General features: G+C 39.4%; 3 protein-coding genes and 1 long non-coding RNA gene across 8 annotated transcripts; 3 read left to right on the top strand and 1 right to left on the bottom strand.

The window, feature by feature from the left end:
• Positions 1–39,006: 39,006 nt before the first annotated feature.
• LOC140871185 (uncharacterized) lies at positions 39,007–41,161 on the top strand. Its single transcript, XM_073273615.1, has 4 exons — positions 39,007–40,111; positions 40,347–40,543; positions 40,650–40,922; positions 41,036–41,161. Exons 1-4 carry the CDS (start codon positions 39,007–39,009, stop codon positions 41,159–41,161), a joined length of 1,701 nt encoding a protein of 566 aa, XP_073129716.1.
• Positions 41,162–81,073: 39,912 nt separating this feature from the next.
• LOC140871158 (DNA-directed RNA polymerase I subunit 2) lies at positions 81,074–111,444 on the bottom strand. Of its 2 annotated transcripts, none has more exons than XM_073273593.1 (27): positions 111,101–111,444; positions 110,224–110,306; positions 110,013–110,132; positions 104,020–104,099; positions 103,851–103,914; positions 103,624–103,694; positions 102,812–102,889; positions 102,695–102,740; positions 102,070–102,250; positions 101,940–101,992; positions 101,629–101,702; positions 101,366–101,483; positions 99,750–99,837; positions 98,916–99,031; positions 92,520–92,647; positions 92,308–92,387; positions 91,270–91,511; positions 91,035–91,199; positions 90,734–90,898; positions 90,537–90,611; positions 85,896–85,999; positions 85,744–85,819; positions 84,843–84,971; positions 84,582–84,758; positions 83,926–84,138; positions 82,610–82,864; positions 81,074–81,738 (listed from the first exon to the last, which is right to left on the bottom strand). In XM_073273593.1, the coding sequence occupies exons 1-27, from the start codon at positions 111,315–111,317 to the stop codon at positions 81,313–81,315; spliced, it is 3,624 nt and encodes a 1,207-aa protein (XP_073129694.1). In that variant the 5' UTR covers positions 111,318–111,444; the 3' UTR covers positions 81,074–81,312. The 2 variants fall into 2 exon arrangements, with proteins under 2 accessions (XP_073129694.1, XP_073129695.1); XM_073273594.1 differs by lacking the exon at positions 111,101–111,444 and adding an exon at positions 110,488–111,082 and having other exon boundaries at positions 110,224–110,344.
• A 651-nt stretch (positions 111,445–112,095) lies between these two features.
• LOC140871160 (uncharacterized) lies at positions 112,096–115,467 on the top strand. Of its 4 annotated transcripts, XR_012147629.1 has the most exons (7): positions 112,099–112,355; positions 113,382–113,446; positions 114,016–114,113; positions 114,204–114,245; positions 114,364–114,437; positions 115,099–115,198; positions 115,308–115,467. It is a non-coding gene; the product is annotated as an uncharacterized lncRNA (long non-coding RNA). The 4 variants fall into 4 exon arrangements; XR_012147628.1 differs by having other exon boundaries at positions 112,096–112,355; positions 114,364–115,198; XR_012147627.1 differs by lacking the exon at positions 114,204–114,245 and having other exon boundaries at positions 112,097–112,355; positions 114,836–115,198.
• Positions 115,468–116,413: 946 nt separating this feature from the next.
• On the top strand, positions 116,414–116,989 carry LOC140871184 (glutathione S-transferase T3-like). The gene has a single exon (XM_073273614.1). It carries the CDS (start codon positions 116,414–116,416, stop codon positions 116,987–116,989), a length of 576 nt encoding a protein of 191 aa, XP_073129715.1.
• The last annotated feature ends 16,673 nt before the right edge of the window (positions 116,990–133,662 follow it).

Raw genomic sequence — 133,662 nt, 5'->3', positions numbered from 1 at the left:
TATGATGCAATCCATTCCTGATATAAACCAAGAGAATGAAGCGATTTGTGTTGATCAATTTGCATGTGAATGTGATCCTGCAACCGTACTTGAGCCAGATGAAGAAATTTTATTTTAGGAATCTTCATATGAAGAGGAGCCATAAGTGATAGTGGAGGAGGAAGAAATATTCAAGGTGAAAGATTTGACCTCGCCAATGAACTTTACATGTACACTATGTTGGAGAACGGTGATCAGATCAATCAGGATTGATACCCGGTGCAGCGGAAGTTTAAAAATTTTATATGGAACGATTCCATAATGGGTATCCAAACTTTACGATTAAATTGTGCGTGTAAAAATTAAATAACAATTAAATTTTTACCTCCAATCTCGAATCGAGATTATGGACACCAACAGATTACTCTGCTCTTGTTGTATATCCCAGGAACTGATGGACGAACAATTCTTCAATCAGGTCCACGAACGGAAATTTAATCCCTCTGATAGATTGCACTAGAAAATCTATCAGAAGTTTCTACGAAGAGAATTAACGAATTTGATCCGTTAAACCAGACTGAAAATTCAAAATTCAGAGGCTGGAATTTTCAGAGCAGAGAGGGGAGAAAGGGGCGGCCACTTTTAATAAAAACAACTAGGGTTTTCGAAAATTGTGAGCCTCTGTTGTGTAATTTCTGTACTGCAATAACTTATTTATAAAGTGGGCTGCTAACAGCTTAGGGCCCATTAGTCATAAGTTCAAGCTTGACAAGCAAAGCCCGCATGTTCAGAAATTAATATAAAATTCATCGTGACTCAGATTGATAAACCAATTTCACCAATGTGCACAAAAACCATTTCTGCATCTTTTAGAGTCAAGATAAATTTTCTGAATCCGAATTCAGTGGTTTCCAAAAATGCCCATCCCTATGTCATTTTAGGAAATCTTACTCCTCTAATCTTAAATAAGAAGTCCCACTTCTTTGTTCATTAAATTTAACTCTTTAAATTCAACTATCTCAACGGGGATTAAAAAACCATTACTTGTGTGACCCTCAATGGTTCAGGGATACAGTTAGCCGTGGGCTCACAACTCCTTGTGACTCGGAACAACAATTTCCGACTTGCCCATCGAATCATGGTAAGAGCGCCTAGCAACATCGCCCCATGATTCCCTAGGTATCACTGATAGTGCCTGCAAGAACCAATAGATTTTGGTTAGCGTACAGTACGGTCCCTTCATCCATATATCCCGATCGAATCAACAACCATTGGTAAATCGAGAGTCGTTCGAGATTCGATAACTATGCAATGCATCTTGAAGATCAAATAGTGACATCGCATGTGCTACTAAGAAACCATTTCTTAAAACACATCATGTACTCTGGCCAGAGATTCGTCACACTAATATCTCCTCAGATTGCATAGGATATCCACACTAGCAAGTATGTGGCGAATCCTTGACAACAAAGCATCGACTCCTATATGTGTCGTAACTGTACCCAATCCCGACACCTGATGACCCCAATAGAGTCGGTAAACGAGTCAAAGTATAGTACTAGCATATAGAGTCTCAATGATGTTTCAAGTAGTAAGGACTAATGGTGTACAACCAAAACCGCGGACTTTATCCACTCGATAAGTGATAACCACTTGGAAAGTCCGGATAGGGTAGTTCAATCATTCATCGTATGAATATCCATTTGCATGCTTTGAACATCTATATGTTCCATACCAATGAAACGTGGTACTCGGCATCGCAAATTCTAGTCTCAATCTCGAGCGATCCTTATCCTTATTAACGGACGGCTCAATCGACTAGGAACTGTTTAGAATATACAGTGACTATAAGATGTGTTTCATGATATTCATCCCCATGTACTACCACATCTTACATACACTATAGTATATTCAAGGTCTTTATCAAAACAACAATAGTATATCACAATATAACAATATGAAGAAAGATAAAGTCATTGCCATTAATAAAAGTGTAAATTATATTAAACAAAAGATTGTTTATACAAAGAGTCATCAAAGCCCTTAGCCACAAGTTGGCTCACCGGGCACCCACTCTTTCAATCTCCCACTTGCCCTAAAGCCAAATAGTCATACTACGCAGACCCATTGCTTCGTGATGTTTGTAAAATAATGGTCCTGGAAAGGGCTTAGTAAGTGGATCAGCGATATTGTCTGCAGAGGCCACTCTCTCGACAGTGATGTCTCCTCTTTCCACGATCTCCCGGATGATGTGGTATTTCCTCAGTACGTGTTTGGATCTTTGATGAGACCTTGGTTCCTTTGCCTAAGCAACGGCACCCGTGTTGTCATAGTACACCGGGACTGGACCAACAACTTCAGGAATAATGCCCAACTCTTGGACGAAATTCCTCATCCAAACGGCCTCTTTAGCAGCAGCTGATGCCGCAATGTATTCTGCCTCAGTGGTGGAATCCGCTATGGTGTCCTGCTTGGAACTCTTCCAAGAGACAGCACCGCCATTGAGCATGAACACAAATCCAGAGGTTGACTTCGAGTCATCCACGTCACTTTGGAAGCTAGAGTCGGTATAGCCTTCCAATTTCAGTTCTCTTCCTCCATATACCATGAACATATTCTTAGTCCTTCGTAAGTACTTAAGAATGTCCTTCACGGCTTTCCAATGCATTTGACCGGGATTAGCTTGATATCTGCTCGTGACACTCAGAGCAAATGCTACATCCGGTCTGGTAGATATCATCCCATACATGATACTACCTATGGCTGACGCATATGGTACATGTGTCATTTTCTCTATCTCTTCATCAGTCTTGGGACACATAGACTTGGATAGAGAAACTCCATGACACATAGGTAGATGTCCTCTCTTGGACCCATCCATTGAAAACCGTTTCAATATGGTGTCGATGTAGGTTGATTGAGTGAGTCCTATCATTCTCTTAGATCTATCTCTATAGATCTGTATCCCTAGAATATAGGATGCCTCACCCAAATCCTTCATCGAGAATCTACCTGATAACCATATCTTTGTTGACTGCAACATCACTACATCATTCCCAATGAGTAGGATGTCATCAACATAAAGTATTAAGAATGTCACAGCATCCTTAACTACTTTCTTGTACACGCACGGTTCCTCCGGGTTCTTGATAAAACCAAAATCCTTTATTGTTTCATCAAATTTCTGGTTCCAACTTCTTGATGCTTGTTTGAGACCATAGATTGATCTCTGAAGCTTGCATACCTTATGCTCGCTTCCCATGGATGTGTATCCCTCAGGCTGCGTCATATAGATCTCTTCCTTAATGTTTCCATTAAGAAATGCAGTCTTCACATCTATTTTCCATATCTCATAGTCATACCAAGCAGCTATGGCAATAAGGATTCTTATGGACTTGAACATTGCAACTGGTGAAAAGGTTTCATTATAGTCAACTCCTTGTCTTTGAGTATAACCTTTCGCCATCAATCGTGCCTTGTAGGTCAATACCTTACCATCAGGCCCAAGCTTTCTCTTGTAGATCCATTTACACCCTATTGGAACAATTCCATCGGGAGGATCTACTAAAGACCAAACTTGGTTTGTATGCATCGAATCTATTTCCGACTGCATAGCTTCAAGCCATAAATTTGAATCCGCGTCAGAAATTGCTTCCTTGAAGTTTCTTGGATCACATCCAACGTCGGGTTCATCTTGATCCCCTTCAAGAAGAAGACCATATCGAATAGGAGGTCTAGAAGTCCTCCCGGATCTTCTAGGTATAGGAGTGTCTATCAATGGTTCCTGAGGTGTAGGATCATTATTTTGTATTTCAGGTTCTTCTCGAATTTCTTCGAGTCCATCATCTCGCCTTTCTTATCCAATAAGAACTCCTTCTCCAAGAAGGTGGCATTCCTTGAAACAATCACTTTTGTTTCAGTAGGATGATAGAAATAATATCCGATTGAATTCTTTGGATACCCTACAAAATAACATAAGGTGGATCGACTATCCAACTTATCTCCCACTGTCTGCTTCACGTAAGCAGGACATCCCCAAATCCTCAAGTACGAATACTTAGGAGCTTTGCCATTCCATAACTCGTATGGTGTTTTATCCACTGCTTTGGTGTGGACGTTGTTCAACAACAATACCGCCGTTTCAAGCGCATAGCCCCAAAACGAAGGTGGAAGCTCAGTGAAGCTCATCATGGATCGAACCATGTCCAACAAAGTTCGATTACGACGCTCCGATACACCATTCAGCTGAGGTGTCATAGGAGGAGTCCACTGAGAGAGAATCCCATTCTCTTTCAGATAGTCCAAAAACTCGGTACTTAAGTATTCTCCACCTCGATCCAATCGAAGTGCTTTAATACTTTTACCTAGCTTGTTTTCTACTTCAGCCTTGAATTCTTTGAACTTTTCAAATGCTTCAGACTTATATTTCATTAAATATAAATACCCATACCTAGAATAATCATCAGTAAAGGTAATGAAGTAGGTGTGGCCAAATTGAGTACCAATTCTAAATGGACCACAAACATCTGTATGGATCAAATCCAACAGATTTTGACTACGCTCAGGTTTCCCCTTAAAAGGAGATTTAGTCATTTTTCCTTTCAGGCAGGACTCACAAGTAGATAGAGAGTTAATATCAGACATATCAAACATGTCATCTCCCACTAGCTTGTTCATCCTCCTTGAGGAAATATAACCTAGCCTAGCATGCCAAAGGTTTGCCGGGTTTTGACTATCAATTTTCCTTTTGTTTGTTGTTACCGGTTTATCAACATAATTTATTGGAACATCTTTTAATTTTAAGTTATATAGATTGTTTTCAAGTTGTCCATTTCCAATCAAACATTCATTCTTGTAAATATTTCAAATCTCATTCACAAAATTGCAAGAAAAACCATCTCTATCAAGCATAGAAACAGAAATAATGTTTTTAATCAAATCTGAAACAAATAAAACATCTCTCAAAAGTAACTTAAAATCGTTCTGCAAAATTAAATAAACATCTCCCACAGCTTTAGCTTCAACTCTAGAACCATTTCCGAGCCTCAGCTGGGTCTCACCCATTCTAAGCTTGCGACTTCTTGTCATCACCTGCAAATCATTGCAAATGTGAGATCCACATCCGGTATCCAATACCCAAGAAGTAGTATTAAGTGAAACATTTATTTCAATATAGAACATACCCTTCGCAGTTCGCAACTGCTCTAGATATTCCTTGCAGTTACGTTTCCAATGACCGGGTTTCTTGCAGTAATGGCAAACATCCTTGGACTTTTCCATGTTTGAAGCCTTTGTCTTGTTCTTCTTCTCGAGTCCGGTTTTCTTGGGTGGGGCAGAACGTTTCTTACCCTTTTTACTTGGCCCCTTCTTAGCAGAGGAAGAGGAGCCCACCAAGAGAACCGGTTTATCCTTCTTTAAAGTGGCTTCATATGTTACAAGCATATTGACCATCTCTTCAAGGGAGGCCTCTATCTTGTTCATATTGAAATTCACCACAAATCCGTCAAACAAAGAAGGAAGAGAGAGAAGTAATAAGTCCACGTTGAGTTCATGCTCCAACACCAAATCAAGCGTTACCAACTTCTGTATGAGCCAAATCACTCGTACCCCATGATCACGGACCGAAGTCCCTTCACGCATGAAACACGTCATTAGCTCTTTTACAGTAGCGAACCTTTCAGCTCTCGATTGAACCCTAAAAAGTTCCTTGAGTTGTACGTGAATGTCAGCAACATTCACGGTGTCCTCAAATCGCCTCTGGAGTTCATCAGACATCGAGGCTTGCATATAGCATTTGGCCTTGATATCATGGTCCCACCATGTATCAAGTTTGGCCAACTCTTCCGGACTTATGTCAGCTGGTGCTTCCTTCGGAGGAGATTTTTCTAACACGTAGAACATCTTCTCCGAGGTTAAGACAATCTTCAACTTACGGAACCATTCCGTATAGTTTGCGCCAGTCAGTTTATTTTGTTCGAGAATAGAGAATAGTGGATTGCGCGAATTCATCTTTATGAAATACTGAAAAGAAACAGACAATTATCAATGATTGTTTAATTAATTTACTAAAATAGGCGAAATTTATTTTATGAATCTCACTTCCACTATTTTAACGATTTCACTACCCTCTAGTGAAAACGGGAAACTGTTTTCCTTAGTGGGAACATGGAGTCCAATTGACAAACTATGGTCCCGAATAATATCAGCCAACCATAATTTTCAAAAGGTAGAGCCCAATTGCTTCCAAAGCAACCTCCACGTTTTTACCTCATGTCCAATAAGGGCCCAATAATATGACGCCGTTTATTGTGACGTCAAGATGACTCATCAATATTAAGTTGTGATGGACGGTCGCCATGTGGATCCCCCAATAATATGAGCCGATCCCATGGGAGTTCCACCCAACTTACAACATTTGTCGATCCAATGTACAGCTTTCCGACGAACGGGCCCCCACAATAATATGAGCCGGACCGTATCCGCGGGTAGCATCTCATACATTGATCGTTGATGGAAGGTAGGAACATTTAAACAATATTTAAATTTCCTTTATTTATCTTGATATTAATTTTAAATCATATTTAAAATGAGGGATTTTAATTTTGAAAATTTGTCTCATCATTTTAAAATTTGTATGCTTGCGGGATTCATACAATTTAGTCTAAAACATGCATACAACGATAATATCATATATTATATAGGATGATCGATTCCATTTCTAATCGACCCGTGGTTGTCAATCACGAGTCTAAGTCCAATCCTAGGTAATATGCAGGTATGCAATGCAATCCTATTACATTGAGCTTCCAATTTACATTTCTTCAGTCTTTATTGTCTGCTGGGCCCACCTCCATCTTCAAATCTTCATCTCCCACTAAATCTAATGTATTTACAATAAATAACTATGACAAGTAGGGGATACATTTTAAGGGGTGGGAACGGGCCATAAACCAGGCCCACTTTTATTACATATGACAATTCATATTAGGCCATAAACCAGGCCCATTAATAAATCAAACAACAATAAAAACAAATGTAAATTCCTAACATACACCTACAAAATTGGTCATGGCAATCGATCATCCTTATCCAATAATATTTAATTCAAAATTAATTTATTGGATAACATGCAATGGCAATTTAAATTAAAAGGATAAAATCATATTCCATATATAAAATCTTATTTTACATACAAAATCATATTTTATCTTTTTATCAAATAAAATCATATTTTACATATAAAATCCAATTTTATACATAAAATCATATTTTACTCAATATTTCCATAAGATCATATCTTATCATCAATTGTACCAAAAATAATTAATTTCATAAAATCTGATTTAACGGATAAAATCTATAAATTTTCCAAAAATTCAAATTTATCCAAAAATCAATTTTAAAATTTTTGGACTCGAACAATTCGATCCGACGCCTCGTAGACCAATCAAAAATAATTTTCGATCGGACCAAAAATAGAATTTTAACATATTAAAATTTTAATTTAAAATAAAAAAAATTAATTATTCCCGGGCCGCCCGAGACGCTCTTGGGCTGCCCGCGCCCCAAAGGGGCTCGGGCCGGGCAGCCCGTCGCTGCCCTGGGCAGCAATCACGTCGCCGCCCATGGGCAACGACCCTCGCTGCCCCCCCCCCCCTGGGCAGCGATCCAATCGCTGCCCATGTTTTGCCCGAAAAAAAAAATTTATTTTGTTTCAAAAACCGAGGCTTAAAAAATTTTTGTACAATCGATTAATTTAATCGCTTTATCTGAGCAACCTGTCTCTGATACCACTGTTGGAGAACGGTGATCAGATCAATCAGGATTGATACCCGGTGCAGCGAAAGTTTAAAAATTTTATATGGAACGATTTCATAATGGGTATCAAAACTTTACGATTAAATTGTGCGTGTAAAAATTAAATAACAATTAAATTTTTACCTCCAATCTCGAATCGATATTATGGACACCAACAGATTACTCTGCTCTTGTTGTATATCCCAGGAACTAATGGACGAACAATTCTTCAATCAGGTCCACGAACGGAAATTTAATCCCTCTGATAGATTGCACTAAAAAATCTATCAGAAGTTTCTACGAAGAGAATTAACGAATTTGATCCGTTAAACCAGACTGCAAATTCAAAATTCACAGGCTGGAATTTTCAGAGCAGAGAGGGGAGAAAGGGGCGGCCACTTTTAATAAAAACAACTAGGGTTTTCGAAAATTGTGAGCCTCTGTTGTGTAATTTCTGTACTGCAATAACTTATTTATAATGTGGGCTGCTAACAGCTTAGGGCCCATTAGTCATAAGTTCAAGCTTGACAAGCAAAGCCCGCATGTTCAGAAATTAATATAAAATTCATCGTGACTCAGATTGATAAACCAATTTCACCAATGTGCATAGAAACCATTTCTGCATCTTTTAGAGTCAAGATAAATTTTCTGAATCCGAATTCAGTGGTTTCCAAAAATGCCCATCCCTATGTCATTTTAGGAAATCTTACTCCTCTACTCTTAAATAAGAAGTCCCACTTCTTTGTTCATTAAATTTAACTCTTTAAATTTAACTATCTCAACGGGGATTAAAAAACCATTACTTGTGTGACCCTCAATGGTTCAGGGATACAGCTAGCCGTGGGCTCACAACTCCTTGTGACTCGGAACAACAATTTCCCACTTGCCCATCGAATCATGGTAAGAGCGCCTAGCAACATCGCCCCATGATTCCCTAGGTATCACTGATAGTGCCTGCAAGAACCAATAGATTTTGGTTAGCGTACAGTACGGTCCCTTCATCCATATATCCCGATCGAATTAACAACCATTGGTAAATCGAGAGTCGTTCGAGATTCGATAACTATGCAATGCATCTTGAAGATCAAATAGTGACATCGCATGTGCTACTAAGAAACCATTTCTTAAAACACATCATGTACTCTAGCCAGAGATTCGTCACACTAATATCTCCTCAGATTGCATAGGATATCCACACTAGCAAGTATGTGGCGAATCCTTGACAACAAAGCATCGACTCCTATATGTTTCGTAACTGTACCCAATCCCGACACCTGATGACCCCAATAGAGTCGGTAAACGAGTCAAAGTACAGTACTAGCATATAGAGTCTCAATGATGTTTCAAATAGTAAGGACTAATGGTGTACAATTAAAACCGCGGACTTTATCCACTCGATAAGTGATAACCACTTGGAAAGTCCGGATAGGGTAGTTCGATCATTCATCGTATGAATATCCATTTGCATGCTTTGAACATCTCTATGTTCCATACCAATGAAACGTGGTACTCGGCATCGCAAATGCTAGTCTCAATCTCGAGCGATCCTTATCCTTATTAACGGACGGCTCAATCGACTAGGAACTATTTAGAATATACAGTGACTATAAGATGTGTTTCATGATAGTCATCCCCATGTACTACCACATCTTACATACACTATAGTATATTCAAGGTCTTTATCAAAACAACAATAGTATATCACAATATAACAATATGAAGAAAGATAAAGTCATTTCCATTAATAAAAGTGTAAATTATATTAAACAAAAGATTGTTTATACAAAGAGTCATCAAAGCCCTTAGCCACAAGTTGGCTCACCGGGCACCCACTCTTTCACACTACTTGAAGATCTTTTCTTGTCATTGACGCCAACTCCACAGTACTTCATCCTCTATGAGCTTCAGCCTAGATTCGGAGTCTCCTTTTATACTAATCAGTTCATGTCGAGTATTGCTGGACCGACAAGCTTACAATGCCAATATCACGCCAAGCTTGAGGGCATAGGAAATCAAAACCCATTTGTAGAGTCATATGATTCTTACAATGGGCGACAGCCGCGCTTTGATGGTGGCTTCTGCATAGTCGGGCTATAGACTATAATTTTAGCGCTGACTGGGAGGAAATCCAATGTTCTCTTTTCATTATTATTTTTATTGTTATTTTAATTTTTATTATATTTTTTAATACATTGCCTTACCCGTCACCTTTATATGTGCAATATGTTGCCCCATTAAGTGAAGTTGTTGTTGGAGTTCTACAGCCAAAGAAAGATGCAGAAGCATAAACCAGGGGAGTGTTATTTTTGTTTTCAATGTGTTTCATTTTGTCTTGCATGTGTTTGTTCTTTTTTTGCATTCTGTTTATTGTTCTTTTTTTGCATTCTGTTCATTTTGTCTAGTTTTTTATGTTTTATTTGTATTGTGTTTGTGTTGCATCTATCATGTTTTAGTTTTTTTTCATATAGTTTGTGTCAGTTTTGTTGTTGTTTGCATGTGTGTTAAGTAGGATGATTATTGGGAGCCAATGATGATATGAAGTTATGATTTTTGTGAAATTTTTTTTGTTTTTGCTCTTGACTTGACATGAGAAACCGTATATTGAATCGTGAATTTTTAAAGCACTCATGTTAAACTAATGAATTGTAGCGATAAAACTTATGAAGTTTGTGTCTGTTTGACCATTGCATGAAACTAGGTGTTTAATGATCTTAATTGTGTCCTTTGAATTCTATGATCGTTTAACAATTGCAGTTATGATCTTTGGCGCACCAAAATTTTTGAAAAAGTGACATAAATGTTTTTTTAAACACTCAACTCCATCCGAGTCATGAACAAGGAATTGAAATCCTAATTACCTTGTCTTTGGCTAAGTTTGCAGATTAAATGGGGTTGCTTTCTTAAAAAGAAATAATTTGGTTTTTGGAAATTAATAACAATTCCATCCGGGTTTCTGACAAGGGATTGAAATCTTATTCGCCTGGTTAGAAGCTAAGTTTGCGGGTTAAATGGGATTGACGCTCCATCCAAGCTATAGACAAGAGGATTGAAATTCTAATCTTATCAAAGTTATAGCTAATTTTGCGGATAATTATTGGGGCTTAAAAATGTCGGGTGCAAAATCCGACGGTGCATAAAAATAATCTCAAAGAAGGTGTGTTTGTTATAGGTAATTGGAAGGAATGGATGCATGCAAGTGACTCTTGCACTGAGGTGTTTTTAGCTCTCTAAGCAGTTTTTAAACGAATTCTTTCTAAGTTGATGTAGCTGGAATAACATTACACACACACACGTTCACGCAAAACCGAAGGTGTATTATGAACGGTTGAGAGCATTCATTTTTTTTTAGTTTACAAAGAACTTCTCGGAGGCTAATTCCCATTAATTTTTTCTACTTTTGTTTGTGTTTGTGTGTTTATTGTGTTGTTAGTCTTGCTCAAGGGCGAGCAAGATTTAAGTATGAGGGTGTTGATGAATGCATTTTGTATGCATTATTTCGTGATATTTTTATGTCTATTTTGTGCGCATTCATATTTTTTTATGTGTTTTATATGTTTTAGTGCATGTGTGTGTATTTCACTCTACGGGTTAATTTTGTAGGAAAATGTATTTTTGAAGAATGAATTACGGATCATCCTTGGTAGAGAAATCATATTTTATTTTAGAGAGATCCTAATCTAATCTCCACAGTTCAAAATCAATTTCAAGATGTTTTGAAGTTTCTGTCTAAATTTCGGCTCGATCCGATGGCTAGAACTCAATATATGATTTTTTCAAGAAAACTGCGCGTTGGAAAAGACACATGCACGGACCCAGGCACGGACCTGGCACGGGGTCCGTGCATGTCGCGAGAAAAAATAATTCAGGGCAGAAAGTTGCTCGCTCGAGCGCATGTTTAGGCGCTCGAGCGAGCCCGATGTACAAAAAAGGAAAAAAAATAGAATTTCGGAAATTATATCTCTTATTTTGCGGGCTTTATTTTATGGACTTTTCAACGCCATATATATAGAACATAAAAGAGCATATTTTAGAAGAGATTGATCGCACGCACAACGCAGAGTAGGAGGCGGCTAGGCTTGGAGATTGGAGATCTGCTCCATCGTCATCAGAGTTTTTCTTTTTATTTCTATTTTTGAATTATAATTTCAATTATTGAGTAGTTTGTTTTCAATCAAGACGGCGTGATTGGGCCTGACAAGTTCATGCAGAAAACTTGGATGTTTATTTGGGATTTTTCAGACTTGATTTTATTTTATTGATTGTTAGATTCATGTTTGTCTTGTGGATAGTCTGATCACTTTAATAATCAACACATGGTAAAACCTACTAGAAATATAATTCGGTTTCAGTGTGCGGTTTTAGGTGAAAATTAAATTTTCACAAATATTTAATGCATTCAAATTTGATTAGAATTACGAAAGATTAATCCGTCAATATTTGAGTAGGTTTGATTGTTCTAAAAATAGACCTTTGAACAAGTTACATGATTTGTTCGGTACCTGCGTGTGTCTTGGTTGTCTTAATTTAATAATATTTATCTTTTAGTTATTTTAATTCTTATTATTTTTAGTAATTAAATTTTTATTAATTTTTTGCATCCTTCTTTATTATTTTTGTCTAGATTAAGTAAAATAATTAATTCCTGAAAATTGACAGCAGTCCCTGTGGGATCGATACTTGGACTCTTTGTCCACTTTACTATTTCTTGACATAGTGCACTTGCTAGTAGACACCAAATTAAGCGGTCAATGATGCATGAAAATATTTTGACGATGTATATGAATTTTTGGTGACAATACGGGACTGGTACTCCGAGATGAGCTCCGGAGGAGCCTTTACAAACTATGTGCTCACGGGACGGAAATATGGGACTGGTAATCCGAGATGAGCTCCGGAGGAGCCTTTCCAAAAGATGTGATCAAAAGATGAAATGTTAGGACTGTTTCTCGAAGATGAGTTACAGAGAGGCCTTTTCAAATGATGTGCTCATAACGATGGTTGCCACAAATTCATGTATTTCATCACCTTAAATGTAAAATTTTACTATATTTCCATGTTATGCCATGATTTAAGTTTCAAGTTTATACATTATTTTTTATGCATTTTCTTGATGAGTGTTTACACTCACTATACTTGAATGGTGCCGATAATGATGGTATCGATGACTTTATTGATGAGTATGGAGTCGGGCTTGAAGAGGAGCAAATGGTCGAACCAGATGGAGATGCATGAGCGCTACGTTTATGAGTAGTTTTGTTGTTCACAGTTGGAGGAAAAAAAGTTTTACATTTTATGTCTTTTGAGAACATTTATGTTTTGAATCCTTTCATTAAGTTGTGGTGCACAATTACTATTTTAATTAAAGATTTTTATTTCGCAAAAATTTTCCCAAACTTTTAAGAATGAATGTTTAGTAGTGTTCCCGATATTATGGGACATTATATTATCCTACACTACCCCTTCTATATTCTTCAAAATTAACCTCCACTTTATCTATTTTTTTCTTTTTCAATGCCTTCTCGAGAACTATACTACAAGATTCTTGTATCCATGTTGTTTGTCTACCTCCTCCATCCCCTACTGATTCACCCTCGCCAATACTACTCGAAAAGAATAAATGGACAAGAACATACAGAAAAGAATAAACCAGCAGTTATATAAATAAATATGTTTCTTACTTCTTTCAAATTCATGTTTTTAGTTTCATTTTCAATACTATCATCCTCATCAATTTCAGCAGTACCATCTTTGTCTACATCATATTCTTATAATGTGTCATCCTCAAAATCTTCAACATCAAGAATAAAATCATTTATATTATGCAACAACTGATTGACATTCTTAACCTCAGTTGGTTCGATATCATCACGATGGAAGTTGTCATTCTCTAACTTGGGTACTTCTATCACCAATTGCAATGATTGTGAATTAGTTTCTTGTAATACACGAGGATTGATACTATTTTTGTCAACATCTTTTTCAACTTCAATATTTGGATAGTTTTCAGATTACGAGGGGCATAGTCTTGCACCAATTTCCATATCGGGTCATTCTCTATATCGTTCGAGTAATACACCGATTTTGCTTGAGATGCAAGTATAAATTGATCGTTCTTGTACCATTGTGCCCCTGCATGTGTAGATGCTTGTGAATATATTCTCCCATAAATCAATCTTTGAGATTGATAGGTAATACTTCTAAACACCCTATGGTTGTTTGATTTTGAATGCTATACAAGTGCTCGGATCTCTTTTGTTAAAAAATTAAAATTTCCGCTGCGTTTCCGGGCAAGAGTTAACCGATCTCCAACAGTGATATCAGAGCCTAGGTTACTCTTTTGTGTAGCATTTGTTGCATATTATATTTAGGTCAATTTCTAACCGCATGAGAAAATCAATATTTTAATTTTAGGGCTGTTTTTATAAAAATATTTTTTTTTGTTTTGGGCAGCCTAAGGGCTGCCCGAAGGGTATCTAGGGGCAGTCGTGGGCTGCCCCATAATTTTAAATAAAAGAAAAAAAAATTTGGCCGAAATCCGACGACGGAGTTTCGGTGACGACTATGACGACTTGAGTTTTTCCAAAAGATGTTTTGGAATATCATGTGTCATAGGCCCTAAATTGTTAAAAACATTATAGTTGATTTTTATGAAAAATAAAACTTTATAATATATGATTTTTCTCATAAAATAAATAGTTAAAGTGTGACTTTGATTATTTATAATAAATTGTGATTTACAAGAAATTCGGTTATAAATAAATTAATTTGAAAGTAAACAAAGGTGTTTTGTTTATTTTGTTAATTTAATTTATAATTGTGGTGGTTAATGATTGGACCAAGAAACATAATATTTAATCAATTAATTATTGTGATAATTAATTGATGGTGTATGATATGTGATATTATGCATGAAGGATGACAAGACCAATTTGTTAGGTGTATGCTAGGATATTTTGTGTTGAATGGTTGTAATAATTATCAAATTATAAAGTGGGCTTGGTTTATGGCCCGTTCCCACCCCATGAGATGTATCCCTATTTGCCATGAATATTTTAATGTAAAATATTTGATAGTGGAAGATCAAGATTGGAAGATGGTGGACCAAGATGAATTATGAAGATCCAAGACATGTAAATATTGGAAGCTTGTGTAATTGTTGCATTTGCATCCCATGCATTCCATAGGATTGGACCTAGGCCCGTGTTTGGCTCACACGGGCCAAATAGTATTGGGGCGATTGATCATCCTTGTTAATTTAATGCTTATAATATATGCATGATAATTATAAATAATAATTATGTATGTTATTATTTTATAATAACAATGTTGCATGAATCCGGCAAAAATACGAACAAACATGGCAAAACTTTTAAAATTAATGATGAGACCTTTTCAAAATTAAAAAATCTCATTTTGAATTAGATTCAAAATTTATATCATGCCCGAAAAGGGGAATTATAAATTTGTTTATAATTTTCATGTCTTCCATCGACAATGGGTGCATGATGAATTCTATCCGTATTCAATGCTCGGCTCATATTATTGGGGGGGCTTGGATGCCGGAAAGTTGTGACATCCATTGACATGGTGATGTGAACTACATTGAACTCCCATGACTTCAGCTCATATTATTGGGGGAACTCATGGAGACCGTCTATTAAGATTCGATATCGATGGGTAAGGCTTGACACGTAAAGATGAAAGACGTCATATTATTGGATCCTAATAAAGCTTGAGACAAAATTTTACGTAAGGGTTTCATGGAGATGCAATTGGAAACTACCTTTTAGGAATTGTGATTGGCTGATATTATTCGCGATCATGATTGGCTAATTGGACCTTATGTACCTATTGAGGAAAGGAGTTTCCCGTTTTCACTAGAGGGTAGTGAAAATGTCAAAAACAGTGAGAGTACAAATTTATAAATTTAAAGTCCATACTTTATATCTTATTAAAAATTTTAAAATAGTCATTGACATTTGTCTCTTATTATTTTTCAGTACAAAGTTTTTGACAATGTCATCAATTCAAAATCCGTTATCTTCAATACTCGACAAACATTTACTGACCGGTCCAAATTGCCTTGATTGGCTAAGAAATCTGAAAATCGTCTTGAACTCGGAGAGGATTGCATATACACTTGATGAGTCGCCCCCTGATAAGGCTCCGACTGATTGTAGCCCTGAGGAGCTACAAACTTACAAGGATTGGTGTGACCATGACTTGAAAACCAAGTGTTATATGCAGGCTTATATGAATGATGAGCTACAGCGGCATTTTGAGAGTGCAAAGCATGCTGCTAACATTCATTTGAATCTCAAAGAACTCTTTGGTGAAAAAACACGCCCACTTCGACATGCGATTGTCAAAGAGCTAATCACTTTGCGCATGCGAGATGGGGCTTCGGTCCATGGGCATGGCCTAAAGTTGATTGGGCTAGTGGAGAAACTCGTTAGCATGGATCTTGTGCTACCAGCTGAGTTGAGCACAGACGTGTTTCTCTTGTCACTGCCTAGCTCATTTGACCTTTTTGTGGTTAATTTCAACATGAACAAGTTAGATCCAACCCTTGAGGAGTTGATTAACATGCTTGTTATGTTTGAATCCACAATCAAGAAAGAGAAGCCGATTCTTTATGTGGGAACTTCATCTGGTGCAAAGAATAGGCCACGTGGGAAGGGAAAGAAGCGTTATTTCCATGCTCCCAAAAAGAATGTGCCCTTGAAGAGGCAAGCTCTGAGTCCCATTGTGGTAGCCACACCAGTTAAGGCTAACAAGACTAGTGACATCTGTCATCACTGCAAAAATCCTGGACATTGGAAGCGTAATTGCAAGGAATATATTGACAAGATTGGTTCTGGAAAAGGTATGTTTTGAAGTGAACATTTCACTTAACTCTTCTTCTTGGGTATTGGATACCGGTTGTGGCTCACATCTCTGTAATGATTTGCATGTGATGGAAAGAAGTAGGATACTCAGGGATGGTGAGACCTTCTTGAGGATGGGCAATGGGGCAAGAGTTGTTGCCAAAGCTATTGGAGATGTTTACTTATTGTTGGACAATGATTTTAAGTTAATTTTGAGAGATGTTTTGTTTGTACCAGATTTGGTGAAAAACATTGTTTCCATTTCTATGCTTGATAAAGATGGATATTCTTGTTTATTTGGCAAAGGTGTTTGCAATATTTACAAGAATGAATGTTTAATTGGTACAAGACAATTGGAAAAAGATCTCTATAATTTAAAATTGAAAGATATTCCTATGTATAAAGTCCAAGAGATATCAACAACATCCAAAAGAAAACAAGATACTCTAAATCCGGCACACTTATGGCATGCTCGATTAGGTCATATATCTTTAAGAAGGATGAACAAGCTAGTGGGAGAAGGAATGTTTGATATGTCTGATATTAATTCTCTTACTACTTGTGAACCCTGTCTAAAAGGAAAGATGACCAAAAATACCTTTAAGGGCCATGTGGAGCGGGCCATGGGACTGTTGGATTTGATCCATACAGATGTGTATGGTCCACTTAGCATCACCACTAAGCACGGACATTCCTAATTCATCACCTTTACCGATGACTTCTCTAGGTATGGATATGTGTATTTGATGAAATACAAATCAGAAGCTTTTGAAAAGTTCAAAGAATTCAAAAATGAAGTGGAGAAATAGTTGGGACGAAGCATCAAGGCACTTCGATCGGATCGATGTGGTGAGTACTTGAGGGCTGAATTCCAAGAGTATCTAAGGGAGAATGGGATTCTCTCGCATTGGACTCCTCCTGGTACACCTCAGTTGAATGGTGTTTCAGAATGTCGTAACCAAACATTGATGGACATGGTTCGGTCTATGATGGGTTCACGGAGTTGCCGCCATCCTTTTGGGGATATGCACTTGAAACAGCGGCACTGTTGTTTAACAATGTCCATTCAAAGGCAGTTGATAAAACACCATATGAGATATGGATGGGAAAACCACCAAAGTATTCTTATCTTAGAATATGGGGGTGCCCTGCTTATGTGAAGCAGATAGTGGGAGATAAATTGGATGCTCGATCCATTTTATGCTACTTCGTGGGATATCAAAGGAATTCGGTTGGATATTATTTCTATCATCCAAAAGAAACAAAGTTGTTTGTTTCTAGGAATGAAACCTTCTTGGAGAAGAAATTTCTATTGGATAGAAAATGGGAGATGATAGAACTAGAAGAAGTTTGAGAAACACCCACGGTTGTAGAACCCATACCCGAACAACCAAGAGAGGAGATACAAGCTCCTAGAAGATCCGAGAAGATCTCGAGACCACCTATGAGGTATGGTCTGCTTCTTGAAGAGGGCCAAGATGAGGCTAACCATGGATGTGATCCAAGGACCTTCAAGAAAGAGTTATCTGATGCCGATTCATCCAAGTGGCTTGAAGCTATGGAATCTGAGATGAATTCCATTTATTCAAACCAAGTGTGGAATCTTGTGGATCCACCTGAAGGAATTGTTCCTACAGGGTGTAAATGGATTTACAAGAGGAAACTTGGGATGGATGGGAAGGTGGTGACCTTCAAGGCACGATTTGTAGCAAAAGGTTATACTCAAAGGCAAAGAGTTTACTTTGAAGAAACTTTTTCTCCAGTCACAATGTTCAAGTCTATTAGGATAATGCTAGCTATTACTGCATGGTATGACTATGAAATATGGCAGATGGATGTGAAGACAGCTTTTTTTAATGGGGATATTAAGGAAGAAATTTACATATCTCAACCTGAAGGGTTCACATCTATCGGAAGTGAGCATAAAGTATGCAAACTTCAGAGATCTATTTATGGTCTCAAACAGGCATCTAGGAGCTGAAATCTCAGATTTGATGGTACAATCAAAGAGTGTGGGTTTACTAAGAATCCTGAGGAACCCTGTGTGTATAAGAAGGTCAGTGGCAGTGCTGTGAAATTCCTGATACTTTATGTTGATGACATTCTACTCATTGGGAATGATGTAGGAATGTTGCAATCAACTAAAGTATTGTTATCAAGTAAGTTCTCGATGAAGGACTTGGGTGAAGCATCTTTTGTATTGGGAATACAAATCTATCGGGATATATCAAAAAAATTGCTTGGTCTTACCCAGTCCACATACATTGATACCATCGAGAAGAGGTTCTCGATGGATGAGTCTAAGAGAGGACATCTACCAATGTGTCATGGCGTGTCTTTATCCAAGTCCATGTCTCCCAAGAATGATGCAGAGATAGAGGAAATGACACGCATTACATATGCATATGCAATTGGTAGTATCATGTATGCGATGATATCTACACGTCCTGACGTGACCTTTGCACTAAGTATTACAAGTAGATATCAATCAATCTCTAGTTTTCCACACTAGAAAGTTGTGAAAGACATTCTCAAGTATTTGAGAAGGATTAAGAATATGTTCTTGGTTTATGGGGGTGGAGAACTAAAATTGGAAGTCTATACCGACTCTAGCTTCCAAAGCTATTTTGATGATTCAAAGTCAACTTCCGGTTTTGTATTCATGCTCAATGGTGCTGCTGTATGTTGAAAGAGTTCCAAGCAAAACAGCACTACGGATTCAACCACTGAGTCAGAGTATATTGCTGCATCCGATGCTTCAAAGGAAGCTGTTTGGATTAGGAATTTCGTCCAAGATTTGGGTGTTATTCCTAATGGAGTTGATCCAGTCCCGGTGTACAGCGACAACACCGATGCCGTTGCTCAGGCAAAATAACCAAGGTCTCATCAGAAATCCAAACATGTACTGAGAAAATACCACATCATCCGGGAGATTGTGGAAAGAGGAGAGGTGTCATTAGATAGAGTCGCCTCCGCAGATAATGTTGCTGATCCACTAACTAAGCCTTTACCTGGACCATTGTTCAAAAAGCATCACGAATCAATGGGTTTAAAGAATATGGGTAGTTGGCTCTAGTGCAAGTGGGAGATTGTTAGATTAGGTGCCTGTCGAGCCAATGTGTTGGTTGATGGTACTTGAGAGAACTCTTGTATGACAATCTTTATTTTAATAATATTTGACATTATTTAATTTGGCACATCTTTATCTTTATACCCATGCTTGCTGCATAGATAAAGCCCTTGATTATACAAATAGTAGAAAGAATATGTGATGGTCATGTGATGACTATCATGAAACTCATATTTGGAATACTGTATATTCTAAAATGTACGTTCCTAGTCGATTCAGCCGCCATAAAGAAGGATAAAGGTCGCTCAAGCTTGAGACTAGTATTTGCAATGTGAGTACCATGTTTCATTGGTAGGGGACATGGAGATGTCCAAGCATGCAAATAGGTGCTCATTGTAGAGTGCACTGAACAACCCTCCCTAAAGGATTTTACAAGTGGTTCTCACTTATCGTGTAGTGACCCTTACCCGGATCACCTACTAAACAGAACTTATGCATGCAATTAACTTAATAAAACAGATATCAGAATAAAACTGCGGAAACCAATAACATTATACAATCCCAAGTAAAGGAATCTGTAATTATCCAATATTATACAACCAAATCGAATAGCTGTATAAACCCAAACAACAGTAATAAAGCCTAGACGAAGCTCCAGCTGGCCAACCACTGACTAGCCCCTCCTGGATCCACCCTCCTCGTCCAATCGCAAACCTGCCCCATGGAATAGGGTGTCCAGAAAATACAGAGTACGAGACGTGAGCATAAAACGCTCAGTGCGAGAGTATGAGTATACATGCATGCAAAGTGAACTCCCTATAGACTCGAGGTCAAGGATCAGATAACAGAGACAGACCGGGCCCTGGTATGTAGCACGCTGTGCCGTCGCTTCAGGAGGTGGCTCCCATACCGAGATAACTGTGGATACGCCGGACCCAAATCGATGGAAGTCCATCCACTAACAGGATAGGGTACAACCCTACTACAGACATCTCGAAGGAGATACAGCAAGATGCAAATGAATGCAGCATAATATCATGGCATATAAATCATGCAGTCACATAATACATGCATACTCAGTCAGGATATCTCGAACCGTACTTTCGTACCTCAAATACCAGGTAGGCACTACCAGCTCTAAGTCCAAGCCTAAAGTCCGCCTACACAGCGAAATGATACTACTATCATTACAGTGCTCTAAAAGCCTTAACTAAGCTATTGCATACTCCTAAATATTTATAGGAAGCAAAAGATATACCTTCGTCCGTCGTTAGCCCTTTGATGTCGATGCCTCCAGAACTTGGGCACAACTCCGCTACGACTATCGAACGCCTCTCCGACCTCCGGACCAAGCCTAAGAAGACTAGAACAGCTCGAATATGACTAGAAATAAAGAGGAAATCCGGAATTGGCAAGGAGAAATGAAGTCTCGGCCTTCTATTTATAGACAACGATCGGAGCCTCCGATCCTCGATCGGAACGTCCGAACCTCGATCGGAACGTCCGAACCTGCCATCGGAGCTTCCGAAGATCCTGATCTGCCACGTGTCAAAATATCACTTGTTGACTCCGGATAGGGGTGATCGGAGCCTCCGGTCCTGATCGGAGCTTCCGATCCAGCCACACGTCATGGATGACGTAATATCATCGGTGCCTCCGATCCTCATCGGAGCTTCCGATCCCGATCGGAGCTTCCGATCGTCCCTTCGGAGCTTTCGATCCGTCCAATCCCCAATTTATTTAAATAGCGTTAATCCTTTAATTACTCAATTAGGGTTCGGGCTACTACATTCTCCCCCACTTAAGATATTTCGTCCTCGAAATCAGATCTTAAGTACCGAATGCAAATACAGAAATCAGAAACATTCTTTATTCAATCAAACGTTTACAGAGTTTGCAACTGAATACAACTTAAAGAATGAAATCAAAACAACTCAGGATGGTCTTTACGCATCCTGTCCTCAAGCTCCCAAGTAGCTTCCTCAGTGCCTCGGCGCTGCCACTGGACTAAAACCAAAGGAATGACTTTGTTCCGTAAAACCTTATCCTTATAATCAAGGATGCAAAGAGGTTTCTCAACATAAGTCAAATCCTTGTCTACCTGAACCTCAGATCGCTGCAGAATATGAGATTCATCCGCCACATACCATCGCAACAGAGATACGTGGAACACGTCGTGAATACTGGATAGATGCGGTGGCAATGCTAGTCGATAAGCCAAATCGCCAATGCTCTCCAAGATCTCAAACGGACCGATAAATCTGGGAGACAACTTGCTCTTAAGGCCAAATCTGAGAATCTTGCGGAAAGGTGACACTCTCAGAAACACTTTCTCCCCGACCTCGAACTTCAAAGGCCTACGCTTGATATTAGCATAACTGGCCTGACGATCCTGTGCAGTCTTAATCCGTTTCTTGATCTGATCAACAATATCTATCGCCTGCTGGATAAACTCCGGTCCCTCAGCCTGTCTCTCCCCCACTTTTTCCCAGAAGAGTGGAGTACGACAACGTCGCCCATACAACGCCTCAAAAGGTGCCATCCCAATACTAGTGTGATAGCTGTTGTTGTAAGCGAACTCGATCAACGGCAAATGATCCTGCCAGGCTGAACCAAAATCCAAGACGCACGCTCTAAGCATATCCTCTAACGTACGGATAGTGCGCTCTGACTGACCATCAGTCTCCGGATGATAGGCTGTACTCAAACTGAGAGTAGTACCCATCGCACGCTGAACACTCCCCCAGAATCTAGAAGTAAACCTGGGGTCCCGATCGCTGACAATGCTCACAGGCACTCCATGAAGTCAAACGATCTCCTGAATGTACATCCGTTCCATGCGATCCACAGAGTAATCTCGGCTATAGGCAATGAAATGCGCTGACTTGGTGAGTCGGTCCACCACAACCCAGATAGCATCACAGTTCCTCGGGGATACCGGCAAATGGGTCACAAAGTCCATAGTGATAAACTCCCATTTCCATTCAGGAATAGGCAGACTGTGAAGCAATCCTCCAGGTCGTCGGTGCTCTGCCTTGACCTGTTGACACACCAAACATCTCGAAACAAACTGATAAACACTGCGTTTCATTCCCTTCCACCAGAAACGAGTACGTAGATCCTTGTACATCTTGTTGCTCCCAGGATGAATACTCAACTTAGTGCGATGTGCCTGAGATAAAATCTCCTCTCGCAACTCTTCATCCTGTGGAATCACAAGCCTACCAGACAAACACAGAAAGCCATCTGACTGATAATGAAATCCAGACGAGCTACCCTCGTTAGCTAGACGAGCTAAACGCTGGGTCTTCGAATCAGACATCTGAGCATCTCGGATCCGCGAGTACAAAGCTGGCTCAGATAATATCGCAAACATCTGGATACTCTGCATACCTTTCTTATGCTTGAAGGTATAACCTGAAGTACAACAGTCACTGATCGCACTAGACATCGAACAAGTCTGAAGTGCGGATAGTCGCACCTTGCGACTCAAAGCATCAGCGGTGAGATTAGCAGCTCCCGGATGGTACTTAATCTCGCAATCATAGTCCTTAAGCAAGTCCATCCAACGTCTCTGTCTCATGTTCAATTCTGCCTGAGTGAACAAATACTTGAGACTCTTATGGTCGGTGAAGATCTCAAATTTCTCGCCATAAAGATAATGACGCCAGATCTTCAAAGCGAACACAATGGCTGCCAATTCCAAATCATGGACTGGGTAGTTGTCCTCATGAAGCTTCAGCTGTCTAGAAGCGTATGCGATCACATGCCCATTCTGAGTCAGGACACAACCTAACCCCTGAAGAGAAGCATCCGTGTAAACTACATACCCTCCAGATCCTGACGGTAATGCTAACACCGGCGCAGAAGTCAACCGCCGTCGAAGCTCACGGAAATTCTCCTCACACTCGGAGGACCACTCAAAATCCACACCCTTGCGGGTAAGCTGCGTCAACGGTCGAGCTAACTGAGAGAAGTTCAGAATGAAGCGACGATAATACCCTGCTAGACCCAGAAAACTACGGATCTCAGCAACTGTCGTCGGACGCGACCAATTAAGTACCGCTTCAATCTTGCTTGGATCAACAGAAATCCCCTCCCTGGATATGATATGGCCAAGAAAAACCACTCTATCCATCCAGAACTCACACTTGCTCAGCTTGGCGTACAATTGCTCATCTCGAAGAGTCTGCAGTACCAACCGCAAGTGAGAAACATGCTCTTCCGTATTACGCGAATAAACCAGGATGTCGTCAATGAAGACCACGACAAACTTGTCCAAATACTTCCTGAAGACACGGTTCATCAGATCCATGAATATAGCCGGCGCATTAGTCAAACCAAATGGCATCACTAGGAACTCGTAATGCCCATAGCGGGTACGAAATGCAGTCTTGGCTACGTCCTGATCACGGACTCTCAACTGATGATACCCAGATCTCAAGTCAATCTTGGAGTAAATAGAAGTACCCTGCAGCTGATCAAACAAGTCATCAATACGAGGCAACGGATACTTGTTCTTCACAGTGACTCGATTCAGCTGCCGATAGTCAATGCACAGCCGCATCGACCCATCCTTCTTCTTCACGAAGAGAACAGGAGCTCCCCAAGGAGATACACTAGGATGAATGTACCCCTTGTCCAAAAGATCCTGTAGCTGATTCTTCAACTCACGCATCTCTGACGGAGCCAGACGATACGGTGCTCTAGAAATAGGCGAAGTACCCGGCATCAACTCTATGCCAAACTCGACTTCCCTAGCAGGAGGAAAACCCGGAATCTCATCAGGAAACACATCTGGAAATTCATCCACAACAGGAATGCTCTCTATCCCAATACTCTCAGCGGACAAATCAACTGCATAGATAAGGTAGCCTTCCCCGCCAGACTCCAGAGCTCGACAGGCTCTCAAAGCTGATACCAAAGGCATTGGGGGTCGCGCTCCCTCACCATAGAAAAACCAACTCTCACTCCCTTCCGGATGAAAGTGTACTAATCTCTGATAGCAGTCCACTGAAGCTCGATAGGTAGTCAGCACATCTATTCCCAGAATGCAATCAAAGTCGTCCATCGCCAGGACCATGAGATTCGCTAACAGAACGTTTCCTTCGAACTCTAAAGGGCAACCCATCACTAGACGCTTAGCCAAAGCAGATTGGCCCGTCGGGGTAGAAACAGACATCACTACGTCTAGTGCAATGCATGGTAACTTATGCCTCTTAACAAAACGTGCAGAAATGAAGGAATGAGATGCACCAGTGTCAATAAGTACAAGAGCAGGTATACCATAAAGCATAAATGTACCTGCGATGACTTTCTCATTCTCCTCCACAGCCTGATCATGTCTCAGGGTAAACACCTGGCCAGAAGCTCGTGGCCTCAAATGAGAACTCCCAGCAGACTGTCCCTGCGACCTCTGCTGAACGGTAGCCTGAGAACCAGATCCTGAACCAGATCCAGAACCGCCTCCCCCAGACAGTGGACAATCCCTCCGGATATGACCAGTCTCTCCACAACGGAAACAAGCTCCAGAAGCTCTGCGGCACTTGTCGAATGGATGGTTCTTCCCACAGTGATCACACTTGTCCTTCTTACCGAAACGGACAACACCTCCCGAACCAGAGGAAGAAGTAGACCCGGACTTCTTGAATGACTGGGCACGGGGGGCCAAAGAACTAGCAGGTCTCGACTGAGAGAAAGACCTGTTCCGCCGAATGCTGTCCTCCGCCTGGTGACAACGGCTCACCAAACCCTCGTAGGACATGTCGTCACCAACCGCCACACGGTCATGGATCTCAGGGTTAAGGCCCTGAAGGAACAGATTATACTTCATCTCTGAGCTATCAGCAATCTCGGGGCAATAGGATAGCAGATCAAAGAACCTCTGCTGATACTCATCGATAGACATGGTTCCCTGTCGCAGACTCAGTAGCTCGCCTGCCTTCGACTGTCGGAGTGCAGGAGGAAAATACCGCTTTTGGAAAGCTGTGCGGAACTTGGCCCAGGTGGCCACTCCTCTCGCCGTAACAAAAGGTGCAGAAGTAAACCTCCACCACCTACGTGCACGCCCATCCAGAAGATAGCCAAGGGTCTCCACCTTCTGCTCATCGGTGCATTGGAAAGTCTGAAAAGTCGTCTCCATGCGGTCTAACCAGTTCTCCGCATCCTCCGGAGACTCACCTCCAACTAAGGGCTTAGGACCCATAGCTAAGAATCGACGCACAGTGAAACGCTCGTCGTCATGGTGACGATGACGCCGTTCTCGACGAGGCTCCCGGTCGGCATCACCCCAACGCCCACCAACACTGCCATGAGAACTCTGGTCGTCACGATTTGACATCTACAAAAATACCTCAAGATGAGACTAAATCCCAAGAAATCTTTTGCATGCTCTGATACCATAAATGTAGTGACCCTTACCCGGATCACCTACTAAACAGAACTTATGCATGCAATTAACTTAATAAAACAGATATCAGAATAAAACTGCGGAAACCAATAACATTATACAATCCCAAGTAAAGGAATCTGTAATTATCCAATATTATACAACCAAATCGAATAGCTGTATAAACCCAAACAACAGTAATAAAGCCTAGACGAAGCTCCAGCTGGCCAACCACTGACTAGCCCCTCCTGGATCCACCCTCCTCGTCCAATCGCAAACCTGCCCCATGGAATAGGGTGTCCAGAAAATACAGAGTACGAGACGTGAGCATAAAACGCTCAGTGCGAGAGTATGAGTATACATGCATGCAAAGTGAACTCCCTATAGACTCGAGGTCAAGGATCAGATAACAGAGATAGACCGGGCCCTGGTATGTAGCACGCTGTGCCGTCGCTTCAGGAGGTGGCTCCCATACCGAGATAACTGTGGATACGCCGGACCCAAATCGATGGAAGTCCATCCACTAACAGGATAGGGTACAACCCTACTACAGACATCTCGAAGGAGATACAGCAAGATGCAAATGAATGCAGCATAATATCATGGCATATAAATCATGCAGTCACATAATACATGCATACTCAGTCAGGATATCTCGAACCGTACTTTCGTACCTCAAATACCAGGTAGGCACTACCAGCTCTAAGTCCAAGCCTAAAGTCCGCCTACACAGCGAAATGATACTACTATCATTACAGTGCTCTAAAAGCCTTAACTAAGCTATTGCATACTCCTAAATATTTATAGGAAGCAAAAGCTATACCTTCGTCCGTCGTTAGCCCTTTGATGTCGATGCCTCCAGAACTTGGGCACAACTCCGCTACGACTATCGAACGCCTCTCCGACCTCCGGACCAAGCCTAAGAAGACTAGAACAGCTCGAATATGACTAGAAATAGAGAGGAAATCCGGAATTGGCAAGGAGAAATGAAGTCTCGGCCTTCTATTTATAGACAACGATCGGAGCCTCCGATCCTCGATCGGAACGTCCGAACCTCGATCGGAACGTCCGAACCTGCCATCGGAGCTTCCGAAGATCCTGATCTGCCACGTGTCAAAATATCACTTGTTGACTCCGGATAGGGGTGATCGGAGCCTCCGGTCCTGATCGGAGCTTCCGATCCAGCCACACGTCATGGATGACGTAATATCATCGGTGCCTCCGATCCTCATCGGAGCTTCCGATCGTCCCTTCGGAGCTTCCGATCCGTCCAATCCCCAATTTATTTAAATAGCGTTAATCCTTTAATTACTCAATTAGGGTTCGGGCTACTACATATCGAGTGGAGAAGTCCTAGTTTATGGTTGTACACCATTAGTCCTTATGACCCGGGACAACATGGAGACTCTATATGCTAGTGCTTCACTTTGACTTGTTTACCGACTCATCTGGGGTCATCAGGTGGCAATGTTGGGTGTTGTGACGAAACATATAGGAGTCGATGCATTGTAGTCGGGGATTCACCGCTTACCTACGGGTATGTATATCCTATGTGTTCTCATGTATATGTAGCTTGAAATCTCTGATCAAAGTAGGTGGTATTTAAGAAAGAGGTTTCTTAAATTACACCTTCGATGCAACTACGACATGACACATAGTTATTGATTCAATGACAATTCTCGATATACCAATGGTTGTCGAATCGATCGGGATATATGAGTTGAAGGGACCGTAATGTACGTTAAACATAATTGATTGGTTCTTGCAGGAACTATCATTTGATACCTAGGGAGTCATGTAAGCGATGCTGCAAGACGTTTCATATGACTGGTTGGGTACTATCAGACATGAGTTTTCTTACGTTCTTATTATCAAGGAGTTCATCAATAAGAATGGAGCTATATAGGGTATGCTCACATAAGGGACTTGTTGATCCCAAATCACATTGAGATGTGAACCCACTGCTAGTTGTATCAATAAACCATTGAGGGTCACACAAGTACTAGCTTTCTAGATCCCGTTGAGATTAAAATTAGTTCAATGTGTTGAACAACTTATAAAGGAGTTTATATGTAAAATAAATTAGAAGTTTGACTTCTAAATTGGAGAATAAATGGAAAAGTAACTTTTAATTTGTGAATGTATTCCAAGATTAAAAGTTGACTTAAAATAATTAGTTTGTGAAAATGTTGATTTTCTAAACTATCATTTTGAACTTAATTAATAAATTCAAAGAGTTGAATTAATTTAACACTAGTAGACTTTGTAATGTACAAATAATTAAATTAATTCAAGTGTTGAATTAATTAACCACTATTGAGTCTAGTAGAGCTCAAATTGATATAGTGTTGAATAATTATATACTAGTGGACTTGAATGAGTTCAAGTTAGATTTAATTAATTATTTCAACTTAATTGGGATTAAGTTTAATGTTTAATTAAATAAGTTCAAAATAATGTATATATATAATATATGTATATTTTTGAAATATATATATATATATATATATATACATAAAATATATGTGTGTGAGGTAATTGAAGGGTTGAAGGATTGATACAATTTTCCATGCAAGCCTTTAGCTTTTCCATGCATGTTTTTAATTGCATCATTTAATCCTTCACCATTATTATAGCATGGGAGTTTAGGTAGATTTCCTTAGAAAAGTTGGATTGTTTTGACCTTTTTTTAGGTTGTTGTCTTGTGATGATGGATTTTTCATCAGGATGCCAGGCTAAGAAATAACAAGAGTTCTGGACTGTGACCAGGACTAAACGTGAGGATAGCGCAACCCTTAGTCGGTATTTATCTGGAAGTTTTCATACTTCAGAGGTTGTTTGGAAGCCTTTGTGCTCCAGGGACTATATAGGGAAGGCTACTCAATCTAAGAATTTGGCAACAGTCACAACAAGGTATAGCTTTTGATTGGATAGATATCAGGTGTGGTATCAGGGTTTAGTATTGTTTATTTTTTTTTCGTTAAAAATACAGATGTTTTGTTTTCAGAAAAATCTTGGAATGGATTTTACTTGATAAGTAATCGTTCTGAGCAAATAATTTTTGATGTGACAGGACTGAATTGTCAGATTCTTGCAGACTCTTGTTTTGAGTTGTACTATTGCAGAGGATTTTCCTTGACCAGTGATTTTGGTCCGGATAGGAATGTTGCATAGTATCAGAGACTCGGGGATGAGTTATACCAGGATGCTGATGTCTGTCGGGTTTGAGATGGTATAGTAAGTGCAACCTTATGCCGGTGTACTCTGGAAGGATTCTTTTGTTCTAGTTTGGCATTATAATAAGACTTACCTCGGTTTCGATGTATGCACAGTCATAGCAATGGGTATAACTATCAGGAGTTTACACATAATTTATTTGAGTCTTCTCAAATTATACTTGGTGCTGGATTAGTGCCAAGGGATGTGATGAGTTATCATCTGACTTCATCAGAGTTACATATTTTTGTTTCCGTTGATAGAATAGTCTTGGAAAGGATTCCTTGACAAGAAAATATTCTAAACGGATAGTTTTCGCACGTGTTACTGGGGGAGAACCAAGAGGTTTGACTAGTATTGTCTGATTCTATCAGAGGTATAATTAGTGATCAGGGTCTTGATTACTAGATGAACAGGGAATTATAAGTGATGAATTTACTTAGGTAATTTTTCCTGTAAAAATTGGAATTTGATTGATGGATTGTCAAGTAAAGACAAGTTTACATCAGGACACTGAGATGACTTATACTGGGAGACGTGAACTGTGATCAAGGCTAGACATGGGGGAGTATATTTCCAATGATATTCTGGAAGTCTCTTGTACTTCAGAAGGGGAGGAAAAATTTACTCAGTCTAGAGATCATTACAACAGTTACATCAAAGTATAAATTAGTGTCAATTGGATAACCTTGAAAAGATACTTGATCTTCTGGTGGATAATAACTGTGATGAGATAAGTATTTACTAACTAAGAACATTTAGTATCAGAAAAGTTTGAGATCTATCAGATGATTGATCTAGTTAAGTGATTGACAGATGTCATGAGCCTGCTAAGTTACAGCATGGCTATGGCAGTATGAGAATTCACTTGGATAGTGAAAGTTGAGCACTTAGGTGATCATAAATGCTTTGAAATAATTAAACTGGTGCATGATTAATGTCCAGTGACTATTTGTGACTATCATCTGAGGCAGTCAGAGATAGACGTAGTTGTTCCAAGAAATATGCTAGTTCATCTGTTGGGTTTCCTATTGCTTAACAAGAATTGATAAGAAGTTTTACTTCTAATTTATCTGTGGTAGATACAGATATTGTAACCCCATGATGGGGGAGGTTAAGTTCTTGAAGAAGGAACAATTGAAATCGTTTATCACTTGGTGATAAGAACTGATAGGATGAGTACAGTACTCAAGAGATTCAGTTCTCAGAATTGTTTCTGCAATATTTTTGGGATTTTATTGTCATAAATTGATCTAGAAAGTGTGTGAATTTCAATGGGTACTAATAGGATAGCATCAAGTGTTTAGACATGGAAAAAGGACAGCAGCTGGGATGTAAGGATACCAGGTCTAGCAGTAATGTTGTCACAGATTTTCCAAGATGTCTTTTTCTATTGGATGTGTTAGTCCATTGATATGTTAGATTCGATGAGATCAAGTCAGGGGATTCTCTAGATTATATTTGGTTAAGGGAATTTTCCAAAGAAGGATGAAACAGTTTTGTTCATCTAGTAGCGCAAGTCAGAATTCAGTAAGGAATTATTATTATCCATGGCATGATAATCAGTATTTTCAGGTGTTATCTCAAGTTATGAGATAGATGACTTTATATTGGTACTAGAGATTGTACTAATCGACTTTTGAGTCAACAAAATATTTATATTGATATTTCCAAGAATAGAACCTGAAAGGTTCTGGAAATCAAAAATTGTGAACAACGACGTTGTCACAGGTGTTATGACAAGTGTTAGTCATAAAGTATAAGAATCCTTTTGGTGTACAAGAATTGCGTACGAGTTTCTGGTGGGAAGGAATGAAAAGGTGTGTGTATTAGTATGTTTCTAGATGTTTGTTGTATCAGCAGGTCAAGGCATAACACCGATAACCCGGAAGGTTGCTTCACAGTTTACCTATTCCTGAGTGGAAATGGGAGTTGATCGCGATGGACTTCGTGACCCATTTATCAATGAGCTCGAGGAATTGTGATGCTATCTGGGTTGTGGTGGACCGGCTCACCAAGTTAGCACTTTTTATTCCTTATAACAGGGACTACAGTTTTGACAGGATGGCACGTTTGTACATCCAGGAGATTGTTTGATTGCACGGAGTGCCTGTGAGCATGTCAGCAATCGAGACCCCAGGTTTACTTCCAGGCTCTGGGGGAGTCCTCATCGCGCTATGGGTACTACTCTCAGCTTGAGTACAGCATATCACCCAGAGACTGACGGACAGTCAGAGCACAAGACTCGTACTCTTGAAGACATGTTAAGAGCGTGTTCTTTGGTTTTTGGTCCAACAAGGCAAGAATAGTTGTCACTGATTTATTTCAAATACAACAGTAATGGTATGACACCATTCGAGATATTGTACGGACAATGATGACATACTCCACTATTCTGGGAAGAAGTGGGGGAGCGACAGATTGAAGGACCAGAATTAATTCAACTAAGAATTGATACAGTTGAATTACCAGGAAAAGATATCTCTAGGGTTTATTGGTAATCTAATTGGATTATTGGACAATAACATGAGATATAGTTCAACAAGTATGGTTGCTTAGTGGAATAAAATCCACAGTCTTTTGGACAGGATGTTACGCAACAAGATAACTTCTCTTGTTTTAGTTCAGTGGTTGTATCAAGTCACTGAAGAAGCCACTTGGGAGCGTGAGAGCAGTATGCGTACGAATTGTCCAGAGTTGCTTTGAAAATTGTTGCATTTCAGTTGTATCTTGTGAAATGTTCAATCTGAATAAAATATTTTTATTCAATAATAAATGCATTCAATACTTAAGATTGTTCGAGGACGAAATATCTTAAGTAAGGGGAGAATGTAGTAGTCCGGTTCCATTTTACTAGATTAAGTAACTAATCATGCTCAGATTTAATAAATCATGATTAAGGGATTTTCATTTAATGAAGCGGACCAAGGAATTGGATCCAAAATGCCCGAAAAATGGTTAATGGGCTTATTGGGCTCGGGCAATTCAGAGGGTCTGAACCAGGAAAGTTCGGAGGCAACTAAGGAATTTGGAAGCTCTTGTTGGGTTCGGAGCGTCCGAACGTGATCGGAGGGTCCGATCTCGAGCTGGCCATGCATGCAATGAGGTGTCTTTGACGTTCGGACATGCAGCAGTTCGGAGGGTCCGAACTACGCATGCATGAGACGTGTTGGAGCATGCAGTTCGGACCGTCCGAAGATGGGTTCGGAGCGTACGAACTCCGCTTATAAATAGGGGTCCGAGGGCTCACTTTTGAATTGCCAAATTTCCTCTCCTCTCCCGTTATGCCTTTATTTTAAGGACTTCGGGACTTTTTCATTAAGAGTTGGAGTTGGAATTAGTATTTTATAGCGGACAGTGTCCGTAGTATCGGCCGAGTGGCGGAGCTCTGGCTAGGTGTCCAGGGGTTGTAGCTAGGCTTATGCCCAGGCTCTGGGGCATGCGACATCAGCAGGCTGACGATGGACGAAGGTATGACTTTGGTTTTCTATAGTAAATAGGGAGTAGGCTATAGTTTAATTAAGGCTTTTAGAGCCTAGTAGGTGATGTTTGGCATGCTAGGTAATGCATGTTGATTTATGCATTGTAGTGTTGCATGGTAGGCTTGGATCTAGAGGAGGAGCTTCTAGGATCTGCCTTAAGTAAGGTACAGAAGTATTATTCGAGATATCTAGATTGAGTATGCATGTATTATGTGTTTGCATGGATTATGTGATTGCATGTTTTATATACCTTTATATACATCATGTCATGACTTATGTTGCATACATGAGCATATTGAGCCTTTACCTTAGAGGTATCCTTTAGTTGGGTGCTCACCCTACGAGTTTGTGGATGGTTGGATACGTAAGTCTTGTGTCAGGTCACCTTGATGGTTGGACACATGTACTAGTATCAGGTTAGCATTATCCACTGAGTATATGAGCCACCTCCTGAGGCGACGGCGCAGCGTGCTATATACCCTGGGCCCGGTCCATGAGCTTGTTTCTTGACCTGAGTGTCTTGGTACCCAGTTCATTTGCATTCATGCACATATAATACAGTATACTCATAATCTCGTACTGAGCATGTTAGGCTCACTTCCGGTTGTTTTCTGTTGGCTGGATGCCCTATTCCATGGAGCAGATGTAGGTAGTTCTCCTGGGGACAGGGAGGTTAGGTGGTGACCAAGGCCGGATAGCAGGGTTGACCACTAGGTTTTGCTTACCTGGTATTTTTTTATTCCGCAGTTACTCTGATTAAGATTATTTATTGTTTATTTTATGCTTAAGCTTCTGATTATTAGGTGATCATGGTGCAGGTCACTACAATTCGGACCATACGAACTCCGCCTATAAAAAAAGGGTCCGAGAGCCTCATTCAGTGCATCATTTGAACTTCTTCCTCTCTCACTCTATATAGGGTATTTTTAGGTGTTCTAGTCACCTAGGTTGGTCGAGGAGTTGGCAGGATTGTCTTCAGAGTGGTAGGAGGTGTGGTTCCAAAGTTGTGGGGCAGTCGCCATCAGTGGGCTGACAACGGACACGGGTATGGTCCGAGTTCCCTAAAAATATTAGGGAGTATTTATTAGCTTAGTTAAGGCTTTTAGAGCATGATTAGTTGTAGTGACCCTTACCGAGATCACCTACTAATCAAAAACTTAGTCATGCAATTAACTTAATTAAAACAATAAGCCAGAATTAAACTGCGGAAGCAATAACAATATACAATCCAAGAAAAAGAATATGTAAATACCCAAATAGTTATACAACCAAATCAAAATACTGTATCAACCCAATACAATAAAATCCTAGGTGAAGCTCCAGCTGGCCAACCACTGTCTAGCCCCTCTTGGATCCACCCGCATCATCCAATCGCAAATCTGCCCCATGGAATAGGGTGTCCAAATACACAAAGTACGAGACGTGAGCATAAAACGCTCAGCACGAGAGTATGAGTATACATGAATGCAAGTGTACCTCCTACTGACTAGAGGCCAAGATTCAGATAACAAAGACAGACTGGGTCATGGTATGTAGCACGTTGTGCCGTCGCTTCAGGAGGTGGCTCACATACCAAAAACCAGTGGATACTCCGGACCCAAATCGATGGAAGTCCATCCACTAACAGGATAGGGTAAAACCCTACTAATAGACATATCAAAAGAGATAGCTTATGCAAACGTATGCAGCATATAATCATGTCATATAAATCATGTTGTCACAAAATACATGCATACTCAGTCAAGATATCTCGAACAGTACTTTCGTACCTCAAATACTAGGCAAGCTCTACCAACTCTAGGTCCACGCCTATAATCTACACTACACTGCCAAATGATACTAATATCATTATAGTGCTCTAAAAGCCTTAACTAAGCTATTGCATACTCCTAAATATTTTTAGGAAGCAAAAGCTATACCTGCGTCCGTCGTAAGCCCTTTGCTGTTGCTTGCCTCAAACTAGGCCACAGCTCCGCTACGACTTCTGGATCGCTACGCCACTTTTGGATTCCCAATGGGACGCCTAGAATTCCCTAGATCTAAGCTAGAAGACTAAGGAATCGAGAGAAAAGAGGTGAATGGTGCATCTAAAAATGAGGCTCGGAACCCCTATTTATAGACGGAGTTCGGGCCGTCCGAACCAGCTTCGGAGCGTTCGAACATGATCGGAGCGTCCGATCTGAACTTTGGGTCGTCCGAAGTCCCATCAATGCATCAGCCATGACGTCACTTTGCTGACATAATAAATGACGTAATACTTGATCCCGATCGGGCCGTCCGAACCTGCCGACGGAGCGTCCGAACACGTTCGAAGCCTTCGATCCTGGCTTTGGATCGTCCGAACTTAGGATTTTTAATTGCGATTATTTCCCTTAATTACTTCACTTGGTTACGGGCTACTACAATAGTGATGCATGTGTGTTTTGAATTGTAGTGTTGGACTGTAGATGAGGAGCATCTAGGAGTATATTACTGAGGTACGGACGTATTATCCAAGATATCAGGTTGAATATACATGCATTATGTTTGCATGTTTTCTGTGGCATTGTTATATGCATTGAGATTATGCTGCATGCATGAACATATTGAGCTTTATGCCTTGACTTGCATAGCCGTAGTAGGAGTCGTTGAGCCCTAAGTTTTAGTGGATGGATTCCATGGATTTGGGTCCGGATATATCCACAATTTTATGGTATGGGAGCCACCTCCTGACGCGACGGCCCAGCGTACTACATATCATGACGCCTTGACTGAGCAGTCTTTTGGATAGGTTTTCCAACACCCGTCATATTGCATGTGCATGCATGGTATATGTATATTCGTACTCTTGTAGTGAGCTTGAATGCTCACGTCCAGTGTTTTCTGTGTTTTCTGGACACCCCATTCGACGGGGCAGTTGTAGGTGTTCCACTAGGACTTGGGATTAGGTGGTGACCAAACAGAGCTGCAGGAGTAGTAGCTAGGATATTGAATTATTTCAATTAGGTTATATATTGGTTTTTATTTACCCGTTTTATTCTGCTGGTTCAGCATTTATTTAAGTTTTCCGCAGTATATCTCTGATTATTGTTTATTTCATGCTTAATTAAGCTTAAATCTCTTATTAGTAGTGGATCCGGGTTAATATCACTACAAAATATATGTGGAAAAATGAAGAAAGATATATGCAAAATCTTTCCTATTCAGATTCAAAATCAGATACTTCAATTGTAACGCCTAAAATTTCCTTAATTAGAGTTCCATGCCTAAAACTATTTTCACTATTTATAATTTTAATTATTTTAATTTTCGGAATTTATTTGCCTAAATATTGCTTTTTTCCCGCGCATTAGAATTTATTATTTTTTTTACTTTTACTTTTGCAAAAATTAGTATTTTATTTCTTGATTAGTAAAATCTAATTTAATATTTTAAATTAAGATTCTTAAGCTCGTATTTTTTATTTAGTGCGATTTAATTTGTAGCCCTAATTGCTAGTGGGGTTTAGCTCTTTCTAATAGTGTGTTTCTTTTTTTCCCCTTTTTTGAAATTCCTACACTCTCATTTTTCTAGGGTTACCTATTCTAGCACTTGAACCCAAAGGTTTAACCCTAGCCACACACAAAACTCACGCCACACTCTAAACACACACAACACACACACACACACTCACTCAACCGAGATTTTTCCCTGTTCTTCAATGGGAGGCATCGGCTTCTTCACTTTACCATCACTAAGCCTTTAGTCTCCATTTCTTCTCTGGGAAATCGTTCCTTAGCAGTCGGCCGGGATCTTGAGCGCGATTAAGCTTCATTTCCAGCTCGGTTCAAGCACAGATTTCCCAACTCCGATCGGCTGCTGTAGCCACTGCTCTTCTTTTCGATTTTTTTCTTTGTTCTTAGCTAGGAAAGGATTTGGGATTTCTTCTCTTGTCTCCTATACTTTATTATGCTTCATGATCGAATTTATATGCTTGCATTTCATGCTTTACATAGAAATATATATATATATATATATATATATATATAGCTCGAGTGCCCTGTTCTTCCTTGAAGTTTCGGCCGTGAAGTTTGTGCATTGTAGGTGTTTGTGAAATGTTCACATTGTGCCAATCTATGAGTACTGATTGTATTATAATTTTGAAATGGAGAAGTTATTGATGCCATGTGATTTCTGAAATTCTACAAACCTTTTGTCCAACATGTTTTGGTTTGAAAATATTGTATGTTTGTGGGTTGATTTGGATGGTGATTTAGAGCTACCATGTATGATATGTAGTTCACATGGTAGCGACTAGGATGACTTGAAGTTAGCTTGAGGGATGGAGTTGAGGTGCTTTGTGTAGATGGTGTTGGTTGGGATCGGTTTTGGTGTGTTTTGGTGGCTGCCATTGTAGAGTTATTGGGCCAGCTCGAGTAAAGTTTAGGGAGGGCTTTGGGTGAGCTTAAAGATTGGATTTGATGCTAGGATAGGGGCTGGAGTTGTAGACAAATACTTAGGTGTGTTGGTCGAGTTTGAAAATGAGAAACGAGCAGAAATTTTGAGAGTGAGTGGGCTGTCCGGAAGCCGGTTTTTAAACAGGGTTTAAGCTCGGGTTTTGGTTAAAGGCTTGGGTTTGGAAATGGTCTAGGGTGTTAGGAATACGTTGTTTCAAGCGGGAAGTAAGTCGGTTAAATTTAGGTCGAGTTCTAGGCTTTGGATCCGGCTAGGTGCAGAATTTTGGAGTAAAAACGCCCGCTATCCGGCAATAGGAACTTTATAAAATGATTTCTTAGGAATAAAATTAAGAGGTTGAATTCCCTACTTAGTTCTAAGTGTCATGGAGTCGTGGTTTCAAGAAGAATCCCTTTTGACTAAAAACCGACAAGTTACATATTTTACGGGCGAACCACACCAAATTGTCTTAAGCGCGACTTTATGGTTTAGCTTCCTCATCCTTTGGTTTGTCTCCTAAATCACCATCCAGGTCATCCATGAGTGATTCATTTGCATGATCAGTGGTCAAATATTTACATGTACGTCATATTTACATATGCATGCTAAGTCCATATTCAAGTATGAAAGGAAGTATTTTTATGAACGAAGTGAGATGGTTGTGACTACATTTATTCATGTGTATGTGTTTGGCCGGGAGATGTTTTGGCTTCCCTTACAAAATTATGGGTTTCCTTATCTTAGCATGTGTTTGTGTGGGGCTGAGAGATATCTTGGCCTCCCTTACCAATTCAGGGCAAGATTGGGTTGGGTTTTATCCTGACTTCCTTGCAACATAGTGCACTGCAGCCATGATCATGATCGAAATCACAGAGTCACAATTCAAGGATCTAAGTTCAATATTTATGACTATGTTAAGATCAGTTTATTCAATTATTTATGTTTGACTTAGCCATGCATATGTGTCATTCATGTTCACTCCTTTCATTTAGAAATAATTTATTTTAAGTTAAGGGCACAAAATTATTTTACTACAAGTTATTTTTAATCTGCTTGTGCTTGTATTTACGTATTACTCGTTATCCCCCCCCCCCCCCCTCTCATATTCTTGCTGAGTCTTTTAGACTCACTCCACTTTTTTGTTTTCAGGTGATGACTTTTACTTTGAGGCTGAGGGGCAGGATCCCCAGGGGGAGGTCACCGGTGGTGCAGGCCCTTGACCGACGTGCTTTTAGTTGTTCCGCAAACTCTGATGATTTCATTTATGAGTCGTAGTATTTCATACCCTGTCAGTCGTTTGCAGGAGGTGTTTTCCCTGCATCAGAATATTTGGCATGTAAACTTAACAGTTTTTTATTCCGCAACTAGGTGGGATAAACTCCCCTTTCTAGATTTTTTATGATTATCGTATTTGGATTAAATTTACTAGGCGTTTATTTCATTTGTTGAGCTGCTTTTTGTGACAGGTTGGCTTTTATTATTTTTTAAAACGAGTCATGGCAAAATTTTTTGAAAAATCACGTATTTTCTTTATTAAATTAAATAACTATTTTAGAGTCACGAAGTCGTTTCAGTAGGTATCAGAGCACGGTCTTGGTTTGGGCTGTGCTTACTACCGGTTGCCAAAACTCGAAGGGATCTCGCCTCAAAGTCTGTAAGATTTAACTGCATTTATTGCTATTTGTTTAAGTTTATTTCCGCTAATCCTTCAAATTTTTGAGCTTGTAAAAGTTTAAGGAAAATCTTTTTCTTAAGGCATGAAATTTGAATGAGGGAATTTGAACTTGCGTACAGATGGTCACTCGTCGTGGACATGCTCTGCCGCCACCGCCTCCTCCACCGCCACCACCTCCTCCACTTCCACCGCCTCCTTCGCCGCCGCCACCTCCTCCTCCGCCACCCCCGCCAGCTACGGATGTTGGGACGCAGGTGCTAGCTGGTTTAGCCCGTATCCTAGAGCGACATGTGGATGCTCCGAGGGCTGGACTTGGGACTGTTTATGAGCAGTTTAGGAATATGAATCCAAAGGACTTTGTTGGCACCACTGATCCACTAGTAGCGGAGGGATGGATCCATTCGCTTGAGGTGATCTTTCGCTACATGCAGTTGGGAGATCCGGATCGAGTCTACTGTGCTGTCTTCCACCTCCAGGATGATGCTGCCCTTTGGTGGGAGGGAGTAGAGAAGACAGTGGACATGACTACCCTGCCTTCGACTGAGTTTAGGAGGATTTTCTTTGAAAAGTATTTTACTGCAGATGTGAGGGCCCGTTTGAAGATGGAGTTTTTGAGCCTGCGACAGGGAGACCTATCAGTGGCTGAGTTTGTGGTGAAATTTAAGCGAGGTTGCCACTTTGTGCCTTTGATTGGGGACGACGAGGCGGAGAAGCTCCAACACTTCATTGTTGGGCTAAGACCCACTATCCGACAAGATGTACTCATGGCGGAGCCACCTGACTATTCCTTGGCGCTCAGACGAGCTTTGAGGTCTGAGCAGACTTTGAGGGGCATCAGCACTGAGGCACAGAGTAAGAGGCCGCTACCATCTCATGGTCCGCAGCAGCAGCATGGGAAGAGTTCATTCACTGGGCCACAGCTTCAGCAGGGACCCTTCAGACCTCAGGGGCATCTGGCCCATAGGCCCCAGGGACATCATGCTCAGCGACTCCAGGGTCAGCGGGCACGGAGAGCCGCTCCTCCCAAGATGGGGGAGAGAGCTTTATGCCCGAGTTGCCATCGTGCTCATCATGGACAGTGTCTGGAAGGTTTTGGAGTCTGTTATTGGTGCAAGAAGCCAGGACACATGGTTTCAGATTGTCTATTGCGCAAGACGCCGACTCAGGGGAGAGTTTATGTGATGCAGGCCAAGGAGGCCAACCCTGATACCACGCTCATCACAGGTAATATTTAGAGCATTTAATTAAGGGTGATTTAATTGGTTCATATATGAAATTTTCGATTATGAGCTTTTCTTTGGGTAATGAGAACTTGTTTTAGGTTGCATGCTTCGTGTTAATTGGTTGTGTTGACTTGAATAATTCCAAAATTGGGAATTTGATGACTTATACTGAACCTAAGAAGGACTTGCCTTAATTGGTTTCAATGTTTCCGTGGTTGTAATCACTTTTAATGCAGGTAGAATTTTGGTAGCCGATATAGCCACTAGAGCCCTGTTAGACTCAGGGGCTACACATTCTTTCATTTCGGAGGCTTTTACCCGCAAGCGGGGTATTGAGTGTGAAGAGCTGTTTGGTGGATTCACAGTGACCATCCCATCAGGGAAAGAGCTTTCCACAAGGAATATAGTGAAGAATCTTGAACTCTTGTTGCAAGTACAATCAGTGAGGGCGGATCTGATAGTATTGCCCATGCCTGAGTTCGATTTTAATACTTGGGATGGACTGTATGAAGAAGAATGTTGTGGTTATTGACTTCCAGCAGCGATCAGTGATGGTCAGACTGGAGGGAGAAGAACCATTTTGGTTTGAAGCTACTAGGGGTTCGAGGAGGACTCAGATTATATCTTTCATGCAAGCTAAGCAGTTGGTGCATGATGGATGTCAGGCATTCTTAGCCAGTTTATCTTTGACGGAGTTGCCAACCCGTCCAGATATTTCAGACGTGGACGTCGTCAGAGATTTTGGGGATGTGTTTCCAGGCGATGTTTCAGGTATCCCACCTGATAGAGAAGTCGAGTTCTCTATCGACTTGGTACCCGGTACTGTGCCAATTTCTAAGGCACCGTACAGATTGGCTCCTACGAAAATGAAGGAATTGAAAGAGCAGATTCAGGAGTTGCTTGATAAAGGGTTTATACGCCCTAGCTTCTCTCCGTGGGGCGCACCGGTACTCTTTGTGAAGAAGAAGGACGGGATTCTAAGGTTGTGCATAGACTACTGAGAATTGAATGGAGTGATGGTAAAGAAAAAGTACCCGCTTCCCAGAATTGAGGATCTCTTTGATCAGTTGCGGGGAGCCTCTGTATTTTTGAAGATTGATCTCCGTTCCGGATATCATCAGTTGAAATTTAAGGAGTCAGATGTGTCCAAGACAGCTTTTAGGACTCGTTATGGACACTACGAGTTCCTCATGATGTCGTTCGGGTTGACAAACGCGCCCGCGGTCTTCATGGATCTTATGAACCGCATTTTCCAGCCGTATTTGGATCAGTTTGTCATTGTTTTCATTGATGATATCCTTATTTACTCAAAAGATAGAGTGGAGCATTCAAAACATTTAAGGACGGTTCTAGAGGTGCTCCGAGAGCGGAAGCTGTTTGCTAAGTTCGACAAATTTTGGCTGGAGAAAGTAGCATTCTTGGGTCATATCATTTCCGAGAGCGGTGTTGAGGTAGACCCCTCCAAAGTTCAAGCAATTAAGGAGTGGTCTGTACCTAAAAATGCATCGGAGATTCGCAGTTTCCTCGGATTGGCCGGTTACTATAGGAATTTTATCAAGGGCTTTTCATCCATTGCAATGCCTTTAACAGAATTGACCAAGAAGAATGCTAGGTTTTTTTGGAGCCCGTAGTGCCAGGAGAGCTTTGATGTGTTGAAGGAAGCTCTTACGTCGGTGCCAGTGTTAGCCATGCCATCAGGGCAAGGTGATTTTTTGGTTTACTCCGATTCTTCCAAGCTGGGATTGGGAGCAGTTCTTATGCAGCGGGATAGAGTCATTGCTTATGCTTCTAGGAAGTTGAAGGAGCATGAGAAGAACTACCCTACTCATGATTTGGAGTTGGTAGCTGTGGTTTTTGCACTCAAGATTTGGAGGCACTATCTCTATGGAGAGAAGTGTAAGATATTCACCGACCATAAAAGCCTCAAATACTTCTTCACTCAGAAGGAGTTGAACATGAGGCAACGAAGATGGTTAGAGTTGGTGAAAGACTATGACTGCGACATTAGTTACCATCCGGATAAGGCTAATGTCATTGCCGATGAATTGAGTAGAAAGACAGCAGTGATTGCCTATTTGATGGTGTCTAGACCGTTGCAGGATGAGATTCAGAGATTTGGGCTAGAGTTCTATGCCAAGGGTATAGCTCCCAGATTGTCAGGTTTGACAGTGCAGACTACTTTATTTGATCGTATCAGAGTTGCTCAAGTAGTTGATGAGCAGTTGAGTAAGTGGAGACAGAGAGCCGACGAGAGAGGCAGTGATCTGTATTCGGTAGTAGATGGGATTTTGAGGTTCAGAGGTCGACTTTGGGTGCCCGCAGGTGATTCTCTGCGAGTTACTATCTTGGCAGAGGCTCATATATCGCCGTACTCTATTCACCCAGGCAGTACGAAGATGTATCGGGACCTTCAGCAGTTGTATTAGTGGTCAGGTATGAAGCATGATATAGTGTATTAGTGTATCAGAATGTTTGACATGCCAGCAGGTTAAAGCAGAACATCAGAGACATGCAGGATTGCTTAAGCCACTCCCTATTCCCGAGTGGAAATGGGAGAATATTACCATGTATTTCGTTGTTGGCTTGCCAAGGACAGTGAGAGCTTCGAATGCTATTTGGGTTATTGTTGACCGTCTCACTAAGTCGGCACATTTCTTGCCAGTGAAAAAGACCTTCACAATGACTCAGTATGCAGAGTTGTATATCCGAGAGATAGTCAGACTACATGGTATCCCTGTTTCCATAGTGTCTGATAGAGATCCGCGGTTTTCATCGAATTTTTGGAATAGTCTTCATGCAGCTTTGGGTACGAATCTTTTGTTTAGTACCGCCTTTCACCCGCAGACGGATGGACAATCTGAGAGGGTGATCCAGATTCTATAGGACCTTTTGAGAGCCTGCGTCATTGACTTTCATGATAGTTGGGAGTCGAGATTACCATTGGTGGAATTTGCATATAACAACAGCTATCAGGCCATCATTGGTATGGCGACTTACGAGGCACTCTATGGGAAACCGTGTAGATCACCGGTATTATGGACCGAGATTGGTGAAAAGTCAGAGTTGGGACCCGAGATTGTTCAGCAGACTACCGAAGTTGTAGCCAAGATCAGTGATAGGATGAGGACTGCACAGAGCAGGCAGAAGAGTTATGCCGATCATAGGAGGAGAGACTTGGAGTTCTCGGTGGGAGACCATGTGTTTGTACGAGTAGCTCCTATGAAGGGTGTAATGAGATTCGGGTAGAAAGGGAAACTGTCACCAAGGTTTATAGGACCCTTTGAGATATTGGACAAAGTGGGGGCATTGGCTTATAGGGTGGTCTTGCCACCTAACTTGGATGGAGTCCATAATGTCTTCCATGTATCGATGCTGAGGAAGTACATCTCAAATCCGTCTCATGTACTCAGTTTGGAACCTCTACAGTTATCTCCTCACATGACTTATGAGGAAAGGCCCATTCGGATTTTGGATAGACAGGAGAGGAGACTCCGTAACAAGTCGATTCTGATGGTCAAAGTGAGATGGCAGAACCATTCGGATGAAGAGGTCACTTGGGAAGCAGAGGCGGATATCAGGACTCGCTATCCAAAGCTCTTTGGTAAGTCTTGAATTTCGAAAACGAAATTCCATATTAGGGAGGGAGAAATTGTAACGCCTAAAATTTCCTTAATTAGAGTTCCATGCCTAAATCTATTTTCAATATTTATAATTTTAATTATTTTAATTTTCGATATTTATTTGCCTAAATATTGCTTTTTTCCCGCGCATTAGAATTTATTTTTTTTTACTTTTACTTTTGCGAAAATTAGTATTTTATTTCCTAATTAGTAAAATCGAATTTAATATTTTAAATTAGGATTTTTAAGCTCGTATTTTTTATTTAGTGCGATTTAATTTGTAGCCCTAATTGCTAGTGGGGTTTAGCACTTTCTAATAGTGTGTTTCTTTTTTTTCCCTTCTTTGAAATTCTTACACTCTCATTTTTCTAGGGTTACCTATTCTAACACTTGAACCCAAAGATTTAACCCTAGCCACACACAAAACTCACACCATACTCTAAACAAACACAACACACGCGCACACACTCACTCAACCGAGATTTTTCCCTGTTCTTCAATGGGAGGCATCGGCTTCTTCACTTCACCATCACTAAGACTTTGGTCTCCATTTCTTCTCTGGGAAATCGTTCCTTAGCAGTCGGCCGGGATCTTGAGCGCGATTAAGCTTCATTTCCAGCTCGGTTCCAGCACAGATTTCCCAACTCCGATCGGCTGCTGTAGCCACTGCTCTTCTTTTCAATTTTTTTTTTGTGTTCTTAGCTAGGCAAGGATTTGGGATTTCTTCTCTTGTCTCCTATACTTTATTATGCTTCATGATCGAATTTATATGCTTGCATTTCATTCTTTACATAGAAAATATATATATATATAGATCGAGTGCCCTATTCTTCCTCAAAGTTTCGGCCGTGAAGTTTGTGCATTGTAGGTGCTTGTGAAATGTTCACATTGTGCCTATCTATGAGTACTGATTGTAGTATAATTTTGAAATGGAGAAGTTATTGATGCCATGTGATTTTTGAAATTCTACAAACCTTTTTCCAACATGTTTTGGTTCGAAAATATTGTATGTTTGTGGGTTGATTTGGATGGTGATTTAGAGCTACCATGGATGAAATGTAGTTCACATGGTAGCGACTAGGATGACTTGAAGTTAGCTTGAGGGATGGAGTTGAGGTGCTTTGTGTAGATGGTGTTGGTTGGGATCGGTTTTGGTATGTTTTGGTGGCTGCCATTGTAGAGTTATTGGGCTAGCTCGAGTAAAGTTTAGGGAGGGCTTTGGGTGAACTTAAAGGTTGGATTTGATGCTAGGATAGGGGCTGGAGTTGTAGACAAATACTTTGGTGTGTTGGTCGAGTTTGAAAATGAGAAACGAGCAGAAATTTTGAGAGTGAGTGGGTTGTCCAGAAGCCGGTTTTTAAACAAGGTTTAAGCTCAGGTTTTGGTTAAAGGCTCGGGTTTGGAAATGGTCTAGGGTGTTAGTAATACATTGTTTCAAGCGGAAAGTAAGTCGGTTAAATTTTGGTCGAGTTCTAGGATTTGGAACCGGCTAGGTGCAGAATTTTGGAGCAAAAAGGCCCGCTGTCCGGAAATAGGAACTTTATAAAATGATTTCTTAGGAATAAAATTAAGAGGTTGAATTCCCTACTTAGTTCTAAGTGTCATGGAGTCGTGGTTTCAAGCAGAATCTCTTTTGACTAAGAACCGAGCAAGTTACATATTTTACGGGCGAACCACACCAAATTGTCTTAAGCGCGACTTTATGGTTTAGCTTCCTCATCCTTTGGTTTGTCTCCTAAATCACCATCCCGGTCATCCATGAGTGATTCATTTGCATGATCAGTGGTCAAATATTTACATGTACGTCATATTTACATATGCATGCTAAGTCCATATTCAAGTATGAAAGGAATTATTTTTATGAACAAAGTGAGATGGTTGTGACTACATTTATTCATGTGTATGTGTGGTGCCGGGAGACGTTTTGGCTTCCCTTAACAAATTATGGGTTTCCTTACCTTAGCATGTGTTTGTGTGGGGCTGAGATATATCTTGGCCTCCCTTACCAATTCAGGGCAAGATTGGGTTGGGTTTTATCCTGACTTCCTTGCGGCATAGTGCACTGCAGCCATGATCATGATCAAAATTACAGAGTCACAATTCAAGGATCTAAGTTCAATATTTAAGACTATGTTAAGCTCAGTTTATTCAATTATTTATGTTTGACTTAGCCATGCATATGTGTCATTCATGTTCACTCCTTTCATTTAGAAATCATTTATTTTAAGTTAAGGGCACAAAATTATTTTACTACAAGTTATTTTTAATCTTCTTGTGCTTGTATTTACGTAGTACTCATTATCCCCCCCCCCCCCCCCTCCATATTCTTGCTGAGTCTTTTAGATTCACTCCACTTATTTGTTTTCAGGTGATGACTTCTACTTTGAGGCTGAGGGGCAGGATCCCCAGGGGGAGGTCACCGGTGGTGCAGGCCCTTGACCGAAGGGTTTTTAGTTGTTCCGCGAACTCTGATGTTTTCATTTATGAGTCGTAGTATTTCATACCCTTTCAGTCGTTTGCAGGAGGTGTTTTACCTGCTTCAGAATATTTGTCATGTGAACTTAACAGTTTGTTATTTCGCAACTGGGTGGGATAAACTCCCCTTTCTAGATTTTTTATGATTATCGTATTTGGATTAATTTTACCAGGCGTTTATTTCATTTGTTGAACTACTTTCTGTGACAGGTTGGCTTTTATTAGTTTTTAAAACGAGTCATGGAAATTTTTTTGAAAAATCCCGTATTTTCTTTATTAAATTAAATAACTATTTTAGAGTCACGAAGTCATTTCATCAATGACTTCAGATTTTAGTGACAATAAATTTAATAGACAAATGATACATGATGCCCAAGATCCTGCAAAAGATATAACATACTTTTCTATTGAAAAAGTCTTTGATACATTAAAAGAATAATTAAAAGATAATATCAAGAAAAATGAATGGTGACTAATGGAGGTACATAAAAATATTAGTCCCAGATGATTTTGCTACATCCAATGAAACAAGAATTTTGATCAAATCATCATTGAAAGTCATCATAAGAGGCAAAAAAGTTTTGAAGAAGATGAGTCATATTCAAAAAGGCAAAGAATTTCAAAAGAGAAGAAAATATTGATAAAAAAGCATAATGCTAAGTTCCAGCATTGCTTGCAGAAGTATTCCGCTACTACAGAATGCATCGAACAACACCTGCCTAGAAACATGATGTGACAGAAAGATGACCACCATCAAGACAACCAACTTTAATTAAGTAACTTTAATAAAGTAATTTTTATAATGTTTTATTTTCTAGTTTGAATTCTGGGGTTTCATGTCCGGATTTTCTCTTATAAATAGGATTAGCATTATTTGTGATACTCCTATCTCACATGAGAAAATGAAAGATTTAAAATGAGTTTATAATGTGTTACAATAGACATCTATAGCAACTTTGGTTAATCATTTTCGTAAAGCGAGGACGAATACTAAGTAGTTGCTATAGGGGCCCATTGTGCAGTAGCATAGATGCGGGCCTGGGCTCGGGATGTGACATAATGGTATGAGAGACGGTCACCAGCAGGAACCCCGAGAAATAACTGCTATGCGGGACAAAGTGCTACGTACGTGGGAGCCACCTCTTGAAACTGCGAGACAAAGTTCTACGTGCGTGGGAGCCACCTATTGAACCTGCGGGAAAAAGTGCTACAAGACGGGAGCCACCTCTTGAACCTGTAGGATCCATTTCTAGATTCTTGGTTCTGGTGGATCGAAGGTTAGGTCGCGACGAGGACGTCGCGTTCTGAAGGAGGGGTGATTGTGATACCTCTATCCCACATGGAAAAAATAAAGATTTAAAATAAGTTTATAATGGGCTACAATGTACTTCTATAGCAACTTGGGTTAATTATTTTTGTAAAGCGGTGACGAATACAAAGTAGTTTCTATAGGGGACCATTCTGCAGTCGCGTAGACGCGGGTTGAAAGAGTGGGTGCCCGGTTAGCCAATTTGTGGCTAAGGACTTTTATGACTCTATGTATAAACAATATTTGTTTAATATAATTTACATTCATTAATGGAATTTTCTTTATCTTTCTTCATAATGTTATATTGTGATATACTATTGTTGTTTTGATAAAGACCTTGAATATACTATAGTGTAAGTAAGATGAGATAGTGAATAAAGAGAGATCACTATCATGAAACACATCTTATAGTCACTGTATATTCTAAACAGTTCCTAGTCAATTGAGCCGTCCGCAAATAAGGATAAGGATCGCTCGAGATTGAGACAAGCATTTGCGATGCCAAGTACCATGTTTCATTGGTATGGAACATAGAGATGTTCAAAGCATGCAAATGGATATTCATATGATGAATGATCGAACTACCCTATTCGGACTTTCCAAGTGGTTATTATTAATTGAGTGGATAAGTCCGCGGTTTTGGTTTTACACCATTAGTCTTTACTACTTGAAACATCATGGAGACTCTATATTCTAGTACTATACTTTGACTCGTTTACCGACTCTATGAGGGTCATCAGGTGTCGGGATTGGGTATAGTTACGACACATATAGGAGTCGATGCTTTGTTGTCAAGGATTCACCACACGCTTGCGAGTGTGGATATCCTATGCGATCTGAGGAGATATTAGTGTGACAAATCTCTGGCCAGAGTACTCGATGTGATTTAGGTTACTTGGTTTCCTAGTAGCACATGCGATGTCACTATTTGATCTTTAAAATGCATTGCATAGTTATCGAATCTCGAACGACTCTCGATGTACCAATGGTTGTTGATTCGATCGGGATATATGGATGAAGGGACCGTACTGTACGCTAACCAAAACCTAATGGTTCTTGCAGGCACTATCAGTGATACCTAGGGAATCAGATGTTGCTAGGCGCTCTTACCATGATTCGATGGGTAAGTCGGAAATTGTTGTTCCGAGTTACAAGGAGTTGTGAGCCCACGGCTAGCTGTATCTCTGAACCATTGAGGGTCACACAAATAATGGATTACTAATCCCCGTTGAGATAGTTAAATTTAAAGAGTTAAATTTAGTGAAAGAGAAGTTGGACTTCTTAACTAAAGGGAATGGAATTTCCTAAAATGACATAGGGATGGGCATTTTTGGAAATCACTGAATTCGGATTCGGAAAAATTATCTTGACTTTAAAAGGTGCAGAAATGGTTTCTATGCACATTAGTAAAATCAGTTTATCAATCGAAGTCATGATGAATTTTATATTAATTTCTATAATAACAGGCTTGTCTTGTTGGGCTTAAGTCATGGATTATGGGCCCTAAGGAGTTAGTGTCCTAATAGACATATAACTTAATCCAGTCTAGAAATTATATATATATATATATATATATATGTGTGTGTGTGTGTAATTTTCGAAAACCATAATTGATTCCATCTTGCAATTTTAGAGAAACACATCTAAATATTAAAAGGAATTTTCAAAAATTTGAGAGAGTGTCTCAAGAGAATTTTCGAAATCCTTTCTCCTTTTTGAGAGAATTCAGTCTGTGATTTTTATGAAAAATTACATTCTGAATTGACAGATCAAATCTGTTTAATCTCTTCGATAAACATCTGATTGATTTCTAGTGCAATCAATCAGAGGATTTCAGTTTTCTGTTCGTGGACCTAATTCAGGAGTTGATCGAGCAAGTCATCAATTCCTGGGATTTACAACAAGAGCAGATTTAATTTGTTGTAGTCCATAATCAAGTCATAGCTTGAAGAGGTAAAATATTAATTGTTATTATTATTTTACTTGCATAATTTAATCGTTAGGATTTGATACTCATGATATGGAATCGTTCCATATAAAAAAAAATTTAACTTCCGCTGCACCGGGTATCAGATCTATGATCTGAAAATGTGTTCCAACAATGGTATCAGAGACAGGTTTCTCTCAGATCAAATGATTAAAATTTATTGATTGTACAAAATTTTTAAGCCTCGGGTTTTAAGAAACAAAAACAAAATTTTTAAAAAATAAATTTGAAGGGCAACACGGGCAGCGATCGTCGCTGCCTGGGGCGGCGCTGAGCGCTGCCCAGGGCAGTGCTGGACGCTTCCCAGGGCAGCAACTTGATCGCTGCCCGGGGAAGCGACGGGCTGCCCATGCCCGGGCCCCACGTGGGGGCGGGGCTGCCCAGGAACGTCCCGGGCAGCCCGAAAAATTAAAAAATATTTTTAAGAATTTTAAATTTTTGAAATTTTAGTTTTTGGTCCGATCGAAAATTGTTTTTGATTGGTCCACGAGGCATCGGATCAAATTGTTTGAGTCCAAAATTTTTAAATTGATTTTTGGATAAATTTGAATTTTTGGAAAATTTATAAATTTTATCCGTTAAATTAGATTTTATAAAATTAATTATTTTGGTACAATTGATGATAATATATGATCTTATGAATATATTAGATAAAATTTGATTTTATCTTTTTAATTAAATTGTCATTGCATGTTATCCAATGATTTAATTATTGAATTAAATATTGGATAAAAGGATGATCGATTACCATGACCAATATTATAGGTGTATGTTAGGTAGTTTACATTTTGTTTTATTGTTGTTGGGTTTTATTAATTTGGCTTGGTTTATGTCCCAATTTGAATTGACATTTGTAATAAAAAGTGGGTCTGGTTTATGGCCCGTTCCCACCCTTAAATATGTATCCCCTACTTGTCATCGAAATTTATTGTAAATTTATTAGACTTAGTGGGAGATAAAGATTTGAAGACAATGGTGGGCCCAGCAGACAATAAAGACCGAAAAAATATAAATTGAAAGCTCAATGTAATAGGATTGCATTGCATACTTGCATATCACCTAGGATTGAACTTAGACTCATGATTGGCAACCATGGGTCAATTATTTATTGGGGTCGATCATCCTTTATATAATATATGATATTATTGTTGTATGCATGTTTAGACTAAATTGCATGAATCCTGCAAGCATACAAATTATTTAAATATGAGACAATTTTCAAAATTAAAATCCCTCATATTAAATATGATTTAAAATTGATATCAAGATAAACAAAAGGGAATTTAAATATTGTTTAAATGTTCCTACCTTCCATCAACGATCAATGTATGAGATGCTACCCGCGGGCACGGTCCGCCTCATATTATTGGGGGGGCTCGTTCGTCGGAAAGCTGTACATTCGATCGACACATGTTGTAAGTTGGGTGGAACTCCCATGGGATTGGCTCATATTATTGAGGATCCACATGGCGACCGTCCATCACAACTTAATATTGATGGGTCATCTTGACATGTCACAATAAACGGCGTCATATTATTGGGCTCTTATTGGACATGAGGTAAAAACATGGGGATTGCTTTGGAAGCAATTGGACTCTACCTTTTGAAAATTATGGTTGGCTGATATTATTCGGAACTATGATTTGTCAATTGGACTCCATGTTCCCACTAAAGAAAATAGTTTCTCGTTTTCACTAGAGTGTAGTGAAATTGTTAAAATAGTGGGAGTGAAATTCATAAAATAAATCTTGCCATATTTTATGTCTTAGTAAATTAATTAAGCAATCACCGATAATTATCTGCTTTCATCTCAGTATATCATTATGATGAATCTTCGTAATCCACATGTCTCAATTCTCGAACAAAAAAAAACTGACTGGCGCAAACTATACGGAATGGTTCCGTAAGTTAAAAGATTGTCCTGAGTTCGGAGAAGATTTTCTACGTGCTAGAAAAGGCTCCTCCGAAAACAGCCCCGGCTGATGTAACTTCGAAAAGGTTGGCCGAACTAGAGAAATGGTAGGACCATGATCTCAAGGCCAAATGTTACATGCAAAGATGGACAAGTCTAAATAAGTTTGCCATCACTGCAAGAAACCCGGTTACTGGAAGCGCAACTGCAAAAAATATATATATCGAGTAGTTACGAACTGCTAAGGATATATTTTATAATGAAATAAATGTTTCACTTAATACTACTTCTTGGGTATTGGATACCAGATGAAGATCTCACATTTGCAATGAATTGCAGATGATGACAAGTAATAATAGGCTAAGGATGGGTGAGACCCAGTTAAGGCTCGGGAATGATTCCAGAGTTGAATCCAAAGCTATGGGAAACATTTGTTTGATTTTGCAAAACAATTTTAAGCTATATTTTGAGAGAGATGTTTTTATTTGTGTCAAGATTTCATTAAAACATTATTTCTATTTCTATTCTTGATAGAGAAGATTTTTCTTGCAATTTTGCGAATGGGATTTGCAATATTTACAAGAATGAATGTTTGATTTGAAATGGACAATTTAAAAATGATCTATATAAATTAAAATTAAAAGACGTTCCAATTAATTATGTTGATAAACCGGTAACAACAAATAAAAGGAAAAACGATAGTCAAAACCCGGCAAACCTTTGGCATGCTAGGCTAGGTCATATTTCCTCAAGGAGGATGAACAAGCTAGTGGGACAGGGCATGTTTGATATGTCTGATATTAACTCTCTACCAACTTGTGAGTCATGCCTAAAAGGAAAAATGACTAAAACTCCTTTCAAAGGAAAACCTGAGCGTAGTCAAAATCTGTTGAATTTGATCCATACAGATGTTTGCGGCCCATTTATGATTGGTACTAAATTTGGTCACAACTACTTCATTACCTTTACTGATGATTATTCTAGGTACGGGTATTTATATTTGATGAAATATAAGTCTGAATCATTTGAAAAGTTCAAAGTATTCAAGGCTGAAGTAGAAAATAAACTAGGTAAAAGTATTAAAGCACTTTGATCGGATCGAGGTGGAGAATACTTAAGTACCGAGTTTTTGGGCTATCTAAAAGAGAATGGGATTCTCTCACAGTGGACTCCTCCTATGACACCTCAACTAAATGGTGTTTCGGTGCATCGCAATCGAACATTGTTGGACATGGTTCGATCTATGATGAGCTTCACTGAGCTTCCACCTTCGTTTTGGGGCTATGCGCTTGAAACGGAGGTATTGTTGTTGAACAATGTCCACACTAAAGCAGTGAACAAAACTCCATATGAATTATGGACTGGCAAAACTCCTAAGTATTCGTACTTGAGGATTTGGGGATGTCCTGCTTATGTGAAGCAGACAGTGGGAGATAAGTTTGATAGTCGATCCACCTTATGTTATTTTGTAGGGTATCCGAATAATTCAATCGGATATTATTTCTATCATCCTACTGAAACAAAAGTGTTTGTTTCAAGAAATGCCACCTTCATGGAGAAGGAGTTCTTACTTGATAAGAAAGGCAAGATGATGGAACTTGAAGAAATTCGAGAAGAACCCGAGATACAAAATAACGATCCCACACCTCAGGAACCATTAAACGACACGCCTCTTTCTAAAAGATCCGAGAGGACTTCTAGACTTCCTATTTGATATGGTTTACTTCTTGAAAGGGATCAAAGTGAACCCGACATTGGATGTGATCCAAGAAACTTCAAGGAAGCAATTTCTGATGCGAATTCGAATTTATGGCTTGAAGCTATGCAGTCGGAAATAGACTCGATGCATACAAACCAAGTTTGGTCTTTAGTAGATCCTCCCGATGGAATTGTTCCAATAGGGCGTAAATGGATCTACAAGAGAAAACTTGGGCCTGATGGTAAGGTACTAACCTACAAGGCACGGTTGGTAGCAAAAGGTTATACTCAAAGACAAGGAGTTGAATATGATGAAACCTTTTCACCAGTCGCAATGTTCAAGTCCATAAGAATCCTTATTGTCATAGCAGCTTGGTATGACTATGAGATATGGCAAATGGATGTGAAGACTGCATTTCTTAATGGAAACATTAAGGAAGAAATCTATATGATGCAGCCCAAGGGATTCACATCCATGGGAAGCGAGCATAAGGTATGCAAGCTTCAGAGATCAATTTATGGTCTCAAACAGGCATCAAGAAGTTGGAACCAGAAATTTGATGAAACAATAAAGGATTTTGATTTCATCAAGAACCCGGAGGAACCATGCGTGTACAAGAAAGTAGTTAAGTATGCTGTGACATTCTTAGTACTTTATGTTGATGACATCCTACTCATTGGGAATGATGTAGGGATGTTGCAGTCAACAAAGATATGGTTATCAGGTAGATTCTCGATGAAGGATTTGGGTGAGGCGTCCTATATTCTAAGAATACAGATCTATAGAGATAGATCTAAGAGAATGATTGTAGTACCCCGTAACCGAAATTGGTAATTAAGAGATTAATTATGTTAATTAAACCAATTTGGTATCTGAAGGATCGGAAGCTCCGAAGGTGAGATCGGAAGCTCCTATCAGGATCGGAAGCTCCGATGCAGGATCGGAAGCTCCGATCGATATTACGTCATGCATGACGTGTGGCAGGATCGGAAACTCCGATCGGGATCAGAAGCTCCGATCGCCCTATCCGAAGTCAACCAGTGAGATTTTGACATGTGGCAGATAAGGATGTTCGGAAGCTCCGATGGCAGGATCGGACGTTCCGAACAAGGATCGGAAGTTCCGATCGAGGATCGGAGGTTCCGATTGATGCCTATAAATATAAGGTCCGAGGCATTCATTTCTTGCCAATTCCGAGTTCCTTTCCTTCGCCCTAGTGGCTCTATTTTAGGGCTTTGGGTACTCTTATTTTAGAGTTGGAGTAGGGAACTTATTTTAGTATAGTCAGACAGTGTCTGACATAGTAGCGGAGCAACGCTCGTGTTGTAGAGCCGTGTTTGAGGCTATGAATTCGCGGCAGGGGAGTGCCCTAGTTGTGGGATAGTCGCCATCAGTGGGCTGACGACGGTCGCAGGTATAGCTATGGTCTCCTTTAATTATTTAGGAGTATGCAATAGCTTAGTTAAGGCTTTTAGCGCTTATTGAATGATGCATGGGTATTTGCATTGTAGACTTGATGATAGGCTTGGAACCTAGAGTGGAACTACTAGGACTGCCTTAGAAAGGTACGTAAGTACTGACTGAGATTGCCAGCGGATATACATGCTTATATGTTGCATTTATGTGTTTGCATGTTATTATTGTTATGCGGCATGTGCATATCATCCTGTGCCTGTACATCTGTATATCTTTCGAGATGAGCCAGTTAGGGTTGCTCAGCCCTGTTAGGACGTTTGATATCGAGTACCCTTAGGTACTGATACCTCGAGGACTCCGTGGTCCGCGTTGGGATTCGGGAATGAGTGGTCGCACACAGTGGTTAGCTACCCCGATGTGACGAGCTTATATCCCAGGCGCCAGTTTGAGCAGTTTGTATACAGTTATCCCAGATATGGATACCCGGTCATTTGTATGCATCATATTTGTATGTTTATCCGTGCTTTCGTATTGAGCTTAGAGCTCACGTCCAGTATTTTTTGTGTATCTGGATACCCTATTCGATGGGGCAGGTATAGGTGCAGGATTGAGCACCAGGAGCCTGGAGTAGCCAGTGACCTTGAAGACAACAGAATTAGCTGTAGGTTTTATTTAAAGTAATTCGATTGGGTTGTATAAATCAAGTTTGATTAGCCGGTTGTATTCTGCCGGTCTACTTGTATTTAGTCTTCCGCAGCAATTTGATTTAATGCATGCTTAATTGTGCTCTTAACTCTGATTAGGTAGTGGATCCGGGTCGGGTCGCTACATTTATGGTATCAGAGCAACTGCATGCAAGAGACTTAGGAAATTGATAATAAGACCTCTTGATTATCCTTGTAGGATTGATTGAGGCTAGCGAAAGAAGATTTGGTTCTTCAGTGCCAAGGTTTGCGGCAGAAGTTTTTACTATAAGGAATGCAACAGTGATGAGAACCCCAGTAGTAGCATATCGATAGATAGACTGACTGCTGTGGACGGTTCATCATTCGATGCATTGGGATGTTGATCGAAGAACATATGGATTCTAGCCAGGGAATACTGGAAGAGAAGATCGGTTATATCGCGTCAGATAACTCTGAGGGCTTTTTGGAACGAATGGTGTTTAGTAATCCATTTGGTTCCAGTCCTTGAATATTCTCCACTCGTAGTTGGAGAGATTGTCAGATAGACCTTCACCAGAGAATGCCTCGAGTGCCTAAAACATGATAGGTTTCGAGAGTGAGGTCTTTAACCTCGTGCAGAACATGGTTTTGCCGATATGCTTGTATCGATGCTTTTGGTAGGCATACGGAAAACTTCATGTTCAAAAGCATGATTTAGATACAAGAATAACGCTGATGGTAGATCGTGAGCAGAAGAAGTCGACTGACATGCACTGACGCAGAGCATAGCTGGTTAGCTATCACGTGCCATTTCTCCGGAGTTCTTCGCTGGAGAACAGGTAGAGAGACTTGGACGGAAGTATGCTTGTATCGATGCGTGTGTCGATTGGAAGCTTCATGCTCAAGGAGTGAAGACAAGTTCGACGACTTTAAATACTGTATTGATGTATTTGTAAACAGTATTTCAGTTGTAATGAATCATCAGAAATTGGTTGTATCAGTTCAAGTTATTGGATGTACATTTTGTTGTATTTTGAATACTGTATGTATTACATGGGATTGTAATAAAGGAAATTGTACATAACTTGAAGTAATGATACATGTTTTACTTATTCAAAGATTTGTGTTTGATTACAAGTAATGTTACTAAGTTTGGCTTGGAATTAGTTGATTAATCAACTAGGATAGCTCATGGATTTTGAGTAAGTCAATGGTAACGGATTGACATGAGGTTAGTCTAGGTGTCTTCCTAAGGCTGACCTAATTAGTCGTTTGACTGAGTTAGTGCCATTGATGAGGTAATTCATCTGGGAGCATGGAAATATCGATCTTGTTTGGAAATTTTGAGTTTTTGTTCTAAGTTGTTTTCTTAGGACAGTAGTCTGATTGACCTGCATAGGTTGAGACTTCATGATGATGGGATTTCATCGGGATAACAAGTCGGGTATATACCAAGAGTTGTGGACTAGGACCATGACTAGACATGATGGAGCGTGACCCTATGCCAGTGTTACTCTGGGAGTCTTTCGTACTTCGGAGAATGCCTAGAAGCCTTCGTGCTTCAGGATTTGGCGGTTGGAAGGCTACTTAGTCTAGAGTTTTGGTAATAGTCACGACGGGGTATGACATTGGATTGGATGCCTGGTTAGGTGTCAGCGGTTTAGATATCGTCTGACTGTCATCAGAGATATTGGTTTGCAGTTTTGTCACAAGGACCAGTCTTGGAGGGATTTTCCTTGACGAGTACGTACTCTGAACAAATAGTTTTAGTCTATTGGATACTGCTAGACTAGTGGATCTAGTCGGGGTTTGGATGCTCTTGTGATAGGGGCTATCCAGGAGTTTTGGTTTGTGAAATTCCTGAAACATTTGACTCGGAGATGAGTAAGTTTTCAGCATTAATGGTTTCCTTCAGTGATAGATTATATCCGACGCTAAGGATTGTACATGACTATTTGAGGCGTGAGGATAGCGTGATTTATGCCAGTGTACACTTGGTGGTGATTTCAGGTGGGACACCGTGGCAAGTAACCTCAGTCTCTATTTGTTGCAGTCTTATCAAAAGATATAGTTATCAGGAGCAAGTTTCGCGACAGTTGGTAGTGAGTCAGTATCGATGCAAGATTGGTACAGGAGACTACTTGTAGTAGCCCGTGCCCTAATTGAGTAATTAAAGGATTAATGCTAATTAATTGAATTAGGTATCGGACGGATCGGAAGCTCCGAAGGCACGATCGGAAGCTCCGAACAGGATCGGAAGCTCCGATGAGCGATCGGAGGCACCGATGTTATTACGTCAGGCATGACGTGTGGTTGGATCGGAAGCTCCGATCAGGACCGGAAGCTCCGATCACCCCTATCCGGAGTCGTCAAGTGATATTTTGACACGTGGCAGATCAGGATCTTCGGAAGCTCCGATGGCAGGATCGGACGTTCCGATCGAAGTTCGGACGTTCCGATCGAGGATCGGAGGCTCCGATCGTTGTCTATAAATAGAAGGCCGAGACTTCACTTTCATTTGCCAATTCCGAGTTCTCCTTTCCTTTCTAGTCCTTTTGGAGCTGTTCTAGTCTTCTTAGGCTTGGTCCGGAGGTCGGAGAGGCGTTCGGTAGTCGTAGCGGAGTTGTGCCCAAGTTCTGGAGGCATCGACATCAAAGGGCTAACGACGGACGAAGGTATAGCTTTTGCTTCCTATAAATATTTAGGAGTATGCAATAGCTTAGTTAAGGCTTTTAGATCACTTTAATGATAGTAGTATCATTTGGCAGTGTAGAGCAGACTATAGGCGTGGACCTAGAGTTGGTAGAGCTTGCACTATTTTGAGGTACGAAAGTACTGTTCAAGATATCCTGACTGAGTATGCATGTATTATGTGACCGCATGATTTATATGCCATGATATTATGCTGCATTCATTTGCATCTTGCTGTATCTCCTTCGAGATGTCTGTAGTAGGGTTGTACCCTATCCTGTTAGTGGATGGACTTCCATCGATTTGGGTCCGGCGTTTCCACGGTTATCTCGGTATGGGAGCCACCTCCTGAAGCGACGGCACAGCGTGCTTCATACCAGGGCCCGGTCTGTCTCTGTTATCTGATCCTTGACCTCGAGTCTATAGGGAGTTCACTTTGCATGCATGTATACTCATACTCTCGCACTGAGCGTTTTATGCTCACGTCTCGTACTCTGTATTTTCTGGACACCCTATTCCATGGGGCAGGTTTGCGATTGGACGAGGAGGGTGGATCCAGGAGGGGCTAGTCAGTGGTTGGCCAGCTGGAGCTTCGTCTAGGTTTTATTACTGTTGTTTGGGTTTATACAGCTATTCGATTTGGTTGTATATTATTGGATAATTACAGATTCCTTTACTTGGGATTGTATAATGTTATTGGTTTCCGCAGTTTTATTCTGATATCTGTTTAATTAAGTTAATTGCATGCATAAGTTCTGTTTAGTAGGTGATCCGGGTAAGGGTCACTACATTTATGGTATCAGAGCATGCAAAAGATTTCTTGGGATTTAGTCTCATCTTGAGGTATTTTTGTAGATGTCAAATCGTGACGACCAGAGTTCTCATGGCAGTGTTGGTGGGCGTTGGGGTGATGCCGACCGGGAGCCTCGTCGAGAACGGCGTCATCGTCATCATGACGACGAGCGTTTCACTGTGCGTCGATTCTTAGCTATGGGTCCTAAGCCCTTAGTTGGAGGTGAGTCTCCGGAGGATGCGGATAACTGGTTAGACCGCATGGAAACGACTTTTCAGACTTTCCAATGCACCGATGAGCAGAAGGTGGAGACCCTTGGCTATCTTCTGGATGGGCGTGCGCGCAGGTGGTGGAGGTTTACTTCTGCACCTTTTGTTGCGGCGAGAGGAGTGGCCACTTGGGCCGAGTTCCGCACAGCTTTCCAAAAGCGGTATTTTCCTCCTGCACTCCGACAGTCGAAGGCAGGCGAGCTACTGAGTCTGCGACAGGGAACCATGTCTATCGATGAGTATCAGCAGAGGTTCTTTGATCTGCTATCCTATTGCCCCGAGATTGCTGATAGCTCAGAGATGAAGTATAATCTGTTTCTTCAGGGCCTTAACCCTGAGATCCATGACCGTGTGGCGGTTGGCGACGACATGTCCTATGAGGGTTTGGTGAGCCGTTGTCACCAGGCGGAGGACAGCATTCGGCGGAACAGGTCTTTCTCTCAGTCGAGACCTGCTAGTTCTTTGGGTCCCCGTGCCCAAACTTTCAAGAAGTCTGGATCTTCTTCTTCCTCTGGTTCGGGAGGTGTTGTCCGTTTCGGTAAGAAGGACAAGTGTGATCACTGTGGGAAGAACCATCCATCCGACAAGTGCCGTAGAGCTTCTGGAGCTTGTTTCCGTTGTGGAGAGACTGGTCATATCCGGAGGGATTGTCCACAGTCTGGGGGAGGCGGTTCTGGTTCTGGTTCTGGTACAGGATCGGGTTCTCAGGCTACCGTACAGCAGAGGTCGCAGGGACAGTCTGCTGGGAGTTCTCATTTGAGGCCACGAGCTTCTGGCCAAGTGTTTGCCCTGAGACATGATCAGGCTGTGGAGGAGAATGAGAAAGTCATCGCAGGTACATTTATGCTTTATGGTATACCTTCTCTTGTACTTATTGACACTGGTGCATCTCATTCCTTCATTTCTGCACGTTTTGTTAAGAGGCATAAGTTACCATGCATTGCACTAGACGTAGTGATGTCTGTTTCTACTCCGACGGGCCAATCTGCTTTGGCTAAGCGTCTAGTGATGGGTTGCCCTTTAGAGTTCGAAGGGAACGTACTGTTGGCGAATCTCATGGTCCTGGCGATGGACGACTTTGTTTGCATTCTGGGAATAGATGTGTTGACTACCTATCGAGCTTCAGTGGACTGCTATCAGAGATTAGTACGCTTTCATCCGGAAGGGAATGAGAGTTGGTTTTTCTATGGTGAGGGAGCGCGACCCCCGATGCATTTGGTATCATCTTTGAGAGCCTGTCGAGCTCTAGAGTCTGGCGGGGAAGGCTACCTTATCTATGCAGTTGACTTGTCCGCTGAGAGTATTGGGATAGAGAGCATTCCTGTTGTGGATGAATTTCCAGATGTGTTTCCTGATGAGATTCCGGGTTTTCCTCCTGCTAGGGAAGTCGAGTTTGGCATAGAGTTGATGCCGGGTACTTCGCCTATTTCTAGAGCACCGTATCGTCTGGCTCCGTCAGAGATGCGTGAGTTAAAGAATCAGCTACAGGATCTTTTGGACAAGGGGTACATTCGTCCTAGTGTATCTCCTTGGGGAGCTCCTGTTCTCTTCGTGAAGAAGAAGGATGGGTCGATGCGGCTGTGCATTGACTATCGGCAGATGAATCGAGTGACTGTGAAGAACAAGTATCCGTTGCCTCGTGTTGATGACTTGTTTGACCAGCTGCAGGGCACATCAATTTACTCCAAGATTGACTTGAGATCTGGGTATCATCAGTTGAGAGTCCGTGATCAGGACGTAGCCAAGACTGCATTCCGTACTTGCTATGGGCATTACGAGTTCCTAGTGATGCCATTTGGTTTGACTAATGCGCCGGCTATATTCATGGATCTGATGAACCGTGTCTTCAGGGAGTATTTGGACAAGTTTGTCGTGGTCTTCATTGACGACATCCTGGTTTATTCGCGTAATACGGAAGAGCATGTTTCTCACTTGCGGTTGGTACTGCAGACTCTTCGAGATGAGCAATTGTACGCCAAGCTGAGCAAGTGTGAGTTCTGGATGGATAGAGTGGTTTTTCTTGGCCATATCATATCCAGGGAGGGGATTTCTGTTGATCCAAGCAAGATTGAAGCGGTACTTAATTGGTCGCGTCCGACGACGGTTGCCGAGATCCGTAGTTTTCTGGGTCTAGCAGGGTATTATCGTCGCTTCATTCTGAACTTCTCTCAGTTAGCTCGACCGTTGACGCAGCTTACCCGCAAGGGTGTGGATTTTGAGTGGTCCTCCGAGTGTGAGGAGAATTTCCTTGAGCTTCGACGGCGGTTGACTTCTGCGCCGGTGTTAGCATTACCGTCAGGATCTGGAGGGTATGTAGTTTACACGGATGCTTCTCTTCAGGGGTTAGGTTGTGTCCTGACTCAGAATGGGCATGTGATCGCATACGCTTCTAGACAGCTGAAGCTTCACGAGGACAATTACCCAGTCCATGATTTGGAATTGGCAGCCATTGTGTTCGCTTTGAAGATCTGGCGTCATTATCTTTATGGCGAGAAATTTGAGATCTTCACCGACCATAAGAGTCTCAAGTATTTGTTCACTCAGGCGGAGTTGAACATGAGGCAGAGACGTTGGATGGACTTGCTTAAGGACTATGATTGCGAGATTAAGTACCATCCGGGAGCTGCTAATCTCACCGCTGATGCTTTGAGTCGCAAGGTGCGACTATCCGCACTTCAGGCTTGTTCGATGTCTAGTGCGATCAGTGACTGTTGTACTTCAGGTTATACCTTCAAGCATAAGAAAGGTATGCAGAGTATCCAGATGTTTGCGATATTATCTGAGCCAGCCTTGTATTCGCGGATCCGAGATGCTCAAATGTCTGATTCAAAGACCCAGCGTTTAGCTCGTCTAGCTAACGAGGGTAGCTCGTCTGGATTTCATTATCAGTCAGATGGCTTTCTGTGTTTGTCTGGTAGGCTTGTGATTCCACAGGATGAAGAGTTGCAAGAGGAGATTTTATCTCAGGCACATCGCACTAAGTTGAGTATTCATCCTGGGAGCAACAAGATGTACAAGGATCTACGTACTCGTTTCTGGTGGAAGGGAATGAAACGCAGTGTTTATCAGTTTGTTTCGAGATGTTTGGTGTGTCAACAGGTCAAGGCAGAGCACCGACGACCTGGAGGATTGCTTCACAGTCTGCTTATTCCTGAATGGAAATGGGAGTTTATCACTATGGACTTTGTGACCCATTTGCCGGTATCCCCGAGGAACTGTGATGCTATCTGGGTTGTGGTGGACCGACTCACCAAGTCAGCACATTTCATTGCCTATAGCCGAGAGTACTATGTGGATCGCATGGCTCGGTTGTACATTCAGGAGATCGTTCGACTTCATGGAGTGCCTGTGAGCATTGTCAGCGATCGGGACCCCAGGTTTACTTCTAGATTCTGGGGGAGTGTTCAGCGTGCGATGGGTACTACTCTCAGTTTGAGTACAGCCTATCATCCAGAGACTGATGGTCAGTCAGAGCGCACTATCCGTACGTTAGAGGATATGCTTAGAGCGTGCGTCTTGGATTTTGGTTCAGCCTGGCAGGATCATTTGCCGTTGATCGAGTTCGCTTACAACAACAGCTATCACACTAGTATTGGGATGGCACCTTTTGAAGCGTTGTATGGGCGACGTTGTCGAACTCCACTCTTCTGGGAAGAAGTGGGGGAGAGACAGGCTGAAGGACCGGAGTTTATCCAGCAGGTGATAGACATTGTTGATCAGATCAAGAAACGGATTAAGACTGCCCAGGATCGTCAGGCCAGTTATGCTAATATCAAGCGTAGGCCTTTGCAGTTTGAGGTCGGGGAGAAAGTGTTTCTGAGAGTGTCACCTTTCCGCAAGATTCTCAGATTTGGCCTTAAGGGCAAGTTGTCTCCCAGATTTATCGGTCCGTTTGAGATCTTGGAGAGTATTGGCGATTTGGCTTATCGACGAGCTTTGCCACCGCATCTATCCAGCATTCACGACGTGTTCCACGTATCTCTGTTGCGACGGTATGTGGCGGATGAATCTCATATTCTGCAGCGGTCTGAGGTTCAGGTAGACAAGGATTTGACTTATGTTGAGAAACCTCTTCGTATCCTGGATTATAAGGATAAGGTTTTACGGAACAAAGTCATTCCTTTGGTTTTAGTCCAGTGGCAGCGCCGAGGCACTGAGGAAGCCACTTGGGAACTTGAGGACAGGATGCGTAAAGACCATCCTGAGTTGTTTTGATTTCATTCTTTAAGTTGTATTCAGTTGCAAACTCTGTAAACGTTTGATTTGAATAAAAGAATGTTTCTGATTTCTGTATTTGCATTCGGTACTTAAGATCTGATTTCGAGGATGAAATATCTTAAGTGGGGTAGAATGTAGTAGCCCGTGCCCTAATTGAGTAATTAAAGGATTAATGCTAATTAATTGAATTAGGTATCGGACGGATCAGAAGCTCCGAAGGCACGATCGGAAGCTCCGAACAGGATCGGAAGCTCCGATGAGCGATCGGAGGCACCGATGTTATTACGTCAGGCATGATGTGTGGTTGGATCGGAAGCTCCGATCAGGACCGGAAGCTCCGATCACCCCTATCCGGAGTCGTCAAGTGATATTTTGACACGTGGCAGATCAGGATCTTCGGAAGCTCCGATGGCAGGATCGGACGTTCCGATCGAAGTTCGGACGTTCCGATCGAGGATCGGAGGCTCCGATCGTTGTCTATAAATAGAAGGCCGAGACTTCACTTTCATTTGCCAATTCCGAGTTCTCCTTTCCTTTCTAGTCCTTTTGGAGCTGTTCTAGTCTTCTTAGGCTTGGTCCGGAGGTCGGAGAGGCGTTCGGTAGTCGTAGCGGAGTTGTGCCCAAGTTCTGGAGGCATCGACATCAAAGGGCTAACGACGGACGAAGGTATAGCTTTTGCTTCCTATAAATATTTAGGAGTATGCAATAGCTTAGTTAAGGCTTTTAGAGCACTTTAATGATAGTAGTATCATTTGGCAGTGTAGAGCAGACTATAGGCGTGGACCTAGAGTTGGTAGAGCTTGCACTGTTTTGAGGTACGAAAGTACTATTCGAGATATCCTGACTGAGTATGCATGTATTATGTGACCGCATGATTTATATGCCATGATATTATGCTGCATTCATTTGCATCTTGCTGTATCTCCTTCGAGATGTCTGTAGTAGGGTTGTACCCTATCCTGTTAGTGGATGGACTTCCATCGATTTGGGTCCGGCGTTTCCACGGTTATCTCGGTATGGGAGCCACCTCCTGAAGCGACGGCACAGCGTGCTACATACCAGGGCCCGGTCTGTCTCTGTTATCTGATCCTTGACCTCGAGTCTATAGGGAGTTCACTTTGCATGCATGTATACTCATACTCTCGCACTGAGCGTTTTATGCTCACGTCTCGTACTCTGTATTTTCTGGACACCCTATTCCATGGGGCAGGTTTGCGATTGGACGAGGAGGGTGGATCCAGGAGGGGCTAGTCAGCGGTTGGCCAGCTGGAGCTTCGTCTAGGTTTTATTACTGTTGTTTGGGTTTATACAGCTATTCGATTTGGTTGTATATTATTGGATAATTACAGATTCCTTTACTTGGGATTGTATAATGTTATTGGTTTCCGCAGTTTTATTCTGATATCTGTTTAATTAAGTTAATTGCATGCATAAGTTCTGTTTAGTAGGTGATCCGGGTAAGGGTCACTACACTACTAATAGCTATTGTCTGACTTTGTCAGAGATAGGTGAGTTGAATCAGCTGTGATTCTTTTGATTCCAAGTATTTGGGGATATGCGGACGTATGGCCGTGAGATCATGATTATTGATCGAGCCATGTGAGATTTCAAATGACCAAGACCTGGCGGATGGTTGCCATAATTTGGTTGGTACTGAAAAGTTGTGTGATAGTCACAACTTATCGACGAGGTCGATTGGTTGAGCAGATCAGTAATTAAGATATCATGAACCGAGAGACACTTGGGACGATACTATAAGCCGTCGTGCTTATGAGTTTGGATCCTTTAAGTAAATGTCTCGGAACAGTAAGAAAATTATTTGCATTCAGGATTCTCGGGTGGTTGAGATTTTCGGAGTGCAGTCGTTTGGACTTTCAAGTTCGATAGATCACGGGAGGTGATTGCATGTTTTGACTTTGGTAAGTCATGGCTAGTTCGATAACTCAGGTAAAGTTATCAATGGTAAGAGAAGACGTAATTGATCTAAACATTGCTTGGTATTAGCAATGGTTGACCCAGTTTTGGAAATAGAATTGTTCCATGCTATTGGATTACAGTTTTGGGAACTGTTAGCCGAATACTTGTTTAGGCATTTCCAGCAGTTTTCTCGGAGGATTTTCGTTAAATTGTGATTCGACGAGTGTTGCGGAATTCAATGAGCATTAGCAGGCCGATATCAGTTGTTTGTTCGTGGGATGATACGACAGCTGAGACTGTGTTCAGAGTCTAGTGAGATTGTTTTCGGTGATTTCCCAGTACGTTCTGATGTGCTATGCCATTGAGGTGTTGGGATCGACCGAGATCTATCGAGTAAATTCGTTGGTTTACCGCATGTGTCATGGATTGCGCGAAGGGTTGAGGTGAACTAGTTTTGTTCATCTTGGTAGCAAGTCAAGTGTGACTTGGGATTGTTATCTATGGTTGGATAACCAGTGTTGCGAATTCAATTGATATCTCGAGTGACGAGATAGTGGTGATCTTTAATCTAGACTACTAATGTTGTAGATATTGCGGTCCCATCTATGTGTTCAGCATTATAGCGGTGACATTCTTTGAGAATATTAGTCAGCATCGAAGAAAATAAGTACGGAATGTAAGTCTGTCGATGCTAGGAACTTTCGGGATTGGTTGTTATCTGTGGCAGGACGTCAAGTGGGAATCGATTGGTTAACACTTGCGGTTACCTCTGGGATTTGATGTCAGTGTTAGACCAGTGGAGATACAGGTTGGTTGTATCTGGTCTTCTCGTTAGTACGAACTGATTCTAGCAAGAGGGATAGTCGGTATCAAGTGGTATACTTGACAAGGAACTATCACTGCTAAGGTTCGTAGGAACAGTGGGTATTCGAAGAGCAGTCGAGAGCACTCTATTGATCGTATGTGTAGTAGCCCGTACCCTAATTGAGTAATTAAAGGATTAATGCTAATTAATTCAATTGGGTATCGGACGGATCGAAAGCTCCAAAGGCACGATCGGAAGCTCCGAACAGGATCAGAAGCTCCGATGAGCGATCGGAGGCACCGATGTTATTACGTCAGGCATGACGTGTGGTTGGATCGGAAGCTCCGATCAGGACCGGAAGCTCCGATCACCCCTATCCGGAATCAACAAGTGATATTTTGACACGTGGCAGATCAGGATCTTCGGAAGCTCCGATGGCAGGATCGGACGTTCCGATCGAGGTTCGGACGTTCCGATCAAGGATCGGAAGTTCCGATCGTTGTCTATAAATAGAAGGCCGAGGCTTCACTTTCATTTGCCAATTCCGAGTTCTCCTTTCCTTTCTAGTCCATTTGGAGCTATTCTAGTCTTCTTAGGCTTGGTCCGGAGGTCGGCAAGGCGTTCGGTAGTCGTAGCGGAGTTGTGCCCAAGTTCTGGAGGCATCGACATCAAAGGGCTAACGACGGACGAAGGTATAGCTTTTGCTTCCTATAAATATTTAGGAGTATGCAATAGCTTAGTTAAGGCTTTTAGAGCACTTTAATGATAGTAGTATCATTTGGCAGTGTAGAGCAGACTATAGGCGTGGACCTAGAGTTGGTAGAGCTTGCACTGTATTGAGGTACGAAAGTATTGTTCGAGATATCCTGACTGAGTATGCATGTATTATGTGACTGCATGATTTATATGCCGTGATATTATGCTGCATTCATTTGCATCTTGCTGTATCTCTTTCGAGATGTCTGTTAGTAGGGTTGTACCCTATCCTGTTAGTGGATTGGACTTCCATCGATTTGGGTCCGGCGTATCCACGGTTATCTCGGTATGGGAGCCACCTCCTGAAGCGACGGCACAGCGTGCTACATACCAGGGCCCGGTCTGTCTCTGTTATCTGATCCTTGACCTCGAGTCTATAGGGAGTTCACTTTGCATGCATTTATACTCATACTCTCGTGCTGAGCGTTTTATGCTCACGTCTCGTACTCTGTATTTTCTGGACACCCTATTCCATGGGGCAAGTTTGCGATTGGACGAGGAGGGTGGATCCAGGAGGGGCTAGTCAGTGGTTGGCCAGCTGGAGTTTCGCTTAGGTTTTATTACTGTTGTTTGGGTTTATACAGCTATTCGATTTGGTTGTATATTATTGGATAAATTACAGATTCCTTTTCTTGGGATTGTATAATGTTTATGGTTTCCGCAGTTTTTTTCTGATATCTGTTTAATTAAGTTAATTGTATGTCTAAGTTCTGTTTAGTAGGTGATCCGGGTAAGGGTCACTACATTTATGGTATCAGAGCATGCAAAAGATTTCTTGGGATTTAGTCTCATCTTGAGGTATTTTTGTAGATGTCAAATCGTGACGACCAGAGTTCTCATGGCAGTGTTGGTGGGCGTTGGGGTGATGCCGACCGGGAGCCTCGTCGAGAACGGCGTCATCGTCACCATGACGACGAGCGTTTCACTGTGCGTCGATTCTTAGCTATGGGTCCTAAGCCCTTAGTTGGAGGTGAGTCTCCGGAGGATGCGGAGAACTGGTTAGACCGCATGGAGACGACTTTTCAGACTTTCCAATGCACCGAGGAGCAGAAGGTGGAGACCCTTTGCTATCTTCTGGATGGGCGTGCGCGCAGGTGGTGGAGGTTTACTTCTGCACCTTTTGTTGCGGCGAGAGGAGTGGCCACCTGGGCCGAGTTCCGCACAGCTTTCCAAAAGCGGTATTTTCCTCCTGCACTCCGTCAGTCGAAGGCAGGCGAGCTACTGAGTCTGCGACAGGGAGCCATGTCTATCGATGAGTATCAGCAGAGGTTCTTTGATCTGCTATCCTATTGCCCCGAGATTGCTGATAGTACAGAGATGAAGTATAATCTGTTCCTTCAGGGCCTTAACCCTGAGATCCATGACCGTGTGGCGGTTGGCGACGACATGTCCTACGAGGGTTTGGTGAGCCGTTGTCACCAGGCGAAGGACAGCATTCGGCGGAACAAGTCTTTCTCTCAGTCGAGACCTGCTAGTTCTTTGGGTCCCCGTGCCCAAAATTTCAAGAAGTCTGGATCTTCTTCTTCCTCTGGTTCTGGAGGTGTTGTTCGTTTTGGTAAGAAGGACAAGTGTGATCACTGTGGGAAGAACCATCCATCCGACAAGTGCCATAGAGCTTCTGGAGCTTGTTTCCGTTGTGGAGAGACTGGTCATATCCGGAGGGATTGTCCACTGTTTGGGGGAGGCGGTTCTGGTTCTGGTTCAGGATCGGGTTCTCAGGCCACCGTACAGCAGAGGTCGCAGGGACAGTCTGCTGGGAGTTCTCATTTGAAGCCACGAGCTTCTGGCCAGGTGTTTGCCCTGAGACATGATCAAGCTGTGGAGGAGAATGAGAAAGTCATCGCAGGTACATTTCTGCTTTATGGTATACCTGCTCTTGTACTTATTGACACTGGTGCATCTCATTCCTTCATTTCTGCATGTTTTGTTAAGAGGCATAAGTTACCATGCATTGCACTAGACGTAGTGATGTCTATTTCTACTCCGACGGGCCAATCTGCTTTGGCTAAGCGTCTAGTGATGGGTTGTCCTTTAGAGTTCGAAGGGAATATTTTGTTAGCGAATCTCATGGTCCTGGCGATGGACGACTTTGATTGCATTCTGGGAATAGATGTGTTGACTACCTATCGAGCTTCAGTGGACTGCTATCAGAGATTAGTACGATTTCATCCGGAGGGGAGTGAGAGCTGGTTTTTCTATGGTGAGGGAGCGCGACCCCCGATGCCTTTGGTATCAGCTTTGAGAGCCTGTCGAGCTCTGGAGTCTGGCGGGGAAGGCTACCTTATCTATGCAGTTGATTTGTCCGCTGAGAGTATTGGGATAGAGAGCATTCCTGTTGTGGATGAATTTCCAGATGTATTTCCTGATGAGATTCCGGGTTTTCCTCCTGCTAGGGAAGTCGAGTTTGGCATAGAGTTGATGCCGGGTACTTCGCCTATTTCTAGAGCACCGTATCGTCTGGCTCCGTCAGAGATGCGTGAGTTGAAGAATCAGCTACAGGATCTTTTAGACAAGGGGTACATTCGTCCTAGTGTGTCTCCTTTGGGAGCTCCTGTTCTCTTCGTAAAGAAGAAGGATGGGTCGATGCGGCTATGCATTGACTATCGGCAGCTGAATCGAGTCACTGTGAAGAACAAGTATCCGTTGTCTCGTATTGATGACTTGTTTGATCAGCTGCAGGGCACGTCAGTTTACTCCAAGATTGACTTGAGATCTGGGTATCATCAGTTGAGAGTCCGTGATCAGGATGTAGCCAAGACTACATTCCGTACTCGCTATGGGCATTACGAGTTCCTAGTGATGCCATTTGGTTTGACTATGCGCCGGCTATATTCATGGATTTGATGAACCGTGTCTTCAGGGAGTATTTGGACAAGTTTGTCATGGTCTTCATTGACGACATCTTGGTGTATTTGCGTAATACGGAAGAGCATGTTTCTCACTTGCGGTTGGTACTACAGACTCTTCGAGATGAGCAGTTGTACGCCAAGCTGAGCAAGTGTGAGTTCTGGATGGATATAGTGGTCTTTCTTGGCCATATCATATCCAGGGAAGGGATTTCTGTTGATCCAAGCAAGATTGAAGCGGTACTTAATTGGTCGCGTCCGACGACAGTTGCTGAGATCCGTAGTTTTCTGGGTCTAGCAGGGTATTATCGTCGCTTCATTCTGAACTTCTCTCAGTTAGCTCGACCGTTGACGCAACTTACCCGCAAGGGTGTGAATTTCGAGTGGTCCTCCGAGTGCGAGGAGAATTTTCGTGAGCTTCGACGGCGGTTGACTTCTGCGCCAGTGTTGGCATTACCGTCAGGATCTAGAGGGTATGTAGTTTACACGGATGCTTCTCTTCAGGGGTTAGGTTGTGTCCTGACTCAGAATGGGCATGTGATCGCATACGCTTCTAGACAGCTGAAGCTTCACGAGGACAACTACCCAGTCCATGATTTGGAGTTAGCAGCCATTGTGTTCGCTTTGAAGATCTGGCGTCAATATCTGTATGGCGAGAAATTTGAGATCTTCACCATAAGAGTCTCAAGTATTTGTTCACTCAGGCGGAGTTGAACATGAGGCAGAGACGTTGGATGGACTTGCTTAAGGACTATGATTGCGAGATTAAGTACCATCCGGGAGCTGCTAATCTCACCGCTGATGCTTTGAGTCGCAAGGTGCGATTATCCGCACTTCAGACTTGTTCGATGTCTAGTGCGATCAGTGACTGTTGTACTTCAGGTTATACCTTCAAGCATAAGAAAGGTATGCAGAGTATCCAGATGTTTGCGATATTATCTGAGCCAGCCTTGTATTCGCGGATCCGAGATGCTCAGATGTCTGATTCGAAGACCCAGCGTTTAGCTCATCTAGCTAACGAGGGTAGCTCGTCTGGATTTCATTATTAGTCAGATGGCTTTCTGTGTTTGTCTGGTAGGCTTGTGATTCCGCAGGATGAAGAGTTGCGAGAGGAGATTTTGTCTCAGGCACATCGCAGTAAGTTGAGTATTCATCATGGGAGCAACAAGATGTACAAAGATCTACGTACTCATTTCTGGTGGAAGGGAATGAAACGCAGTGTTTATCAGTTTGTTTCGAGATGTTTGGTGTGTCAACAGGTCAAGGCAGAGCACCGACGACCTGGAGGATTGCTTCACAATCTACCTATTCCTGAATGGAAATGGGAGTTTATCACTATGGACTTTGTGATCCATTTGCCGGTATCCCCGAGGAACTGTGATGCTATCTAGGTTGTGGTGGACCAACTCACCAAGTCAGCGCATTTCATTGCCTATAGCCGAGAGTACTCTGTGGATCGTATGGAACGGATGTACATTCAGGAGATCGTTCGACTTCATGGAGTGCCTGTGAGCATTGTCAGCGATCGGGACCCCAGGTTTACTTCTAGATTTTGGGGGAGTGTTCAGCGTGCGATGGGTACTACTCTTAGTTTGAGTACAGCCTATCACCCGGAGACTGATGGTCAGTCAGAGCGCACTATCCGTACTTTAGAGGATATGCTTAGAGCGTGCGTCATGGATTTTGGTTCAGCCTGGCAGGATCATTTGCCGTTGATCGAGTTCGCTTACAACAACAGCTATCATACTAGTATTGGGATGGCACCTTTTGAGGCGTTGTATGGGCGACGTTGTCGTACTCCACTCTTCTGGGAAGAAGTGGGGGAGAGACAGGCTGAGGGACCGGAGTTTATCCAGCAGGCGATAGACATTGTTGATCAAATCAAGAAACGGATTAAGACTGCACAGGATCGTCAGGCCAGCTATGCTAATATCAAGCGTAGGCCCTTGCAGTTCGAGGTCGGGGAGAAAGTGTTTCTGAGAGTGTCACCTTTCCGCAAGATTCTCAGATTTGGCCTTAAGGGCAAGTTGTCTCCCAGATTTATCGGTCCGTTTGAGATCTTGGAGAGCATTGGCGATTTGGCTTATCGACTAGCTTTGCCACCGCATCTGTCCAGTATTCACGACGTGTTCCACGTATCTCTGTTACGACGGTATGTGGCAGATGAATCTCATATTCTGCAGCGGTCTGAGGTTCAGGTAGACAAGGATTTGACTTATGTTGAGAAACCTCTTCGTATCCTGGATTATAAGGATAAGGTTTTACGGAACAAAGTCATTCCTTTGGTTTTAGTTTAGTGGCAGCGCCGAGGCACTGAGGAAGCTACTTGGGAGCTTGAGGACAGGATGCGTAAAGACCATCCTCAGTTATTTTGATTACATTCTTTAAATTGTATTCAGTTGCAAACTCTGTAAACGTTTGAATAAAGAATGTTTCTGATTTCTGTAATTGCATTCGGTACTTAAGATCTGATTTCGAGGACGAAATATCTTAAGTGGGGGAGAATGTAGTAGCCCGTACCCTAATTGAGTAATTAAAGGATTAATGCTAATTAATTCAATTGGGTATCGGACGGATCGGAAGCTCCGAAGGCACGATCGGAAGCTCCGAACAGGATCGGAAGCTCCGATGAGCGATCGGAGGCACCGATGTTATTATGTCAGGCATGACGTGTGGTTGGATCGGAAGCTCCGAACAGGACCGGAAGCTCCGATCACCCCTATCCGGAATCAACAAGTGATATTTTGACATGTGGCAGATCAGGATCTTCGGAAGCTCCGATGGCAGGATCGGACGTTCCGATCGAGGTTCGGATGTTCCGATCAAGGATCGGAAGTTCCGATCGTTGTCTATAAATAGAAGGCCGAGACTTCACTTTCATTTGCCAATTCCGAGTTCTCCTTTCCTTTCTAGTCCTTTTGGAGCTATTCTAGTCTTCTTAGGCTTGGTCCGGAGGTCGGCAAGGCGTTCGGTAGTCGTAGCGGAGTTGTGCCCAAGTTCTGGAGGCATCGACATCAAAGGGCTAACGACGGACGAAGGTATAGCTTTTGCTTCCTATAAATATTTAGGAGTATGCAATAGCTTAGTTAAGGCTTTTAGAGCAATTTAATGATAGTAGTATCATTTGGCAGTGTAGAGCAGACTATAGGCGTGGACCTAGAGTTGGTAGAGCTTGCACTGTATTGAGGTACGAAAGTACTGTTCGAGATATCCTGACTGAGTATGCATGTATTATGTGACTGCATGATTTATATGCCATGATATTATGCTGCATTCATTTGCATCTTGCTGTATCTCTTTCGAGATGTCTGTTAGTAGGGTTGTACCCTATCCTGTTAGTGGATTGGACTTCCATCGATTTGGGTTCGGCGTATCCACGGTTATCTCGGTATGGGAGCCACCTCCTGAAGCGACGGCACAGCATGCTACATACCAGGGCCCGGTCTGTCTCTGTTATCTGATCCTTGACCTCGAGTCTATAGGGAGTTCACTTTGCATGCATGTATACTCATACTCTCGTGCTGAGCGTTTTATGCTCACGTCTCGTACTCTGTATTTTCTGGACACCCTATTCCATGGGGCAGGTTTGCGATTGGATGAGGAGGGTGGATCTAGGAGGGGCTAGTTAGTGGTTGGCCAGCTGGAGTTTCGCTTAGGTTTTATTACTGTTGTTTGGGTTTATACAGCTATTCGATTTGGTTGTATATTATTGGATAAATTACAGATTCCTTTTCTTGGGATTGTATAATGTTTATGGTTTCCGCAGTTTTATTCTGATATCTGTTTAATTAAGTTAATTGTATGCCTAAGTTCTGTTTAGTAGATGATCCGGGTAAGGGTCACTACAGTAAGGCTCGGTTATACATCCAAAAGATCGTTCTACTTCATGGATGCCGGTGGGCATTGTCAGCGATCGAGACCCAGGTTTACTTCCATATTCTGGGGGAGTGTCCAGCGTGCTATGAGCACTGCTTTCAGTTTAAATACTGAATATCATCCAGAGACAGATGGTCAGATGGAGAGCGCTATCCATACCTTGGAGGACATGTTTTGGGCGTGTACTATGGATTTTTGGTTCAGTTTAGCCAGATCAGTTGTCATTGATTAAGTTCGCGTACAACAATAGGTACCATCGTAGCATTGGGAGGACACCTGTTGAGGCGTTGTACGGGCGACTTGTCGTACTCCATTCTTCTAGAAAGAAGTGGGGGAGACAGTATTTATGAGAATGTCACTTTTTCGTAAGATTCTCAGATTTAGTCTTAAAGGCAAGTTGTCTCCCGGGTTTATCGGTCCGTTTGAGATCTCGGAGAACATTGGCGATTTCGCTTATCGACTAGCTTTGCCACCGCATCTTTCCAGTATTCACGACGTGTTCCACGTATCACTGTTGCGACGGTATGTGGCGGATGAGTCTCATATTCTGCAGCGGTCTGAGGTTCAAGTGAGCAAGGATTTGACCTATGCTGAGAAACCTATTCGTATCCTGGATTATAAGGATAAGGTTATTACGGAACAAAGTCATTCCTTTGGTTTTAGTTCAGTGGCAGCGCCGAGGCACTGAGGAAGCTACTTGGGAACTTGAAGAAAGGATGCGTGAAGACCATCCTGAGTTGTTTTGATTTCAGTTTTGAGTTGTATTCGGTTGTAACGTTTGATTTGAATAAGGAATGTTTCTGTACCTTGTATTGCATTCGGTACTTAAGATCTATTTTCGAGGAGGAAATATCTTAAGTGGGGGAGAATGTAGTACCCCGTAACCGAAATTGGTAATTAAGAGATTAATTATGTTAATTAAACCAATTTGGTATCTGAAGGATCGGAAGCTCCGAAGGTGAGATCGGAAGCTCCTATCAGGATTGGAAGCTCCGATGCAGGATCGGAAGCTCCGATCGATATTACGTCATGCATGACGTGTGGCAGGATCGGAAACTCCGATCGGGATCGAAAGCTCCGATCGCCCTATCCAAAGTCAACCAGTGAGATTTTGACATGTGGCAGATAAGGATGTTCGGAAGCTCCGATGGCAGGATCGGACGTTCCGAACAAGGATCGAAAGTTCCGATCGAGGATCGGAGGTTCCGATCGATGCCTATAAATATAAGGTCCGAGGCATTCATTTCTTGCCAATTCCGAGTTCCTTTCCTTCGCCCTAGTGGCTCTATTTTAGGGCTTTGGGTACTCTTATTTTAGAGTTGGAGTAGGGAACATATTTTAGTATAGTCAGACAGTGTCTGACATAGTAGCGGAGCAGCGCTCGTGTTGTAGAGCCGTGTTCGAGGCTGTGAATTCGCGGCAGGGGAGTGCCCTAGTTGCGGGATAGTCGCCATCAGTGGGCTGACGACGGACGCAGGTATAGCTATGGTCTCCTTTAATTATTTAGGAGTATGCAATAGCTTAGTTAAGGCTTTTAGCGCTTATTGAATGATGCATGGGTATTTGCATTGTAGACTTGATGATAGGCTTGGAACCTAGAGTGGAACTACTAGGACTGCCTTAGAAAGGTACGTAAGTACTGACTGAGATTGCCAGCGGATATACATGCTTATATGTTGCATTTATGTGTTTGCATGTTATTATTGTTATGCGGCATGTGCATATCATCTTGTGCCTGTACATCTGTATATCTTTCGAGATGAGCCAGTTAGGGTTGCTCAGCCCTGTTAGGACGTTTGATATCGAGTACCCTTAGGTACTGATACCTCGAGGACTCTGCGGTCCGCGTCCGGGATTCGGGAATGAGTGGTCGCACACAGTGGTTAGCTACCCCGATGTGACGAGCTTATATCCCAGGCGCCAGTTTGAGCAGTTTGTATACAGTTATCCCAGATATGGATACCTGGTCATTTGCATGCATCATATTTGTATGTTTATCCGTGCTTTTGTATTGAGCTTAGAGCTCACGTCCAGTATTTTCTGTGTATCTGGATATCCTATTCGATGGGGCAGGTATAGGTGTAGGATTGAGTACCAGGAGCCTGGAGTAGCCAGTGACCTTGAAGACAACAGAATTAGATGTAGGTTTTATTTAAAGTAATTCGATTGGGTTGTATAAATCAAGTTTGATTAGCCGGTTGTATTCTGCCGGTCTACTTGTATTTAGTCTTCCGCAGCAATTTGATTTAATGCATGCTTAATTATGCTCTTAACTCTGATTAGGTAGTGGATCCGGGTCGGGTCGCTACAATGATAGGACTCACTCAAGCTACCTACGTCGACACTATATTGAAGAGGTTCTCTATGGATGAGTCCAAGAGAGGACATCTACCTATGTGTCATGGAGTTTCTCTATCCAAGTCTATGTCTCCCAAGACTGACGAAGAGATAGAGAAAATGACACACATACCATATGCATCAGCCATAGGTAGTATCATGTATGGGATGATATCTACCAGACCGGATATAGCCTTTGCTCTGAGTGTCACGAGCAGATATCAGGCCAATCCCAGTCAAATGCATTGGAAAGCTGTGAAGGATATTCTAAAGTACTTGAGAAGGACTAAGAATATATTCATGGTTTATGGAGGAAGAGAATTGAAATTGGAAGGCTATACCGACTCTACCTTCCAAAGTGACGTGGATGACTCGAAGTCAACCTCTGGATTTGTATTCATGCTCAATGGCGGTGCTGTCTCTTGGAAGAGTTCCAAGCAGGAAACCACAGCGGATTCCACCACTGAGGCAGAATACATTGCAGCATCAGCTACTGCTAAAGAGGCCGTTTGGATGAGGAATTTCGTCCAAGAGTTGGGCGTAATTCGTGAAGCTGTTGGTCCAGTCCCGGTGTACTATGACAACACTGGTGCTGTTGCTCAAGCAAAGAAACCAAGGTCTCATCAAAGATCCAAACACATACTGAGAAAATACCACATCATCCGGGAGATCGTGAAAAGATGAGACATCACTATCGAGAGAATGGCCTCTGCATACAATATCGCTGATCCACTTACTAAGCCCTTACCAGGACCATTGTTTGACAAACATCGCGAAGCAATGGGACTACGTAGTATGACTAGTTGGCTTTAGGCAAGTGGGAGATTGAAAGAGTGGGTGCCCGGTTAGCCAATTTATGGCTAATGGCTTTTATGACTCTATGTATAAACAATCTTTGTTTAATATAATTTACATTCATTAATGGCATTTTTTTATCTTTCTTCATATTGTTATATTGTGATATACTATTGTTGGTTTGATAAAGACCTTGAATATACTATAGTGTAAGTAAGATGAGATAGTGAATAAAGAGATATCACTATCATGAAACACATCTTATAGTCACTATATATTCTAAACAGTTCCTAGTCAATTGAGCCGTCCGCAAATAAGGATAAGGATCGCTCGAGATTGAGACTAGCATTTGCGATGCCAAGTACCACGTTTCATTGGTATGGAATATAGAGATGTTCAAAGCATGCAAATAGATATTCATATGATGAATGATCGAACTACTCTATTCGGACTTTCCAAGTGGTTATTATTAATTGAGTGGATAAGTCCGTGGTTTTGGTTGTACACCATTAGTCCTTACTACTTGAAACATCATGGAGACTCTATATTCTAGTACTATACTTTGACTCGTTTACCGACTCTATGAGGGTCATCAGGTGTCGGGATTGGGTACAGTTATGACACATATATGAGTCGATGCTTTGTTGTCAAGGATTCACCACACACTTGCGAGTGTGGATATCCTATGCGATCTGAGGAGATATTAGTGTGACAAATCTCTGGCCAGAGTACTCGATGTGATTTAGGTTACTTAGTTTCCTAGTAGCACATGCGATGTTACTATTTGATCTTCAAGATGCATTGCATAGTTATCGAATCTCGAACGACTCTCGATGTACCATTGGTTGTTGATTCGATCGGGATATATGGATGAAGGGATTATACTGTACGCTAACCAAAACCTACTGGTTCTTGCAGGCACTATCAGTGATACCTAGGGAATCATGGGGCGATGTTGCTAGGCGCTCTTACCATGATTCGATGGGTAAGTCGGAAATTGTTGTTCCGAGTCACAAGGAGTTGTGAGCCCACGGCTAGCTTTATCTCTGAACCATTGAGGGTCACACAAGTAATGGATTACTAATCCCCGTTGATATAGTTAAATTTAAAGAGTTAAATTTAGCGAAAGAGAAGTTGGACTTCTTAGCTAAAGGGAGTGGAATTTCCTAAAATGACATAGGGATGGGCATTTTTGGAAATCACTGAATTCGGATTCGGAAAAATTATCTTGACTTTAAAAGGTGCAGAAATGGTTTCTATGCACATTGGTAAAATCAGTTTATCAATCGGAGTCATGATGAATTTTATATTAATTTCTATAATAACAGGCTTGGCTTGTTGGGCTTAAGTCATGGATTATGGGCCCTAAAGAGTTAGTGTCCTAATAAAAATATAACTTAATCCAGTCTAAAAATTATATATATATATATATGTGTGTAATTTTCGAAAACCATAATTGATTCCATCTTGAAATTTTCGAAAAACACATCTAAATATTAAAAGGAATTTTCAAAAATTTGAGAGAGTGTCTCAAGAGAATTTCAAAATCCCTTCTCCTTTTTGAGAGAATTCAGTCTGTGATTTTTATGAAAAATTACATTCTGAATTGACAGATCAAATCTGTTTAATCTCTTCGATAAACATCTGATTGATTTCTAGTGCAATCAATCAGAGGGTTTCAGTTTTTTATTCGTGGACCTAATTCAGGAGTTGATCGAGCAAGTCATCAGTTCCTGGGATTTACAACATTAGCAGATTTAATCTGTTGGAGTCCATAATCAAGCCATAGCTTGAAGAGGTAAAATATTAATTGTTATTATTATTTTACTTGCATAATTTAATCGTTAGGATTTGATACTCATGACATGGAATCGTTCCATATAAAAAAACAAATTTAACTTCCACTGCACCGGGTATCAGATCTATGATCTGAAAACGTGTTTCAACACGGGTCTGGGCCCGGGGCGTGATATTATTTGTTGAGAATAAGTGTAAAAAGCCTTTGTATATTTTTACTCACGAAATATTTTGTACTCCGAAGCCATTGTGAAATAATACTACTATTGGTTTTTTTGTAAGTTCTCTTGTTATTTAAAATTTTGTTTTGTTATTTAAATATTTCATATTTGTTGATTTAGCCTCTATGACAGGCTAATTTATTTGTGCTAAATCATGACATGACTATATAATTATTTATAACTTTGTTTTTATATTGTTTATGGAATCATAAGATATAAATCAAGTTTTATTGATTAAATTAATAGGATAAATCACACGTTCAAATTTTTGATTAAAAGCTCTCTTTCAGCTCTTCAGCCGTTTTAGTCGAGTTATGGCATTTAGGCGTTTGATAAGTGCATTTTGTGTGCATATATTGGTGTTGTTTTTATATTTATTTTGCATGAATTCATAGTTTTTTATAAGTTTTATTCACGATTTATTGCATGTGTGTGCATTTCACTCTTCGGTTTGATTTTTGTAGAAATATTGAAGAAATCATGATTTTTGGAGCAAGAGAAGAGCCGCAAGCATGAATTACGGAGCAGCACTGGTCAAAAATCTATTTTTAATTCTAGATAGATTCAAATCCAATCTCCACCATTCAAAATCAAGTTCAAGATGTTTTAAAGTTGTTGTCCAAATTTCGGCTAGATCTGACGGCTAGAACTTGAGATATGATTTTTTTCAAGACAACTGCGCGCTGGCAAAGAGGTATGCACGGACCCCGTGTATGGGTCCGGATAAGGTTCCGTGCATCTTCGTAAAAAAATCGGCGTTCCAGTTTAATGCACGAACCTAGGAACGGACCCATGTCCAGGGTTCGTGCATGTCGCAGAATCAGAAAAATTAAAATTTTCGGGAATTAAAACTTTCAACTTTCTGGGTTTTATTTCTTGGGCTTTCAAAGACATATAAATAAGAGATTGTCAGACGAGAAAAGGGGTTCGAATCGCATGCAGAGATCGTGAGGCTGCTAGGGAGTGGGAGATTGGAGATTGAAGACACTTCATTCTAGTTTCTTCTTTCTTCTTCTTTTTATTTTTGAATTATTGTTTTCAATTATTGATTAGTCTTTCTTCAACCAAGACGGCGAGATTGGGCCGAACAATTTTATGTCGAACATGTGGATTTTGATTTGGTATTTTTAGGTCTTTCTTCAAATTATTGATTGTTGGATTTATATTTTGTTCTTGTGAATAACCTGATCAATTATTTACTTGCATGTTATTTAATTTTTGAGTCGACAGAGGAGGAATTGATTTTGATCGCTCCAACAATTGACATATGGTTAAACCAACTAGAAATAGTATTCGGTTTCAGTATGCGGTTTTAGGTGAAAACTGAATTATCACAAATATTGAATGCATTCATGTTTGATTAGAATTATGAAAATTAATCCGTCATAACTTGAATAGGTTTTAGCTGTTCTAGAAATAGACTGTTAAATAAATTAGGAGAATTTTCCGTGATTTAAGATTAAATCTGGATCCTAGATTTGCCACTTGTTTGCATGATTTGTTTGGTATCTGCGTGTGTCTTGGTTGTCTCTATTTAATTGAATTTATTCTTCTTCTATTTTAATTTTTATTTTATTTTAGTAATTAAATTATTATTTAATTCTTAGCACTCGTTTTATTATTTTGTCTAGATTAAATAAAATAATTAATTCTTGAGAATTGACTACAGTCTCTGTGGGATCGATATTTGGACTCTTTGTCCATTTTACTATTAATTGACCTAGTGTACTTGCTAGTAAACACCGAATTAAGCGGTCAATTCTTGAGCTATTTGTTTTTAAAACTGATAATCAAATTATTTGGTAAATTCCTATGTATGATTTGTAAAAATTCTATATAATTTTAAAATTGGGAAAAAAAATGGCGGGCCGAGGCAGGCTCAGCCCAAACAGGTAAACGAACCGCCAATTGCTTGAACTTAATTCAACTCGTATGGGGGTTTTGAAATGTCACTATCCTCAAGGGAAGGACCAAATCATGCAAAATTCTTTAGTACAACTGTACAAGGAACAATGAATGATAGCACCTTGTTACTTAGTGTCTCAAGGCTGTGAATTTCAATGTGTTCAAGAGTGGAGCGGTCGATTTGGATTGGGTTCATCGAGTTGGCCCTTTCCGCCACATAATTTAAGTAAGTTGAGTTGAAATTAAAGGCGGGCTTGGAGAAAAAAAAATTTAACTTTTTTTTTTCCTTTATGGTGATATATGTATTTTTTTAATGAAAATTGTGAATTTTTTTGTGTTAATTACTTTATATAAAATTTATATATTAAATCAATAATTAAAAAATTTATTAATATGTTTCTATTAATATTTATTTGTGAAATAAAATTTACAATTAATTATAATGATTTTTACTTTTTAATTTTTTTTTTTTTTTGTAGTTAACCAACACGCGGATCGACATGTCTAACCCACAACCCAAAGATTTCCAGTCGGCCGGCCCGCCCTCGACTCATCAAATGGTGAGTTTTTGATGGATCGACCCGCCCTGCCATAGATTGATCCGTCAACTCGAGAGAAGTAGTACTCAGTTATAGTCCAAATCAACTCAAGAAAGAATAATAATATGACTATCGTATTATTTAGGTTATGTTCCCTTCCTTACAAGGCTGAATAATAATGTTACAAAAATGTCTATATCAAACATTCGCCCTCCAAACAATGGAAGATGGAACTAAATTTAAAGAAAATCAACTACCAAAGATAAAATATCGAACATAGAAAAAAAAAACTCGGAAGTAGCGCCACTCTATTATACACTCTGCCATCTTCGACATGCCTCGTGTGCAGGGAACTCAAGCGCAAGCTTCGTTAGTCAGCTGGAGAGTCATTTTTATGTTCATGGCCGCCAATTCAGCAGCCAGATATTTGAAGACATACGGCATAGCAACAGTCTCCATCCCTTTACTCGTCTGGCAAACAACACATAGCACTTTTTTGGGGGTTCTGCCTGGTGGAAGGCGTGGGTTTTTATTAATCATCTCTTGCACTGCTCTTTTATGCGACTGGACAACAGACGCCGTCAAGATGCTACCGCAGATGGAGCACACGTCTGCAATGTGATAATCAGAACTCGTGTGAAGCCTATCGTGTAACAGATATGCCGCACCATGAGCTAGAAGAGAGTCTCGCTCCATTTCTCCAAAGCGGATACCACCACCTTTTTTTCTGCCTTTAATAGGTTGTCTGGTTACCTGATCCACCTTTCCGGTGGAACGGACCTGCAAGAAGATATAATATGGGTTAAATGCTGTAGCACAGTCTGCACAGATAGTTGGCATCCACGCAACTGCGATCAAATCTGAGAATAGTCAGATCAAGCACAGCTTTGGTCTTCTTGCAGATACTCTACAAAGGAGGATGAATAATCATATGAGGGCAACAAAGACAATATCTATACGTGCTACTGAAGAATAGAATACGGTTTTACCACTGTCTTCTGTAGTACCTTTTATAATGAGCCATGTAATGAAAGACTTCCAAAATTTAATCTAACTTTTCTTATGCCATCCTCAAACGCCAAGTCACATATGAAAGTTATTAACAAATGAAAACAATTTCTTTAAGGATCACTATGTCCAGGTGATTATCTATTGAAAACTTCAATCAGGCCATTGAAATTTGATTCCACTGTGTTGCATTCTATACCACCTGGACTACACTTGCAACTAAACATGTCTACAGGTTATACCCCTAAAGTAGGTAAAATTGTTCCTATAGTCTTTCAATAAAATGTGTGGAATAAAAATAATTCCTCATATCGATTTATTAATGAATAATAATTCCTTTTTCCAATCATTATGCATCAATGTGAAAATTGACCCAGATAGACTAAAATTGTCACTCTATTAGAGCCATGCATTTGGAAGGGAGATTACACACTCAAGCAGCTGCTTACCAAAATGGCAAAATAGAAGCCAAACCATAAGTCAAATAGAAAATTGTGATAAAGACACATAAATTGGAAGGAGATTGGAAGGAGAAATGCATCAGAAGGAAATCTCTAGGTAGCACTTAAAGCACGTTACATGGTAACTAGCTGCAAAAAGAGCAAGTAAGAAGATATGAAGTTACTGTGATTTTGAGAAGCACCTGAAACTTATCTGAAACCATATGCCGCAGACGCTGATAGTACACAGGCCCAATAAATATTTCGCATGTCAGTTCTGTCCCATATACTCCACTGTACAACACCTCTACTCCATGGTGATTGAATCCACGAGCAATCAGCATAGAACCTAGTTCATCAACAAGTGAACTAGATTCAGATTCCGAACCAGCAGCATTTTTCTTCATTGAACTAGAAAATGGTGACGCATCAATAAAATTTCCATGCAAGGCTCCACCCTGCAATTATACACCAAATTCATACAGCAGTGTTTCAGAGCCCTTGACATTTGGCGGCTTCCAATTCAAACAAATTATTATAGATAATTACTCCCATTCTCAAACTCTTGTCCAACTTCATATGGGTAAGTTGACAAAATAGGACTGCCATTTCATAGAAAGAAATAACATATGATGCTAATCAAAATAAAACTATACTGATGAAGACAATAGAGACAGCCACAACGTTAAATGTAAAGAATTTGCAACGAAGCATATAACACAATCTAGGTTAAAGGTTATCAACTTACCAAGATACTAGAAACAATAGACGCCTTTTGACTGTTTCACGATGAGCTATAGACAAGGTTCTAAAAAGCGGTATGCGATCACCCACCGCCTAGGAGGTTAAGTGGCCGCTTAGACGACATCTAGGCGGGTTTTTTGTAAATATTTTAATTATTAATTATAAAAATATATAATAATTTTATAATATCTAACATTAGTCAAAATATGCATGAATAAAAAATTCAAAAAAAATCGAACAGCCTATGAAGTTTGTTACCCACCTAGGCGGGCGATCTTTCCAGCGACGCCTAGAGGCACCGATTTTCTAAAAATCAGTGCGGTGGGTGACGCCCACCCGCCCACCACCTAGGTGGCCGATTTTTAGAACAATGGCTACAGAGGATTAGTATTTTCAGATTTGACTAGAAAGCTTTAGTGTTTCTGGTGAGTGCCCACATCATTTGACAATTCTAGGAGATTTGAAACAATTTAATTTATTGCCTCCGATGCACTACATCATGTAAGAAATATCTCAACATGAAGCTTGGTATGTAAAATTCTTTTTCTCGTCAGTTTTCCATGGGAATTGATTCTTACACTGGCGTAAGTTGGTTTTGACATTTTATTCAAACTTAAAAGATTAAGAGTTGGTTTTGACATTTTATTAAAAGATTAAGATGTTAAAGGCGTAAAAATACAGAAATAATCATAGTCTCCAACTCCTTCAAGACACGAAAAAGTCCTACTTTCGGCAAAAACTGAGCTACAGAAACAATTATGATAGCTGGTAATACCTTAGCAGCAATTGATTCTAAAAGCATTCCAATAGTCATCCTAGAAGGGAATGCATGAGGATTAATAATAAGATCTGGTCGCATTCCAGTAACTCCTGAAAATGGCATATCTACATCTGGCCATAGCTGAGAGCACACACCCTTTTGCCCATGTCTGCTGCTAAACTTATCACCAATAATTGGATTTCTAATTTGCCGAAATCGTATGTTTGCCTGCATGTAGAATTGGCACACATAATTGCAGGGATAATTATATAAACCATGCATCAGACCTAAAACTAGTCATTAAAAAATAGATCATGCAATTGGGTTCTCTATAGTCAGCAATTATACAAACTAAAATGATGGGATTGCAATGGAAAAAGAAAAAACCACAGACAGATGAACACTTCCATTTAATATTTGATGAAGCTTTGAGATTTAAAAAAGTTCCAAGGTCAGCACAGAAATTTCATTTGTAACCTGGAAATACTTTTTTCACAGAAGACATAATTGTGCCCAGAGAAGAAAGACGGAATTCAGGTAGAAAAAAGCAAAAGGCATGTATCATCTTTGCCTCTTGGGTGAAAGATGGCCAAGGATCACCAAATTAATGTGCTAAAAAGATATCATAGATGTACTGCAGTAGTCACCTCAAAAATAATTCGATAACTCACCTTTTGTATGCACACACTGCTTTTATCATCTGTTTGGATTTTACTGTCACTTTTGTTTCTGCCATCAACTGCAACATAATCGACAATGACAGGCTCCGAAACTTTTAACTGTTTTGTTGTAACTTGAGTTGTAATATCATTGCGGATGCCACAATATGTATCGCTGGGGGATAACCTCTGAAACAAAGTAACTAAATACTGCATTAACATCATTTTAATAAATTAAAAGGTAAACATGGTAAAAGGGGCAGTAAAATCAACCTGCCCAACAAAAGGGAGGCCATCAGAATCAATCAAATGATGGCTTGATTTGTTCAGAGTGCTTCTGCCGAATGATTTTTTAGTGCGATCGGACATGATCTTCTGTTCAGTCAAGTCGATTGTTTCTGTCTGCAGAGTGAGGGCAACATAGATAGGATAATAACTCAGTGTCTGTTTATGAACATGAACACAAAAATACATGCAATGCAATCAATGGTATAGCAATGGAAAAAACAACAAACATAAGAATAAACATGCAAAAACATTTTCCACCTCATCACTCGCAAATTTTAACTAGTTTCTTTTACAGACAACAAATGTCCATCTAATTTGGCAGAGTTGAAATAAAGCAGAATTTCAGGCATTCTCAATATCTTCCAAGTAAAAAGGAATGTCTTAAAACATAAATCAAATAATTTTTCTTCAGAGTTCCACGGCAGTTTCCTCTTAATAATTCGAAAACTAGCCAAAATACAAACTATTTAGCTGCACCCAAAGAGGAGTGGGAGAAATGATTAAAAAAAATTGGTAAGGAAGCACAAGGCATTTAAGACATTTTCGGTTTCAGATTTATTTAGGTATTGGAGTTTTATATATAGTTAATATGATCCGAGCTTTAGTTGTTTAGTGTGCGAACCTCTTGTCCGCTTTTTGTAATTAATAGCTTGTTATTATATAATATAATATCGTTTCCTTTAAAAAATTTAAATGATGAAAAAAATATTAAACATGTATAAAGCATGGTTTATGAAGATTAAACATGACAAATGTGAAAATAAATTACAGAATGTTAAGATGAAAGTACTCCTGTAAATCCACCAACAAGCTTCTCCAAGTAATAAACTTTGAAGGTAAAGAAATTGCTATCCCCATAACATATGTGCAAGGCATTAGATTAGACCTGGTATACGTATCCATGACACAAGCCACGATCAACAGATGATTTATTCAGTACCATGGCATCCTCCATATCATATCTGCATAATTAGAAGAAAAAACATAATCCAAGCTACGAAAGATAATAAAAGATGTGTAATGAGTCAAACTATTTACCCTGAATAAGCTAACACCGCCACAATAGCATTAGTTCCCAGAGGATAGTCATCAATACTGTACTTTTCATAAGCCTTTGTGCGAACAATTGGGGTTTGTGGAGTCTGCAAACAAAATTTTCAGAATTAGGAGCAAGGCAAAAAAATCATCATTTAATTTACTAAAGGGCTCTCTAAAATATGACACCTACTTCAACAAATTACATATAGTTTGCATAATTCAACTATCTTAGGCAGATTTTTATGTACTGAAAAGTTTATACATCATAAAATGTAAATTAAATCAAATAAGCCAAGGAAATAGAAACATTGTGAGCCACTACAGGATATGATTTTTCAATCATCATATTACATTGAGGTTTAAAAAGCCAACTCATCTTTTATGTTCCTAGGTACATAAATAGTAAGTTCAAAAATTGCATAAAAACAAGTTGTGATTAGAAAACAATGTTCTAAAAAGCAGTAGCCTATAGGTGGATGGTTACCCACTGCCTAAACCCTTAGGCAGAACGGGCCATAAACAAGTTTTTTTTTTAACTTAAATATCTAATTTTTTTTGTTCATCTTAGTATTTCTCCTGAGATTCTTCTTTATCGAATTCAAACTCAAAATTCATGACATATTCTTCATTTTTATCTAATACAAATTGATAGACAAATACGTCAAATTATCTTTTTAAAAATTTTAAAATTAAAAAAAAATTATATATTAATCTAGGTGGTAGCCTAGACGAATTTTTGAGCCGTCTACGGTCGATTTATATAATAACATCCAAAAGCATCTACTATCTAAAAATCCAAGCGGCGGGCAACTGCCTAGTGCCTAGGCGCCGCCTTTTAAAACAATGTTAGAAAATGGACTGCTCAAGCAGAAAATCTAACAAAAATTTCTTTTCAGGGTAGAAAGAAAACGAAAGTTAAAGGGTAAGAAGCAGTATCCTTTCACTCTCTGTACATCCCTAAAAATTGACTCATTCTTGTCTGCATACATATGCGATTGTGCATGTTCCTCTAAAAATGAAGCACCTACAAATAAAAAACGTCTATTCCACTCTATGTGACGGCCTAGTGTGTTTCCAACGATCTCTATCACATACCTACATGTGCTGATGTGCATCGCTAAAACCTAATTTTCTTTCATTAGATATGACTGTCTAAAGTAGAAAAACTTCGTACTTAAATTTCTGCACTTGATACCAAAAATTATACTTCGTCTTCCAAGAAAATTAAATACAAGGACAAACCACAAACGATATAAAATAGATCTTTGAATATACGCATGACCTCCACACTATATATTATTTGATTGATCATTTTTCTCCATATACTGCTAGAGTGAACCTCCCAAGCACAGTTCACTTCGCTCTCATATTGCAAGGATGTTTTAATTTTATCCCATACATGCCAATTTTTTTTCCAAATATTCCAATTTGAATTTTCCTGCTGACAGTGAATTTTCCCTTTCACCAATCTCTGAGAGATATTATATGTTATTTTCTCCACCAATTTATTTTCCCATAACAAGAATTTGAATATTTCTCCCCTATATCGGACAGAGGCATCCTCAGATGCTTCTTTTAATGCCTTGATATTTAGAAATTTTAAGTCGCATTTTCCATTTGTGAAGAGTCTACCTTGCCAATGGTTCTATTTTAATTTTTCTCAACACTTTAATATATCCATCTTTTCATTTTTAGAGTCCGCAATTTGGATATGATTTGGATTTCAGTAATTGCATAGTCCGATTATAAAATCTAATATTTTCTTCCTGGCTCCATGATCTGGAGTTATTTAGACACCGTTTGTCAAAGAGGATAGTGGTGCAAAAATTTCTTCCTGCTTCAGGTGAAACTAATTCTGAAATTCAAGTTTCTTTTCCACTTATTTCCATAATAAGATGCAGGCTTATCATACAATCATTGTAGGTGGGGATGTGATTAAATTTTAGCAAAGGGGAAACATGTTGGAGGATCATTTTGTGATTTGAGAGTTCTGTATACACTTGTAATGCTTCTCCCTATAATAAAGATTTGCAGTAGTCCCGTGGAAGTAGCCTATATTGGGTGAACCACGTAAATTCCTGATGTCTTTCTTGATTATTTATTCCTTGTCATGATCGCTTCGACATAATCCATAACAGAACCTAGAGAGGAATAACGGAATAAATATGTGAAGAAGAGAATGGTGGTGGCCATTCGGTTATTTATGTTCTCAAGTATCGAGACTAGCTTAGACTATGGAAACACTAGCATTTAGCTAGGGTTGGCTGTTTGTATTCAGAGTTCATCTCCGGAAAAGAATTTCCTATGTCAGTTTGTTCAACCAATATTAATTCACAAGTGCTTTTGATTGTGATTTGTGTCTTGTCTCTAAATTCTTGTGGCCAAGTAACCAGCAGCCTAACAGCTTACATTCACCAAAAAATTCTGAAGCAATTTCTTGACTGTTCCAACCCGAGTATGACCGAGAAGATAATTTCTCTAACTCACACAAGATAACACTCTAAAACGTTTCTTTCGTATTTGCTCTCTCTCAATTTTGGGATGTCTTTCAATTGAAACAGACGAGTTTTATGTATTGAGCTCCTCGTTGGTGTGAATGCAAGAAAACATGTTTCCTCCAGTCTTGAAACCTCAATCCTTTAGTCGAAAGTTACAGCACGTCCATTGAATGAATTATACACAATCATTCATACCAACAAACATCATCAAATGCGCACACATTTGAATTGACAACTTGTCAATATCGAACATTTCTTCATTTGATGACTTGATTTCAATCATGTCTTCATACCATCAATGCAACAGCTATCTCCTCTCTTACACTTGCAGTCTAATTGAAGTTGAGAAGTTTGTCAATGATTATTGTCTTTGCGAACATATTAGCTGGATTTGTACTTCCAGGAATCTTCTCAAGCATCAAGATTCCATTTTCTAAAACTGATATGATGAAATGGTACCGAACATGTATATGTTTCGTCTTAGCATGATAAACAAGATTTTTTTCTAAATGAATAGCACTTTGACTATCAGAATGTAATGTGCTATCCTCAAGTGTCTAACTCAATTCCAGAAAAATGATCGCAACCAAATCATTTATCTGCTTGCTTCCGTTAGTGCAATGTACTCAGCTTCAGTAGTCGAAAGTGCAACTATCTTTTGCAGTTTGGACACCCTGCTCACTCACTGTCGTATCACCTAATGTAAACACATACCCAGTAGTACTATTCCTACCATCTAGGTCGCCACCCATATCGGCATTGGCAAATCCTTGTAATTCCTGATTAGTATTGCTGAAGCACATAGATAAACTAGCAGTGCCTTTCAAGTACCTGAGAATCCATTTAACTGCTTCTCATTGTTGTTTTCCCGGATTGTTCATAAACCTATTCACAACTCCCACTGCATGTGGTATGTCTGGTCTCGTACACATCATTGCATACATGAGGCTTCCTACCGTAGAAGGATAAGAAACCTTGTTCATATAAGTCTGCTCCTGCTTCGTCGATGGTGTTTGTGATTTGGTTAGTTTAAAATGACTAGCCAAAGGAGTACTCACAACTTTAGCTTCATCCATATCAAATCTACTAACCACCTTTTCCAAGTATTTTTCTTGAAATATCTTCAAGATTCCATTCACCCGATCTCTTAAGATCTTCATTCCAAGGATTTGTTTTGCAGCACCCAAATCTTTCATAGAAAATTCTTATCTATCTTTCTTGAGTTTATCAATCTCCTCCAGACAAAAATCTGCTATCAACATGTCATCTATTGATCTAAATGTAGCGGTATTATAATACAAGAACCGTTAAACTTTTTTACCTAACAGCTTCTTCTCGACTTATTTAAAACCTGGGCGCCGTAATTTTCCTTCTTTCCGATGATTGTGCGAGCTCCTGGTATCCTCCATCTCAGGCCTAAATGTCCAGGCCCTAATATGAATAGCTCATCCTGGGGCTTCATGTCTCCAATTATTAGGTCTCGGCCTGATAGAAAGGCAGCCCATGGTAGTTTCTTCAATAAAAGCCCATTTCCGGGCAGTCCAAACCATAGGTCTCACAATCTGCAAGCCCAAAATCAGCTCTCATTTTCTCAATGCTACTAGAAATTTCCATGGGGTTTTGCCTTGTCTCGATCTTTCTTTTTAATCCTTTCTCTTCACATATTTATTCCCTTCTCCCACTCTAAATTCTTCCAAGGCTTTGTGACTCTTAGACCGTCTTTAGGTTTGGGCCCCATATATTAAAGCCCATAACTATATCAGTCCCTAATATAAACTCGGTGTCAGCCACTTTTGCCCTCTGATCCTATATGAATACATGAGCTCACAGACAATCTGTAAGATTAAAACAATTTCCTGTCTATTGATTTTTTAAACTTCTTATCCAGCCACTTTTTTCCTTTCCATCTTGTATGGTTTTTATGTTTCCTTGTTTTCTTTGTAACTTCTTATTTCGGCCGTGATTTTTTCTTATACTGCTATTGATTCTTGCATTTCATTTCCAATTCAATGGATACCAATTCAAACATCACATCATTAATTTCTGATATTTTCAAATTCCAGGATTTCTCATCAAAAGTAGCAGATGGGTAAAAGTTGGTAGTCAAAAGAGCTCTTCAAAAATAGAAAGATGACACACAAACCTGGAGATGATAGAGCTTCTGATCAGCACGGGAATTTATAGTTTGACAAGAGAAACCCATTGTCTGCTTTCCCATCTATAAAAAGGTAATGACAAGAAACTCAAAATCCCAATATTTTAAATGCAGGCAAGGAATGTGATGAAAGCAGCAGAACCAATACCTGACACTTAGTCCCCAAAAAAAGGAAAAAGAAATACCTGACACTGATACATATTTCTAGGACTCTGGTTATGATCAGACCAAGGTGTAAGATTCGCCACAACACTCATCATTCCAGTTGGATGAATTTCTTCATGAGTGGCAGGAAATACATCCTTTCTACCACCATCTCCACCATCAGGACAACGTATTTCCATGTAAACCTGCCCATGTATACTTCAGTAAGAAGCTTGCAGCTGGTGGATTGCAATTGATGCATTAAAATAATAATTATGATCAAACCATATCATTTTTACATAGAAAAAAACAGCAATGCAATATGGTCAGAATAAAGCTCACCTGTTCAAATGGTCCAATAAGCTCGATGTTATTGCCCTCGTCAGGAGAAATAACGATGTTCCTTACAGGTCGAACAAATCTGGACGCAGAAGTGAACAGGTATAAACCAGGGTAAGCCCCACCCATGCTAAGAGGAATATAGCCCACCTCAAGATCCTCAGGTATCTATAGAGATGATAAAAATTCAGGGCTAACACCTACAAATTGTTCCACAGAATAAAGGACAAATGCACACCTCAGGCACTCCTGAAACCTTTAGCTGGCGCAGGTATGAGACAGCCTTCTCTACGATATCAAATGGAATAGAACCAACCACCCGGCCATCCAAAATAACATGAAGAACTTCAGGAGGACCTGCTTGCACAAACTTTGGGAGTGACGGAGTCATTCCAATTCCAACCAAAACCTTTAAAATCGACATTCGAATTTTGAGAAAGTCTTTTACACCGCCCTTAGCATCATAATATGAAGTTATACCTGTCAAAAAAGTAACCAAAAAAATCAGTAGCTCAGGTCAGTCCGCAAAAAGCGCTATGTCTGGAGAACTGATTGTGTCATTCAGTAGGACATTGATTAACAAATCAAAAGGGAAAAAAAATTGTAGGAAAATTTAAAGGGAAAATAGAACAAAGGTTTTTACGAGTCTATCCGAAGTCCTATACCTATGGCATCCACGAACTACTAGACAGGTGTTAAACTGCAGTTCTGGTGTCAGTCTCACAGAGACTGAAATTCATAATTGAAAACCTCTCGTTAGATAAAGCATTTTTATGCCAAACTATTCTTACAGATTCCATGTTCAAAGGATACTACGACTTAATCTTCCACATTAAATTATCTCTATTCACTACTACATCCTCGAGCAAGTTTAGCAACATCCTGCATGCACGTATAGTTTTCTTAAAAATGATTCACTCAACTTGAATTGGTCCGACCAATTCCTCGTCTTCCTTTTTTCCCGTTTCCTACAGTCACAAGATTTTCCCCCTCTATCATCTTTTCTATTCAACAATGGAATCATTCAAGATGACAGATTGTTCTAACTCAAAGTTCTCCACATATAAACATGGAAACCCCTAGGTAAAGCATCATAAAGCGACTAATTCATAAAAAAAGCTAGTAGTTCATAACAAAATTGAAACTCAATTAAAAAAATTACAGATGTTGACGCACAGTATTAGATATTCAAGGTAATTAAAAAAATCTACAAGATAGAACAAATTATATCACGTATCTCGCGTATGAGATGCAAATTTTACAGACAAATTCTTACAGCAAGCAGCAGTCATATGGTTGAGCAGCCCACATGGCTCCCCATCGGGCGTGTGAACAGGACATAAAAATCCCCAGGATCTGTAAAAAGATCCAGCACAAAAGATATGAGGTTTTGAAGACAGGAAGCAAATAATGTACAGCGGAGAGAGGAAAAACCAACTTAAACAAAGAAATGCCTCAAGTGTTCTAGAAATAGATATATTATCTTACTCCGGTAACAATTTTCGAACACTTGTGGTACGGAGACCTGCAAATGAAGCACCTCGATGGACAGCTCGAAAGTGTGAAAGGAAACGCAGAAAATTCAATCTTTCTGCTTGAACAGTCATCCCAGCTCTCTAGTAAATATAACCCAAAGCATAAGAAACTGAACAGAGGCAAGCAAGATAGCCTCCCATCAAGAAAGAGTGTAAGAGAAGGGAAAAAATAACTTCAATTTAGAAAGTGATAATGGCCGAAATATTATTCAAAAGGATTAGAAAGTAACACAAAGGTGTTGAAATCCTTGCAGATTTTCTAGATCCACCCTGATATTTAGGGATTGATTTGATCTACTTACTTAATTAAACTTGCTAATTATATCTTTGATTTGTATCTATCTTTTCCTTATATAGTTGGCATTCTAGGTGTATAAATGTTTGTACATTTATCTTTTCACGTAAGAGAAATAAAAAAACTTTCATCTTCAGAAATTCTTCATGGTATCAGAGCGGGTCTTAAACCTCTGATATATTTCCGACGACCAAATACAGAATGGCTTCGGACTCAAATAAAAAGGATCCTCGCGAGGATCAAACTCACAACCATCTCGGCTCTGTGTACTCCAATAACTCCCATCCTGTCACAGGACACAAATTGAATGGGCAAAACTACCTTCAATGGTCACAATCTGTGATGATGTACATTTGCGGCAAAGGTTTGGATGATTACCTTACTGGAAAAATCACCCCTCCAAAAACAGATGACCCGAAGTTCAAAACCTGGAAGATCAACAACAACATGGTGATGTCCTGGCTTGTCAACTAGATGACAAACGAGATAGGCGAAAATTTCCTTCTCTACATCACAGCACATGAAATCTGGGATGCTGCCAAGGAATTTTACTCCAGCAAGGAAAACACATCGGAGATCTTCGAAATAGAAACCACACTCCATGATCTCCGACAAGGAGATCTCAGTGTCACTCAATACTACAATATACTTACACGCCATTGGCAGCGATTGGATGTGTTTGAAGAAAATCAGTGGGGCTGTCCAGATGATGCAAAGAAATTTCGTGAAATCGTTGAGAGGAAAAGAATATTTAAGTTTCTGATGGGCCTTAACAGGAACCTAGATGAAGTTCGAGGGAGAATATTAGGAATGAAACCACTTATGAATATTCGAGAAGTGTTCTCTGAAGTCCGCAGAGAAGAAAGCAGGAAAAAGGTGATGATGGGGGAACAAACCACCGACTATTCTACAGAGAACTCAGCTTTGGCAGCACGAGCCACTCAACAAGTCAATGGTGACAATCGACAAAGAAAAGGGAAGTTATGGTGTGAAAAATGCAAGAAGCCTTCTCACAACTTGGACACCTGCTGGAAAATTCATGGAAAACCCTCAAATTGGAAGCCTGCATATTCAACTCATGGCAAGGAGAGCAGAGGCAGTAATGCTTCAGTTAATGAAGGGTTTGCAACATCAGATTCCAACTTATTCAGCAAGGAGCAACTCGAGTTATTGCAAAAATTGTTCTCACCACAGAATAATAACATGGTGGGGACAGGAACTGTGGCACAAAAAGGTAATTTCTTAAGTGCCCTCACTGTACATTCAAAGAAAAACAGCCCATGGATAGTGGACTCGGGAGCATCTGATCATATGACCGGAGATGCTTCTCTTTTCCACAAATACTATCCATGCAGAGAAGATTTGACTGTGAAAATTGCTGATGGATCCTTGTCTAAGGTGGCAGGAACAGGTTCCATAATTATTTCTGAGAATATATCTTTATCCTCGGTCCTCCATGTGCCAAATCTTGATTGTAATCTCTTGTCAGTCAGCAAATTTACTCAAGAAAATAAATGTGTTGCTAAATTTTTCTCAAATATCTGTGAATTTCAGGATTTGGATTCGGGGAGGACGATTGGCAATGCTAAGATGTGCTCTGGACTTTTTTCTTCTCAAGAATGAAGATTATGTTAGAGGCCAGAATTCTAATGTTGTGTGTGTTCCTTCAAAAGGTTCAGTTTCTTGTGAAACTAAGAATAAGGATAGTGAAGTTATGTTGTGGCACTATCGTCTAGGTCACCCTCATTTCTTGTATCTCCAAAGATTGTTTCCATCCTTGTTTAGTAATAAAAGTTCTCAATTGTTTCGATGTGAGGTGTGTCAATACTCTAAACATTCTAGTAGTTCTTATCCCCGTATACCATATAAAGCTTCCTCACCTTTTTCAATGATCCACAGCGATGTGTGGGGGCCATCCAAAACAAAAAATGTGACTGGAACTAGATGGTTTGTGTCATTTGTGGATGACCACACTAGAGTCACATGGTTGTTCCTTATGAAATCAAAATCTGAAGTGGGAGCACTGTTCCAAAAATTCAATAATATGGTTCAAACACAATTTCAAACTAAAATACGAGTGATAAAGACTGATAATGCAAAAGAGTATTTTGAAACAAATCTGGGTCAATATCTTGTAAATCAAGGAATTATCCATTTGAGTTCTTGTGTTGATACACCCCAACAAAATGGGATTGCAGAAAGAAAAAATAGGCACATTCTTGAAGTTGCTCGATCCTTGATGTTTTCAACTCATGTTCCTAAGTTCCTTTGGGGTGAAGCAATTCTCACAGCAACCTATCTTATAAATAGGATGCCTTCTCGGACTTTAAACTTCAAGACTCCCTGTCAACTCCTTCTTCAGACCTTCCCAAGCTGTCGGATCATATCCAGCATTCCTCTAAAGGTCTTTGGGTGTACTTGCTTTGTTCATATTCATGATCATCTTAGGAGTAAACTTAACCCAAAAGCTGTTAAGTGCATATTTGTTGGGTACTCATCTCATCAAAAGGGTTACAAGTGTTATTCTCCTGTCACTCATAAGTTCTACACCTCCATGGATGTATCATTCTTTGAAGAACAACCTTACTATAAGTCTGAAATTTCTAATGAAACTGCCTCGCAAGAACTTCAATCATGGAACTCTGATATATTCATACAGAATGCTATTGATTCATACCGAAATCTAGTCCCAAACTCTACTGATCTGTTGGAATCATCTCAACCAACTTCAAGTCATCAACCAGCACCTAGTAACTCTTTGCAGCCTGAACCAACTGCCGAGCTTCGAGTCTATTCCAGGAGAAAAAGAAATCAAGAAGAAAAGGAACTTGAGACATTGCAGCATTGCCATGAATCCAACCCAACTCCAGAGCCAAACAATTCACCAGGTAACACTAGTCCCTGTTCTCCTCCAATCAATGCGATAGATGATGATGAACCTATTGCTTTAAGAAAAGGGAAGAGATCATGCACTGATCATCCTATTCAAAAGTTTGTCTCATAGAATGCTCTATCACCAAATTATCATGCATTTGTTAGTAATCTTGACAGTATACAAATTCCAAAGTCTATTCATGAAGCTCTTAAGAAACCAGAATGGAAAGCTGCTGTTTGGGAGGAAATACGAGCATTGGAGAAAGCTGGTACTTGGGAAATATCGAAATTACCAGATGGAAAACAGCCAGTGGGTTGCAAGTGGATTTTTACAGTTAAACAGAATATTGATGGCAGCATTAACAGGTTCAAAGCACGACTTGTTGCAAAAGGATTCACTCAATCATATGGCATAGACTACCAGGAAACATTCGCTCCAGTTGCAAAACTTAACACTGTCAGAGTGTTGTTATCTCTTGCCTCGAATCTTAACTGGCCATTACACCAACTAGATGTAAAGAATGCTTTTCTAAATGGTGATCTCGAGGAGGAAGTATACATGGAGATACCTCCTGGATTTGAAGATCTCACAAGTCCTAACAGTGATTGCAAACTCAAGAAATCTTTATATGGCCTTAAACAATCACCAAAGGCTTGGTTTGACAGATTTACAAAAGCTGTGAAGTAATTCGGGTATAGTCAAAGCCAAGCTGATCATACCATGTTTGTCAAACAGTCCACCACAAATCAAAGGGCAGTCCTTATTGTCTATGTCGATGATATTATCCTAACTGGAGATGATTTTGCAGAACTCAACAAACTCAAAAACTTCCTCGCCAAAGAATTCGAAATTAAGGACTTGGGGAACCTCAGGTATTTTTTGGGCATAGATCGAATAAGGGAATCTTAGTTTCACAACGAAAGTATGTGATGGATCTATTGAAGGAGACTGGAATGCTTGGATGTAAACCAGCCGATACACCCATGGATCAAAATTCAATTCTAAGAACTACAAAAGACAGTGTGGAATTCGACAAAGGAAGATATCAAAGATTGGTTGGAAAACTCATCTACCTGTCTCATACTAGACTAGACATTAGCTTCGCTGTCAGTGTTGTAAGCCAGCACATGAATAAACCAACTGAAGAACACATGGAAGCAGTTTATAGGATCCTACGGTATTTAAAAAGAACACCTGGTCAAGGTTTGTGACAGAAAATAAGAAGGTTGAGATATTTACTGATGCTGATTGGGCTGGATCTATAGAAGATCGAAGATCAACTTCAGGGTATTGCACCTATGTTTGGGGAAATTTGGTCACTTGGCGTAGCAAGAAGCAACTGGTAGTGTCCCGGAGTAGTGCAGAAGCTGAATTTAGAGCATTATCACAAGGCATATGTGAGGGAATATGGCTAAAACGATTGCTTACTGAACTGAACATACACATGTCAGGGTCTGTAAAATTATTCTGTGATAACCAGTCTACCATCAGCATAGCAAAAAATCCAGTGTGTCATGATCGAACTAAGCATGTGGAGATTGACAGACACTTTGTAAAAGAAAAACTTGAAGCAGGAATCATCTCTCTTCATTACATCCCAACAAGTCATCAAACTGCGGATATCTTGACAAAAGCATTGCCTAGAAGACAACTTGAGGAGCTAAAATCCAAGCTAGGATTACTCAACATCTACAACCTAGCTTGAGGGGGAGTGTTGAAATCCTTGCAGATTTTCTAGATCCACCCTGATATTTAGGATTGATTTGATCTACTTACTTAATTAAACTTGCTAATATATCTTTGATTTGTATCTATCTTTTCCTTGTATAGTTGGTATTCTAGGTGTATAAATGTTTGTACAATTATCTTTTCACGTAAGAGGAATAAAAAAACTTTCATCTTCAGAATTTCTTCAGTTGTCCTATAGCATAAATAAACCAAGATATAGTTTATTCGCCATTAACGGATTCAAAACCGATCCATATTGGTTTCCATCATGATATCATATGATTTGCAAAGTCGAGCTGTATCCGATGTTACTTGAGCTTATTCAGATACTCAAATTCACATTGCACAACATATCAGATGCTTCAACACAATTTTACATTGTCGTAAAGCTTACTTTGTAAAGCTTAGTGCATTTTTATATAAGAAACATAGATAGCAATATGCCGAATACATAGTCTGTTGTCCAGTACAGCAACTTAAATGGATATTTAAATTTCATTCTTGTGGCCATGGATCACAACAAATTCCTTCCACGTCGATTTCTTTAAACCTTCATTTTGACAACTGAGCTATTTACACGCATCATACATATTTTAACTTACCATTGATCTTACTTTGCCAAGGCAGCAACATAAAGGTAAGTAGGTAACACACATGCCAATAGAATATTGAAGGACCATAAACAAACAAGTGTAATAACAACAAAGGAATCTCTTAATGAAAAACTCGTGGAAGTGTTGGTAAAAGATCATGTTTTTGTAGAAGTGATTAAATTTATATTTATAAATATAAATTATGAAAAAGTGGGAAAATCAGAAGTGGACATGTGTTCGAAAATACAAGTGAAAAGCTGAAATTTTTTAATCTCATGCTAGTTTTTTAACAAAATAACAAAAATAATCTTACTGGATAACACATCTCTCTTCGTTTATCTGAATGAATGTAAAGGGTAAATTTTTTACTAGACAAAAAATATTGGGGGCAAGAATGTCCATAAGAATTTACACTTATTTACCAAAATACCAAAATCACTTATGAATAATCAGAATAAGGCTAGCTTCGAGATTATAATGAAATCGAGCATAAGCCAAATCTGCGGTTAAGAAACATCAAAAACTGATTTTTTTTAAGTGAATTGAATAATCACTTTTTTTTAGTGATTGCAAACACTATCCAAATCAGCTTACAGATTTTTTGTGGCAATTCCATACCAATATGATATACGTTAGTTGTGCATTTATTCTCATCACCAGAATCAATGCACATTCCCATGCATAATTACCATAAAGATATTCTAATCAGAAACACAATCATCTTCAAAATGAATTTTCAATTATACAGAACATTTACCACCATAAACAAGTTCACAGACACGGTAAATCCCAAATACACACCACTCTCTATAGGATGTAGATACCTGAAACAATGAAAAAGAATGCCAGTATCTGTACCTGGTTCAAGTCCAAACCCGTTTGTGTGACCAATCTTCCCGTCTTTAACAAATTTTCAACAATCGCCCCAATCTGCCGCGGAGAATTTTTTTCAATAACTTTTTTAACATCTGCCACTGTCATTAAAAAGGTACAAAAATGTCAAACCAGTCTCGTGATACAATTGCCACGAGCCAGTTTTTTTCTAGAAATTTGAGCATTAATAAAAAAATCATGATTAGGATACACAATTTAAGTCATTGACATTATTATCTAAAACCACATTCTAAAGCATAAATGTTATGTCATCTGCTTGCAAGGAAAGGTGAGAAATAGACACTCCTTCAGTAGTTTCCACCAAAATGCGATGCAAATAAAAGAAATAACAGAAACTACAACTTTGCTTCTATCGAATCCTAGATCCAAATCAAGGTAAGCAAATCTGACTTTCAGTGCAAGTGGCCCACACAACCTTAAATCCTACATCTAAAGTTTCACTGCACCATACAACCAAAAAAACGATTGTACAGGTTCCAAACACATATTTGTGTTCTGGAAACAGCGGGCAATTAATTCTTCAACATCACAAAATTGGATGTTGTTGCAGGAAAGACATGTTAACCGCAACTATAACTTCCGTTGCGAGGACAAAAAATGTCAAAAACAGTGTACTAGAATAACCATGAAAACAACAAAAACAACAAACCCATCAAACTAGACAACACTATAAAATCGTTCAGAAAGAGCAGGAGAAGAAAATAAATACTAAAGAAGTTAACATTCTGTAATAATAATATTACCTATTCGACAACAAAAAAGTATGAAAAACAAAAACAAAAGGAACTTAATGCATACAAGTGCTCAACTCAAACTTCTTCGTTTTATTGTCAACTTCATCTTGAAGAAGCCGTTTAACCTTGACCAACCAGTCTTGTAATCTTTCCTGAAATGTACAAAACAATAAATAAATAAATAAATAAACATCCACATTATGCATCTACAAAATGAAATTCCAGAATATCATATGCAAGTTTGAGCACATTCAGTTCACCTATAAGGTACAGATGAATCATAACAACATGGTCAATTCTGATATCACCAGCAAATAAGCAGGGAAATCAGATATAACGCCTCACTGTATCAAGACGGGTCTTTTCAGCGTGCTTATGTCCTCACTCACACGCACCCTGGAAAACTTCCCAGGGGGTCACCCATCCTATAATTGCCCCAAATCAAGCACGCTTAACTTTGGAGTTCTTATGTGATGAGCTTCCAAAAAGAAGATGCACCTTCTTGATATGAGTTGTACATATCAAATCTTTTGTACCTCTCATTCCGGTGTGGGATCGGTTCATTCATGTCACCCGTCGCCCATTCTTTGGTGGGATTTCCATCTTTCAGGTATTAACCACCCATATTGCGGACCATGTACCGCCCTACGACTTTTTGGCTCCGGGTGTCACATGCCCACCAGCTTCCGCTTGGTTCGTCCCTGAACCACACCGTACTGGGAGAGGCCAGTCTCTGATACCATTTATAACGCCCCACTGTATCAAGACGGGTCTTTTCAGCGTGCTTATGTCCTCACTCACACGCACCCTGGAAAACTTCCCAGGGGTCACCCATCCTATAATTGCCCCAAGTCAAGCACGCTTAACTTTGGAGTTCTTATGTGATGAGCTTCCGAAAAGAAGATGCACCTTCTTGATATGAGTTGTACATATCAAGTCTTTTGTACCTCTCATTTCAGTGTGGGATCGGTTCATTCATGTCACCCATCGCCCATTCTTTGGTGGGGTTTCCATCTTTCAGGTATTAACCACCCATATTGCGGACCATGTACCGCCCTAGGACTTTTTGGCTCCGGGTGTCACATCAGATATATTGAGAAAAGCAATTCTGTGAAGGAATATTCCAATTCATTTAAAGCCCTAAAGTTTTCTGCTACAGGTGTAATCACAAAAGAAAGGTAGGTAATAACCAAAGCAGGGCTTCTTAAGACAGATATTTGAACCTGCAAACATGAAATTTTTTCCCCGAACATGAGTCATATGCCCATTAACCAACACAAGAGGTGAAACGATAAATTTCAATGACTGCATCACGTAGGAAGCAGAAACTAGCTTTCATAAAATTCGTAATTGCTTCCCACAGAAACGAAACGCTGTTCACAATGAAAAATATAAACGAGATCCATCAACAAATCTTCATTGGGTATTGTGACTGCTACTATGGCAAAATTTTAGTTCATCACAATATTCGTGAACAACTTACATTTACACATAACAAAGTCTTTCTTTCAGTGGGACCATGAAGTCATTTATATTCTAAACATTATTCATGTTGCAATATGCAATCAACGCAGGTCAGAACAATTCTTTTTTGGAGCACATGCATCAAGAACAACAATAAATGAAAGTTGAGTTAATTAACTGCATCACCTTCAAAGAATGAAGTATCATAGTGCATACCTTGAGATAAATAGAAATTAGGTGGCCAGGCAATAGAACTTCTTGGTTTTGCAAGGAATCTGGGTTGTCCGGTAAAGAAGTCTTATCTATGAAAGAAAACAATTTCTGCAGCATGAATCTGAAATACGAGTGAAATGGTTAGGGACAAAATGACATACATAATTATATGGAACTTAAAAATATCACTAGAGAATACAAAGTAGACGGCTAATGATCAATTAAATTAATTAACGTGACCATAAAAAAAACAAAATAACACTAACATGAGTAGATTGAATTTGTCCAGGTTATCATCCAGATGAACAAATATGTAATCTTTTAATACAGCATTGCCGACCTGAAAAAGTAAGTAACAAGATTCATATGGTTAGGAATTGAGAATCATCTTCACCGAGCTCAGTGAAGGAAAGGTTTTGGATTATGTTGTCATTCCAATTTTGAATAACGAAATTGAAGATTGCAGTCGCATCAGGAATGATGTGGGATATGCCAACTATTTTGTAGCTGAAAGCATTCTACATAAGCAATTCATAAGTGATATATCATTATAATTCACAAAAGGACATGAACTTACAACTGTGTAGCTTTCTTTTTCAAGCCCTGTCATAACGGGTTGGAAATGCTCCCCTGCAAAATCAAAATATTCAGTACATTCTATCAATTAGCACTTTAAAAATCCAACTGATTATTGAGGTCATTAGTACCAATATGTTGAAGGCAATGAGCACGGGTAAAAAGAGATGAGTTCTGAAGTTCATCCAAGATAATTTTAGCTCTTTCACCAACAAGCTGAGTGCCAACAGATCCCTTTACCCGATCATACATCTCATTGTAGCAGCATGTTAAACTCACATAAATTTCACGATCAGTTGTGTCTGCTAGAGCCTTGAGAGGGGTTGAGAGAGAGTCAAATGTAGTTTGCAAAAGCTCAGACATAAAAGTCATGGTTGACAAATTTTCCAACATGTGTTACCTTAGACCTAAAGCTCAGCAACACAAATTTTCCCTGACTCTTGATTTATTTTATATTACTTATCAGAGCTTCATCATATATCCATTTTGTTCGCCCAAACCTTAATCCAGACCTTATTCGTCCAAAGCTTGCAAACTAATTATTTGAAACAATAATCCCAATCCCATTTCCAACATGAACACACATTTATCAAGCATCATATCTTTCACAGATGGGACATCATCGCAATCAAGATAATGAAGAATTTTCCAAATTTTGGCTATTAAACTAGTTGAAAACATGTAAAACCACTTTAGATAGACTGTCGAAAGTACTTAACAATAGCAATCCTCTAATGAGATGAGAAGTCATTGTACCTTTAATACGATTCCAACAGGAAGCAGATACTCCCTCCCTTGTATCCTGAAAATCAAATGAGTGATATTTCAACATTTTCACCATTGGGGTCAATGCGCAGCACATAAGATTCTTACCAGAATCCAAGTCGTGCACTCCCATTATTAAGGTAGTACAATTTAACCGTCACAGCTGACTGATCTTCTCTAACACATCTGCATGCTAAAAACAAAAATATTATCACAAACAGAAATTATACATGGCCATTTGCCAAATGCGAGTATGAAGAAATTAATTAGATTCTTAGAAAACAAGCACAGGCACGATCCTTCAAAATTAGTTTAAATAAATTATGATGACTATATGAAGTTCAATACGCAAACATAAAGAGTAGAAGTCAGTGCATGGGAGTGACATTACAATAAAAAAAAAATCCAAAATACCCATTTAATTCATTATTAACTGCAAGACAACCTATTTTAGTCTATATAAATAATTAGGTATTTCTTGTGTTAAGACTAGGCATTCAAATGAATTACGATTACATATGTTCGAAAGATTGCTGAGCAGGATATCTTATCCATTAATTCAACATTCGTTATTTATTAAACGTATTAGATTCTAATCAAAATGAAAAGGACCACATAAAACAATGACCCAAAGAATCTTGACTCAATTCAGAATGCCAACTTTCAAAACTTCAAGATATTTCTCTCTGCCTATGTTTCCTCAGTTTGGGACAATCATACAGTCGGTGTCAATAGCATAAAACATCAGAAAATTAATGAATCCTGCGAGGTCTCCAAACTGATATTATATGTGACAGATTATTTTACATATGTAAAGACTTCATCACCAGTCAAAATATGTGACAAATATTTGATGTATGTAAAGGCATTGGTGCCATTCGAACCATAAACAAACTATGAACATGAGAAAGAAACAAAACCTTATCACAACGGCTTTATCAGTATATCCTTCACGTCGTTCACTAAATGAGTTCCGCACCGTGCTCATAGGCTAGAAAAATAACAAATGATTGGATAAGAAAATGGACCCTATACATCGTCACATCATTTATACTGATCAAATGAGTATCTAGCATCCTAAAATTATCCAGTATGAAGACACGGGGAACTAGTTTAAAGATCACGTACAAAGAGAAAAGGTACTTACATAGTTCCGTTTGGGCAAAATGATAAGTCGCATAACTCTCTCCAGCCCATTTAAGATGAAGTATCTGAAGAAAATATAGATGTGAGAATCAGTAAATAAATATAGAAATTCATGACATCTTGTAACCATTAGAGAGAGAGAGAGGGAGAAAACCAATTAGCACACTTACCCACCCATTTCTGATGGCTCTTCTTTGAGTGAAACTAATTTTTTTGGACCATTTGCAGCTTTCAGATGACAGAGATTGGACTAAATAGAAGAAATTCATCATATCCAATGTCAGAGAACAATCCAAGTATCCAACACAAGCTAAACAAACTCGGTGAACATTTACATAGCTAAAGATCATGGCATACAGTTCTTAGAAAGTTGAAGTCAGACTACTTGACATAAAATATTTGATTCCATTAGACAACCAAATTATTTTGATGAGTCACATGGATAGCAGTACATGAACAGCAAGAACCATATCAAAAGTAAAAGGAAATTTGATAATCAAATTTAAAATAAATGAAATAATATTCCATGAAATATAAAGAATAAGAAAACTTCCAGAGTTCACTTATATTCACCTAGAGAATTCACTCAGCTCAAGCACCAAAACATTTTGCAATAATACCAAGCACATGCATAAAAAGCCTTTTAAGCTCCAAAAGTAAAGGTGCAAGATCAGGTTATTTTTAATGGATGCTATGCTGTTCTATTTCAGGTTAATTTTTCACTGCATTATAAAGTTACTAAAATCAATTAACAACGTAGTTTCCCAAAATCTATATTTTTCATTAATCCCATTGAATAGTCTTTAGCTTGGGAAGCTCCTATACTAAGGTGACATTTTTCTTATCAAGTGTCAATGTCACAAAGAACACTTAAAAGAATCAGCCTAGTCACAGGCCTCACACCAATCTTTAGAGCGCAATAATCCATTTATTTCTTTCTTGCATCAGGTCCTACATCACTTCATAAAAACATGGTAATCCATGAAAAGAGATTTTCCATCTGTAAACATGGACCATGGCACTTCAAATATACCTCAAAAAATCCAAAAAAAGAATGATAAAAGCAGGCTAGTGTTGAAACACATGCCACACATAACTAAGTAAAATTTAAGGGGTATTTAAGGGGTCGATACCCTTCCCCTGACCTTCTCACATCATAGTTGTCAAAAGCGACCGAGGTGCTCGCTTAAGCGCAAAGCGCCTCGAGGCGCAAGGCTAGCGCTTCAGGGAACTCCGAAGCGCATCAGGTCCGTGGAGCGAGCGCTTCAGTGCGCCTCGCTTTGAGGCGAAAAGCGATCGTCTATGCCCTTCTTAGAAGCCGCACAGATTTTTAAAATTTTTTTTTTTGCAGGCTTAAAATCGTATCTTGAAAGTGCAATTTTATTTTGCAAGGCCCAAACGTTTAAAAGAAAATATTAAACCCAGTAAACTCTTCTCAAAACTCACGACACTCACTGCCTCTCACTCACCCTGCGCCTTTGCTTCACTGTCTCTCACCCTGCGACTCTGCTTCTGCCTCGCAGCCGCGCCGCCGCCGCCCCTGCCAGTGTTTACTTACTCCCCTTCTCTTTGCTGCCCAAATAGGTAAACCCTAATTTTATGAATTTCTTTAAATCGTATTCAAGTGTGTGTTTTTCTTTTCAATCAATAATTTGTGATTGTTATTTATTTTTTCAGTTGTTATAACCATGTCACAATCAAACACAACAATTTCATCGAATCGAAAGGATATTGCTTGGAATTATGCAACTCTTCCGGATCTTAAAAAACGAAATAATATGTGTTGTTGTTTTTGTGATAAAGTAACAAATGGTGGAATTTATCGACACAAATTACATTTAATTGGGGGCAATAGAAATGTGAGTGTGTCAGAAATGTCCGGAGCATGTTAGGGAAAAAATCAAAGAGTTCATTAAAAAAAAAAAGCAATTTGAAGAATCAAATGGATGATATTCCTCATTTAGATGATATTGTTGATTTGGATGAAGATGAGGATGATCTTCAAACTAAATGAACGGGAAACGACCAATATCCAGTTCAAGTGGGCTTGGGCCTGGGTGCAGTTTACAATGGCAGTTTATCAGGATTGTTGGCATGTAATCAAGGGGGATTTGATTAAGGTCTTTGAGGAATTTCACGAAAAAGGAATAATTAACGGAGTGACAAATGAAACCTACATTTGCTTGATCCCAAAAAAGAAAGATTCAGAGCGTATCAAGGACTTTAGACCTATTAGCTTGGTAACCAGTCTGTATAAGATTATTGCCAAGGTGCTAGCTTCGCGTCTGAAAAAGGTTATGGATACCACGATTGCAGACTCACAAAGAGCTTTCATAAAAGGGAGACAGATACTCGACTGCTGTCTCATTGCTAATGAGATGGTAGAAGAGTTCAGATTGAAGAAAAAGAAAGGTTGGGCTTTTAAAGCAGATTTCGAAAAAGCATAAGATAATGTGGATTTGAGATTTCTGGATTTTGTACTCATGAAAAAGGGATTTGGTGAAAGGTGGAGAAGATGGATCAAAGGCTGTCTAGACAACGTCAACTATTCCATTCTTATTAATGGCAGGCCTTGTGGCAAAATTAGAGGAGAAAAAGGTTTAAGGCAGGGTGATTCTCTATCTCCCTTTCTTTTAACTTGGTGGCTGATGTTTTGGCTAGAATGATGGACAAGGCTAAGGCCTTGAACCTTATTCAAGGTTGGGATATAGGTAGAGGAGGAGTCGAGGTTTCTCACATACAATTCGCAGACGACTCATTATTTTTTGTGAGGGATGAAGGACATCTAAGATTTTTGAAGGACATTCTGGTTACTTTTTGCGAAATGTCGGGGTTGAAGATCAATCTAGAAAAGAGTGCATTGTTGAGCATCAATTGTGAGGCCGCAGCGGAAGTGGAGATGGCTAGAGAGTTTGGCTGCGGGCTGGAGTCTTGGCCTATTATATACCTGGGGGTACCTTTAGGAGGAAATCCACTCAAGGTATCCTCAAAATGTCAAAAAACTTAGCGAGTTGGAAGAAATCTTTTCTATCGAGAGGAGGTAGACTAACCTTGATTGCGGCAGTGATGAATGCCGTACCGCTGTATCAGTTATCGTTGTTCAGAATCCCTAGAGGGGTGGCGGAGTCCATGGAGAAGCTAATGAGGAATTTTTTGTGGGATGGGCCGGACGGGGACAAACACTGTCATTTGGTAGCTTGGGAGAAGGTTAGCATTCCAAAGAGTAGGGGAGGTCTGGGGATCGGCAATATTTGTTCAAGGAATAAGGCTTTGTTGGGCAAATGGTGGTGGCGCTTCTCTGAGGAAGGAAATACGTTGTGGAAGAGGATTATAGCCAGCAAGTACGGCATGCAAGAAAATGGATGGGACGCGGGGCTGGCAAGGCATAACACTTTTCGGAGTCCATGGAAGTTCATATCGAGGATTTATCCGGATTTTATCCAATCAGTGAGGTTAGTAGTTAAGGTGGGAGATAGAATTAGGTTCTGGGAGGATTGTTGGGAAGGGCAATTCTCTTTTCAGATTCTTTTTCCTTCGCTTTTTCAGTTATCAAGGGCTCATAATAAACCCATTTCGCATTTTCTTGCTAGTGAGTCCTTCTCTTCGTTCAATTCTCTTTCTTGGGATTTGCATCTTCGCCGCGATCTTAGGGATAAGGAGCTGGGGGAGTTAATTAGTTTGCTAGATGTTTTGGGCAGGGTTAGCATCGTGGAGGGAGGGGAGGACGTTCGGAGGTGGAAGTGGGAGGATTCAGGAGTGTTTTTAGTGAAATCCTTCTTTGATTCTTCCTTCTCGGACGATTTGTTTCCAAAATTCAACCTTTTTCACACAATCTGGAAGGCTCAGATTTCCTCTAAGGTAAAGGTATTCGCATGGACAGCATTGTTGGGCAGATTGCCGACTTATGATGTGATTCAAATGAGGTTTCCGAACTGCTCCTTGAGTCCTAACTGGTGTGTACTGTGCAAACAAGGGGGAGAGAGTCAAGATCATTTGTTGGTTCATTGCTCGTACACAAGTTCCTTATGGTGGTTGCTGCTGCAGGACTTGGGTCTGTCATGGGTGACACCAAGTAACACGAAGGAGCTATTCGCAGCAGATTTGGGATGGTCACTGGGAACAAAGGGGAAAATTTTTTGGGGGGTTTTAGTGCAATGCGTTTGTTGGATTGTGTGGCTAGAAAGAAACAGAAGGATCTTTGAAGATGAAAAAGATTCGATTGAAGAAAGTTGGGACAAGATTAAGCTGAGAGGATCAACTTGGTTACATAATATAAAAGAGTTTCAATCTTTGTCAATGTCAGATTTGTATAGGGATTAGAGCTTAGCATTGAGCTAGATTAAACTTCATCCCTCTCTTGAGGATTAGTGGATCTCTGGTCCACACTTTGTATTTTATTTACGTTTTTTTTAATAATATTTGTGTTTCTGATCCAAAAAAAAAAGTGCATCAAGCAAATCTGAGAAAGATGTTTACATCTGAAAAGTGGGTAACAAGTCGATATTCTAAAGAGGCGGCTGGGAAACGTATTGCAGAAGTGATAATGATGCCTTCTTTTTGGAAATCTGCAGTTTTTGCACTGAAAGTTGGCGGCCCATTGGTGAAAGTATTGAGGCTGGTAGACGGTGAAAAAAGGTCCTCTATGGGTTTCAACTATGAGGCAATGGATAGAGCCAAAAAAGCTATCGCTGCGTCATTTAATAAGAATGAGAAATATCGTGGTGTTTTTGAAATCATTGACAAAAGATGGAACATTCAACTCCATCATCCTTTGCATGCAGCTGGATATTTCTTGAATCCTGAGTTTTTTTACTCAAATCCTAACATAGAAAATGATGCAGAAGTGTTGGAGGGTTTGTACAAATGCATAGCTAGATTGGTGAGAGGTGAAGATTTACAAGATAAGATCACAAATCAATTGGAGAAATAAAAAAATGCAGAAGGACTGTTTGGTTTACCTATGGCTATCAGACAAAGAGCTTCTAAACCACCAAGTTAATAATATTTAGTGCAATAATCAATTTTGTTTCTCAAGCATTACAAACTTTGGATGGTAAGAAATCTAATCTTATATGTTTTTGTGTTTCAACTTTCAAGCTGATTGGTCGTCCTCTTATGGTGGATCAACACCTGAGTTAAAAACATTTGCAATGAATATTTTGTATCTCACCTGCTCTTCTTCTGGTTGCCAACGTAATTGGAGTGTATTTGAACATGTAAGTTTGAAGTGTTTTTAATTATTTAATACATATTAAATTTCAGATTATGGAGTATGAACTTTGACTTCTTAGTTCTAATTTTTAGGCAGCTACATTCTAAAAAAAGAAATAGATTGTCTCAATTGAATGATTTGGTATATATCAAATACAACAGAGCATTGAGGCGGAGATATGCCATGTGAAATAAGATTGATCCTATTTCTTTGTCAGAAATAGATGATAGTAATGAGTGGTTGTTGGGAAAGTTGAATGATGGTGATAAAGACAATGATGATAATGATTTTGTCAATGAAGATGATGATTTGCGTTGGAGTGATGTAGCACAAGAGGCACAAGAGGCTGGGGTTGGTGAAAGTGCATATGGCTTTCGATCTAGAAATGCATCTACTTCGAAAGGAGCATCATCATCCACTTTAGCAAAAAGAAAGCAATCTTTAGCTCGAGCTAGAGTTGCTGATGAAGAACAGATGAACATGATGATGAAACTGAAGAAGAAGAAGATATCGATGGATACAAATCAAGCGATGGGGCTGATGACGTAGATTTGGAGAATGAAGATGATGACTATTTTGATATTTGATGTTTTATCTATCACATTTGCAAAGATTCTTTACTTTTTTTTTTTGTTATTTTGATAGTATTTTGTTTATTGCACTTTTTTCCGTAAAACGTGCACTTCGCTTTGCGCTTTAAGCCTCAAGGCGCTTGAGCGCTTTTTTGTGCCTCACGCTTTTGACAACTATGTCTCACATGTTTCCCAAAATTGAAAATAACTAATAGTAAGGTTAAAGTAAAACTAAAACAGCCCATCATTATGCTGACCATATTCTATAATATTATGATAATCAGTATGGATTGACTTGCAACCAAAGAAAGAATCCGTCCTAAAAGACTTTTATGAGAGGGAGGTAAGGTATGTTCGAGATCAGTTACCAATCACTAACCTTCAACATAATTGGAAACTGCCCAAAATCATATCCTTCTCTAATAGAGAATCCATCATCATATTGGAAGCACAGTTCCACCATGAACTTCCCTGCATATGTGAGTTTAGCTTGTCTACACTGCTCCGAACATGCACATAGATGTCATTAGTCTTTTGCATTCAGATAGTGGTCGTATTTAAATATGTAAAATGATACCCAAACACTGTACCTCAAAAGGGTGTAAAGCATCAGCCATATGTCTTAAAAGGCGTCCTTTTTGAGGGGGAAATATTTGAGGTTTCCCAAACCAGAGTATGCCATTGGTTAAGAATCAACTTCTATTAATTAAACTTCAAGTACAACGACAAAATTGGAGTACATGAGATAAAGAGAATTCCAAAAACTATAATATTAAATTGTAGCATAAAATATATATTCCGGATCGAGATGCTATGCCTAAAAGCAAGTTTTCCTAGTCAACGGAAGACTTTACCGAATCTCCTGGGAGTATGTGATAGCCAAAAATAACTTCAAATGGTTACATACTTCCGGCCTTCAAAAGTTGGAACCACGAACTATGAAATAATTTTCATAGATTATCCTGTTTTATCAGGCTACTTGACAAATAAAAGAGGATGTCAAAAGCTAATGTCAAATCAAATAATTTCATGTGTTATTCCATTCAGTTGATGTCCTAATAATCCGTTCACCCATAACTAGCGATCACAACAATCAATAAAAACTCATCCCCCAACTGCAATACCAGGGGGGAAACAAAATGCGAACTTGGGGTAAACTATCACATGGCACTTTGTCTACACCAAATTCGAAAATTGCGAAGGGAATACAATTTATATTCTGAAAACCCCTGCATACTATGAAACCTAGAAACGGTATAAGAGAAAACAATGCGCACTGAAAACAATACGTACTTTCAGAGCTTTCACGTAAAAAAGAATAAGAACTTGCCCCAAAATTTTGAATTTAGCACACACTACTAGATTGGTCTAGATATAAATCACCTACCTTAATTCTGAAAACGATTGATACACACAAAATAACAAAAGATTAGTTCCTTAACCCAATTCATCAAGATTGAAGGATATTTCTTAGCTTGAGCTTCGTGAAGGAATCAAACACTTCGACCGGCTTGATATTCATCAACATGGTCTCAAGCCCGTGCTCCAACATGTAGTTAAACGAATCAATATGATGCTTAAAAAGCTCTCCTAATGCTGCATAATCCTTTTCCTCCGTCAGGTGCGGCCGCCGCCACTTCCTGTCGGCCTCTTGCTCATTCTTCCGAGAGCTGTCGCTCGCCATAGGAGGATCAGATTCTGCACCGAATACGTACAATTATGGAAGGCGCCTTGTGCAGAATTTGATTTGAAGAACAGAGAGCCGGCTCGGGGTTTAGGGTTTAACGAAGGAAGCAGAGGAAAAGGCTGTATCTTTTGTTTGTCAGCAAAATAATTATCAATATTTTATTAAATAATTTTTTTTTTTAGGATATTAATGATAAGCAAAGGGTAATAAGTTTTTTTTTCCTCCAAAAAAAAAAAAAGTAACAAGGATTTTCGAAATAAAATTTCCCCCAAAAAAAACTAAATAAGTAAATGGCGTTATAATTTATATTTAAATGTACGTCATTTTATCTTTTAAAAAAATATATGTCATTTAATTTACTGTATGCTAATAATTTTATGTCAAATTAAAATCATAGTGAGAAAAATATAAATATCGATATTTAAGTGATTAATGCTAGTTAGTGTTGCTTTAAAAACCTAATATTTAAATTCTTAAAAAGTTAAAATTTTAATTAATTAAATTAATTGTTTAGATAAATTTGATTAGTTGTTAAGATTAATTATTTTATTTAATTAAATTAATTAATATAAAACTTATTTCTTGATAAATGTGTTAATAGATATTTTCACTGCAAGAAAAAATGGCTATAGTGATACTTTCTTACTGACATTTATTTAACAGTGTCATTGATATATACATATTATGACATTAATTAAAAATCAAAATTTTAATAAAATAAAAGACTAATTAGATATATTATCATGACATTTTTAATTAATGTCACAACAAGTCTTACCTTTTTCCGCCCCATTTTCAATTTTTTTATATATCTTCCTCCAAAAGTTTCATTCTCACCGCCTATACGTTCTGAATTATTTGTTTTTTGGTTGAACAATCTCATTCTCTTCATTACCCGGCCGGCTTGCCTCCCAACATCGTTGCATAACACCACCTTTTGCACCGTCTACGTCAGCGCCACCATCCTCACCGTCTGCCCCGTCTAGGTTGATATTCTTTTCTCTCCCACCGTCTCGCGATCTAAAACCCTAGGTGGTAAGTTTTTGTGTGCTCTGTTTCACCCGATGATTTACGAACGATTTCTTGTTGATTTTTGTGATTTCCAATAGTAAAGGTTGTAATCGAGCTTAGGTAGAACTTTTACCAAGCACTAGCTCATTTTTCAGTCGTGACCTGAGACGTTCAGCCATGAAACCATTGGTCTCCGCCACACAACCTCTTTCTTTGGTACCTGCTCAATTCTATTTTGGTTTTAAGGAAGTCTTAAAGTCGATTCCAGTCTCTTTTCATAAATTTAGAAGGCTGCCCGAGTGAGGATTTCTATCCATTCGAATTTAATTTGACTTCTTTGCATTTATCTCACTGTTATTGATTATTATTTGGGTTAATTATCGTAGTTACCGGATTTGTTGAATTCTAAGGTGTATTACGGTGAACCTAAGTCATGGGTTGAATTAGTTAGTGTGATTATTGGGAATTTTAGTAGAGTTGTTTAAGATGATCATGGTATATTTAGTTGATTTTCGGCTTTGTGAAACATTTAATCATTACATATCAATCCAATTTCATTTGATTTTCAGTTCGATCATCACTTGTATATGTCTCCTAATTATTATTTGTTTCTCATGTCTTATAAACGAAACCTTCATTTGAGAAGGCAAAAGAGAAAGCAAAAACCGAGCATTGAAATTTAAGAAGAGGAAAAATCATACCGGTTGGGCTCACAAGTTTGAAACTATCATAGAATTGTGATTTAGCTTGTCATATTATATCAATCAAGTTGAGTAAATTTCAATGTCTCTATTTCTATAGTCTCTGTTCTTATGATTTTAAGTGGACAAATAATGGGGTTCCTAATGTAATAAGGTTACTATTGATTGATATTCTTTGAATTTTATGATTTATGATTAATTATGGATTAGAATAAGTGTAATTAGTGAAATCGCTAAACTCTGGTATGAAAGTAGATTCTGAAAATGCACACATAAAACCTCATTTGATTTCAAACTTTTGATCCTTTTTCATGTTTGTTTTTAACTTTTGTATTTTTTTTTTGTGCAGACGCTTGATGTAAAACAGCATTCTCTTCATTTATATGGTTATGTAGTCCCATAACAGGCCTTCTGGTATGTATTAACCAAATTTTGTTTAAAAATTTGAGTTCTTGTTTTCGACCTATATTTTGTTGCTTAAGAAGCTTAGACATTTCAACTTCCAAGGTTTACGAAAGTTTGAATAACTCTAGGGCATCTTTTTATTTACATTTTGGATTTTGGTTTCATATATTTGTTCATGCTTTTGTTTATGGTACATAGTGTTGGAAATGTTTTCTAGCTAGATTTTGTAGATTCTTTGTCATATATTTGTAAAAGAGATTCACAGTATTTTGTGGTTGATTATGTTGATCTTTATTTGGATAATAATTGTAGAATATCTCGAGCAATAACATGTGCAAAATTCTTGTCTATCTTCATATTAAGTTGTGAAGCAAGGGATTATTTGGAGATCTAATTCAACATATTCATGGTGTGATAACATTTAAGTCAGATCAAAGTAGGAGTTAACGCTCTAAAACTAAGAAACTGGGGAACAATATGTCAAACCTAATGATGATTGAATTAAATATTGATTTAAAGGCTTTAGCTGTATCTATTGCCATCAGTTGTTGAGATGATGTATTTGTTCTGTTTTTTAGGTACAACCTCGTGTTGGTGTATGGAGGAATAAATTCTCTTCAAATTTGGTAGAAGAAGACACTATATTTTGATAGGGGATCTCATGATCTCAGTTGCGGTAAGTATATAGCAGCTGTTGCTTCCTATGTTCTCTTTTTTGTGGTCTAGATCGATTTGTCATAGCAGCTAAGCTACTCTTATAATATAGGTGATAATTTTGGATTTTCTGTAGACATTGGTCATGTTTTAGGTAATACAAAAGAGCATTGTTGGTTTTTTTAACTTCTTAATTATTTATTTTTCATTTTATCTTCTTGTCTAATGTGAAATGTGCTTAACCCAACTCGTGCAAATGAACACATTTAAAGGTACTCGTACATGAGCTGCTCCAGTGTTCATAAATGGGTTTTCGATGCTGGTCCTTGTGAACAACAGTATGAAGGTGAGTTTTAAAACATCATTGATACTACACATGGTGTCAAGAGCTAAAGAATCTGTTCACACAAAGAACACTTATTTTTTCTCATCATTTCGTAAATAATTTTTGACTGCATGATTTCTCAAGAACACTTGGTTATCAATAGCTCGATCCTCTCCCCATTCGACTTTTATTTAAAATTGATATGAATATGTGGTAAGATTTAAAATATTTATGCCCTTGTGTTTAAAATATATTAGCGCACTATTATTACATTGAATAGTATTAATGGGGCAGTATAGTACTAAGCCTTTTGTCTTTGTTTTAATGATTCTAGTTTTTGTATTTATTTTTATGCATCATTTTCACTCTCCTTTTTTTCCTCGATGTGAGTAATGATTTTTATGAATCTTTCTTTCTAGATTGATATATCTTGTAGGATTTATATTTGTTAATGCTAGAATGCAGCAAATCACAGGTGACATTTCTTGATTACTAGAAATATTCATTTACATTTTTTATGTTACGCTATAAAACCCCATATTGCATTGTCTATTGAATTTTTTCACTTCACCATTCCTCATGTTTTCACTCGAGTTTGTGGTTCTTGAAACATACTTCACATCATATAGCCAATTAATTTTCTTTTATATCTTTGTTGTTTATGTTTGATACATGATTCAAGATATTCGCATTCCACCCGTTATATCGAATTTTTTCAACGACCAGCTAGCTCTTATCAAAGCACTCATGTTTGCACATGTGGGCATACCTATTTAAGAAAGGTGTGTGAATGCTGCATTTTTGTCGTTTGATCTTTTGAAATAATTATTATTTATTCTATAAATTTGTTCTTTTATTTTATTTCTAAACATATATAAATTGTACTTGCAGGTAACAAGTAATGAAGACCAAATTTTGTCTAAAATATGATGTTTCAAGATGTTGCTCAACAAGTTTAGTTGTTTTTTGTACTATAGCTATGTATTTATTCCTCGACTGAAATACACGAAGTTAACATTTTTGAAATTATATATTACAATCATTTATTTAATTTTGATTTTGATTCATTTTATGTTTTTTATTGTTTTAATTTTATTTTATGTTAAATTATCATATGTATTGAAGATTGTGAAGAAAAATATATGATAATATTGGGGTTATAAACGTTGGATTTAAGAGCATTGGAGACAATTTAAATGTCCTTATAAACTTATTAGGGCATGTACAATAGAGGACATTTGGAGAGGATATTTCTCCAAATGTCCTCTAAAAAGAAATGTCCTCCCTTGTAGGGAGGACATTTCTGCCCATGTGGAAATGTTTGGACATAGATCTATGTCCGGACATTTCCAAAAAAAAAAAAAAGTTAAAATTTGTTTTTTTATTAAATGTGGCATGCACGCCTGCCCAAACACGCGTGAGTGCTATGCACGCACGCGTGTTTCCACCCGTTGCATCTTTTATTTTATTTTTTTAAAATTCTTAAATTATTGTTTGATAAATTATTAAAGTTTGAGTTCATGTATTGTTCAATCCGTGTATTTTTTATTATATTTTTTTTATCTATAAATACACTCATTTACATCTTCATTTTCATTCCTACATTCCTTTTTTTTTTCCAAAGTTCATTCCTTCTACTGTCAAACAACTCCACACGAAATTTGTAGTCGCAATGGATAAAAATTTTAACGAGTCTTTTAGGGATTTGTTAAATTCTCCAAATATCGACGATGATAGAAGTCGTGAAAATCAAGGAGTTCGTCCGAATCCACAACATCAATTTCCATTCCCTCCACAATTACCACCAAATATTCATAATTTCATGTCTCCACCACCTTATCCTCATTATCAAAATTTTTCACCAAATGACTCTCGAATGCTAGCTGCGGCTTGGGGAAATTTTCCACCAAACGACCCTCGAATATCAGTCGCAAATTGGAGAATTTTTTCACCAAACGACCCTCAAATTCACCCACACAATTGGCAAAGTAGCCAACATGTCATGCCATTCGCAGCTTGGGGAAATTTTCGCCCCAACTATGGGGGATGCGGAGGCAGGCCAAGAATCAGATGTAGATACTGGAAAAAGAACAGTTTGGACAGTAGCAGATGACAAGCTCCTTGCAGCAGCATACACGCTCATAAGCGAAGACCCGACAGTAGGTAATGGGCAAAAGAGTGAATCGTTTTGGAAACGAGTCACATCATATTTCAATAGCAACAGAGAAAATGGGGCTAAAAAGAGAACTGCCGAAAAAGCAAAAACACATTGGGGTTCGATGAAGAAGATCGTGAATAGATACAATGGAATCTACAACAAATGGTACAGTGATCGACCCAGTGGTTGGAGTGATGAGGATTTGATATTGCAGGCACATGAAGAATACAAGAGCACTTACAAAACTGCTTTCCAATACGAACATGTGTGGAGAATTTTTAAATCCAGTCCAATGTATGCTCCACAATCTGGCCATCAAGCTTCAAAAAAGGCTAGGACCTCCGAATCATCAGGTGGACATACTGATTCTTCAATTCCAAACACACCTGTTGATGTAGATGATTACGAAATATGATCTCGTCCAATGGGACACAAGGCAGCAAAGAGAAAAGGAAAAGAAAAAATGTCTCAAGTTGAAGCCAATCAAAATATGCAACAATCCATAATTCAAATGAAGGAATATAATAAAAACAAGAGAGCGGAACAAATCATTCAAGCCCATTAACTTTTCATAATGGACACACAGGGTATGACCGATGAACAACTTCAGAACCATCGAAAAATATGTGAGGAACTCAAAAAAACTTTGAACATGTAGCACATTTGTGTTTTATATTTGTGTTTTCATTTCGTATTATTTCGAGTTTTTAAATTTATGTTTCCGTTTCATGCAATTTGGAGTTCGTAATTTGTGTTGTTGTATCATGTAACGTATTTTAATTTTAATATTATTTTCTAATCGTTTATTATTTTTAATCATAAATTTAGTGTACTCTATGATAAGTGAAAAATTAATAAATACAAAATAATAAGTAATTTAAATTTAATGAGAGAAATTAAAGATTAAATTGATTAAAGTAATTAAATAAATGATATAATGACAGTGGGGTCCACAAATATTTGGTTTGTAGAATATTTGATTGTGGAATGTAGGATATTTGAAAGGTGGGATATTAGATAGATGATGTGGCATGATGGGTCCACAAATATTTGGGAGAAATGTATCCATTATTGTGGGTGCCCTTATAACGACATGTTTTAGTATCTTTGTAAATAGATTGTGGAGACATCCATAATTGTCATTAAATATAGCAACAGATGACATTCAACTGTGTCTTTATTAATATAAAAAAAGGCACTTGTATATGTCCTTATTAACGGAGAAAGTAGACATTTGTAAGTGTCATTATTACATATCTATCGTGACATTTCTTAATGCCTTCGTAATTCACAATCGAGACATTTACTGTAACACCCGGTATTTTTTTTTAATACGTAAATCCACATGCATAATTAGGGAATTTAATTATTTAAATTTTAGATTTATGGGTTAAATAATTATGTGAATTATTTGTGCATGATTTAATTGATTTTTAAGCATTTAACCCATAATTAGTGATTTTTTTTATTTTTAATATTTTAATTATTTTATCGCGTAGACGGGACCGTGGACGGACGAGATGACAACTTTCTAGCCAATTTAATTCATGAGCCTTTTAAGAGCCCAAAAATATTATTTTGAGTTTTATTTCCTCAAAATTTTTAGTATTTAATTTTATATAATTTTAGGAGTCCGTTTTTATTCAAATTAAGCCAAAATAATGACTTTTTATTATCTTTAAAAATCCCCTAATTTAATGTTTCGGGATTTGTGTTATATTATTTAAGTTATCTATATTTTAAAAACTTAGAAAACCTTTTTAATTATACTATTATCTCCTAGATTATATTTTTCCAAAATTAATATCCTAGACTACCCAATCCATCGGCCAAAACCCCCCTATTCACGCTCAATCTTTTTCCCTTCAACCTAGCCGCCACACCCCCTCCTCCTTCGTCTTCTTTAGTAGATCTTCGGCCATAGCTCGATTTTTTTAAGCTTCCAAGGTGGTTGATCATCGTCCCGTCGTCCCGGAATCATCATCAACGTTTATTTCTCTTCAACCGACGGTGCAAGGCATGTTTTTATTCCTCTTTTTCGCACTATATCAGTGAATTTTATGTGTGTCTCGGGTATGCGTCGATTTGTTCTTGAATTTTTCAGAAATCTAATTGGTTTTGTTCTTGGTGCTCGATCGTGTGTGTTCTTCATTCATGTTCACGTTTTTCTTCCTCCATGGCGTGCCTAGCTGCTGGTCAGGGCTACCTAGGATGTGTGAGGGTGGTCTAGACTCGAGTGGCTCAAGTGGTTCGAGCCAATCGAGCCCCGAAAAGCTACAAGAGGAGATCGGGTCTAGGGGGGGCGCAGATTAGGGTTTGATGGAAGTGGGTGCTGGGCTCGGTGCATGGGCTGCATGGGTTCAAGGCTAGGGTCAGGTTTGGACCGCCCAGACGTGGGCTACGTCTGGGCGGCGGCGCTCCGGCCAGGGGCGGCCGGAGCAGGGCGGCAGCAGCCCTAGAAGGGCTGCTGCTCGCGGCCGCAGCAGCGACGGGATAGGGTGTAGGGTTCGGGTTAGGGTTTGGTGGTCCGGGTCAAGTCAGTGGGTCCGGAGTTATGTTAGTTGGGTCCGGGTCCGGGGCAAGTTAGTCGGGCTCGGGTATTTTTATTTTTAAGTTTTAAGTTTAATTAAGTGTTAAATGGGTCTAATTAAATCCTAAAAATTTAATTGGGTTCCATTTAATTACTTTGGGTTAAATTTAATTATTGTTGGGCTTAATTAAATTAATTAAGTGAGTCCACTAAATTTTATGGGCCTTGGGGGCCCATGAAAGTTATTGGGCCAGTCTTTGGGCTTTTGGGCCCATTGAGCCAGAATAGGTCGTTATTGGGCCAGGAAGATTTTTAATGGGCTTTAATTATTTCATTGGGCTTAGAATAATTTTAATGGGCTTTAATTATTTAATTGGGCTTAGAATAATTTTAATGGGCTTTAATTATTTAATTGGGTTTAGAATAATTTTTATTGGGCTTAAGTATGTTAATGGGTCAGTCTCAGTATTAATGGGCCAGATTTAAGTAAATGGGCTTGAGTGTTAGTGCCACCAGTTCAGTACAATCCATGAGAAATTTGCATGTGTCCTGAATATATATTTAATTATTTTTATGCATGGAAGTTATTTTTATATTTATATGATAGTATGAAATTAAATTAAATATATATGAATGACACACATTTCATTTAAGTACATGCATTCATGAAATAATTTTTATGCATGATTTAATGTTTAAGGTTGAGCAAAAGAAAATATTTTATGTTGGAAGTTGAAGTAGTGTGACAATTTAAGGGGGACTCGTCCCCATATGTGAACTATTGAAGGGCAGTTTACTGCCAATTTAAGAGGTGATTCGTCACCGCCACGTACGTTGGTTTCCACGCTGATCAGTATTTGATGTATGATTTAAGGTTACACTATGGATACAACCATGCGATGTTAGAAAATAATTTGCTCAACAATGTTTATGTATTATGTATGATTATGATATTTAAGTTAATTTAAGTTATGTTATGTCATGATATTATTTTAAGCATGCTCATTCATGTATATGTTATGTATTAGTATTAAAGTGATTTAAATTATTTTAAATCCTTGTTATGTTAGCATGTTGGGCCTCTAGGCTCACTACACTGGTATGGTGCAGGTGAGTACGTAGAGAACGTAGTACCCACCGGAGGCGAGGACGTATGAGCAGACTGGCAGTGATCCCCGTGACCGTTGTCTGAGTCTATATGCATGTTTTGAATATTTTATCATGTTACACATTTTTACTTATTTTCAGTAAATTGACACTATTGTATTTTTTTAGTCAAATATTTTCAGTGCATGCAAATTTTATTTATTTTGCTTATGTCAGTATTTTATTAAATGTTAGACTCAGATATTTAATTTATTAAAGGTTGTTTTTATTTAAGTTATTTATTTTAAAATCTATTTATTTTGTGCATATATGTATGGGCATGTATGTACATCTATTTTACTTAGTTTTATTCTAAAAATTTTTTTTTTTTCATAATATAATATACTTATACTTAAAATAGACTTTATGCATAAAAATAATTAAATATATATATTCACGGGCATATTTTCAGTGCATGCATTCATGAAATAATTTTTATGCATGATTTAATGTTTAAGGTTGAGCAAAAAAAAATAATTTTTATGTTGAAAGTTGAAGTAGTGTGACAATTTAAGGGGGATTCGTCCCCATATGTGAACTATTGAAGGGCAGTTTACTGCCAATTTAAGAGGTGATTCGTCACCGCCACGTACGTTGGTTTCCACGCTGATCAGTATTTAATGTATGATTTAAGGTTACACTATGGATACAACCATGCGATGTTAGAAAATACTTTGCTCAACAATGTTTATGTATTAAGTATGATTATGATATTTAAGTTAATTTAAGTTATGTTATGTCATGATATTATTTTAAGCATGCTCATTCATGTATATGTTATGTATTAGTATTAAAGTGAATTAAATTATTTTAAATCTTTGTTATGTTAGCATGTTGGGCTTCTAGGCTCACTACACTGGTATGGTGCAGGTGAGTACGTAGAGGACGTAGTACCCACCGGAGGCGAGGACGTATGAGCAGACTAGCAGTGATCCCCGTGACCGTTGTCTGAGTCTTTATGCATGCCTCGAATTTTTAGCATGTTACATTTTAATTATTTTCAGTGGTTGTGATTCGGGATATTTTATTTGAGAAATTTTCAGTGCATGCAAAACTTTAATTTATGTCACTTTTAGTCAGTATTTTATTTAACGCATGACTCAGATATTTAAATTATGAAATGTTAAGTTTTCGATTTGTTGCATTATTTTATTCAAGTTATTTATTTTTAAATCTATTTATTTTGTGCATATATGTATGGGCATGTATGTACATATTTTTACTTAGAAAAAAAAAATTTCCACATATTTATTTATTAATTATAGAGTTAGGGTCGTTTCAGTTGGTATCAAAGCCACGGTCCTTGGAGGGGTCATTACTGCTATGCGAGCTCAGAAATCCACGCTACGGGTCTGTAAGTTTTAAGTGTTTATAGCATGTTTTACTTTTAAGAATTTAAGTTAGCATTAATTTTTTTTAAAACCACTTAGTTATGCATGGCGATTTACGTAAAGAAATATGTGGTGGTGCAGAATGTCTCCCAGACCGATGAACAGACGTGGGGGATCTCCACCTACACCTCCACCTCCACCTCCACCTCCGCAGAACCCACTAGCAGCATTGGAGCAGGCCAATGCTACTTTGATGGCGGGGATTACTGCTCTGTTAGAGCAGTAGGCTTCACGTCCTAGGATGTCCCATGAGGAGGACGTAGCTGAGTGGTTTCCAGAAGAAGGGACCCAAGGAGTTCACTGGTACCACCGATCCTTTGGTGGCTGAGGGGTGGATTCGCTCTTTGGAGTCCATCTTTGAGTATATGGGGATCATAGATGCCGACAGGGTGAACTGTGCGACATACATGATGAGGGGAGATGCAGCCTTGTGGTGGGAGGGTGCTGCCAGGGGAGTTCACCTTCCTACACTGACGTGGGCAGAGTTCAGGCGTATCTTCTACGCCAAGTATTTCACTGAGGATGTGCGCAGCCGCATGATCCGGGAGTTCATGAGTCTCCGTCAGGGGGACAGTTCAGTGGTGGAGTATGTGCGACAGTTCGAGAGGGGCTGTCACTTTGTGCCCTTGATTTCAGACAGTCCACCAGAGAAGTTGAGGTAGTTTGTGGAGGGCCTGAAGGCAGATATCAGACATGACGTTCGCATGGCGGATGTCCCTACTTATGAGACTGCAGTCAGTAGAGCCTTGCGTTCCGAGGAGGGTCGGAGAGAGATTCAGAGGGAGCAGCAGGGTAAGAGGCAGTTTCAGGCTGGGTATCAGCGACCACCTTCGCAGCCTCCTGCGAAGAAGCAGTTTACAGGGCCGGCTAAGGGCCCGAATCCGCAGCAGAGGCCGCAGCAGCAGAGGCCACAGCAGCAGAGGGGCGGGGCCCCTAATGCCATAGGTTTTCCTACTTGCCCGAAGTGTCAGAAGATGCATTCGGGACCTTGTCTGTTGGGAGCAGGAGTTTGTTATCACTGTAGGGAGCCAGGGCATCAGATAGCTAACTGCCCAAGGAAGAAGAACACTGCTGGTAGAGTGTTCGTCATGCAGGCAGAGGAGACAGACCCAGACACCTCCTTGATCATCGGTATATCTTCCTCTAGTATTTTATAATTTTCCTTTGGTTAAGAATTTCGTTTTCTTTATGGAATTGTTGTTCTTTGGGTTATCTATCTGCATGTTAGAATAAGAAGCATGTTTTACTGGTGATTAGAATTAAGGGTTAGTAGTGACTCGTTGGGGAAAAGTTTAAGTAGTGGTATGAAATTGTTGGTATTTTCTGCGTGCAGGGAGAATTCTAGTTGGAGGCAACTCCACGTTTGCGTTGCTAGATTCAGGGGCTACGCATTCGTTTATCTCCCTGGAGTTTATCAGGCGGATAGGCATCACACCTGAGATTATTGACAGTGGGTATGATGTTACTATGCCGTCAGGGCAGATTATTTCTACCTCGAAGGTCATTCGAGATTTGGAGTTGGAGCTTCAGGGACACTTCATTCGAGCAGATGTGGTGGTTTTGCCTTTGAGTGGGTTTGATTTGATTTTGGGTATGGACTGGTTGACAGTCAATGGAGCTTCGATTGATTTTCGTCGGAGATCGGTGTCAGTGAAACCATCAGTAGGCGACCCGTTTACCTTCCAGGCATCTCAGAGCAGTGATATTTCTCAGGTGATATCTCTTATACAGGCGAGGAATTTGTTGAGACGGGGTTGCCAGGGGTTTCTAGCGAGTATTGTCACGACCTCAGAACCATCTAGCAGATCATTGTCCGAGATAGAGGTGGTTCGTGACTTTCCGGATGTCTTTTCGGAGGATGTTGCAGGAATTCCACCAGTGAGAGATGTGTAGTTCAGCATCGAGTTAGTGCCAGACACCGTGCCTATCTCTAAGGCACCGTACAGAGTTGCTCCTACCGAGATGAAAGAGTTGAAGGAGCAGATTCAGGAGTTATTAGAGAAAGGCTTTGTTCGTCCTAGCTTTTCTCCATGGGGAGCTCCGGTGTTATTTGTGAAGAAGAAGGATGGCAGTATGAGATTGTGCATCGATTATCGAGAGCTCAACAGGGTCACAGTGAAGAACAAGTATCCACTGCCGAGGATAGAGGATTTATTTGACCAGTTGCAGGGAGCTTCAGTGTTCTCCAAGATCGATCTGCGATCTGGTTATCATCAGTTGCGTGTTAGAGATGCAGATGTGTCCAAGACTGCTTTCAGGACACGCTATGGGAATTACGAGTTCTTAGTGATGCCATTTGGGATGACCAATGCTCCAGCGGTTTTCATGGATCTCATGAACCGAGTCTTTTAGCCGTATCTAGATCAGTTCATCATAGTCTTCATTGATGATATCTTGATCTACTCTAGGAGCATTGAGGAGCATAGACAGCATCTACAGACAGCCTTGCAGACTTTGAGGGAGCATCGTTTGTATGCCAAGTTCAGCAAGTGCGAGTTTTGGCTCGAGCAGGTGGCATTTCTTGGTCACATTATTTCGAGAGATGGGATTGCAGTGGATCAGTCGAAGGTTGAGGCAGTGCAGAATTGGGGTATTCCGAAGAATGCTTCAGAGATTCGCAGTTTCTTGGGTTTGGCAGGATACTATAGGAAGTTCATCAAGGGTTTTTCCTCCATTTCAGTACCCTTGACTTCCTTGACCAAGAAGAATGCGAAGTTTATCTGGATTTCAGAGTGTCAGAGGAGCTTTGATCAGTTGAAGGAAGCACTCACTACTGCACCGGTGTTAGCGGTGACAGTACCACATGAGGAGCTAGTGGTGTACACCGACGCGTCTAAACTGGGTTTAGGCACAGTACTTATGCAGTGTGGTAAGGTTATTGCTTATGCGTCGAGGCAGCTGAAGATTCATGAGCAGAATTACCCGACGCATGACTTGGAGTTAGCAGCAGTGGTTTTCGCTTTGAAAATCTGGAGGCACTATCTGTATGGCGAGAAGTGCAAGATTTTCACTGATCACAAGAGCCTCAAGTACTTCTTCACTCAGAAGGAGTTGAACATGAGGCAATGGAGATGGTTGGAGTTGGTGAAGGATTACGACTGTGACATTAGCTATCATCCGGGTAAAGCTAATGTAGTAGCAGATGCTTTGAGTCGGAAGTCGTCAGTGGTATCATGTTTGACCGTACAGTTACCACTACAGAGCGAGATTCAGAGATTTGACTTGGAGTGTTATTCGAGTGGTCATGCACCGAGCTTGTCAGTGTTGACGGTGCAGCCAGTTCTGCGAGATCGGATCAGGGATGGGCAGTCTACTGATGAGGAGTTGCAGCGATGGAGACAGAGAGATGAGGCTAGGGGTAATCTCTTGTATACAGTTGTGGATGGCATTGTTCAGTACCGTGGTAGGATGTGGGTACCGAACGTCGATCAGTTGAGAGCTGAGATTTTAGCAGAGGCTCACACATCTCCGTACTCCATTCACCCCGAAAGTACGAAGATGTACAGAGATTTGCAGCTATTGTATTGGTGGCCCGGGATGAAGAGAGACATCGGGAGAGTGGTGTCAGAGTGCTTGACTTGTCAGCAAGTCAAGGCAGAGCATCAACGTCCAGCAGGACTTCTTAGACCTCTTCCTATTCCGGAATGGAAATGGGAGAATGTTACGATGGACTTTGTGGTTGGCTTACCGAGGAGTGCCAGAGGTTGCACAGCGATTTGGGTGATTGTGGATAGACTCACCAAGTCAGCTCATTTCTTGTCGGTAAGGACTACTTACTCATTGACACAGTATGCAGAGCTTTACATCAAGGAGATTGTTAGGTTGCATGGCATACCAGTGTCGATTGTGTCAGACAGAGATCCGAGATTCACATCCGCGTTTTGGAAGAGTCTGCACACAGCTTTGGGGACTAGACTTTTATTCAGCACAGCATTTCATCCCCAGACAGATGGTCAGTCTGAGAGAGTGATCCAGGTTCTCGAGGATCTTCTGAGAGCTTTTGTCATCGATTTTCAGGGCTCGTGGGAGACTAGACTGCCATTAGTGGAGTTTACCTATAACAACAGTTTTCAGTCGTCTATAGGTATGGCTCCTTATGCAGCATTGTATGGGAGGAGATGCAGATCTCCTGTGCATTGGGATGAGGTTGGTGAGAGGATTTTACTGGGTCCGGAGATTGTGCAGCAGACAGCTGACATTGTGACTCAGATTCGAGATCGGATGAGGACTGCTCAGAGTTGTCAGAAGAGTTATGCAGATACCAGACGACGAGATTTGGAGTTCGCTGTAGGTGATCACATATTCCTGAAGGTGTCACCTATGAAGGGAGTAGTGCGATTTGGCCGGAGAGGCAAGCTTAATCCGAGGTATATAGGGCCATTCGAGATCTTGGAGAGAGTTGGCACGTTGGCCTACCGTTTAGCTCTACCACCAGGGCTAGCGACAGTGCACAACGTTTTCCATGTATCCATGCTTCGGAGATATGTCTCTAACCCGTCGCATGTGTTGGATTTCGAGCCCTTGCAGTTGCCACCAGATCTAGTGTATGAGGAGAGGCCAGTGCGGATCTTGGCTAGGGAGGAGCGGAGGCTTAGGACGCGAGTCATACCGATGGTCAGAGTCCAGTGGCTGAATCACTCAGAGGAGGAAGCTACTTGGGAGACCGAGGCAGAGATGAGGACTCGTTTCCCGGAGTTGTTCGGGTAAGTATTTTAAATTTCGAGGACGAAATTCAATTTAAGGGGGGGGGGGGGAGAATTGTAACACCCGGTATTTTTTTTTAATACGTAAATCCGCATGCATAATTAGAGAATTTAATTATTTAAATTTTAGATTTATGGGTTAAATAATTATGTGAATTATTTGTGCATGATTTAATTGATTTTTAAGCATTTAACCCATAATTAGTGATTTTTTTTATTTTTAGTATTTTAATTATTTTATCGCGTAGACGGGACCGTGGACGGACGAGATGACAACTTTCTAGCCAATTTAATTCATGAGCCTTTTAAGAGCCCAAAAATATTATTTTGAGTTTTATTTTCTCAAAATTTTTAGTATTTAATTTTATATAATTTTAGGAGTCCGTTTTTATTCAAATTAAGCCAAAATAATGACTTTTTATTATCTTTAAAAGTCCCCTAATTTAATGTTTCGGGATTTGTGTTATATTATTTAAGTTATCTATATTTTAAAAACTTAGGAAACCTTTTTAATTATACTATTATCTCCTAGATTATATTTTTCCAAATTAATATCCTAGACTACACAATCCATCGGCCAAAACCCCCCTATTCACGCTCAATCTTTTTCCCTTCAACCTAGCCGCCACACCCCCTCCTCCTTCGTCTTATTCAGTAGATCTTCGGCCATAGCTCGATTTTTTTAAGCTTCCAAGGTGGTTGATCATCGTCCCGTCGTCCCGGAATCGTCATCTACGTTTATTTCTCTTCAACCGACGGTGCAAGGCATGTTTTTATTCCTCTTTTTCGCACTATATCAGTGAATATTATGTGTGTGTCGGGTATGCGTCGATTTGTTCTTGAATTTTTCAGAAATCTAATTGGTTTTGTTCTTGGTGCTCGATCGTGTGTGTTCTTCATTCATGCTCACGTTTTTCTTCCTCCATGGCATGCCTAGCTGCTGGTCAGGGCTACCTAGGATGTGTGAGGGTGGTCTAGACTCGATTGGCTCGAGTGGTTCGAGCCAATCGAGCCCCGAAAAGCTACAAGAGGAGATCGAGTCTAGGGGGGGCGCAGATTAGGGTTTGATGGAAGTGGGTGCTGGGCTCGGTGCGTGGGCTGCATGGGTTCAGGGCTAGGGTCAGGTTTGGACCGCCCAGACGTGGGCTACGTCTGGGCGGCGGCGCTCCGGCCAGGGGCGGCCGGAGCAGGGCGGCAGCAGCCCTAGAAGGGCTGCTGCTCGCGGCCGCAGCAGCGGCGGGATAGGGTGTAGGGTTCGGGTTAGGGTTTGGTGGTCCGGGTCGGGTTGGTGGTCCGGGTCAAGTCAGTGGGTCCGGAGTTATGTTATTTGGGTCCGGGTCCGGGGCAATTTAGTCGGGCTCGGGTATTTTTATTTTTAAGTTTTAAGTTTAATTAAGTGTTAAATGGGCCTAATTAAATCCTAAAAATTTAATTGGGTTCCATTTAATTACTTTGGGTTAAATTTAATTATTGTTGGGCTTAATTAAATTAATTAAGTGAGTCCACTAAATTTTATGGGCCTTGGGGGCCCATGAAAGTTATTGGGCCAGTCTTTGGGCTTTTGGGCCCATTGGGCCAGAATAGGTCGTTATTGGGCCAGGAAGGTTTTTAATGGGCTTTAATTATTTCATTGGGCTTAGAATAATTTTAATGGGCTTTAATTATTTAATTGGGCTTAGAATAATTTTAATGGGTTTTAATTATTTAATTGGACTTAGAATAATTTTTATTGGGCTTAAGTATGTTAATGGGCCAGTCTCAGTATTAATGGGCCAGATTTAAGTAAATGGGCTTGAGTGTTAGGGCCAGCAGTTCAGTACAATCCATGAAAAATTTGCATGTGTCCTGAATATATATTTAATTATTTTTATGCATGGAAGTTATTTTTATATTTATATGATAGTATGAAATTAAATTAAATATATATGAAGGACACACATTACATTTAAGTACATGCATTCATGAAATAATTTTTATGCATGATTTAATGTTTAAGGTTGAGCAAAAGGAAATATTTTATGTTGGAAGTTGAAGTAGTGTGACAATTTAAGGGGGACTCGTCCCCATATGTGAACTATTGAAGGGCAGTTTACTGCCAATTTAAGAGGTGATTCGTCACCGCCACATACGTTGGTTTCCACGCTGATCAGTATTTGATGTATGATTTAAGGTTACACTATGGATACAACCATGCGATGTTAGAAAATAATTTGCTCAACAATGTTTATGTATTATGTATGATTATGATATTTAAGTTAATTTAAGTTATGTTATGTCATGATATTATTTTAAGCATGCTCATTCATGTATATGTTATGTATTAGTATTAAAGTGATTTAATTATTTTAAATCCTTGTTATGTTAGCATGTTGGGCCTCTAGGCTCACTACACTGGTATGGTGCAGGTGAGTACGTAGAGGACGTAGTACCCACCCGAGGCGAGGACGTATGAGCAGACTGGCAGTGATCCCCTTGACCGTTGTCTGAGTCTATATGCATGTTTTGAATATTTTATCATGTTACACATTTTTACTTATTTTCAGTAAATTGACACTATTGTATGTTTTTATTCAAATATTTTCAGTGCATGCAAATTTTATTTATTTTGCTTATGTCAGTATTTTATTAAATGTTAGACTCAGATATTTAATTTATTAAAGGTTGTTTTTATTTAAGTTATTTATTTTAAAATCTATTTATTTTGTGCATATATGTATGGGCATGTATGTACATCTATTTTACTTAGTTTTATTCTAAAAAAAAAAAAAAATTTCCGCTTATTTATTTATATTTAGAGAGTTAGGGTCGTTTCATTTACGATGTTGGCATTAGTACTTTATAGTGACACTACAAAATGTCACAAACCTTTAGACGACACGAGAATAGAGAACATTTTTCTCAAATGTCACCAAAACATAAATGTCACTATATCTTTAATAAAGTTAAGCTTCACTAAAAGGCTATATTCTTGTAGTGTTTGTAGAATAAATTGGTTATCGTATTAAAATAATAAGAAGATTTTGAGAAGATTTCCTTTCATGGTTGAAGATGAATTTTTAGTTGATATATAAATTATTCTAGTTTGAAATGAGAGTTTTTTGAAATAAGTGCTTTGACTCGCATGGTATCGTTCTCGCAGCAACTCAAGGAAGAATACACTGTAACAATGATCCAGCGATGGTAGAGGCTCTGACCATTCGTGAAGCTCTTAGTTGGATAAAGAACCTTCATTTATCGACGATCATCGTAGAATCCGATGCATTATTGATTATCGAAGCTCTTAATCGCACTGACCCGGATTTCTCAAATTTGAACCTCATCATTGAAGATTGCGAACTCCTCGCTCGAATCTTTTACTTTTGCTTTTGTCAGAAGATCAGCGAATCAAGTTGTTCATGCTTTAATTAGGGGTGCTGCATCTATGTCTGATCTAGTAGGAAGATATGTTCCTTCTCCTGCTGTTATTTCGAATGTTATTGTACCGGACTTGACCTCTTAATATATTTCTTATGTTTGTTTCAAAAAAAAAAATTGTTTTGACAGAAGGATTTCGAATATTAATTTAAAAGTTTGGAGTTAAAATGGCTAATAAGATTTAAAATACTTTAATGAAATTGGTTTAAAAAAATATGTTAAAATTCAAGGTATGGATTTGGGGGCGGCGGTGAGGGGTGGGTGGGAAATGAAAAGTAAGATATGGATTTGAAATAGATTAATTTAACAATTTAAAACATTAAGATTAAGAATTAAAAATCTCAAACCCATCAAACATTTCCATCCATAGTACGTATGGTATATATTGGGATGTGATCGCCCTTTAGGTATTGTTACGATAGGGGATGTTGTAAATGTTGTTGTTGTGAACGACACACAACATAAATTTTTTTAATTTTTTTTGTTCATATTTTAATTCTTTATTTTTTTTTTCCTTTTTTGGATTTTGTTTCATATTTATTTTTTCAAAATATTAATTTCTTTGTATTTTAGACTTTATTTATATATATATATATAGAGAGTTTTGTTATGCTGTCCATCCACCGTACCCACTCAATGAGCAACATAGCAAAATTGTATATATATATATATATATATATATATATATATATATATATATATATTCTAATTATTTTCTCTATTTCTTTGAATTAACCGATTTGTTTTTTAAAAAAATGTAATTAAAAATATAAAACTAATAATTAAATATGAGATTTTTATCATAATAAAACAAATTAAGTTTTAAAATTTTAAAAATAAGAAACATTAATTACAATATTAAATATAAAAACATTTAACAAACATATACTTAATATTAAATATAAAAACAATTAACAAATATCATAAATTATATGTAAAGTCTAATTTAAAAATCAAATTTTAATTATTTATAATTCAATTAATCGAAATTTCTTTCGAAGATAAAAAATCGAACCGAATTAATCGATTTAACAGAAATTTTCTAAAATTAATACTGAATTTTCAAATTAACCGAACTAAAATTTTTAATTCATTTGGTTCGATTGGTTAGTGCGGTTTAACCGATATAATGTTCATCCTAATTCTCTTGAAGCCATGAATTTCAATACAAATGTATCTAATCCACATTTTAATCAATATCTTTTTTTAAAAAGTATAATGATGTTAGTTGAAATGAAAGTGCACAACATATTAATTATTTATTTTTGTTTTCATATTAACATTAACAAGGTGATGCATTATTATATAGTATTGAAATATAAATTATAAGAAGAAGAAAATGATCAAGAAAAATTGACCCAAAAAAAAAGATTTTTTTAAAGAATAGAATGCATAATAAAAAAAACCAAAAAAAAAAGAAACAAAATCCCAAAAAATGAATAATAATAATAATAATAATAATAATAATAATAATAATAATAATAATAATAATAATAATAATAATAATAATAATAATAATAATAATAATGATACTGTTCATAACAGTATGATTGAAGAATATGATATCTCTAATGATTTAGAATTGCTAAATAAATGGACTATTCCTTAAATAGAAACAAAGATGATTTAGAAATTGGGAACTTTTGAAAGACTAGGTTTAAAACAAGTAGTTAAAACTACTGAAAAATCTATACATCTTCATAGAAATGAAATGTTAATTTGTTTATTAAACAAAAAATATATGTAAGGCCCGGGATTAATTGATATTAATCCGAATTTATTTAATTTTAATCCGAGTATATTTAATTTGGGAATAATTAGAGTTTTGATTTAAATTCTAATATTCTTAAATTATTTAGGATTGAAATTGAATAAAACTAAGGGCTGAGGACTGAATTGCAATTTCCGAAGAATGGAGGGACTAAAGTGCAATTTCCTCTTAACTTATCTGATTTGCTATATTTAGGAGAGGGAAAAACGTGTAAGAAGGAAAAAAAAGAAATCAGAATTCAGAAATTCAGAACCGAGCACACCCGATTCCTTCCATTTCCTTTACAAGTTTGATTTTCTTTTCGCGATAACTTTTGCTACGGTTGTCTGATTTCGATTCCGTTGGATGTTCTGGAATCCTTACGACGAGGGCTTCGATCTCGTGTAAGTTTTATGCTCTGTTATGTTGATTTCGAAATCATTATGGGGCAGAGATCAGATTCTGAACTTGTATGCTTGTTCTTGAACTTGTTATGATTATCTATTGAAACCGGCTTGATGAACTTGCGATAGTTGTATTCGATTTTGATTCCAGCAAGTGAACCAACTGTTATGGACATTTATATGTTGTTTTAAAGGTTATATATCAGCTGGTTTATGAGTTGTGATGTACGTATGATTGAAGAATGTGATAGAAATGGTTTGCGATACCGTATCGGTTACCGATTTTGAATCACTACGCCGTTTAGTCGAGTTGTTGGACTGTGTTGATAGCCAAGTTTGAAACTGAATATTTTATGGAGATGTTATGGTTGTTATAGCAATTTTCTTGTTCAATTTCAGTTGAAGAAACAACACAAACGACACAAGACTTCGACCTTGTACCGAAGAAGTGTTCTTGAGGTTTGAAATGCGATTGGGCGATGAATTCCTTATGGTTTTGACTTGTTTCTGAAGCGATAATGTGAAATGAAGTTTGATATGTATATATTGATTATCTTTTACAGATTTGAAGAGCTCAGAATCCGATAAACGAAGGTATAATGACGACATCGTTTTGAAAGGGACTTTGAAACTCAAGATCGACGTTTCTTGAGTTGGCCCGATAAAATCACATACTTGTTTTGATTTGATTTGATTTCGATGTTGTCGATCCATCACAGGTAGTGGATCTTTATATTCGAGTGGATATATTGATAGATTGAATTGATTATAAGCCCAGGTTACGATTAACCTGATTTTCGAGTCGATTATATCTCGATAGATGGATATCCATGTCAAGATCGCATACGAATCTTGATGGCTTCGAAGTTTAATGAATCAATTCCTATACGAAGAGCGTATTACTCTATTTGATTGAGTCGAGTTTTAAATAGAGTCGATATGATTTATTTAACGCTTTCGATATGTCGATTATACTGAGATTGTATCTCACCGGAGTGTATCCGGCTGTTGTCTTGTTTTGTATGTGTGCATGACAACAGAGGGGGCAGAAGCTGGTCATCGACGTCATTGACAGCTGGGATAAAGAGTCGAGCATGTGAGGACTCGGGTTGTAGATGATACTTTGATCTTTTAGATGTTTGGTTTCCTTGGTTTTGAACATATGTATTACGATGGGAAAACATGTATCAAACTTGATCTAGTTTAAGTTGTTGTCGTTTTGTGATCTTTTAGCGACTTGGATGATGTAAGAAAATACATGTACCATTGTATGAGACTTTGTTTAGATGTATTTGAATATGTTCAGATCTAAAAACCAGGTTTGGAGAAGTCAAGAAGCAAGCTTGGGAGCCATGTTTTTCGAGGGAAAAACTCTGTCCAGGACAGTGCCCGAGCTGCCAAAAACAGCAGCCCGAGCGCAGCCCAGGCAGAACTTTCACTTTGTTAGCAACATGGTACGCCCGAGCGGCGCTTTATGGCCGTTCGAGCGCACCCCATTTTAAAAAAAAAAAAAATTTTTTTGGTTCTTGGCTTGGCTTGTTACTTCATCCTTCCTTGTTTGAATAATGATACTTAATCATTATTGCCCTTAGAATGAGATTAACAACCCGAGGTCCCCACAACAGGTGGTATCAGAGCGTAGGTTCTGGACTGAACTAGATGAGAGGGGTAGATCGAGTCTTCTATTCTGATTTATTTATTCTTGATGCGTGTTTATTATTTGAAGTAATAGCATGAATTGAATGAGTAT

This window comes from Henckelia pumila, unplaced genomic scaffold, assembly GCF_033568475.1.
Source record: "Henckelia pumila isolate YLH828 unplaced genomic scaffold, ASM3356847v2 CTG_429, whole genome shotgun sequence".
In the NCBI taxonomy this organism is placed as follows: domain Eukaryota; kingdom Viridiplantae; phylum Streptophyta; class Magnoliopsida; order Lamiales; family Gesneriaceae; genus Henckelia; species Henckelia pumila.
This window is presented reverse-complemented; position numbering and strand designations above follow the sequence as displayed.

Coding starts and splice junctions, on each gene's coding strand:
- LOC140871185 (XM_073273615.1), top strand. CDS start 39,007: ATGGTCACTCGTCGTGGACATGCTCTGCCGCCACCGCCTCCTCCACCG. Junction 40,544..40,649: donor ATCTTGAACTCTTGTTGCAA/GTACAATCAGTG, acceptor ATTGACTTCCAG/CAGCGATCAGTGATGGTCAG. Junction 40,923..41,035: donor TCGAGTTCTCTATCGACTTG/GTACCCGGTACT, acceptor TATACGCCCTAG/CTTCTCTCCGTGGGGCGCAC.
- LOC140871158 (XM_073273593.1), bottom strand. CDS start 111,317: ATGGCGAGCGACAGCTCTCGGAAGAATGAGCAAGAGGCCGACAGGAAG. Junction 104,100..110,012: donor AGTTTCCAATTATGTTGAAG/GTTAGTGATTGG, acceptor TCTTCTATTTAG/TCCAATCTCTGTCATCTGAA. Junction 99,032..99,749: donor GAAGTTTGAGTTGAGCACTT/GTATGCATTAAG, acceptor TTTTAATGACAG/TGGCAGATGTTAAAAAAGTT.
- LOC140871184 (XM_073273614.1), top strand. CDS start 116,414: ATGTCATGCCATTCGCAGCTTGGGGAAATTTTCGCCCCAACTATGGGG.